We start from the raw sequence: 144,179 nt of genomic DNA on the forward strand, positions 1-144,179 counted from the left end.
TATTTAATGGGAATAGCTTCAGTAAACATCAACCACCATTACTAGATAAATATGGCCATCATAAGATATGCAAGTTATTCTGATTAAAGGTGTCTGCGCAGCCAGTAAATTTAGTGGTCTTGGATGTTTCTGTGGCAATGAGGATGATACCGTTGTTTGTCATTTGTGTTTTTTCTTGAATGCCCAAGGAAGGTGATCTTCAACATTACAGAATCAGTAAAAATCAGAGAGAATCGGGAGAATCAGGCAGAACCAATGGCGACATTCGGTCCCATCATTCAGGGCTATAGCTCCCAATATTTTAAGCCTAGCCCTGAATATTTTCGCCCCCTGAAAAAGAAGGTATTTATAGCAAAACAGACTGTGTAACACAGCAGAACTTGACTTGCAGTGTCCAAAGGTGTGATAATATTTATTTATTATAAAGGTCGATATAACCTCCCCAACCTACCGATGCCGATCTCCCTTCAAAAAAAAAAACAAGCCCCAGGCAATCTTGACTTTGCCCCGGATCTTTTCAATAGCTAGAAACGTCACTGGGCAGAACTATGAGAATCATAGTGGAAAAGTGGAAAATGGTCTGGTTGGAGAAGGGTCAAGTGCAGGTAATAGGACATATCTCATCCTTTCCCTGACCATATACCTCTAGAGCAGGGTGCGTCTGTCCTGATTCGTCCATATGAGGAAAGAGATGGTGGTTGACAGGGCGGCTGTGTTACCTCTGTTAGTGTGTCGTGGTTGTCATTCCTACAGCTTTCAGACCTGCACATTGCTGTCACGAATATGTGACTGCTGGTTACAGAAAAAGGAGCCGTAAACCGAACATAACGAACAAAATGAAACAAGTAAATGCTGATGTTTCATGTACAAGGATATTTATCACGCGTTAAATAGATGATTCATTGGTTTATTGTACGATCCTTTCTAAACTGCACTTCTGCTGTGATGTATGCGTAAATAAATTTAATGGTCTTCAAACTAACGGCCAATGCTATGACTTAAGATATGATTCAACATTAAATAGTGAGCTACAGATTCCCAGATCCATTACGCATGGAACATTCTTTGCCAGCCCCAACGTACTCTGCTGTTCAGTTATTGATTCGGAACTGAACGTCAATATGCTCGAGTAGTTTCCCGTATTATTTAAACATTAGACGAAACGAATACACCGTTCCTTGGGTTCTGCCCAGGCGTTGCTGGGACATATTTATTCGATGGTCTACAGGGCGTCTTTTGGTGACAAGTGACAGACACAATGTGACAAGTGACGGAAGAGGAGTCTGGCACAGCCGCTGCACACGACCATCCGCGTGGGGCTGACGTATGGACAATCAATAAGCGGTTTAATTTGAAGCGTGCCTGCAAAGATTTTACGGTTCAGAGCGGATAAAAGCAGCAGATGATCCATAAATGATTATTTTAGATAAAGAGTTTTACCGCTTCATCGGCTCGTCTCCTGACGAGCTCCCTTCGATGTCGCGGATCTACTAAACATCAAGGCAAGACCTACTTCTTCAGTCGAGGTTCAGATGCAGGGAGATTAAAGACGTTTAAAAGTGAAAGACATGCTTTATTCTTTTTTGTGAATCACTTCATTTTTGTTTGCGTGCATAACGACGTTTTCATGTGAGAGCAACAAGTTATTGAAATCCATAGTTTCTCTCTCATTTCTCTTACCACGGTTGCATCAACAGACATGGACAGTAAAACACTCATAAATTATGTCAACGGGCACTGACCGAGAATCCTATAAATCTTTGCCCTAACTTCAGCCATAGTTTAGCCATAGTTATGTCATTGATATACGGGAGTATATTCATTGTATCAGTACAAACCTTCACCAAAGGTGGCAGTGATTAGCAGCCTTAGTGTTTCACTAGGTGGCGAATGCTTGTCTGACATTTTTAAACCTGTCACATTTTTTATAAGTAAGAATTTAAGATAAAACAGTCACAGACTTCTATTTTTGGCATGTCTGTTACATCTTAAAATTACAGTCTCATGGTTTTAAATTAGTAACAACCGCAATTTGATTGTTGAAGGACTTGTTAAATGAATAACAACAAAACATAGCTCCATAGCTTGTTTATATTATGTTTCACTCTTCTCTGCCGGACATTAGCTGTGACAGACAGCTGTAGTTGTGCGATCGGAACCATCAATCTGGTGAAGGGGGTGGGGTGGGGCGGGTCACCTCTCTCAGACGGGCAGGGTTAAATGGGGTCGCCATCAAAGCCCTGGGGTTTGGAAAGAAGGGGGTCTCTGCGTTTGTCCCAGATAATGCGGAGGCTTGACCTGCTCCTGATGAGATCTCTGGCATGTTTGGAAACACTGCCAGTAATTGTGTCCCCCAGTCCCTCCGGAGGGAGACGGTCCAACACCTTTTAAGGTCCCCCACCTCCCCACCCCACATCTTATTTATTTCTTAATCCCTCAGGGCCTTGTGGGGACAGCTGGATGACTGGTTAACCCCTGGTGTAAATCAGAGATGAAAAACACCAGCACCTTCAATCACTCATTCCTGAAACGTGGTGAAGATTCAGCTGCTGCCTGAGATAGGCGATGTTCCTCTTCTTGTTTCAGAGACCCAGAACTTGTCAAAGTAAGGGCACTATGTTCTCATTAGAAACACATTAATCACTCCTAGTTAAGGCTGTAGCAGCCCTCCAGACAGACTTTGTTGATGTGAAACAGCCTTCATAAAGAATGATTGACTTGTATCAGAGGTATCTTGTGACCCTCATTTCTATTACATTTTTTTTTTCTAAAAGCAATTACAGTCACAGCGAGAAAAGGATAGTGCATTTACTCTTCTCTCATTGCCTCCCTTTATCCTTTCCTCTGTGGTCTCCTCTCCACTCTCTGGCCTCCGGTGATGCTTATCTCATGGGTCAGCGATATGAGTCGCTCCTCCTCTCCTCTCCTTTCCTCTCCTCTCCTCTCCCCCTTTTCTCACACATCCCCTCCTCTACCCTCCTCTCCTGAGCTCTCTCTCTCTCTCCACAGGTTGATTGGATGACCTCTCTCCCCAGCACTTGCAGCTGCGCCTCCGACACGGCTCCCCGACCTCCGGGGGGGGGGGGGGGGGAGGGCTGCGCTCGCCCACTCTCCCGCCCGCTCTCTCGCCCACCCGCCCCTCCATCTCACCGCTAACGCAGGTAATGCAATAAGCACGCGGGGAAGATGGTGTGTTTATAGAGCAGGGCGAGAGAGAGAGAGCCGTACTCCCACCTCCGCCCCGTCTGCGCCAGATCCGATTAGCCCCTGGTCACGAGTGAGACAGATTTACTCCCCCCGCCGCCTCATCGGCCTAGCGCTCCTGAACGAGCACCACACCACAGGTCCACATGCCTTACTTTACCCCCTATACGACTTCACAGTTCAGGACAAAGGGACTGTACAAATCTGCTAAAACTGCATTATTAAATTGATAACACTGGAATAACTGGAAGTATGTGGCTCCTTACACAGAAACAAAGAGCAAAGTTACAATTACTGTATGCTGGTGTGTCAGAGTTGTGAAGCAAACTGATACCTGTGACTTTGTTACGGGAGTGAGTGGAATGAAGATGAGTGGTGATGAATTTGGTTCTGCAGTGCAGATGCTGGGAGTCCAGGTGTAAGATGAGAAAGTGTCAGAGCCTCTGCTATTTATCCCCACTGTTCTATGCAACGGTGGACACCCCCAACCCCCCGCCCTCAAAAACATGACAGCTTCTTCGGGCACCTGTTTTCAGAGCGGCTTCGAAATTCACCTCTGAGGCAGGCAGCCGTGTTCGCAATCAATATCTGCATTGGCGTGTTTGCAGCCATTAGCTCTCACATCTTTCTCTGCGATGCAGCTGGGTAATTTGTTTAGCACACAGCAAGGGCGGCCATTAGGCCCGCGGGTACGGCGCTTGAAGACCTCCTTCCCGGCCTGTCAGAGGGACGCTCAGGCTGTTCGCCCCTGGCAAGCTGGTGAGGCAACCAACAATCATGGTTTAACCGCCAGGGGCTGTGGTTCTGTTTGTGGTCAGTTGATGTTATAATTTAGAATGATTTAGTAAAGAGTAAGGATACTTGTGACTTACATGAAAGTTTATTCTAGACCATGTGTGAATGATATACCCTTTAGGCTTGACAGAGACATTTAGGAAGAGGCATTTAATTAGTTTTTCAGTTCGGATGAGGTCTTATAATGAATTTAATATTTACTACTACACTGCAGCACAGAGGAGCCTCGGATTATCCTTGTGGAGGTGCACTGTTCAAAGGTAGAATGGAGTCTGTTGCAGTGTTGATCCAATTGTAAATCACATTTTAAAGGTATTAAAGATATAGGGGTTGCTACTTTCTCCTGTAATCAGCATTCTCTCTTCCTCTCTACCTCTCCTTCTCTCTCTCTGTCACTCTCTCTCTTTCTCTGTCTTAAATTAATTATAGGCATGATCATTAGTTAGGATAGTAATGCCCAGAATAAGAAATTAAACCACAACCTCACACAAGCATGTACACTCTTTCTCTCTCTCTCTAACACACACGCACGCATGCATGCACGGACACACACACACTTGAACTGAAAAACCGGACACATTCCTGGTAAGAGTGAAAATCCTGAGCTGCATTTTAAAGTAAACTGAACTTATAATTAACAAATAACCCTCCAAAAATCCTCATATTCCTAAAATTCCTTTACATGTAAACGAGCCTCTAGCAAGATTGTGCACACACAGCATCTCTCCTCTCTTTCTCTCTCTCTGTCTCTCCCTCCCTCTTCATGACTAAAAGTGCCGTATTAGCCACCTCCAGTCCGCTGGACATTGCCGGGCTTTAATGCCACAAAGGCATCGCGAGCCAGGAGCAAGCGCCATGCTGAATGGCCCCTCAAAGCCTTTCTGCCCCTCTAAATGCGAGCACCAAGCTGTCGGCCATTAAACGTCAGCCCCGCACAATAGCGAGGTTAGCGCACGAGTGAGTGACTCCGAATGGCGGTGAATGCGCTCTAAAGACTCAGCGAAGCAGACGGTCTCATCATTCCAACTCCGCCCCCCCTCCCCCACACCCCCCCCCACACACATACAAAAACCAACCCACTCTTAACTTTTCATGGAAGAGCTGGCATCACCTGGATGATGGCATTGCAAAGCCACCAGCTGACAGCTCGCCAGCGTTTCTCCTCCGCCACTCTGCGCTGCGCTGAAGTTGGAGTCGGACAGAAACGAAAAGGGAGAAGGCGAGCAAGCAACCAAATGGGAGGGCAGGCCTGCCACGTTGCTAGGATACAAAAGGCCAGCTCAAAAACGGCAGTGCCAATTTTCGCTGAACAACTACTGCACTTTACTTTATTTTCGGCCGAGATTTTCTCACACTTGAGCAGATTGCTTGCCATTTTTTCCCCCTGCCCCTCGCTGTGCGCTTGGTAAAATCAATCAACTAAGAAGCAGAGAAGAAAGTTTTGAAAAAGCCGGGGGTGTCTCGGTACATGACAGCCGAGCTGTTCTTGGCATTTAGGAAGCACATTGACCCCAGGGGGTTAAGGGTGAAGACCAGCAGACAGGGAAAAAAGAACCTTTAATGGGTCTTTAAGACAGGATGGAAATGGAGAGAGAGCAAGAATGACAGACATTCTATTGCACTGAGGTAGTAAAGCCCATCCAAACTGACATCATCTGAGCCAAGGGTAAAAACATATGACCTTCTATGAAATTGACATGGCTTGCTGAATATGAAAATATCTGCTGATCTAATACCTCCAGGTTTTACTTCTGAGAGTTTATAAGTAACCCTCCAAAAAGGGACCACATGGTGTTACATAAGTAAGCTGTATCCAACCCCCCACCCCCCCACACTAAAAACAGTGTGCAGGGAACAAGCTCCCAGATTTTTTCTCTGGGGCTTTTGATCACACAGTAAGGCATTATCCTTTTACAACAAGAGTGTAGACTGTTGGAACAGTTGTGTGGTATCTGTATATGTAATAAATAATCTTCACAAGAGCCCAGAAATCCTCAGTATATTCCTTTTATTTGCATTAATTTAATAAATGAACAATGGATACAGTCCCTAATATCTCCAACTGGTTATATCCAGTCTATAAGGACATGCGTGTTGTAGCATTCAACTGGGACAAAGAGCATCAGTAATAAGCATTATTTGTTTGATCAGCTCATTTTAATCCCTGAACTGTAATAATTCAAAGGGACAGTCTGTTTGGGATAGGCTTACAATAGACAGTTGATATGATTAACACTGTACAGTGCTGATTTTCTGGACAGTATACTTGCCTCTAAGGCACCCTTATTGAGAGTGAATTACATATAGCTGCTTGTATCGCGGTCAGGGTCACAACAGCAATACTCCATTCAAAATTCAAACCTGCAATTTATCAGTTACAGGTCTAGTTCTTTATGTTATAGTGCACTTACACCCTACACTGAAGATAATGAGGGATGCGTGTGTTACCTTTAATAGACACTGTGTCAAGCACAAGGTGTGTCTGGTTGTGAACAGGAAGGAAGGTGAATATGCGATTTTAAAAAATGCAACGTAATCTTGCCTTCCTCCTCCTTGATGCAACGGAAAGCAAAAAATGCTCTTTAATGAGGCAATGATGGCTTTTGCAGTTAAGTAGAATGTTTCAACCTGGCCCCTGGAAATACAGTTTGCAGTTCATTAGCTTTTATCAGAACTTGCTGGGCCTGGCACATGGGGGGGGGGTTGGGTGGTGGTGTGTGTGCATGTGTGTGTGTGTGTTTTGGGGGAGGTGTCCATCTCGATCACCCACCTGTCAGTAGCCACAGGGAGAGGGATCATCCCAGATGGTTCAAGCACCAGATAAGTGTGAGGTCCCATGAATGCAGTCTGATTGGTACTAGATTTTTTTGTTGCACTAGTCTCCTTTGCCTGGTGCCTGTATAGCGGCTGCCCCGGAGACATCTTGTTGTTCCAAGTAGTGGATTGGTATTGATTTGACCTTCATCTTTGAATGCCAGTCGATTAAGATTATATCTGATGGAGGGATTTCTTTTTCCAGGAGGGAATTTTATTCCTGGGGATCACCCACTGTATAGAGAGTACCCTGGAGGAGGAATAACACCCAGCTCTTGGGGCACTTTGACTTTGGCCCAGACACACTCATGGGTTATATCCAGAAGGGTCACCGTGTCTGAAGCCTGGAGCAAGCTGTTCAAGTCACATAGAATGTTTCACACCCGCTGTGTGTGAACATCGTTGTGTTCAGAGGCAGACCAAAATACCTGACCCCTAACCCCTAAACCTGACCCTAAATGGGCCTGTTCTTCCCACTCACATGATTTTCATTTGGTCTGTTCACAATGATGACATTTACAACATCTGCACGGCCAATAGGATGTGTCTCGAGGCACCTTCAATGAGAATTAAATTTCCATCTCATAGTCGATAACATTTGGTCAGGTGACAAGCTCAAGTAACCTCTTCTAACAGTGACATACCCCGCATACAGCTATATTGTGGGGAATTCACATGCGCAGATATTAATAGCAATCAGACATCTAAATGATCCATCAGCTTTCAAATTGTGGCAGCGCGGACTAGTGACAAAATGATGAACAACCATGCTTTAAAACATTATCTCTTTCCTGTAATTGTCCTTCTGGTGAACTGTGGCCAAATGTTGAAAACCTCTTGCACCCTGGCAATGCATGCAAACCCCATTTTAGCCATTCAACCTACAGTAACCAAACTAGTAAACGCAGAACACAGCTTCTTATATCTTCCTCTGAGGCTCAAAGATGACGTGTTTGTATACCATTGAAGACAACCTAGAATATTGATAGCCTCTTGTTCCTCCTTCTTCCTCCCTCATGGGCTTTTGGCTGCAAAGGGACTTTCCAATAACTGCTTGGGCTTGGAGGAAAAATCTGACACCCACTGTACTTTTGAAGGGGCTTAGTTCCAGGACAGAGTTGCAGGCTTTATTGGAGAAAAGCCAACTGCCGCACATTTTAATATCCAGATATTAAGTGTGTTCACTCAGCTAATCAGAAGGAGGGAAGCAGAGTGATGTGAGAGCGTAATCCCATGGTACATTGTTTGGCTGCAAAATGCACTTATAAGACATTGCCTCCCTTTGTGTTGCTCCTTGCGCTATGTCTATCAACAGGACCGCTTGAGTGCTCTTTAATGCAGAGAACTGCTTATAGCATCCACAGAGGTCAGGAAAGGTTCAACTTTATAATACGCAAGGTATGAAGTTTTACTGAGCCAAATTTTCAGCACATTTTGAATGGGGAGTGAATGCCATTTAAGAAAAGACGGTTATGAAACGCTAGATTGATTTATGAATTCAAGTTAACGTGTCCTTCGAAATAGCTTGGCAGACATCATTCAATCCACACATTTTTGGCAAGGAGGCATCGCTAAGAACAGCATAATATTGTTAACGAGTCAACGTGCACATATGTATTCGCCCTTAACAACACCACCGCGTCACCACGTCGTCTTTTCACCCCCGGCTCGCCGAAGAGAAGGTCGCTCCATACGCAAAACCGTCTCCCCTCCTTCGTGCGCGCCGCCGCGCGCGCGCGTGTGCCTTTAAAGCCGTGGATGCGCCTCGATTCCCAGGGTTTCGCGCTCCAGCCGCCCCGCTGTGATTGACAGACCGGGCTGGCGATGGATCCTCCTTCGCTCTGCCCGCGCACTCGAGGCTCAGTAACTTTGTAACAGAGGGATGCGGCAGGCGCACGCAGCAGCCTGAAAATGGCTCGCGACTGGATTTATCCATCCCTCCTTATCCTCCACTTCCTTTCGCCGAACCAAGCCTTACGGAATTACCCAGAAAATGAAGGTAGGCCTAATGAAATGTTTGTTTGTTTTTTTTTTTTAAATAGATAAAATTAATTACTGAGGTTTGTGGTTGAACGCGTGCTACCCATGTATTCAGTTCACCTAGCTAAGTGCAGCCTCTCTCGCGCTTGGATGCTGTGGTTTGTATGAATCATGCATTAGGCGAGGGAAACGGGCAAGAAGCATGGAAAATTGCTCAACATATTTTTTTCTAGGGCACTTGCATTAAATTTGAATCGCGTATGTGCTTAGGATTTAGGCAACATGAAAGGGGAATCTTTTCAGCCACACTTTACAAGTGCAACTTACAAATAATTTGTGATCCAGGGACGCTAACTGCAACTTTATTCACATTATTTACTTAACATTATTATTATTATTATTATTATTATTATTATTATTATTGCTATTATTATTTTATTATTTCCCTTTCAATTTTTTTCTTAGTTTATTACAAAAACCAATGAGCAACTCAGGTCAGCAATTACGCATAATTTGTCACGCACTGTCAGCTGAAATGCAAGCCTCAGCGATTTTAGTTGATTGACGCAGCTGTTTCCGATCAGATGATTATTGAATAAAACGTTAAACTGTTACATGGATTCCACGGGCAGACGGTGCCTTCGTTGTTAAACGGATCCGCCACGGCAAACTTATCACAGCGTACGGCTGGTGTTTATGCGAAAGTACTTCTGTGTATCGCCACAGAAACAATTTATAGTGGCGTGGAAAAAATGTACTACTGCACACTTGTACGAACATTTGAATCACACTAGCCGCCTGTTATTTTCGAATTAAAATGACATTTCCTCGTTTCTGCTACAGTACTGTGATGTACTCGTGCATTAGGCTACACCCACACAAAAACAATACTAACCACACGAGGCTGTAATTTAAATGATTTTGAAAACTTGCCACGGTACAGAATAGTGCAGTTTTTAATTTGTCTGCTGCCTGTTGTAGTGTCACATTTAGACGAGATAACAAAGCATTTTGAGTTGACCACCTACGTTCGTTCTGAGACGAAACCGCGTGAGCTGTTCCACACCTCGCCATTCACACGTTGAAATAACGACATCCACCTTGTCAAGTCATCAGATATTAGGTTTCCTTTAGGTCTAATGAGCCTTGGCAGCAAATATGGATTTATCTCTTAGTCATTTATGCATTGATAACGGTGGTGTATAATAGTTAGTTAAGGATCACTAAAACTGGCATCCATTGCATCTGTAAACGCAATAAATACCTCCCCATTATGTTTAGCGTTCTTGAAATTATTTGCATATCCACGATGAATAAACGGCATAAAAGCGTTTTTGGGGTAATTATTGCTCCGTACCGGAAAGATGCAAATTCATTGTTAAAATTCGAAAGTGGCTGTGTCTACTTCAAACTTCATGGGTCTCTTTGTGATAGGGCCTGTACTGTGTGAACCAAGAAGAGCACTTTCATTGCAGCCTCAAGTGCTGACCTTGGAATTGTGTTTCTCCCCAGAAAGGGTTGGGTTAGGATTTGGTTAGTTGATCCTGGACCAGATGTAAGCAGGGGTCCTGGATGGAGGGAATGCCAAACTACATGTCCGAATAATTAGACCAGTATACATCCAATCTCTAGGATTTTTTTTCCTCTTGAAGAGAAATTTCTAACACATTTTACTAGACCACTGGACTGAGTTCCAGTTTAATGAAACTTTAGTGTGGCCTGAAGTCCAGTCTGGCATGGTGTTAAATATCTCACAGCAGTCTAATGACGGAGTGAATATCACAGATGGTTTGCTGTCCATTTGGCATCTTTCAAGGAATTTGCAAATCATGTTCCCAACTCCATACTGAATAGAGCAGTAAAACATTTCTAACAGTTACAAATGATGAACAATAGTTCAGTATCAGTGAAGTTTTAACTGTGGCATAAAGGGTAAGTAGTCTTCAGCAAAAACGATGCACTGTATCCTTTTCAACCAACTGTAAACAAGATAATTTATGCATTAGGGCAAGAATGAAATGCACTGTTATGGTAAATTACAATAAAAGACAAAGTACATTAAATATTTCCAGTGCACATTAAGTCCAACTTCCGTTGTTTTAATCAACCAATTCACAAATCACAACTAAATAGTCTTGTCTTGATTTTAGAGTGGTTTCATAGTACTGGGTTGCTGTTGGTTGTAATTCTCTGTATTTGAGGTCCTCATATGAAATCCATTTGTAAACGTAGCTTTTTCTGCTTTGTCATTTATCACTGCAAATGTTGTAAATAATATATTTGTGGTCGTCTATAATGACTGCGTGCTGAGCTGGAACGTGATCCTGTTTTTCCTACCTGTACATTAACTCCCAAAGGCAAAATTAAGATCTGTTCATTAATTGAACAGGAATGCATCACATTATCTTTTTTTTGCTTGTGTGATGATTTCATTTTTGATTTATTAGGGCCATCCAATCGAGACTTCCAAAACCGAGTCAGCTGTTAATCACGCAGTTTCTGTGTCCACCAGCAGATGGAGCCACAATTGCTCTTTTTTTAAACAAAAAACAAAACAAAAAAAAAACAATTTGGTACCCCAATTTGACATGAATCAATCATTCATTCACTCATTCTTTCATTCATTCCCTTTGGAAGATGAGTAACAGCTAAAGTCCAGGGCTATTTTCTTTTTTTTTTTTTTTTACACGTGCCTTGTTAACATGTACACAAACACTACCATTGACCCTGATAAAGCTGCACACTTTAACACAAGTTTCCATAAGGAGAATACAGCACAATGAATCCCTCTGTGCAAAGCACCTTGCAAGGTACTGATGCTAAATCATCATTTCTTTGTGTGCGTAGGCCAGTCAAAGAAGACGATGCCCCTGTCTTTGTATGAGCTAATGAACGAGGCCTGTTTTGCCAGCATTGAGCTTTACGCTTCACTTATGTAGCCCAACAAGAAGGTGACTAGGAGCACGTTGAGGAGGTCCAGTCTGAAGCCCAAAATAAAGCTGACAAAACCTCTGAAATGAACTCCTGGTTATGTTGTGTTATAATACAAAGACACAGACACACTGTAAGTGCAGCAAGTCTGCTTTTTTATTTTTTGATTCAGCTCGTTAATAGAGGGAATCCCTCCCACGCAGTTTTCTAAGATCAGGAGTGGTTTATTGAGAACAGCCATCCAAAATCAACCGCTCTCTCTGCCTGTCATGCACCCCACAGCATGAGGCCGTTTTAGTCTTTTTCAAAATGAGCCATTTTTGCAAACACACAATGGTGGATTCCTTATGAAATCAATTCCACCAGCATTACTTGCTGGGACGAATTTGCCGCCAGCAGTCTCTCATTTAGTTCCCAAACTGTTAATCTCGAAGCGGCGAAACCCCCGTGACGACAATAGCTGACGAGTCTCATTTAAAGAGTATCAGGTGTGTGAGGAACTTGGAGTGGTTTGGTTTAGAAGATTTCTCATCTGCCTTTTTTTCCCCCTACCCCAAGAGCATATTATAGGAACATTAGCATGAGAAAGCGGCCCCTTTTCTCCTGCACTGACCCGCGTTCAAGCCCGGCTCTTCCTCTCTGTTCGCCAGCCACGTTCTTGAGGCATAAACAAAACCTGGCGAGAGACTAAACTTGGATGGCCTCTTTTTATCCCCCCCCCCCCCCCCCCCCCCCCCCGCCCCCCCCAACACTCCACCATCAGCGCTCCCTCCCCTGGGTCACGATTTTTGCTCGGCAGCTGTGTTTACAATTCAAGAGTTCTTTAATGTGCAGGGGGCTATTATTGATTCAGCTGCATACAGCCGGCTCTCCTTCAGTGCGCCTTTTTTTTTTTTTTGTTTTTTGTTTTTTTTTATTTTTTAATGGCATGGATTCTCAATAACCCAGGCTCCACCGCCGCCGCCGCCAGCCACGCTCGGCGAAAACACGGCGCTTCTAACATCGTCCCCGTCACGGCGGATCTGGCGGAGGATCGCCTCGCCCGAATCGAGCCGCGCGGCCGAGGAGGCGAGATGCCACGGCCTAGCGATTTCATTACAACCACTCAAACGCGGTCTAGTGCCAACAGTGTTTTTCTAAATCATATTTCAGCTTTAAGTGGCATTTAGGTACCCTGTATGTCATCCGTTGATGTGTGCAGGGTGAGTTGATCTTTTTTTTTTTTAACCCCCCCTCTACCAATGGAAAGAAACGTGGTGCTGGTGACTGTCGTATTCGGAGGTCCCTAGTGCTCCAGTTTCAATGGATTTTTCTTGTGCCATTGACAGCATGTGCTGCTTCGAGGTGCTATTTCCAGGTTTTAAGCACCAGTTTGTGGAACCCCTCTTAGCCAGGCCCCTGGTGCCTTTTTTTTTTTTTTGCAGGCGTAAGCATACAGAACAGACACGCTCTCCTCCTCACCTCATTACCAATCCTGCAGGATTACAGAACACTCTACAGGGAGGCTGAGGTCACTGTCCTTTTAATTGCTTTCATTTATAATAGTTGTTCCTATCGACAGATACATATTTCAGCTGCGGCTTGATCAATCAAGGACTTGTAATCGAATAGATTATTTCCCTCCCAATTTGTGTGTGACCTTGACCCAACACCCAACACATCGATCCTTCCACTTACCTCTGTCTTTAACACAAAGTTTTATGATCACCTGAGTTTGTGCTCCCGGTTATATGCTGCACAATGATAACATCTCAATCGTGGAATATGTAAAAGTTGTACTTTCGCTTCTGAACAAAAGATGGTATTGATTATAGTAACTCTTCACCACATCTGGTGAGCTGAAGTTTAAAATGGAGAAAGTCCGCAGCAGAAGAGATTATAGAGATCTTGTTAATGGGTCACCACCAATCTCCATTTAAATCAGCATGCAGCTGTTTTTTGGCACAGAGAGGGGAATATAATAGCATGGAGCAATCTGTATAACCTTGACTTTCCTTTGCCATGTTTTGAGCATTTAACAAAATGTAAATTTGCATTTTATTCTAAAACTGGCTAATAGTAACTGGTAGCTGTTAGTGGTTTCTTCTTCACCCAGACCTCCTCTAGGCAGAGACTGTGGCTAGGTTTATTGACTTTCTTTTCACTTTTACTCTTTTTACTTGTGTGGTTGTTGATGTTAAGGAGCATATGTTGTTCCTCCATTGTGGATTGAAACTGTCAGATGATCCATCATTCATTGCTGTCTTTGTTCCTGATCCACAGCACAGTCAAAAAAAAACTGCCTTGAGGAGGGTTGGCAAAATTAAGTTGCTGAGAAATGGTCCTATTTTCGCAAAGCTCTGGAGCTTCCCATCAGCACCCCTGCAGAATGTGGTGCAGTGTTTTGCTTACTGAACATGCCCTTTGGGCAGTCTTCACATTTGTTTTGCAACAGTGCTCATGGGAGATGAAGTCTCTAGTCAGATCATATAGAATAGTTGGGGGTCAATCCATCCAACTCTCTTGACAGGAAAAAATAACCATCACAGTTTTGGACCCAAACAATCTGCCGTGTCTTTATTTAATTTCTGGAGTACAGCTTCCTTACTACTTGTAGGTGTAGTAAGACATTAGATGATATGCTGTTCAATTAAATGTTAGAATTATAGGATTTAGAGGCTTAAGCATTACTTGCACCATTAAATATTATTATACCAAGGCAAGTCCAAATCTGAGTCATAGTTTTGTAATAATTGATTTTCACAGGGAACATCAGAACAAAGATGGTTGACTTGGTTAAAACGAGTTTACTCTTATTTATGCAATCAATAAACATTTTCACAAAAAAAAAAAAAAAAAAAGACGCACACATGCGGGACACCTAATTCATCACTTTATACCACCTGATACAGTGGTAGCAACTTCTGAGATGGATGGTGTTGAAACCTCTTCTCCTTAGATCATTTGATGTGAAATGCCTCTTGAGCTTCACCTCGCACGAGGTCTGGCAGTAGGTAGTGCCAGTGTTCCATTCCCAATGCCATCTCATTGATCATTCCATGCTAGTGTCACCGTCCCTTCCTCTGCCTTTCCAAATTGCCCAATCGAATGCAGTCATCTTCATGCCTGGCCTCAGTTGTCTGAGGCGTAATCGCAGCCCAGTCGGTGTGCTTTTCTATTACAATCACCGTCCAAACGTCAGGTGGCGTTCCCCGGTCCCTCAGCTTTGCTTAGCAGCAGCCTGACCTTTATTCATGTTCATTCGGTTCATCTGTTTGCTCTGTAGTCAGTTCCTTTCTGACCACTCTCATCAAATCCATCTCCAATTGGGAATGCGGTTAGGAAAGGAGGGATAGCATTAATGAAACGTAAGGTTAGGCAAACAGTAGTGGTTTTTCTAGCTGTGTAATGTTGCCCAAATCCATTGGCTTTCCCAGTCCGGTAGGGAGAGGCCAGCACAAGGCCGTTAGCCGCCTCCACAGCAATCGCACACTGTGACTGATGGATCCGGCTCCCGGGAGGCTCCACAAAGACAATTGGCTGCGATCTGTCAGTTTCCCAAGCGCCGCCCTTCGCCTGACATGCCTGACAGTCCCCGCAAATTAAACCAGTGACCTCTCTTTTCATTTGACTGGCCGTCAGCTTCTGCCAGTCAGTACCATACGTGTACACAAGGCCCTGCAGGACCATTGTTATTCAGGAGGTTTCGACTGTGGTGTTAGGCAAAGAGTATGTTGTGAATTAATTGAGAGGAAATTGAGAGTATCTATATATATATATATATATATATATATATATATATATATATATATATATATATATATATATAATCTCGTTTTCATGAGACTTCAGTAATGCAAGTGTGTGTAGAAAAAGAACACTTCTCAATTCCAGTGTAAGCATTAACCTCATGGTAATTCATCCTCTTAAGTCCCTGAATGGTGTTAAAGTGATACGATAATGCACCACAAGGATATTGGTGGTCAACAGCAAATGGACTGGGCACATGCCACAAGACGGTTTCCCAGGCACTTCGGGGACTCGGCGAGATAAGGTTCCATGCCCCTGCTGAGTAATAATTTAGCATGACCCTCAGAGGACAGCCGAGCCCAGAGAAGAAAATGTGGGCGTCATGTTTCCGCCCGTCCGGCTGCGGGCAGTGTCCTCCGTAGGTCAGAGGAACCGTGGACCGAGAGCGTGGCGATATCAGACAGACGGGTTTCCACGCGCGCTGTCATGAACCAATTGGCCCGGCGTAAAACGGCTGGGTGGGATATCTTGTCAGCCTTTGTCATGTTTCCAAGCATCTGGGCGCAGGGAGCTGCAGCTTTGGGGTTTGACAGTTGTTGCAGGGATTTTTTTTTTTTTTCCTCAGTATTCTGAGATTGTGCTCAGCGTTGTCTGAGAGATGTCATATTGGGAGCAACTCCGCAGCTAAGCGGGCGGCCTTGAATTCAAAATACCCAACCACACCAAAAAAAATGCCACCTCCTCCCTTTTTATGCATTCCTTCTTTATTTATCTGATAGACACCCTTATCCAAAGTGGCTTGCACAGAATACAAAACCGTCATTGACTCCCTGTAATCGCCCGGAAGATGTTTACTTTCTGAAAGTTTATTATGCACTGCGTGCTGGTCTGGTTGTAATGATTTTACTCCCGTTATGTGCATAGTCTGGTTAAGTACATGATGGCACAGCAGTCCAACCATGTGTGTTTACTGGGAACCAACTGTAGGGGTTGGTGCAAAAGTGGAGGCTTCCTAGTGCTAGTCGATTCAGTGTTTAATAATGAGTGAGAAGTAATCTTTCATATATGGGGTAGATGTGCGGTAGAGTGGTTAGAGAAGCTGATATATAACCAAAAGGTTGCCAATTCATGCAAGTAAGTCATTTTGGGTGGAGGCATCTTCCAAGCAAGTACATATTGAAACCTGATTACATTACATTAAGGGTCATTCCATGCCAACTCACCCAGAATTCAGAACTCTTCTCAGTTCATGTCATGGATTTTCTTGAAATAAATTCATGTAAAAACTTCTAATAAATCCATGGGACCTTGCAAATTCCTATAGCTCCACTCCAAATACTTTTTTAGTTATGAATATTTGAAGTTTGGCTGAGCTCTGAGCTAAATTTCATCATTTTTTGTATGATTCTTTGTATGTTTATTATAAGCCTCACCAATTGCTTATTTTTCACTGGATTGGGTTGAAATTTGTACTGAACATCCAAGAAACCCTAAGGATGATTTGCAACATGTATTCATGTAAATAGTTGTGCTGAATGTTTTATAGTAATCAAATAAAAATATTTTTTTTTACCTGAACGAAGAATCTTCAATTTTCAAAAATGAATATCTCCACTAGTTTTCACTTTCTTGCAACCAAATTTTGGTTCTGTGTAGTATTAATATAGTTCTATCACATCTAGAAGTTATTTGGTCCTGCATAAAAAATTGTGTCACAGATCTTGCTAAATATGAGGTCCTAGGTGAGTTGGCATGGAATGACCCATAAGTGTCATTTAAACAATGGTTTTCAGAGCTGTCCATTGGTGCCATGCTGGAAAGACGTTTTGTCATTTCTGTGAGGGATTGTTTTTCTTTTTAAAAATATAAATAATTATGCAGACTGTGTACTGCTTAAGGTGGGCAGGATATGTATAAAAATAGTAATAATAGCTCATAGTAGTGGGCTGCCTGAACTCATGAAAATACTGAGGATCACTCTGTCTGTGTCAATCTTGAGCTGCATCTGAGAGCTTTGACTAAATTGTCCTCTGCGTGAAGAGGAACCTTTAAGTGCAGTTCACAATGGGCTTTGATCACAGGGGGTTTGCAGGGGTGGTACTTACCGACTGACAACACTTCTGCTAAAAGCCGTCAATCAAAAGTCATAAATTAGGGCTCCTGAGCGGATCAGACAGCAGAGGCTCTTGCTCTGAGAGTATTCCTCGTCCCTTTGATACGGGTTCAAACCCCGTCACGTCATCTGCCAGCTATGACCGGGAGCCCACAACAGTGGAACAAATTGGCTTTGCTCCGCTGGGGTAGAGGTGGGTATGTTGGTCATGGTTCCCTTCTCACACTGATTTTCGGGCAGTTTTGAGTTGCTTGGCTGATAACTGAGAGATGCATTTGTCCTCTGTCCAGCATCTTACTCTGAGTGCATTGTGGGAGTTGTGTGAAAAATAGCTGTGCTCTGTTGTGGTGAGAAGAGCCCCATGTACAATTACCAATTAAAAAAGATGATTGAAAAATATCTAACACACTGAATATGAGGCGTTCAGATTTGGTGCATTTTTGGGAATTTATGTGCAACCTGTCTACTTACAGATCAACCACTGTTTAAAAATAGAGTAAAAAAATCAGTACATATAAAAAATGGAACATATGTTATATATGTTATATTTTGTGTCGTTAAGTGCAATCTCTCCACATGGGTTCATTAAGAAGAGAAAATATCTTTTAAAATGATCAAAATTTTGTGATAAAACAAAAATCCATATAAAAGGGCCAGATTAACAGAACAAACAGCTATAACTACACTATGCAAATGCATTCCTTTCTGCGCAAGAGCTGCTCTCTCTTTTACACTGCTGTTAGACAGTCTTACACGTTCCATATTAACTTGCATATCTGAGGGAGGGATACAGCACAGTGCACACTGCCATGGGAGGTGTGACTCCATTCAATCAGAGAACTGCACCTCTTGTGTTTAACCCCAGCACTGCTCTTGCCCCACCTCTCCAGATCGAATGCCCTAATCATTTCTGAGTGCTGCACATCTGACAGATGAAGCCTCTGCAGCGGGCACGGGTGGATGTGAAAGTGCTCGTCCTGGCCGTGCATAATCTCTGACAGCGGTCTGATCGAGTGTAAGCTGAAGCACTGAATAATGGGAGACCATCAGTCATGCTTGAGCTAGAAGAAAATGGCTCCATTCACATCTGCGCTGATTTGTAAACGACGCTGGACAAATGAAATCTTCCGTGGGTGGACTGCGAGGGTGGCAGTACCCCGGTGCGAGAGAATGCAGGATGAGGCAGGGTGCAGGGTTTTAGACTGAGGGGCCGGAGGGTGTGGCACCAGCACACCACTGCTGCCCTACAGCACAGGGAGGCCAGTCTGTTTAATAGAGAGGGATAAGAACATATTATGACAAGAACTGGCCATTGCAGCCCAACTAAGCTCGCCATTTCTTAATTACAGATAACTGGGCTTACCAGGAAAAAGCGTGTGTGTGTGTGTGTGTGTGTGTGTGTGTGTGTGTGTGTGTGTGTGTGTGTGTGTGTGTGTGTGTATTTACTTTTATATATAAATATATATGTAATGTAGATAGATATATTATTATATATGTAGAGAGAGCATGAGCACGATGGAGGGGTGGAGTAGGAGAAGCAAGGGTATCAGAAGGAGAGGGGGACAGATGGAAAGAGAGGGTGAAGAAAGAGGAGACGAGGAAGACTAAGGAGAGAAGGATAGAAAGAAGGGAAAGGAGGAGGCAAGAAGAGAGCGATGGAGTACAGGCAAAGGCATAAGTAAGGTGTCGCTAGAAGAAGATATAACAGCACTTATGGTAGAGCATAAGGCAGATGTGATTCCTCCCAGTTGAGGGTGGGGTCAGAACGCTGGGTGGGGTGTTTCTGTACTTCTGTGCATCGGACAGCAGAGCAATTACAGGCTTCCCCCACCCTCCCCCCCCTCATTCCCCTCTCTTTCCCCTCCTGTACCCGGCTCTCTGCTCTGGGCCTCCATGTCACCACACCACCAAGCTGCCCCTGACGTCACCCGGGATCCTCCAGATCACCTGAGGTGTGGAACATGTCATGCCAGCTGGTGACAGGAAGAGAGCCCATGGCAGTCCTTTTTGGCTCGAGCGCCTCATGAGGGCTGTTCACCTCAAACCTGCCTTCACTTAGTACTCCTCTGCTTAACGAAATCCCCTCAAGGGCCATTAGCAGAGCAATTACAAACACCTGCTTTCCGTTGCAACAGCCAAAACCCACCCGGGTAGACATTAATTATCCGCTAAGTGGTTCAGGTATAACTTGTTAGTAAGCGTTTGTGAAATGAAATTAAGAGCTGTGAGTGTAAATGAGTTCAGACCGTTGAGCTGTGGTCAGGCACAGGCCGATAGCCAGAGTGGAGGGAGGAAAGACCCTGCGGTCGTCAGACTGTCCACATAGCGAGGACGCTCGCAGGTAAATCGTCCAGGGTCTCCACGGTGATTGAAGAGACGTTAATGTGCCATTGGCTGCTGTGTGACCCGGGGAGTGATGTTTGGCCCTGATGCACTGAGCACACTCAGAGCCTCTATGATGCACACGTGGAACAGGAGACGGGGCCTGCCCCCGTTTCCCTGACGACATATTCACAGATGAACCGTGGGTAAGAGCCTGTGTGGGTGTATGTATGTGCGTGTTGGTGTGTGTGTGTGTGTGTGTGTGTGTCTGTCTGTCTGTCTGTCTGTCTGTCTGTCTGTCTGTCTGTCTGTCTGTATGTATGTATGTGTTTGTCTCTGTCTCTCTCTCCCTCTCTCTCTGTCTGTGTGATTGAGTGTTTGCATGTGTGCATGACTGTGTCTCTGTGCTCCAGTCTGTGACTGTCTTTCTGTAGGTGCATGTGCGTTTGTCCACACGTGCTTATGTGTCATTGTGGCTGTGTGTGTGTGTGTGTGTGTGTGTGTGTGTGTATTTGTCTGTGTGCATGTGTCTGTGTGTCTGTATATATCAGTATGTTTGTGTGAATGTCAGCAGTCTTTATGTGTGTATGTATGTATGAATGTGTGTGTCTGTGTGTGTCTGTCTGTGTGTGTCTGTCTGTGTGTGTGTGTGTGTGTGTGTGTGTGTGTTTGTATATCTGTGGGTGTTTGCGCAGAAGAGCTGTTGGTGGGTCACAGCCTCACTCTGGCATCGGCAGGTGTGTTTGATTCTTGGCAGGTAGATTAAAGGCATTTTTGCCCAGGCAGGGCTGAGGGGATTAGAGCCCAGCAAATCCTACGCGGAGTGCAGCGGTTCAGAGCCTCAGAAACGGAGACCGCTCCCGTCTCCATCAATAAAGGCCCGGCCGTGAATGATCGCCAACTTAACGAGGTCAGAGCAGTCTGACGGGAAGTCCTGTGTCACCATGGCAATGTAGCGGAAAGGAAAACGCTGTCGCGGCATAACGGCTCAAAAAGACCACCATCAGAGGGAAGTGGACAGCAGCGGTGAGGAGGCCGTGACTGACAGGTGCTCTTTCCACCAAGCCACTCCCTGCACTCTGAGAAAAGACAATCAGGAAGGAGATGTACACACTAACCCATGCTTGTTGGTGTCTTACCAGGCAGTGTGAAGGTGAATTAGCCTTTCAGCACTGGTAGTGTGTTTTTGGGGGCGCCCTGACAGGACCGGACAGATCGGATTCCCACGGATGCTCGGCAGCTCCAGAATCTTTTGGCTGCCTTTAACCGATGGCCCTGAAGTTAAGGGCCTCTTTTGCTTCATTAAAAACGAATCTCAATTCTGAACAAATGGCCAATAATTTTCTGAACCGGCGCCAGCGGAGAATTAGCTAACCAGTCGCTCTTAATGACAGAAAAATGAGTTGTGACAACTGCAGCAATGCATTGCCTGAATGCAACAGGCACCCTCGACATGTACAAACCCAAGACAAAGCAACAAATCCATCACCGTGTTATTTCTGCCAATAATGGTGATAATTGATAACAACCGATAATGCCCAATCCCTAAATAATGTTTTGATGCCGATTAACAGTATGTATTCCAGTACCAGTTATATATCCCTGGGTCAGGCATCATCTTTTTCTCCTTAAAAGGTAGGGCTGGTGAACATGATCAATAACCCTGTGTGTTTCTCTGAAACCCGACCCCTCTAAAATCCCCATACTGGATCTTCGGGGAAGCTGATATGGCGCGTTTATTAATGGAATTAACGGTAATATGATGTTTCCAGTGGGTCTGTCTGTCTGCACGGCTGCGCCCGTGCCTGAAAGCACACAATCATAAAAACGGCTTATCTGAGCAGATTAGACGCGACTATGTAAACACCGGGCTCGGGTGACATCATCCGCTACGGCCATCGTCCGGGAGGAAGATGAAGGATTTTGTTTTCGGATTTTGGCTTTTTTTGCGTCGTGCCCTGCGCCCATTGATGGTTTTGTGTTGTGTTTATTAGATAATATTGAATATGATCCTTGGGAAAATGACTAATGGTGAGGTCTTTTATCTCTGGGCTGAGGGGCTAGGGCCCGAGTCAAGTTACACAGGCCCCAGATCAGTCCCTGGAGACGGGCAGAGAGTGAGGGAAGCTTTTTTTTCTGTTGGATTTGTTTCCCATACTCCACACTGAGCGTCTGCAGGGGAAATAATGCAGAGGTGTACTGGAGCACAGACATTGTCTTGGTGAAAGCTTCATTACTCCTGCGCGAAATGACCAGGCGAGTGGCAGGGAGCACTCAGGTGGAAGTTTGCCCAGCGTGTGACCAATCTGCAAATAAAGTGTGAAAGGGAGAACAGGGAGGGGTCATCAGAGGTCAGGGATGGTAGTGAGGGAGCGAGGGGGTAGGAAGACAGTCAAGAACTCAAGTGCTGTACATAGAAGGACCTGTAGAACTCCAGTTCCCAGCATGCAATGTTAAGAATGCGTCAAATTGGTATCATCCACTGATAAGATCGCCACCAAAGATGAGGAGAACAGAAGAGCAAAAAGCAAGATTAGCTTAAATGGCCATCTGGTCAGATTTTGGTGTCTTCTAGATGCCCTTGACTTTAACAACAGACCTGCTTTTGTACATAGGGCAATATATATAACTTCATGTGCTCCTTTACAGGAAAGAAATGGGAGATTTTTAGGATGTGCTCAGGACTAGTTGTATTAGGATTTGCTTTAGCTGGAAGGTTAATTCACTTCTGAGAGGAGTGAGATTCTGGCCAGAGACCTCCACAGTACAACACTCTGAGGATCTCCTCACTTTTAGTGGACCAATGAAAACATCACTCTGGGCATACAGGAGCAGCAAGCTTGCTGGGAATTCCTTTACCCCTTCAGCTAGTCTTTGGTAGAGAGCAGAGAAAGGCCTTGGGGGTGGGGGGAGGTGGGTGGTAGGAGCTGCAGTAATAACTAGACAGAGAGAGAGTCATCCAAGTGTTTCTGGAGTTTGTTACGTGAATGTGGTGGCTGGGTCTCCTGCTATGGGTCTATATCTGTGCAGCCTCCTCGTCCTTCACTGGCCCACACACCCTCTCACCCAAGCAAATGAAAGCTGCCACCCAGCCCTACCTGTACCAACACTAAAGCAATCTCTCCCTATACCTCGACCTGTTCGTCACCGGAGGTCTGGAATGTCTTATAGGGGGGCTGGTGTTGTGCAACTGGTAGGGTATCATCTTTGGAAACCAGAGCACGGAAAAATTATGCCTTGCGTTCTTGTCATAACTTTAGCCTGTAAATGGTAAGTGATTTTTTTTTTTCATGCAGGGGGGAAAAAAATGATGCTGACATAAGAATATGAACGACACACTGTGCTGACGTCCTGTGCTTTTATGTTTCAGCTGCCTCCTAGCTGATGCTAGATAAGCGTTTTGATTTCGTCTTTTAAGCCGGCAGCAGTGGGTTTATGAAGTAGGCCCCGGCCTGCTTTGTCTGTGGCAAATTGCACTGGATTTCCCATCACCCCCCCTCCTCCTGCACACTGCGAGGCAAGGCAAGGAGTGCGGCACGCTGAAGTTTATCCAAAGAGCGTCACGCAGGACTTCCATCTGAATTTTCACACGCGTTGAAAATGTTTTATTTATCGTTTTTATTTAAGGAAGGTGGCCCGTGCCGCAGTGCTTGGCGGGAGGGGTGGCTAGCGAGCGATGAGGGGAACATCTGCAGATTGGATGTAATTAAAAATTAATCGCTCACAGGGCTTTGCCTGTAATTGGCTTGGAATGGAGCTCAAAGTGGGAAAGCGCAGTTCAGAGACTTGTGGGAAACGGGGCTCCAGACTTTAAATAGCCATTTACCCATCTTCTTAACCTCTCCTCGTCTCCTCTCCGCGTTCTCTGCAAACACGGCTGTTCTGCTGTGTCTCGTCCGTAACACTACTATGTTATATGTATTTTTTTTTTTTCTTTTTTTGGTCTGATTTTTTTTTTTTTTTTTGCATGAGGATATGTTGGTGTGTCTTTGCTGTGTGGGAATGTGACACTAATTGATCGTAGATGGGTGCCCCTGGTTCGCTGGCAGGCCAGCACCTGGTTTGTCTGCAGGAGCTCATTTCTGCGACTGCTCGAGGAACTTCCGAGATAGATATGCAACTGTGTCTAAAAAGGCCTGTTCTGCTGCACTCATGGACACTCACTACTTTTTGTTTTTTCTCTCTTTTTCTCTCTCTCTGTTTCTTTCTGGTTGTGTCTCAACGCCATCTTTTCTACCCTCCTCTTGTACCCTGTGTCTTTTCTGACTGCCCCTCTCTCATATTCTCTCTCCCCACCCCCTCCCTGGTTCTCTCTCTGACTTGTCCCTTACTTTCCCTCTTGTGTTCTTGCTCTCTCCCTTTTTGCTCTCCTTCTCTCTCTCTCTCTCTCTCTCCTTGTCCAGTTACACTGCTGGACTCCATGTCTGCCCTGGGGGACTTGGGCTGGGAAGCCTACCCAGCAGAGGGGGTGAGTATCACTGTCTTTACTTCATGACATCACTTCCTGTTTCTGGCTTATCTGCAGTAAGGCTTGCTCTGAACGTTGCTGGGGGAAGAATTAATGCTGATGATATATAGATGGCTTATTTTATGCTCTGAAACTACACATTTCCTTGAGCAGCTTGCAGTCAAACATGTACACACGCATGCTCAGCTACCATCAATCTGCAATCACCAAAACACACATTTGGTCACTGTCTGGTTTGCTCTTTTACATGCGTATATACACACTCACACACACACGCGCACACACAGACACACACACACAGACACACACACACAGATATCTGCTAAAAACTATGTCTGTGCTGCAAACTCTACACATTGAAACATTATCTGTGTTTGGTCAAACTGATAAGCCTCACACAGGCAGACATTGTTATATGAGAATAACAGTCCATCTGTGGTCACATCATGTCCAGTAGTGACAGAGTCCAGGAGGAAAAACTCTGTGGAGAGCGTCTGCCTGACACTCACCAAAGAGCATCATGGGAGTTGTTAGCCAGTCCAGGAGAGTGCTCCATTTAATGAGTAGCGGGTGTTTGTCCATTTGATGACACACTTGTGACCTCAGTAGCCCACATTACCCACAGTCGTCTTCTTTTGATGACGCCACACTGACGACCTATTTTCCATCACTCTCCAATACGGTTCCTGCATTGCTGAATATAGACTTCCGGTGAAGACAGGTGCTTATGAATATTCATCAGCAGAGAGACCGTTACTTGTCTGGATTGGACTCTAATCTCTATCGATATGTGCCGAGTCGTTTTAGCTGCCAATCATTCAGAGTCAAAATGCATTCTGGGCCCGGCGTGTTTCTGAATATTCATGAGCAAAGAGTGTGTACGAGTGGTCCTCACACTCCCTCCCTGGCAGAGACAGGGAATACAAAAACCACATCGTGATTGAATCTGCGATAAGTCACGCCGTCGGTGGTGCGTATTCTTAGTCTCCTCTCTATCTAGAGTGAAGCAGACTTTATCGTCCGGTGGAGAGATAAAGGATCTCGCGCTGCTGTGAATGATGGCTACGGCGGTTCAAACGAGGAAGAGCGATCGCTCAGGCTCCCGCATGACTCACCCGCAGCGGCCTAAAAATAATCAAGTTTGTAAAACCCATGTTGGGCTTTAAAGAAAATCAATCTTTGGGTTTTAGAGCAGCCTGCTAAATGATTCAGCAGAGCTGTCGAGAACGGTGTCGGGTGGCTACACATTACACCCTTCTACCACGTAATGAACGGGCAGCAAAATAATGGGACTTGGCGCAGCTGAATCTTGTGTCAAAGCGAATTCACAAATTATTTTGCCATACTGGAAATAGCCTGACAGTGGATGTGTTACATCCTTTAGGAAATTGGGGAATATCAGGCTTACATAACTGGGAATTGTATTATATAACTGTCCTTGATGTGGAAGGAGGAAGTCCCCAGAATTCTGTTATGGCCCCACCCAAACACGCAAGAAGATGCTTTCAGAGAGGACAAAGCTTGGCTTTTTTAAGATGGTAGGATTTTAGGGGATTTGGGTCTCCCTGGGAGAGCAACTTGCCACAGTCAGAGAGCTGGAAGGTGCCAGCTATGATCATTGAATGAAACTCGGTCACCAACTGTCCAATAGGAGATGTTGAGGCTGTGGAGTGCTGTCAATGCTTCTGTTTAATTGAAAGCAGAGAGTGTGAGATTTACTGATTCCCTGTCATCAGTGCTCTGTGAAACTGTAACTTGACCCTGTGCAGGAAGGCACGCCCCCTTAGATGGTACACCCTTTGTGACCTCACAATGTAACATTCTGCTTAGGCTGGGCGGAGATGAGGGCAGACCGTGTGGATAATTCTGCAGTGTTAGTATGGTATAGTGTATATATAGTATATTATATGATCAGCAGGTGTTGGTGCGCTTCTTGGATTTTGGGACGGGCCGCTGAACTAAAAATGTCAAGTGACCCTAGTTCTTCCTTTAACTCAAAAACATCTGCAGACGATGGAGATGATGACACTCCTGAAGAAAATCAAGTGTAAACTGATGCAAACCTCATGTAAGCTGTTTACTTAGCAGCCATATGAAGAAAGGCTTGAAGAGACACACTGATGTGTTTCAGCCTGTGAGCAGCCTTGTGCAGAGAGAGACTCTGCAGGGGTCTATGCTGCCCTGGTTCCTCCTGAGCTTGCTCACAGTGAGGGGTTTACCTTCAGTGACGATGACGTGGTCCTCCATATGTCCCCATCACTTGCCAATGCACAGAGATAGGGGCTGGACTTGTTTTAGATGCTGTTGAGTAGCCAATGGCAGTTATCCTTTCAGGGCTCCAGGGGGATTCACCCACTAAGATCATTTCTCCCAGCTAACACCATGCCAGCCTCCATCTCCACAGAGAGAAAGGCATTCGGCACATGAAAAGCTCCCAGTGCCAAATGCTTCAGAGGAAATGCTCCTCAGAGACTCCCAGTCAAACCTTCAAATGGTGTCTGCGTTTGAGGCGAGGAGAGGGTAGCAGAGGAGGGCAGGGAACTTGCTTTGCCTTTTTGCCTTTGAAGAACTGCAGTGCTGAGACAGAGGAGACCTCAGAAAATAAATGACTTTCTGTTTCTTAAAGGGGGGGGGGGGGGGGGTGTCAGACAGGGAACTACTCAAAGGTCGTTCCTCTGAATCTTGTGTTTCATACAAAGGGATTAAGACATTCACCTTTGACCTCCAACCTGCAGACAGCAGTGTTGTTTGGGATGTTGGAGGGGGGCAGTTCCCACAGCTTGGGCCTCACTTCTCTATGGATATTTGCCTTACTGAGTCAATTGTCTGCCACTTGACCCCATGGGTCAGCCCAAATTCAACCGTTCCAGGAACAGATGTTGAACGTTTGCTGCGGATCAGTTCTGAGAAGATCCAGAACATTCATCTCACGAGTTGGGGGGAAGGAGGTACAGGGGGCACTAAGAATTTGAGTGCAGTAACGATTTACCTTTGGGAGAGAAAGCAGATGTTCTTGACAATTTTAAAATCAATTATTCTTAAGTTTCTCACGCTACCGGACCTTGAAAATCAAGAGACAAAAATTCGCTTAGCCAACAAAGGCTCATACTTGAATCCTTGATCTGAAGTATTTGCTCTGCTTCAAGGCAGTTAAAGTACTCCAGCTTACTGCTTGTACTATGTTAGGTTTGACAGATGAATGTCTTTTTCCTTTCTCTTTTCTCAGCTGAGACCTCAAGTAAAGGTCAAACCCTGTATCAGGGACTATGACTACGTGCAGCAAAGCTTTCCCTTCTGTCTAAAACATTGTATTCTCAACATATCAATATGAGTGGCAAGGGCCTCATCAAAAAATCAAGTCCTCTACAACAGGTCCCTGTCGTAAATTAGCCTTTCATATACCGCATTGTCTCTGGTACAAAGTGATCTCCAGCACAGAGCTTAAGAAATCAATGAGTAAAGGCAATAAAGTAGATTTTATCTCCATGTAATTGCTCTTTGGAAATGCCACAATTATTGCTCCGGGGGGTTTGAAAACAATTTTTGTAGCAGGATCCATTTCCTGGCCGCCTCGTTCTTGTCAGCATCGTGAGGCTCTACAGTTAAGGGTTCAGTCCAGCACAGTCATGGCTGTCATTATAGTTTTGCTTTTACTTATAAACGGAGAGGCACTGGCCACAAAGCGCTGCCCGCATGGCATCTCTGGCGCTTGTGACATCATCGCCCTAAAGAATCCCATGCCGCCTGAGCTCGAGACAAACTGCCTATCATTATTCGGCTGGACGTCTTGGGAAAAATGGTGCTCTCTGCATCGAGAATTGAGCGGTGTTTTCCACAAACAGCAGGTGAAGCACTCTGTGTTAAATCGACAGAAGAAATGACACAAGATTCTGAGGTGCTGAGATTAGGCTTATTGCATGCTCAGTTTCTTTTTAAATTTTTTTGCCCTCTCTCTCCTTAACCTCCCCAGAACTCATCCATTAAACACTATTCCAAGTTAATTAACATCTTAGCTTAGAGAAAGGGGGAGCTTTATTCCAAGGAACACTTACCCCCAAAGCACTGACAAAAGAACTTGGACATTTGCGTGTGTATGCCTGTAGATGGTTTTATATGAAATGGGGTATATTTTTATTACTCAGTAGTTTGTAAGTGCCCTGAAATTAGTTTAGCTCTGAACGAGCAAGGTGGTCCTGAATATTTCCACCCCAAATTAGATTCACACAAAGACAGCTCTGCATTTTATTTTACCAATCTGTCTTTTTTGAATCAGATATTTGAGGAATTACACTAAGCCCCACTGGCACATTTGTTTATTTTTTTCGGAAAGAAAAGAAAAGTATTTTTGTTCAGTCGAGAAGTGTTCTCAATTACTGCAATGCATCAGAGTGAAAACAGATGGCCTGAAACTACAGAAGTCAAAGTGGATCTTTCCAGACGTATACCACACACTCATACGTGTGTGAGTGCACGCACGCACGCACACACACGCACAGCATGTGCACACACTGTATACCCACTGTCTCTCTCTCTCTTACGCGCACACACACACACAGTCTCTCTCTCACACATACCCACTCTCTGTCTCACACTCACTCTCTCTCTCTCTCTCTCTCTCACACACACACACACACGCGCACACACACACACGCGCACACACACACACGCGCACACACACACACACGCGCACACACACACACAGTGTCTAATTCTTGCTCTCCCCCCCCCCCCCCCCCGCAGTGGGAGGAGATCAGTGTCATGGACGAGAGGAACACGCCAATGCGGACCTACCAGGTGTGCAACGTGATGGAGGCCAACCAGAACAACTGGCTGCGCACCAGCCATATCCCGCGGGACGGCGCGCAGCGGGTCTACATCGAGATCAAGTTCACCCTGCGGGACTGCAACAGCCTGCCGGGCGTGCCAGGCACCTGCAAGGAGACCTTCAACATGTACTACTACGAGTCCAACAACGCCAACCTGTGGTTCATCAAGGAGAGCCAGTACGTCAAGATCGACACCATCGCCGCGGACGAGAGCTTCACCCAGGTGGACGTGGGCGACCGCGTGATGAAGCTGAACACGGAGGTGCGTGACATCAGCAACCTGAGCAAGAAGGGCTTCTACCTGGCCTTCCAGGACGTGGGCGCCTGCATCGCGCTCGTCTCCGTCCGCGTCTTCTACAAGAAGTGCCCGCTGGCCGTGCTCAACCTGGCGCAGTTCCCCGACACGGTGACGGGCGGCGACTCGGCGCTGGTGGAGGTGCGCGGCTCCTGCGTCAACGACTCAGAGGAGTTCGAGGCGCCGCGCATGTACTGCAGCGCAGACGGCGGTTGGCTGGTGCCCATCGGCCGCTGCGTCTGCAAGCCGGGCTTTGAGGAGACTGAGGGCTACTGCCGGCGTGAGTACCCCGCCCCCTCCTCTATCGAGAAATGGTCTTGGGTCAAATTCAGCATAGGTGCTCAAGGTGCTACCTGCACCTCACGGTCCCCACCGTCACCGTGAATTTGGTCTGAGTGTTGTTGAGGGTTAGCGCCTGTGGCAGATAAAATGCAAATACATTGGTTGCAATAAACAGGTTTCTCACAGAATGTATGTGGCAGAGCTGGAATTAGTAGCTTGTGTGAGTCCTGCGTTAGGGGAGAAGTGTAGCTGGTAGCACCTCAGTTTCAGTGGTGATGTCACTCCCTGAGACTTGATTAGCTAGCGCTGTTGCTGACAGAGCTAGGGGCAAATTGCCTTTAGCTCAACTGGTAACGACACTGGCCATTAGAATTCAGCTGAGTGTTGACAATCTCAGTTTGAAGCTCACTTATGGAGGTAGCAACCTCTTTCACATTCGTTACATACAGGTAGTCGCTTTTGGCATTTTCTACGCAAATTGTGTGCTGTCACATTAGAGATACAAGCAGAGATGCAAGTTTGCTACAGCTTTGACAGTCCTCTTCTTTGTATGTATTCATATCATCTGGTGGGTGATGATTCAGGTATTGAACTGAGAATTGAGATGTACCATCCCTCAGATAGATAGCATCTGGTGTATTCTTCCTCTAAAAAGAAAACACATCTGCCAGGAGTGGGACTGGTAAATTTATGTAAACTCTTTGTTTGTGCGAGTGTGGGTGTTTCTACCATGGAAGCAAAAGCTAAGCAAAAAAAAAACAGCACTTCCAGTGCATAACGATCCCATGTTTCAAAGTAGAGCCACATAGAGTTGCTTTTGTCTGTCCTGATACTATCTCATTTCACAACAAGTCTTTGCAATTAGCAAAGTGGAGCGGTGTATGATACAGACTGATGCCTTTAAATGAAGTCATAGCCCCCCCCCAGTACGTAGGCCATTTCAGCCCAGTCTCTTATCACTCTCCTGCTCGCCTGTTTAGCCTGAAAACGCATCAAAATTGGAGCGAGTCGGCTTCCCACTGTCTCTGGTGGCTGACGGGCAGATTAGTTTCGGTACCATTTTCCCTCTGTGGGTTTTTTCTCTTTTTTTCGGGGGCTTTTTCCCCGAGAGAAGCACCGCACGTGACTGGAAGTACCGCTCCAATTTCAGGGCACCAAACCTGGCGGCCACCTGACTCTGGCAGGAAGCGGGTAAATGAACGGCGGGTCTCTAAACGTTTACCGGAAAGGCTGTGCCTTACACTCTCTCCGCAGCTGACCTGATCTCTATTCACAGTACGTTCCTTTTGCCTGCAAATGACTTATAAAGAGGGAAGTAATAATAGATCTAGGTTAATTCTGAATGTAAATTATGTGAGAGCTCAAACTGTGGGAGGCAATTTGTTTACTGGGGAAATCCAAACAAGTGTATAAAAAAGCCCAGTTAATATCAAAGTGATATTAAGAGGGTTACGCTGAAATTCGTAAAAAATGCAGAGCTCGTATTGGTTTTGTTACAGTCAGATTGTATTTGGCAAAGAGAATGAAGAGGTACAGCTAGGCCACTTCATAAAGAAACCGGGCTTTCCTTCCCACTTAAGATGGAAGGCATCCCAAAAAATACTTTACCTCATGAAATTGTCTTTATTTTCATCGATCTGTTTGTCTTTGATTTATCTGTAAGGTTACTGAAAAATATCAGTATTATGCCGGGGGGGTTTATGTGATTTATGGCAGTAAGATTGAGGGAAAGCGGCTCTGTCACTTCCACTCTGCGAAGCTTGGCAAATGGTGAAAAATGATGTCGCCATGATTCACAATGTTTTCCTGCCTCCGGGACGTGATGGAGAAGAAGATAACGACGTGGACACATCGACAGGTTAGGAGCAGAGGTCAGGAGCGATGCGCTTCCTCAGCCGCTGGTGTGAGCAATGGGAGGCCATGTGCACCAGTGTGCTTTCAGCAAGGTCACTAATGGGTCATGCATGAGAGCAAGGGACCGAGGAAAAAAAACAGATGTAACAGGTGATTTGCTTACCTCAGCTGTTTTTGGTTGGAATAGTCCAAAACATTAGATATGCTAACTGCTGTATGCTTCTCATGTAGCTAGCAGGAAAACATCTACCAACAATGCAGCAGATGCTAGGTGGTCTATCTGTAGCCCCTTGTGTGAATCCTTAGACCAGAGAAACCCTAAGACCTGTAAACAGATGTAAGAATCTTTTAAAAAAAAACATGCTGTCAAACAGCAAAGACTCTTGTTCTTTTCATCACAGTGAGGTCTGATTTCTGTCAACTTTTCAGCCAGCGGGGTCTTGGTTTAGTCACAGTGGTGCAGTGAACTGCAGGTTAATATCTGCTAACTGCTGAATTAATAAAACGTTCAAAGACTGCCCATTACAGCAATTCAATAGCTGATGCCCTGAAGGGGTTACAAAGTGGTGTGTGGATTACCTGCTCTAGCTTCGTTCATTACGTGGGCCTGTAATGATCCAACAATCTCATAGCACATTCACCAAATGAATATATAAATGTCTGTGATGGCAAGCTGAGAGACATGGTAGGCAACAGTGATCCTGAAGTACAGGAGACCCTTCTGATTTGTGTTCCATTAAAACCCTTTATTATATAATTGGCTCAATTCTTCAGCTAACTGTATGAAGGTCACTCCAGCTCAGGGTGCTGAACATTTTACAGTTTAGAGAGAGAGAGAAAATCTGCAGGTTTGTGAAACTGCTGAAACAGGGTTAGAAGGTAATTAGTATTGTGATTCATACTGATAACCGGCGTGCTGATTTAATATGAGATGCACGTGGGCTCTTTTCCCCAGTGCGGCTCTTAGTGGAATCGGTGGTGCTGCTAGCTGCCACTATACAACTGCTATGCTTAAAGAAAGAAGGGGTGGGGGCCTCAGGGTGCGTGTGGTGAATTAATCCTGGATGAGGGCTTGGAGGAGGGGAGTATTCAACCTTGGAAAGGTGGGTTGTGCTGGTTAGGAATGGAAACAGCATTCTGCTGCATCTCTGAGCAGCAGGTGCTTGAATGGAAACCTCTACCTTGTGTCTATCTCCCAGCTGAAACAAACCTACTGAAGGGCCAGTGCTGTTGCAGGGAGGACAAACCACTGGCTGCTTAAGGGGGTGCGACGAGCCTGCTCTATTGGTGACCCATGACAGAGGTGTCTACCCAAGGTTTATCACTTTTGAGGGGGGAATAAAAGACATTTTAGGATTTAATGTCAGTTCATTAGGTTTCAGTTTGTAGCCTTGTGTTGTGTGGGCCTTTTTTTAACATGGCCTTTTTGAAAAGTGCTAGCTATATGTATCTATATGTAGGGGTAGGATGTTGGATATGAGAGATGCAGTGGTGTTCTCTATGATATGATCTCTGTCTGAAGGCCCTGCAGTTTCAATGTTAACGGCACGCAGTGAAAAGAAGCCCTTTCTCATAAAGACGTTTTCAGCACTGCTGTATTGTATCGATGCTTCACTTAAATTATCATCCCCGAACCACCACCAAGCCCTGAGCCCCCCCCCCCCCCCCCCCGCGAGACCACAGGGAAAAAACACATTATGAACGAGTCGCAGAATAATGGCCTTATTTCAGGGGAACACGTATCTAATGCTCCTCTTTCATGTCAGGCCCCTGTAAGAAATCTTTGCCCTTTCACGCCTCAAAGTGAGCTACTCCACAAGGTCTCCCCGTAAACAAAAGGCTGCAGCCCTCCGAGGACGGTGGGTCTACAGCGTCGTTTCCACTGCGAAATGACAGACGCCGTAATGTATTTAAATGAGGGCTTTTCGGCGGTCCTCTCGTCGTGCGCTAGGTGCTGAATGGGCTCATCAATATGCCCCACTTTCCAACAGAAATGACAATCGCTTGTAATTATGAATATTTCTCTGTCTGATCTCCTTTTTGACATGTTTGATGGGGTTGGCAGGTAATGGTGCTCTTTCTGCTCTGGTTTGTTGCACCATTCTCACTCTGTACAAAAGACGGGCCTGTTAATATATTAATAAATCCTCCTGAATTCAGCTACCACAGTGAGCAAACACTGAAAGAAAAAAAAATGATCAAAAAGGCTTTCATTGAAAGCCCAAGTAAGGATAATAGACTGAAGATAATAGACCGAATGTGAGGACTTGGTGCACATGTAGATGTGCTGAGCTTATATGAGAGTCTGTGGGTTCGATGTTTGACTGTTGAGCCAAGCAAATATCCTAACTGTGAATATCCTATCTGTGAATATCTGTGAATGCTGTTCTGAAACGCAACCTTACATACGTGTGTGAGTGCGTGTGCGTGTGTGTGTGTGTGTGCGCCCGTGCATGTGTGTGTACATGTATGAAAGTGTGAATGCATGCCTGCATCTGTCTGCGTGTCTGTGAGAAAGTCATCAACAGACAACACAAGCAGTCTTCCGGCTGCTGAAGAAATATAAATGGCTCCGTGTTTGACGATGTGGCAGATCTTTTGTGAAAGTAAAGTAGTTGTTATGCAGCTCAGCTGAATAGCTCAATTTACCTGAGAGGTGGCCTCGCGACAACAGCGGAGGAGCGGCGGAGGAGAGGAGCTGGCAGAGCTTTGTGATCCTGAATGGGAACTCTCCACAGTAATGGGACTCCAGGGACCCAAAATAAATCAGCTGGTAAAGGCTGGAGGAGGCAGCCATAAAAAGGAGGAACAAAAACTAAATCTCCAAAAAAAAAAAAAAAACAGCCCTTGCATTTTGTAAGGGTTGCAAGGTTGCATTACATTAGTTACATTAGGAAAGACACAAATAAAGGAATTTTAAATCTGGCCATGCTTATGTGTGATGTGTTTCTCACTGCAGGACACAGGTTTTCTTGCAGCTGTCCTCTGGTTCAGTAGTCACCCTTTTATAACACTCTAAAAAGCACCGAAGTCTCTAGGAAAAAAAATCCATTCTTGTATGAAAAACATAATTTGTTGGAGTAGCTGTGACTTGAATTCAGTTTAAGGTTCTCTGGCAAAGTCTGTATGTACATAAAAGTAAACCCTAGGGAAAGAGTAATTTCAGATGTACATGAATCATTGGCCCTTACAAGACTCATTATTAATGCATAAGCATGTATGTCCAATCCAAATTTGTCCCTGAGTTCTCATCATGTGGATAAATTCTCAGTGGCTAAGTGAACAAGGATGGAGAGGGCTTACTTTCACAATGAATTAAGTTTACCATCATTCAACTGGTGCTTTGTGCACACATTTTGTAGCTCTTGGAAGTCAAGATGAGGATGTAGTCCCAGCATAGCTCCCTCAAGGTAGGCACCTTAATCAGATGGACAGCACGATAAACATTATTCTTACCTATGCAGATGGTCTCAGGGAAGGGTATAATCAGGGTCTAATCAGCCTGTTCTTTGTCTGGACTCTGGATTCAGCCCTGTTAGGTAGCTTAACTTTACTGAAGTGGCTGAGGAGCTGGTGTGTGGGAGTGTGTCCTGGCAGCTGTTTGAGGGAATGACGCTGAATGAGCAGTTAGCCGAAGATGAAAGGACACAAGGACCACACATCTGGCAGGATGTCCACTGATGTGCACCTGCTCTTGTGTTCCTCTCTCTCTTTCCTTTAACCTCAATCAGTCTTTTCCATTATTATCATCATTATTTTTACTTGGAAATATCCAGGCTGGGTTGCATAGCTAAATTGTTTCCAAACAACTCAACTAATTCAGGTCATTTACCTCATAGAAAGGTGCCCATGCATGTTTTGAACATGTGGCCTACCAAATTTCGCTAGTTCCCTCACCACTTATGTTACTCTCCTTCCCCTGAATATATACTGTACTCTAGGGTGTAATAAACATGTTATAAGGCCTTTACGGGCCTCTTATAACAATGGGTTTGCCAACACGGTCATTTGTTAGTATGGCTATTATTGATGCTGTGACTTATCCATGAGATTCCTTTAAACATGTCTCTGTATGGTCCATATATTTACTGGAAATCTGGTGCCCTATACCGCAGTAGACACTTTGCTGTTTTCTAGCGCTCCTTACATCTTCAAATTAGGCTTGAGTGATGTAAGTCCTTGTTATGTGTGGCCTCTATTCACATTACTAGTAATTATAATGCTTGACCTACACCTAACTGTAATGGATTGACCTCTCTCTGCCTGAAGATACATAGCTAGGTGTATCATTCAAAAAAAAAAAACTCTTCATTCATTAGAGTGTTTAGAGAACTGGGGCAGGTACTTAATGAAGTCTAGGACAGGCTTTGTAGCGTGACATTTTTAACTGCACAGAAGGTGCTGTGTGTTCCTTTTTCCCCAAACGCTACTATGAAGTGAAACAATTTCCATGCTGTGAGGCCCTGTACATGCTAAAAAAATAGTCCTGAATTGAAATGTCAGTGGTGTTTTATAATGATAAAACTGAGAAAAAGAACTGAAAAGCTGTAATTACAATATAGCCTCCTACTGCCTAGCCTTCCACCTTCTCTCTCTTTTTCCCTTCCTCCCTTTCCCAGTCAGTCATTCTCTCCCCCTCCTCCGGTCTCTCCCTGTGTTGCTCCCTCTCTCTGTCCCTCCCTCCCTCCCATCCTCTCTCCCCCTCTGTCTTTGTCTCCTTGTCTGAAATGTCATGCAGCTCATTCATGACCCCTGTCGGGCAGTCCTGTGTTCCTCCATGCTGTCTCTATCTGACACGACCAATTACCGCTGCAGGGGGAGAGAGCAGGGCTGCTGAGACACCTGTCAGCTTCCCCTGCCTCTACCTCCTGACCCCCACCTCACTCATTCTCTCTCTCTGTCTTTGTCTCTCTCTTTCACTCTCCCCCACTCTCATCTTCTCTCACTCTGTTCCTTTTTAGCTCGCCTCTTCTTACCCTGGTCTCAATGAAATTTGAGAGTACTGTTCGCGCCTTGTCGCGCCCCAAGTCGACCTCATGCCAGCCCCCCCCCCCAGCCCCCTTAGAGGAAACCAAAACTTTCACCCAAATGCGAACTATTAAAATGTCTGCAGCTCGACTGGGCTTCATCATCGGTCACATTGGAAGCATAAACAAGCTGGTCACAGTAGCAGATGCCTTAGGCCGTGATTGCTGCTCCTGATAAATATGCTTCCAGTTCTTGGTGGAAAGCGTGGCTTTCAGTCCGTCTTACAGGCAGCCCCTGAAGCAGAAGCTGGGGCAGGCTGCTTTGTTTCCCTGGATAAATGGACCATTGCAGTTGGTAGCTCTGTCCTCAGCATTTCAGTACTCAGCGGTGTGCAGTGGAGGTACTGCGGAAACTACATACTGAGTTAAATGTGATATATAATCAATCCCCTCATCAGATTAGCCCTGATTAAGTGATTTTTAGAGAGTGAATCTAATATCAGCGAAAGTTCAGCAAGAGTTTTTTGTTTTTTACTTGCTGATTTTGATCTAATGTACCATGGAGGACCACAAAAAGCACCTCCTGTATCACAGGGGGTTGAGGGTGGGGGGGGGGGGGGGGGCTGTCAATCACGTTGTATAACTTCAGCTGTGGCAGTAATGTGTGTCCTGCGGGACTGCTACGTCAGCCGTGATTTGTCAGAGGGTTCGGATAATGGAAGTGTCACCGTTAAAAAGCATCTGCTCCTTCCATCTCTGCTCGGCCCTGTTGTTATTTTCGGGATCCAGACAGCCTCGTTAGTTTTGCAATCAGCAGCCGTCTGCGCCCTGAGAAACGGGGGCCGAGATTGGATTCCCATTTCAGGAGAGGGAGAAAAAAAAAACATTAAAAGGCGTTCGCTACCCTGCGTGAACTGTGAAGGCAGCACTACATGGCGCGGTTACAGACAGACCGGCAAGAAATGCATTTTCCATACGCAAATTAATGTGAGACACATAGACTAGCATGGGTAAAAAAAGTGATAATAATTCACATATCTTATTTTTGGACCGTTTCAGCCGGAAAGCTTCCATCTTTCCAGCAGTTGAATGAAAAGGGAAAATAATGATGGCCGCCGATTTGCGCCTTCACTCAGTTTGTGGGCATTGAATTTCTAGTTTCTGTGTATTTTCTGAGCTACCGTACACACAGATATGGGGATTAATGGCTCCTCTACTGCAAATCCTTGACAGCCCCCTCACACCCTGTCTTATCATTACGGTATCCTCATTTCATGGGTTTCTGACACTGAGTGGGAATTCAGGTTTTTGCTGAGCCGGTTCAGCACTCTTAACCCTTTGGGGGCTTGTTGGAAAGGACATGGCAATCGAGCGGAGAGTGTCAGTTGCTTTGCAGGTCCCGATGCTCGTTGCGCTCGTGTCTGTTGCAGGGTCGTGTCCTTGGTACAGAGGCTGTAAGCTTGTATTGTGGTGCAGTTGCGAAGGCGACGTGTGTTTGGGAATACGTTTGCGCCGGTGCCGTTCAAGCTGCAAAATTAGCGGGGTAGTGGGGCGCCGGACCCCCTTCTGCAAGCCCTGTGGGCTGTCAGGCTGGCACATGAAGGACATGGTCCTTCGTCTTCAATCTACTAATTTTTTCATTGTTTCAGCCTAGATGTGAGGGCTGGGACCTCCAACTTTGGCAGCCCAGACCTCTCCCTCTCTCATTGCTGCTATTGATAGCATTTCTGGGTCGGTTTTTACTATGAAATTTCTACGCACCCGAGTCTGCATGCACACGTGCACCTAAAGGATGTGCCTGTTCTGTGCTGTATGACATATGCAGAATGTTCCATCCTTATGTAGAGCAAAAATGTGCTAAAACACAAATGAGCAATAACACAACGCAAAAAATTTTCCTCGCAATGTACAAACGCAGCGCAGACATGCATGCACATATGAATATAGTATGTACACACTGTGTGGGCACAAAGCCTCCTCCTCCTGTCCCCTCGGAGCGAGGCTAATTGTCACGCTCCGAGAGAGTGGCCCAGCAGCTGCTGCCGTGTAAACAGGACTAATGACGTTTCAGCCCGCTGCCGCTTGGCCGGCCGATCCCCGTTCCCACCCCGTCAGTTCCTCTTTAATGGCTGTGAGATGGAGCACTGTGAGGCGGACTCATCGCTCTCCCCCCCCGGGGCCGGTCCGGCTCTCTAACCCATTACTGACAACACAGCCAGGGCCTGCCGCCAAGTCCCCACCACGGGTAGCTGGGATTGCAGCGGGCAGCGTGCGGGGGAGAACCCGGCAGGGACCGGGTCGGTTCGGATCAGGTACCTGCGTTTCACTGTGGGTCGGGCTTTGAGACAGATATCGAGACAGGAGATCGCCGTCAAATGCAGATGTCGGAGGCTGACAAGAAAATGAGATCTCTTAAATGCTCTGAGACAGCTGTTGCAACATGCTCTACATCTCGACTCTGACTGATTGATGGATGTCTGTCATACACAAGCAAGGAAATGCATAAGACACTGCTGTCATTGTCATGTGATTTTTTGCACACAGAAGACACACAAATTATAATATGTCAGATAAGGGTGTACAAGGAGTTTTTTTTTTAACTCACCCACATAATTTTTGGAAAAAAAAAGAAAAGAAGTACCCAGTTAGAGTAGACCACTTAAAGAACTGAATGTTTCCCTTTGTTTTTCAGCAAAGCGGGACACATTAATGTCTGTTGTGGGTGGGTTTCACCTCCAATTCATGCCACTGGCCTTTTTTGCAGGAGCTGGAGAGTGGGTAAAAGTGATTTACCTTGTGTGGTGCCAAGTTGACTTTAATTTAGACTCAACAGTATCCAAGTAGCTGCAAAGTAGCTGTAAACTGCAACTAGCAAGGCTACCAAGCTGTCTTAAAGCAACTAGCTAGATTACCTGGCTATCTTAAAGCAGCTTGCCAGGCTACCCAGCTATCTTGAATACAGTAAGTGAAGAAGCTTGAATAATTGAAGGTTGTTGACACACATTATTTCACCAGGCAGATGCCAAAGCTGAAGTATTAACGTTCAGGGTATTTGGACACAGTGTTTGAGTTTCAGCAGGCACTTTGAACACTGTTCTTTGACCGGCACCAATGAAATCCTTCCTCAAGTGCCTTACTGGCTGGTGCTTGTTTGTGGCGCTAGTCAGCCTGATGAAAGTACAACAGAGGTCTTTTTTTTGCAACACAAGGTGTCCCTTGAGACATGCCGGCTGCATTGTGTGAGGTTGGAGGGCTCTCATTCAGAACTAATGAGTTCCTGTGTTAGAGCGAAGCAACAGAACTCAAAGTAAAGCGAATGGAGCATTATAATTTATCCATCTATCCACTGACTGCATGCCTGTCATAGACTGCTTATGATTAAGTGACTTATCTTTCAAAATGAACAGTATACTCAGTACAGAAAAGACACCAAGTGTGAGCATCCGGGCCTGATTAAAGTCACAGCAAATCTCTGAAGTTTTACAATATTTTAGGGAAAAATCTGCTGTTTTATGACAGGAACCTTTTGTTCTCATTTTTAAAAAGCCCTCTTTGTAATATAATTACATTTTTGAAGTGAAATTTGCAGATTTTGGAAGGAGGTTAATCATGAGACCTGCTGAAAACATTTCCCCTCATTTGGAGAGTGGGGGTCTTTAGTGGCTCTGCAGGGAAATCATGTCTCCTTAAGCGCATTCTGAAAAGGCTCCCCAGCGTCTCCTTGCGCGCACCCAGAGAGCCCTTGTGTGGGCAGGCGAGAGCGGCGGCTCTCAGCGGCGGCCCCACATTCAGCTGGGGCCCACCTGGCTGTCTTTATGTGCCTTTCAAAAGCCAGGGTTTGCTGAAGGTCAAGCGCACCCCTGACAAGAGCACCCCCACCCCCCCTTTCCCTCACCCTGTTTCTCAGCTGCTGGAAGTGGGGGGGGGGGATTTGGAGAGGTTTAGGAGAGGTCTTTTGGTGCGAGAGGGGAGCAGTTGGACTACATTACCTGCATCCAGATGTCCTCTCGATGCGATTGCGATCTGTGGGAGTCAAGGGGCATCGCAGTGTCAGCCTGCCCATGCCGAATCCAAAACCGCACAGCTGCACGTCATCTCAGATCGCACAGCACTCCTCTCTTCCCAGTAACGGAGGATGAAGCGGCGGAAACTAATATCACTTCAGCGACAGAAAGGAAACAGACACACCAAGGCAGGTAGTCGAAACGCATCTGAAGAAATGGATGCACCTCGAAATGGTACAGATGAAATTATAGCCTCTGATCCCTGTGGGCTTTATGGGGAAGGAAAGCGTGTGTACGTGTGCTTTCCCAGGTGAGGCTGCATGTGGAACGGAATTTCAGACCAGCGCCGCACACCGAGAGCCGACCTGCGACTGCATTCAGCCTTTGTTCTTTCAGCAGTCCTCACTGGAGTTATTATCACAAAGGGCTGTGAGCAGAAGTGGGGTTCCAGGGTTTTTGGCGGAAAGCGCATGTTTGATGGAAAATTCTGATGGCATCCTCGGCACTCCAGAGCTCCTTGACTAGCACTGCCGCTAAGAGGGCACAGTTGATTTTAAAAGACCCTCGGATCCTGAGCGCCCAGAGCCTGTCTGCTGGGAGCTGAGGGCTTTTCGCCACTTGAAGAAAACTCACCTTTCGTGACTATGCTGTGTCGACCTACCTCAGCAATCAGTCAGTTTGGTCATTTATTATGGTCAGCATCCAGTCGGGAACCTTTGATATGCCTGCATTATCATGCGTTGAATGTTTTTTTTTTTTTTTTTTAGCAATCCTTAATTACCTCTCTCTCCTCCCGCCCCCTCGCTTGATTGGAGCTTTGTTGCCTCCCCTGTTGAGACCTCTGGCTGGTGATAAACAGCCTCCTGAATTCATTAAAGCTGATTACTCATCTGGAGTCAGTGGGTCATAAAACCAAACATCTGTTCCATCAAACGAATCCCTCACAATCAGGTTGTTTTTGGGAGGTGGGATGCTCGCCGCGCGCCCGTCTCATAGCCTTGGGGTCTGTGTATGTGTGTGTGTGATGAACAATTTTACACTGGCAGACAACGTGCCATGTTGTACCCGCCTGGCTGGCAGCAAGGGTATTGCTATATTTACATCATTTCATATTAGCTTTCTTTCCATACCTTTGCCTTTTCTGAGAACAGCAGATAATTGCCCCATTAATCTTTCTTTCCTCCCAAGATGCATTGATAAGACCTATTGTCAAGGAAATGCACAGCAGCGACCACAGCTGACTGCATCTTCAGTTCTACATTCTTCGGTTTGTACTGCAGTGTGAAGGACCAAAGACTGACCTGAGTCCCTGATTCAATCTAACCACAGAGTTCTTTGTCCTTAACTTCAAACACAAAATGTGTACAAATGGGATAAACACAATTTCAGATTTCAGCAGCCGCTTATTAAAAGTATCGTGTAGATAATGCAAAAGGAAACACTTGCTTAAATCAGACTGTTCTCAAAAGGTGAGAGATTTCTGAAGATTTGATTTATGAGGTCACTGCAGCGTGGTGAAATCGTAACTTGTTAGCTGAGAAGCCGGCGAAGTTGTTAGCGTGTGGCATTTCGGAGCCGCTCAGCTAATCGGGGATAAGTGCGACCGAGAAGCGCCCGTCGCGTTAAATGAGCCGCGATGCTCGGCGGCCCCCGCCGAGACGATCTGGATCCGCCGGCGGGGTGCCAGCCATCGCCGCAGTGCCCGGCTCTGTTAAACGCAGCAATAAGCGCGGTGTCATCGCTCTAATTGTGCATCTCTCTCACGCACTTGCCCCTCATCGCACCCGCCCTCCGCATCGCTGGATGGATTTCTGCTTGGCTGGTTGTGGTTCGCAACCTGAGCGCCTAAGCTGTTGATGCTTGGTTTTATTCGCTTTAAGTTGGGAACATTAGAAATTGGACCAAGTAGAACAGCTTTTTAGAATTTAGCAGCTTGCTGGGATCTACAGTGGAGTCAGAGACTCTGGGATCCCTCAGGACCCAAATCCCTCAGGACTCCAAACGCAGGGAGAGTTTTAATGGGGATTGAGGGAGGATGACAAGGCCCTGTTCTCACCATCTTGCTTTTTCTAACATTGTACTCAGGTTTTTATTGTGCCAGTATTAATGGGAATGATGACGGTGTACAGGATTCAGTCACAGAGTGCTACATTGTTATGGAAAAAAATTGCTGTATTTATTGTAAAAAAAAAAAAAAACTGTTGAGTCAGTGACATTCTCAGGTAACAGCACTTAAAGGTGGAGGTGCAGTGTGCTGCTTTTATGTTTCCCTGAATCCTGCATCTTTAGTAGGGTGGTGCAACTTTTTTGCACCAAAATTTGCCTCATATACCTGAAATTATACATTAGGCACTAAGTAACATCAACAAGTGACTTCAGCCTTCCTGACTAAGCTTGTAATAAACCTCAGGTCGGCTTGGTTACCCTGGTTATCTTTCTGGTATTTATAATGTTTTGCCATCACGCTCTGTCGCAGCGCTCCTGCTAACACGGGCGCGGTAAATGAAACGTGATGGATCGGCCAGAGCTGCGTTTCAGGCCCGGCTCTCTCCGAGGCATCGCTGAGGGTTACGTCAGCGGCCCCTGTTCGCCAGCGCCGGTAAACAGGCATGGTAATGCAACTTTAATATGGGTCTCAGAGCTGCCTGTGACGCTGAGGGGGGGGGGGGGTTGGAAGACTGAAAGACAGAGGAGATATTCGGGGAGGGAGAGAGAGACGAAAGGGGAGACAGACCGACAGAGGAAATACTGAGAGAGAGAAGAGGAGAAAGAGAGGGATGGTTGGGGAGAGAGAACAACAGGAATGTTGAGAGAGGGAAGAGGAGAAAGAGAGGGATGGTTGGGGAGAGAGAACAACAGGAATGTTGAGAGAGGGAAGGAGAGAAAGAGAGAGAGGGGAGGGGGAAGACAGAAAGACAGAGTGGGGGAAAGAGCGGACAGTAAAGAGAACAAAATGTTTTTCATTGGGGTCATTGTGTCTTGATGTTTTGTCTGTCTCCATGTGCGTCAGCAACCTGATTTCTCCTGTTTAAGTACAGCAGATTTGAATGTGAATTTGAACCTGAGGGTGCAACAGAGTGACAAAGGTGCAGCACGTGCCTGGCCTGATGGCGAGAGAGGTCCGCTCCTGACACAGCCAGCTCCTCCCCGTTTTATTTTCAGTTCAGCTCTCTCAATAATTCATAGCCTCAGCCGCGCGAGGAGAGCGAGGGAGAGCTCGGCCCTTGTTCCCAGCACCAGACGCTGACACGCCTCCCCCTTTCAGCTCTCTTTAACGGGGGGGATAAACTGGTGTTTATTCAAAAATGTACCATTTTTAAGGGCTGCCTCACTGTTGTCTGCACGGCACCCCAAAGCACAAGGCAATCAAATCTACCAGCTGACAGATCAGTCTCACAGACCCAGCCGTTTCAGAGGAGGCAAGTCAACCATCTGTCTTTGCCGAAATGCGGATTGAAGTCAGGGAACAATGGCTTTAGTGTGCTGTTGTTGGGCCAATTAGTTTTTAGTTGTTAAGGAGGCAAGAATGCATTAACAGCCACTTTTGGTTTGCGGAATTGCTCGCATTAAATCTCCTTCCACTCGAAACAGGACCGCGGAGTGGCTCCGACGCTGGGTAATAACGGTTGCGCTCAGAGTTAAATTTTGAAAAGCTTTTGTGTCGCATAATTGATGTGCTTAACAAGCAGGCCCCAGTTTCCATTAGAAACACTTTGGGCCCATAGCCGCACTCTGAGACTGCAGAGGGGGTGCCGTTGGTGGTATTGGTGGCATTTTGACACAGAGGGTCCTGTCACGTGATATGGCCCACAGTCTGGGACAGGAGCGAGGGTGAGGCGAGGTGCTGGGGTGTTTGGGGGAAGGGGGAGGGCCTTCAGGGGACGCGGCCGTATCCAGGCTTCACCGAGCTGACATCCATCATAATGGCCTCCCTCGGCAGGTCTCCTAATGCGTTTGTGTGCTGGGGCGTGCCCCTGGGTCCCTGCCGCCCAGCCGTCATTAAGCAACATGCCGGTGGAGGGCAGAGGGCCTCGCTGTCACTTATCTTAGCCTGGGCCCCACACGGGGAGCTGGTGGGGGGTGGGATCGGTGCCTTTAATTGGCCAGGAGCATCGACAGAGGCTTGACAGTGACCTGTGATTGGACGGCAGCCCTGGTCCTGCTTTAGTAATGACGGGCCAACGTCTCCATGTGTGTAAAAGCTCACAGCACTGCGACCAAGCGTGAAGGGTGGTTGGGGGGGGGGGGGGGGGGGGGGGTTGATAAAATGGAGAGGGGTAAAAAGGGAAACTGAGGGGGAATGAGAGGGATGTGGAGAGGTGGAGATATATTGCAGAGCAAGGTAACCAGAGGAAGGGAGAGTGGGAGGGTAAGACGGAGAGGGAGAAGGAGGCTGGAAGATGTAGAAAGCGAGGGAGACACAGGAAGTAAAGGGGGAGTGAGAGGGAATATGAGAGAGAGAAAGAGAAAGATGTAGGTCTCTGCAAGTTCCTCTTGTCACTCCTGCAGCTGCCTCAGAGCAAATGAGTCTATCCGCAGTGGTAGGACAGCACCCAGCTACCATAGGCAGTCCCTTGGGGTGTTCTGCACATGTAGAATGCTGGCCCTCATATTGCACCCTTAGAATGCTGGAAGGCTAACTCAACTCTCTACAGCATACAAACAATACCAAACTGTCTTGTGGAGCAGCTCCAGTCCAAGGGTTCAGTTATCCTGAATCACTGCACACGGATCCTGTGATGTCTTGGAGCTGCAATCAATCCAGACAAAGGAGAAAGTGGCCCTGGTGCCACCTGGATATTAGACAGCTTATCTATAAGGAAAAGCTCCACATGGCTCACGTGCACTCAAAGAATAAGCCTGACACATGATCGTTATCTCCTCTCTGACAACGGAAATCTCTCAGTATTAATGGCCAGAATGGAAAAGAGCAGTGGCCGAATCCCTGGGCAGCTTTCAGTCTCGAAAAAGAAAGTAAAACAGTAAAAACGCCCCCTCAGAGGAAGGGCTGGAGACAAAGGCCTTCTGGAACTCCAGTGTAAGACCGGGGTGAGTATTTAACCCTTTTGCACATAACTTATTTTATGCTATGTTACATGGTTCGTTATGTTTTCATTAGCGTTATTAAGCATCTCATAGTTTTCACCGCCACGTTTGCTATGCTTTTTAACGTTAAATCGCTGTTTCCTCAAAGCTAACGTTAGCTAGAATTTTTCCAATGTAGGGTTTGACCATACACGCGCTAAACGGCTAATCGCACCGGTGTGACCGCACGCGCAAAAGGGTTAAGCAGCCAGTGCTATCGAGAGCTCAGGTAGGAATTGTGACTTGGAACAATTACCTTTATTAGCCCTCTCCATTTTATACAGTCAGAGCTGTTCTTCGGTAACCGTTGGACACAAAAAAGTGCTGCTTTTGCAGGGATATCACTGAAATGGGGCCAGTCTCTTAATTCAATGAAACCAGATTCCATCCTTAGATTGGAGCCAGAAATTAATTTCTCTGTGTCCTGAGAATTCCGTTCTATTGAGTTAAACAGGAGATCTAATTTAAGGAGGGAAAGAAAGAGAGCTGCTTGGGTTGCACTTTCTCCCACATACCTCAGTGCCCCTCAAACCCTTGACCTTCATCAGCGACTCGCTGCTGTAAAACCCACAATACACAATTCTTTGTTTCGCTTGGTGCAATATGGATTTAGAAGGAATAAACTGAGAATGAACTTCTGGGCATATGTGCCTCCAGGAACAGACCACCCAGGTCCTGGCAGGGGGAGAAACGAACACTACCTGTCTGTAGTTGGCTCAATGAAGGTCAAACACTTCCTGTCTGTAGTGTGAGCAGTAAAGGGCAAACACTCACTGCTCACAAAGGGAGCAGCAAAGGACAAGATAGACAGCTGGAATGTCTGCTTGTGCAACACGAGGGAGCATCGTTAAATATTAAATGTCCACTCGCAGAGAGGAAACAAGACGCCAACACAGTGAGTGGAGCATTTACACTTCAGCAGCTGTACCGCCCCAATGCCCAGGGACAATTCGCCAGTCCTGCTGCGCTGAGACTGTCCACTGGGGGTGTGCAGACGCTACCTCTCCACAGGCAGAGAGTACCTAGAGGTGTAACGGTTAACACACCAAAGCGTTTCACATAGAGTCTTCACCTCTGAGCTGAGGCTAAGCGGAACAAATCCCTCACAAGAATGATTATGGAGCATTATTGTTAGAGGAATGACTCCGGTCATAAACTCTCCAAAGCCACCCACCCCCACCAACATCCAGCAAAATGTGAACCCAACATCAACTGCGAGCATGCCAAAAATACACCTGGTCTTCATTTTTTGCGGACGATTATAGCATTTGCAGGAATGCGTGAAATTAGTCGGTGATCAGCTCAGGTTACTCTTTGGTATCTGTAATTGTGCAGAGCTCTGTGTAACAGAAACTCCCAGCTGGGACCCTCACCCCTCCCACACACACTTCTTCACACACGCCCCAACGGCCCTGACAGATGGGGGGAGAAAAAAAAAAAAGAAAATGGAGCGGCGGGAAGCTCCATGTTTTTCCAGGGAGTCGAATGGCCTGCGACGGCAGACAGACAGGAGAGGCTCCCTGGCGCTCCTGCTGCTCTGAGACTCTCCAAGGCGCAGGACAACGAGGCGTGTTTCTGCTACGTGCAACGAAAGCAGGAACAGCAGTGGCGTGCAGGCTGCGGGTTTAGCCCTCCTTCCTCTGCCTGTCAGGGAGCCGACCCTAACCTCACGTACCGCTCCAGAGCTAATATTTATTTTATTTTGTGCCACCCTCTCAGCAGGTAAAGGTCACCCCCCATTTTGCTCCTCAGGCTGACGTTTCCGCGTCCGCAGCCCAACGGGCATGATGTGCGGGGAGAGAAGCTTGGAGCTTAAGCCCGATCTTTCCCTCGCCGTATGGGAAAATTTCTTCAAATCCGTTTCTCTCTCGCTGCGAGTCAAAGGTCGTTCGTATCATCCAGAACAACAGTAGCTTTATTGTATGATACTGTGGTATGCAAGTCAGAGTTTCATTGGCTTGAAGGTAAATGATTTGGCCGTGTTATTTTCTTGTTTAGAATGGTTCACAGAGGCACACAAATCAAGTGACTACCAGATTCAACAAGATTCAGGAGTAAAAAATGTTTGAGGGAAAAGGGAGTCAATGTTACTCCAGTCAGTTAGTTCATGCTCTTCCACTGGTTCAAACATACATTGCTAATTAGCTAGATAGTACTTGATATATTAATCAATAATTAATTGGTGATAAATGACTGAAATGTAATTTCCCCATCCATGCATACTGGACATACGATGTTAAACATCACTCTTTAGAGTCGATTGCTGGTGTCAGAATGGTTTTGTCTAAACGTCTATGGGTTGCACCGATTCATAGAAAGCTAACAGCCACCTGCTGTAATCAGTCAGGTGACCCCTGCACGTTACCACAAAGCTAGACTGTGGCTAGAGTCACAGTGGGGAGTGGGGCGGATCTGTCAAAGAGCATTGTCCTCCAGGGACCCAGCAGAACCCCTGCTCAGGAGATCCCAAATTCCACGGTTCCCCTTCATCGGTTCCAGTAATTGGACAGGATATCTTGTACCAAAAGAACATTTGTGAATGTGTGTGCATGTGTGAGTGCATGTGGGAATGTGTGTATAAGTATGTGTATGTCTGTGTCCATTTCTCTGTGTTTGGCTGTGGGTTTGTGTGTGTGTGCGTGCATGTGTGCATGTGTTGGAAAGACTTTTTGGAAGAGTTAACCCCTGGGCTAAGAGCTGCCTGGTTTGCCTCAGCGGTCAGCTGCGGTCAAGTTGCGAGAGATTTCTGGTCAGCCGTCTAAACGAAGATGTCACCCTGATTTTGGAGAGAGGGCTGAGGACCGTGACAGCAGCAGAGAGTCGCAGTGGGGCTCGGGTCTCCGTACGGGCAAACCCAACCCACAGAGCGGTCGGACCAACAAGCAGCCATCTGTGCGAGCTGAAAGGGCTCTCACCAAAGCCCCATTTAAACCGATCTAAAGCGGTTCTCAGTTCCTCCCACTCTGTCTCCATAATAAGGAGTAAATAAAGGAGAAAAACGATGAGCGACCTGGGCTTTATAGATTTTTGTAATGCATTTGCAATCATTGCGCTTTGTTTCTTGAGCCGTTTTCCCCCTGCATTTTAACAGCCAGGCCTTGTCATCGACAGACATGATTATTCAATGACCCGTTCTGAAAACACCGGCAGATTAGATGAGTGCATTTGTAGCGGCGGTCCCCGTCGGCTCCCGAGGAAAGGGAAAATGGCACAGTAGCTCATGTGTAGCTATTAGAGCTGAAACCCTTAATTCCGCACTTCTCCTCACAGCCAGTGGGCTGGAATGGCTGAGTCTGTGCAGATGCACTGCTGCGTAAGAGAAGGCAGGAATGTTGGGAAACAAGTCAGAAAGTACACGGTCCCATAACAGCGCGCACAATCAGAGCCACCCGGCGTCACTGCACAGGGATCAGTCTGCAGGGGAAGACTCTCTTCACAGAGCCTCTGTCCGAAATGATCAGGGCGCTGATCCCCGTCCTGTCTGTATCCACCGGTAAACGCCAGTGCTGTCTTGTTAGCTTGAACCGTAGTGGTCTGGGCGTACACACGCACGCACGCAAGCACACACACACACACACACACACACACACACACGCACACACACACACACACACACACACACACACACAAAATGAGGCGCACAGACACACTCTCATGTGGCTCCTCCTTGGTGGTGATGTGTGGACTCTGGTAGAGAAAGTATTGCTTGACTGCACTAGGAGCCCAATTACCCTGTTCATGCAGTAGAACTGCAGGGAAAGCCATGATGAGCATGAGGTTATATCCTGTAGACTGTATTCACATGCGCAGGGATGACCTGCTACATTCTACAACATCTAATATCATTGCAGAATGAGATGTTATTATTGTTATTATTATTATTATTGTTCTTATTTTTCTTCTTATTGTTTGCAGTAGCAGCAGCGGAAGCGGTAGTAATAGTAGTAGTAATCGGAGTAGTAGCAGTAATAGCAGCAGCAGTAAAAGTAGTAGTAGTCGCCATTTACATTTATTCATTTGGCAGAGCACTAGTACCAGCAGCTGAAGCACTGAAGCAGCAGGTACTCCAGCATTGCTCTTGCTGTGGTCAGTTTCCCCTTTAATCCTTTGCATGAATGAATATAGATTAATGTGTTTTGGAAACAAAAGTGCCTCCTGTCGAAGCTGTCAGCGGCACCTAAGTGATTCCAGTCCAGCCAGCGGGCCATTACGTTATCGGTCACCACGCCGCCTCGTATGATCAGCCGAGGAGCCCGCATTAATGGAAATGGCATGTCTGGTTGAGTCTGAGAACATCTTAAGCAACGCCCCCTCAGATCCCCGGGGGGAGCCGATTGGCTGAATGGCGACTCTTTGAAAGGGCTATTGGGGGGATTTGGTTTGGTTCGGTGGTTATGAGGATTTAAACTCCTCGGGGCAGGCGGGCGGTCTGGTGTTAAAAGGGTGCTGACATGGTGTCAGGCTGAGCGTTAAATGTCTCTTAACAGCCCCCTGCATGGTGGGCACATGACAGGAAACTGAAAGAAGCCCTCCAGGTAATCTGTGGAGAAATATAACGGGGAAATAGCATGGGGACACCTGTTTGATATCACCAGCTTCTCAGAGTTGTCAGAAATACCCAGGCCCTTCCCTCCCCTCAGGATCTCATAATGTGATTTTGAGAACAAATGGAGGATCAACATTTAGCCCATATTTAGTAGTATCAGTATTACAATTAGTGTGGAGAATGACAGAAGATGTGTTGTTTTTTAGACTTGTGTTTGCTGGGGTATTGTGTTGGGGTGACAGCGTAGAGCTCTCTTACCTTCTGTCCCTGGGTAGTGGGCATCACTTCCACAGGCCGGGTCTTCAGGTGAACCCTGCCATCTAATCACATCCACCTGCAGCCAAATATATATAATGTAGGCAAAACAAGTATGCTGTAGGACCTGATCATTTTACTAATCATTCTCAATCAGTGTAAAATTGTTGCATTATCTCTCATTTATCTCCACTCCAGTCTGCAGTCCATTTATGAAACCCCCAGATACAAATCAAGGAAAACCCTCCAGGTGTTTAGTTTAATTCCCTCTAACAGTCAAGAGGATGTTAGTGGGCATGGGATGCTTACAAGGTCACGGGGCCAGGAGAGTACATGCCGACCCCTACCCCAAGCCTGTGAGAGTCTGTACCTCTGCTCGAGGAATAATGCTAAATGTTAATTAAATGGATGGGTACGTGTGGGTCATTGGAACTTTCTCTGGAGGGACGACGACTCAGCTTGGAGGAGGCAGACAGGAACTCTCAGTCCTCATGTTGCTAAAATGCTCTGCTCCCAGTTTGGGACGTGAAGACGAAGCGCAGACACCCGCAGCGGGGTGTGTGGCGTATGGTGGTGCCAGCTGCTTATGCTGTGGACCGATTACATAACCGGGAAAAATGCAGGGAGCAGAAGATGTCAAGCCATCTCCGCACCGCATCGAGCTCCAGCTCAAAACCCGCCGAACTTGGCTTGCCATTGCGGCATATTGTCGATACCATTTATCCATCCACTTTAATTAATCGAGTAGTAATTGGAACCAGGCATACACTTAGCACTCTCCTCAGGGTGTATTGAAATATGCAAGATATTTAGGCATCTCTGACTTGTGCTCGTACATCTGATAGCCCGGACTATGTGTTGCCAACATCGAAAGCTCGAGGGCTCCTCCCCTCCGCTCCCAAAAAGCACATTCCGTCTGACCCCCCCCCCCCCCCCCCCCCCCCAAAAGACTCCTGTCACTAGCGCAGTGCAGACGGGTTACATCATCGCCCCCCTCTCTGCTGGTGTTTGATGTATCAATCTTTAAACGGGCGGGTGGGCAGAGCAAAGAGGGGGTAATCCCATGAAATTGAGGCGCCCAGAAAGAGATCCACAGTGACAAAAGGGCACCCATTTCGGAATCCCGTTGCCACAGCGACCAACCCCCCCCCCCCACCACCTTTCTTTTTCTCCTACGATTGAAAGAGCAGCCTGAGTGCTTTTTTTTCCAAACTTACATAACAGTGAAAAGCCCAAATATCCAGACAGGACAGCAAAGAGAAGCACAACACCCTCCACCCCACCACTAGTACCGTCTAGTTATAGAATACTGGTAAACATTATAAATAAAATGTATAGCTGTTTTAGATATAGGTGTAATGACTGGCCAAGGCACATTGTACTAATGAGACCAGGCTATTCAATGTCATTAAATTCTAAATGGAACTTTTTTGTTGCTGCAAAACTCTGTAAACTAACTTCTTCATTCTTTCATTGCATTTATTAATTCATTATTGGTGTGATCTCTGAGGATCTATGCACGGGGGGGATGATTGATGTTGCATCTTGATCAGAGACCCACCGCCTTCCCCCTGTGGCCTCTGTTTGACGTTCACTGAGGGTGGCACGCACAGTGGGAGAGCTAGAGCGAGCACCCTTCAGAAGCGCAGGCCCGACACCGCTCTCTCCACCTCCTAATATTACACGATAGCGGCGAGCGTAAACCACCGTAATCTCCTTGTAAGGCCGCCGCAGCGCTCCACAGGTTCCTCCATGGTGGCTTATCGCACAGAGCACAGGAGAGGGGGAGCCGCCTCGCACAGCTCACACCCTAACCCATAATCCACCACCGCGGAACTGTGGAATTCTCTGCTATTCACAGGGCTGGGGATTTTCTCTGTCTGTCCTCACGCTGGGAAACCTACAACTGCAGAAAATCACTTTTTTTCCCACATGTATTGTAGAGCAGATGTTAATGTCGGGAACCGCGAATGTGCTCCAGGTGCAATTTCACACCTGTGAGAGATGGTGCGCGGGGCCGGCGGCGGGTAAAGGTTGACCGGTCTCCATTTCCTTGTCGCCACTCTGCTGAGGTCACAGGAAGCTCCATGCAGCTGTGTGTGCCAACGCCCCCTCTCCTCTAGTGCCTCATTTTTCAAGCCTTTGACCTCCCTCATCCAAACAAATTCTTAGAAATGGTTCTCACAAGCTGAAGAGACATCAGACGTCCCCATGTAACCCTCTGTTGGTGCTACTCCATATATAGCACGTCAGCAAATGCAAATTAACTACAGTAAAGGAAGTCAGACCTCTAAAATTGTGCAAATTGTTCTCTTCAGCACCCTGTCTGCACGAATGCCATTTCCTCCGTATTAACTTACCGCCAGCCGATTGCTTCCAGGCTGCTGTTTGGGGGTGAGAATTAGAATTCAGCACAACACAGTTTATGCAATGTCATATCTCCTTAAAGAAGACAAAAGCTGTTGAATTATTCATGGAACCCGATCCAGCAAAATGATTGCCGTTAGCTTGTAACATTGAATTCCTTCCTAAATGTAATTCAAAAGGGGGGGAAAGGGGATGTTTAAAAAAAAAATGAACATTTCTGCATCAGAGTCAGATGTGATGGTGAGAAATATTGCGCAAGTGCTGCTTGGCTGTCTGTTGCCTTAATATCCCATTAAGGTTGCTAGTGCTGTTCACTGTGCGATGCATAGCTGCAAGGAGTTGTGATACGACCATCACAGGGAGCACTCAGAAGGACAAAGAGCTTCTCACAGCGAGATCCTACGACAGGGATTAGATGTGACCTTTTGCAAACCACAGGAAGTGAATCATATTGCTCTCTTTCAGCTAGAAGCAGGGAAACCGAGAGAGTCCGTGGATCGCTGAATAATTCATATTCTAATTGATTACATGAAGGACCATTAGGCATGATATCAGCACTGGAAAAAGGACAAATCATGTTGTCAGTTACACACACACACACCACACACACACACACACACACACACACACACACACACACCACACATGCACGCACACACTCACACACACACTCCTGCACCTTCAAAAAACCGGTCAATTCTCTGTGAGTTATAGGCTTGAAATAATGTGCTGCAGTTAAACATGAACGCTACTCGTAATAAACAAATCGACCACAATAGTTTTACATGTAACGTGCAGCTTAATGACAGTCCCTCTTCCTCCCCCTCTTCCTCCCTCTGTGTCTGTGTACCACCCCTAGTGGTCATAGGACATTATATCTAAAAGCTATTGATTGCTATATACAAGGGACTGGAGTCAGAGGTGTATTAATATTTGATAGGCCCTTCCTCCTGATATCTGAGATGCATTTTTCCTTATTATTTCCATTTTTATTTACTACCTGAATCGATGCACATGCAGCAGCCAAATGATTGAGTTATCCCTTTAGAAGAATTTTCTGTTGTTTGAATATCCATATCTGACACACCTGTCCTGAAAGGGGGATGGGAGCATTGATTCACTGTGGCAGGATGGGATGTCTCTGTCCCCTGCTCTTCCTACTGATTTTCAATAGTTGAATCTTTGCCATCATCCTGTCTCATCCACAACTGCTCAACTGGCCAAGGTCACAGAGCCTTTCTGTAAACACTCATCTTCGCAATTCCCACTGGCCTTGTTTTGCACCGGATATATTTCCTCCCTGAGTCATCCTTAATTTACAAAAAGTGCTCTGAAGCCCGGTCTCTGATGGAACTTTCCAGCCAACATCATCATCATCGTCATAATCCTCATCCCCATCTTCATCACCCTCCTCATCCTCATCAGCATCAGCAGATGGCCAGCCAACCAGAGGCCCTTTTGTCTGGCCTGGCAGCGGCAATCGTAGCGCGAGGAGACAAAGGGCACACAGGCCTTGCCAGGCCTTACTCAGGGGATAGCTTAAGCTTCGCTCAATGCCACGAAGAGACGGCACCAATAGATCCTAAGGAGCCATCTCACCCACATGGCCTTTCAGCTGCAAATGGACATGGGCCACAGTGCCAGGATAGACTGAGTGCACTGTATATGCCGCATGACTGCCAAGCGCTGCGAGTGGCAGTGCCACAAACCGCCACATGATGAGCCCGGGACATTTCTATGGATACCAGGCATTATGACCGTGTTTACCATTCCGATCAGAGAGCACCCCCCTTGGTGAGAATCAAGAGCAAGAGCGTTGCATAGAGGTTAGGGAACTTGGTTAACATTGCTTGATGGAGGAGAATTTTCTTGTGGATTCAGATGTGATGTAGAGCTGAACTTCAGATATGATTTTTTTGACAGAAATGGATACACAAATGGATATATTTGGCTATATAAATAGAAGTGGATATGTAAAATGCAAATAGCCCTGACTTAATATAAAACAACAGATACTGATACCACTACTACCTAATTAATTACTTCTAATGCAGCTACTACTAATGCTACTTAATACTAAATACTTCCAGCACTACTACAACTACTAGCAGGGGCTCTGGGCTCAGTGGTAAACTGCTGGTTTGCAAGGTTATCCGAGCTGTTGGTTTGAGGCACACAGAAGCTATGCGGCAGACAGCGCTGCCTGTGGCGGTGGTGCTGGGGGGGGGTCGTCAGCCGGGGCCGCGCAGGCAGCCTGAGAGAGGAGAGATACTGTACAGCCGTGGAGAGCTGCCAGGAGAGGCAGCTAGGCAACCCACAGCGTCGGGCCAAACCTCCGGCGCCCGCAAACCCCCTCCGCGACTGGCGCTCCCGCTCAGAGCCGCCCAGCTCTTGATCAGGCCCTTCCAGGGCGGCGCAGCCGACATCTTGAGGCCCACTCGCTTTACTTTTTTTTTCGTTTTTGGCAGCTGCGCTCGGCGCTCTCAAAAGAACAAACGCCCCTCACTCTCCGCGCCGCAGTGAAAGGGATGGGATGCGTGGGTGACCTGTGCTGCCAGATGACTTTCAAAAATGTTCTGTGAAGTGTTTGTTTATCCCTGTTAGCTCTGCAGCTAAAGCAGGCTCCTGTGGTTCTCCTCACAGGCAGGGTCTCCCTGCTGGCCTCTGGAGGAGGAGGGCACTGCGTGGCTAGCGTAGCCACTGATTCACAGAGAGGCGGGAGGAGTGAGGTGTTGTGCGTGCGAAAGACACCTCTTTCCTCAATGTCTCTGGAGTCACGTGACAGCACGGCCCCTCCCCCCCGTTAGAGGAGCCCCCCCATTCCTGGGCAGGTTTGGAAGACCGCGGGGAGCCATTTACCGGAGCGCCGATCCGGCTGTTATTTATGGCGGGGCTGGCTACACGGCCGCCTTGATTAAATCCGTGACCTTCGGCGCCCGCAGATGCAATCAAGGCGAGCGCAAATTCATCACCGCATTGATCCATCAATTGAATTGCGTTTCCGACACTTGTGATTGCCTCGACCCCCGCGAACCCGCCGCCGCTGCCTCGCTCGCCTCTATACACACGAACGCCTTTGTCAGCCTGGATTTACGCCCTTTCTCCTGAGTGGTCTCTAATGGTAAACACAAAGGTGAGGGATAAGCAGGGCGCCGGGTTCCAGGTAAACAGAGCCGATCAAAGCCTCACACCTGCTTAGCCCCCTGCGGGCCCTTTGTGGGGCAGAGTTTAATTTGCGTTCACTCTCTCTCTTTCCTGTTTCATTAAAAGTAAACCTCAAGCTTGTATACAGTAGGATGCATTTAATCTCTCTCCCTCGTGCTCTTGTCATCAACCACCCTTCCTCCTCCTCCTCCTCCTCCTCCTCCCCCTCAACATGCACCATTGTACTTTCCTCTAGCACTGGCCAACTGGGTCCCCTGTGCAAATGGGCTGAACGCTCCGAATTCTTCCCTAATATCCGCACCTATTCCACAGAGGCCCGGAGAAAATGGGTCATTTGCTGGGGTTTAGACACAGCGAGGGGACCCATAGCGGAGCGCTGCAGCAGCTTGTGAATATGGGCCGTTATCCCGAAGCCTGCCCCAGGCTGTCCCTCCAAATACCCGTCAACTCAGCCTTAGCTTGACCTCTAAGCACATGGGTCCCATAGGGGTTTAGTGACCAAAAATGGTATCTATAGAATAATGGATGTTTGGACATACTGTATGGTGCATGTAACAGAACAACCCTTGTGTGCAGTGTCTTACAGAATGTGTGTTCTGTAAAGATAGGTCTAACCAAACACTCTCCCTGGGTTTGTTTTCTGAAATGCCTGTCAACTTATGTTAAGTCATTTAAGTATAAGTTAAGTCTCCAGAAGAATGCTGTCCTCAGGGGGAAAAAAGTAATACACAGTGTAGAATAATGAATACAAAATACAAGGAAATACTCCAAAGTTTTGGAATGTGAAATGGTAAATTATTCCATTTGAAAATGGGAAGATTATTCCAACTTTCATATTTTTTTGCATAGATTGATTTTTAGTAAATCTGTATTATATGCATACGATTGAGAGTGGCAGTGATGGATACATTTTAAAATAAATACTGTATTAATTTGACATGAATCAAAATGTATCCCTTTAATTTAATCTTTAACCATGTTGTACATTAACCCAAATTACCTTTTTATAAGGGTATGTCCAATGATAATGGTACTATTATCTTAAGAATTGATATGGCTCTCTCATCTTGAAAAAAGGCAAAAAGACATTGCCCTTTAAGTAAATGGCAGCACTGCCCTGCAGTGGATGTGGCCGCAGGAAGGAAAGCTCCACAAGGAGAGTTACCTTGGACTGGAGTGTGAAAATCTTTCTTGTGCAAGGGCAGTGGATTCTCCATGTCCCTGGACTCTAAGCAGTCTCCTTGACTTGGCGTTTCTCTCCACCTCCCATTTGTAAGTGCTGTTCTTTTTGCCTGTCTCCCGCAGCCTGCAGACCGGGCTTCTACAAGACCTCAGCCACAGACGCCTTCTGCACCAAGTGCCCGCCCCACAGCTACTCGCTCCAGGACAAGGCCTCGGAGTGCCCCTGCGAGAAGGGCTACTACAGGGCTGAGCTGGACCCCCGCTCCATGGCCTGCACAAGTAAGAGTCAGCCCATCCTCGACTGAGGAGAGGGTTTTCAGAGGTGTGCAAGAATCAGAAGAAGGTAGAGAAAGATGAGGGGATGTAAGGAGGCAGAGAGAGAGACTGCATGGGGGGGCAGAGAGACAAGTGAGGTGACACTTCGTATGTGCTGTGACATTACAGGCGGCCCAGCATGGTATTACAGCCCTATTAGCGTCCATCACCCCAACGGCTGCCTGAACGCAGCCTTTAACAAGGGGCCGAGGTCACCGTGGTAACAGGCCCGGAAACGGGCCGATGAATGGTGCTAAAGTGGCAGAGTGGACGAGTTTTTGTTTGCCATGTCACCGGGGCTGTCACCAAGATTGCACTGAAGAAACAGGACTATTCGCAGCTTAGCTAGCGCGACTGCTCCAGTTAAGTGCTGTAGGCAGTTTTTTTCAGGTGGGATTTTTAATTGAATTGCACTTTGTATTCTCTGTAAGTGATTACATAAATGTGTTTAATCTGCCAAGAAGCCACAGTAATACCTTAATATATGTACCCAGAATCCCATGAGTCAGTCAGCTCACATCAACAAGACATACAGCAACATATACAGCAGTAATATCTCACACAGCACACACTGAGGTAAAGAACCATCTCTGTCCATGCATGCACACACACAGACACACACACACACACACACACACACATGCCAACACTGATTTATAGTTCAGTTGTTGATATCCCTCAGTCTAATTGCAGATCAGAGGTCTCTTGTGGGGCCTGAAAGACTGTGTGGGTGTGTGTGTGTGTGTGTTTGTTTGTGTGTGTGGGTGTGGGTGTGTGTGTGTGTGTGTGCGCATAGTGTGGGTGTGTGTGTGTCTGTGTGTGTGTCTGTGTGTGTGTCTGTGTGTGTGTCTGTGTGTGTGTGTGTGTGTGTGTGTGTGTGTGTGTGTGTGTGTGTAAAGGTGGTAAAGACTGCACAGATTCCACAGCCCACTCTCTCCCCCCGACCTTGGGCACAGCTGCAGGGAGAGGAGGATTCTGTAAGATGGAGCTCATCACAGCATTAATCAGGGGATGGGGAAATCAGGCTTGCTTTCCATGCCTCATTACCTGTCACCAGATTTATCGGTGACAACCCCAATTACACCCCCCTCCCCCGCTCCCCGCTCCCCCCTGCCCCTTGAAAGAAGACCTGGCCTGAAAGCTTCACAGGGAGGCAAGAATCTGATGACATGTCATCTCCAAGGCTACTAAAGCCTGCCAATTATCTCATCCATTTGTATTCTCCATCCTGGAATTATCCTATCAATCCCCTCCACCGGTCTGAGCTAATCCCATCTGATGCAGGGTTTTCTGAAATGAAAGGTCATTAGCAATGAAACTGATCAATAGTGGCACTTAAACACATAAACACGGTTGCAGGCAAACATTCATGGATGCACACGCACGCACACTCACATGCACATGCATGCTCACGTTTGCAGACAGCCAAGTGTAAACGGTCAAAGACACAGCGACACACACACACACACACACACACACACAGACACACCTGCGCACACAAAGCTGAAAGATGCCACACCACTTGATGTGAACTGTGTGACAGAATTTCTAATGTGACATTGCATGTGTTCTCTCCATATGTGCTGGATGGAGTGACAGAATTGGAAAGGGAAGAGAAGTCATCTTCCATATAATCTTCTTTACATACCCAATACATCCTAACGTCCAAAAGCCACCGGGGTTGGTCTGCAACAGTACGAGGCCCACACAAATGTAGAATCACAGTGTAATATAGTAGAGCTAGGACAGTTCAGCACTGGCAGCTTTTTAAATAGGAAGACCAACACAGATCCCACTTCAGCTTCTCCCAGACCGTAGCCACCATGCAGCTCATTAGCAAACGAGGCTCCCCCTGCAGTCTGAAGTAGGAGGATCTAACAAAAAGAAATGAACTTGCGTCCGCAGCTCTGTGTCGACGGAAGCCTGCGGTGACCGATGTGTGTGGTGCTCCATGCGTGTTGCTGTGGTGCAGCAGGAGCGACCGGTGACTCCTGCCACATGATTCTCAGCTGAGCTTCAGCACCTGCTCAGTGGAGAGTCCCTCTCTGCTCCAGTTTCACAGCACAGCTGCAGTGGGACGGAGTTCCAGGCAGCATAGCACCAACGGGGCCGAGTGGAACGAGCTTCTGATTGTGTTGTGACAATTGTGTTGTGTAATTAGTTCATTTGTTCCAAGAGAATTTGTTTGCGAACAGCTCAAATTAAGACCGCTCTGGAATGACAAAAGTGAGGTGGGCTCAGAATGTCTTTTTCTTACTAACGATGGTAAGAAAAGGGGTTTGAATGTTAGTTTACAGATATGTCACCTTTTATCATTGACTGCCACGATCTTCAGTGAATGTTGTTGCCTCCGCCCCGTCCTTCTTGTGCCAACCAGAGCCCCCGTCCGCTCCCGAAAACCCCATCTCCACCATCAACGAGACCTCGGTGACCCTGGAGTGGAGCCCGCCCCGCGACACGGGGGGCCGGGGGGACGTCACCTACAGCATCCACTGCAGGAAGTGCTCCGGGGACGGCAGGAAGTGCGGGCCGTGTGGCAGCGGGCTCCACTTCGTCCCGCGCCAGTTCGGCCTGTCCCTCACCAAGGTGCAGGTGACCGACCTGCTGCCCCACACCAACTACACCTTCAGCGTGGAGGCGGTGAACGGCGTGTCCGACCTCAGCCCCAGCCCCCGGCAGCTGACCTCCGTCAACATCACCACCAGCCAGACGGGTGAGCCGCCCCGGTCATTACATTACAGTGGTCACAGTCACACTTCTGCGTCTGACACATGGACACACAATTTCTACTTCTACATATTTTTCTACATTTCTACATACGGAAGTGAAATGCATTGATTATACTGATAGATCTGTTGTTCAGGTCAAGAATATATTGGAAATATACTTCTGATTTGTATTAATATATTTTAATTATATTGTAATCTACCAAAATACATATATTTCAGATATGTAGATGATTGTCTCTACATATCTGAAATATATGTATTGAGCTGAAAAGAAAATGTGTTCTCTATAATATATCCTCAGTGTATAATTTTTGAATGGGCTCGGAGTAGAGTCTGCTTTACTGGCCAGTTATTCCATAGCAGGCATTTTATAGAGCTGTGTTTCACCAACTGTTTCACCAGAGAATTGCCTGTTTTCTGGGCAATTTGCATATCCCTGAACAAATGGTTTGTCATAATCAAACTAGAAGGAGTTTTTAGCGAGCAGCATGTAGGTATTATTCACTGATAGACAACAGTGAGTCACTCTTTGTGAGTAAGACTGTTCCAGCGTTTCCCAGAGAGCCGCGCTCGCTCATTGAAATCCAGCACTTCATAAGCCATTTTTCTCCCGTCGAAGGTCAGCCGCGGCTGTTCATCTTGCCATCGCAGATCGCCCGAGTGTACCTCTCTCACCGTTTCTGTTGTTAGCGCCGCTTTGACATTTACTCAAGGTCCAGTGAATGTCAAACATTTTGTCAGGTGTCCGTCAGGCCCCCCGTTCACAGTGGTCTCCCACACCGCGGAATTTTACAGCTAAAGCCTTGGCCTTCATGTCTGAAACAGGCTCTAATGGATCACTGTTTTGCTGAGTGTCCTGTGAATTATCTCTTGCCACAACAAAATTTCAAATCTGGGTTTTTTCCACCTTAATTGGGTGGATTATGTGACATGGTGGTCAAGGTAGTGAATGTGCACCATTAGTACATATTATTATTACTTTCTTGTCCAGAGTGACTTTAATAACTTCCTCTACTGGTTATCCACTTATGCAGCTGAATATTTACTCAAAGAATTCGGGTTAAGCACCCTGCTGAAGAGCACAATGACACTGCCCCAACTGGGAACTGAACCCATACCCACTGGGTCAGTAACCCAACTCCTTAACCACCATGCAGGACTGCTGATCCAGTCTAAAGGTCTTACATGCAAGCGCTAATCTTGGACCTTAGACTGAGGTGCCTAACCATTTTTTCTTCTGGTAATTGACCAGCTTTATGAATGGTTCATGTGGAAGAGGTAGACAGTAGCCGCCCCCCATCTGGGAACGAAGGCAGTGCAATTGAATGAGGCTCTGTCAGCTCATCAGAAGCACATCTGAGAGCTCTTTAGATTGAGACCGTGATGGCGGAGGCGCGTGGGGGGATGGGGGTGGTGACTAATTGCCAGGTGTCACCATCACCAAGAGGAGTGTGTCAGGAGCAGGGACGGGTCGCAAAAGCTGTTGCTCGAGAGCTGTTAAAAGGGCCTGGCGTGCCAGCTGTACCACAGCTCCCCTGTCCCTACTGAAGGATCAGAAAGGCCTGCCTGAGAGTGTCATCACGTTGCGCCTTTAATTAACACTCCGCCACCACGCTCCGAAGGCGATGCGATCAAGTGTGAGCCGGGCGCCTGAGATGTCAGAGAGCGGGGAACCCTCGAGTTTCCAATCACACTCACTGCAGTGAGGACCCACACTCAGAGAGGTGAGCGGGAATTGAAAATGGTGTTTTGATAGCCGACGCACTCTATGCTAGGACGCTCCTTATCTATGATGCAAAGAGGGAACAGTGTTCACAGTGCTGCTAATTCACCCCCCTCTCCCACTCTAAAAAAAGCAGCCCCCCGCTCAGCAGTGCCTGTAGCCTTTAATTATCAGAGCTCTCTGCATCTTGGTGGCCACTCATTCTGCTGTAGCTGTGATCCACCTCAATCAACCTGCCTTTCAAAATCTCTCTCTGTCTCTCTCTTTCCCTCTCTGCTTTGGAGGTTGGGATATATTTTTTTTCCAGGGTTGGGGTGTAGAGTTATTTTGTGTTCAGAATGAGTTGTCTCCTCTGTTAATTGAATGTAGTATGATGTTATGTCCAAATAAAGCGGGGTTGAAACTGAAACTTTCTCTGTCACTCTCTTTCACTCTCTCTCTGGATGTCTCTCTCCTTCCTTTCATTTTCTCCCTTTCTTGCATTTCCATTGACTCCCCCCTTGCTCCCTCTTCCTCTCTCTGCCTCCCTCTCTCTGCAGTGAGCGTGATTCTGAAAGAGAGGAAGAGTAAGGACAGCATCACGCTGGCGTGGCAGGGCCCGGAGAGGGCCAACGGGGCCATCGTGGAGTACGAGGTCATCTACTACGAGAAGGTATCCTCCGCGTTCCCCCGCTCCCCTCGCCTGGCCACGCGCTGGCCCTTTCCACCCTCATTAAGCCTGGAACGGCGTAATGGAGCAGCAGAGTGCTATCACGCTTTTGGGAATTAGCTGCTGGATCCGTTGACCCATCATTACCCCACATGAGCGAGCTGCCTACTTTTTATCCTTGCTGGGAATAGAGTTCTCCGGTTATGTCACACGATCATGTTTTACCAGCATAATTAGCCGTTATACAGAAATGCGTCACCACATATGATGTATTTGTATTCATTCCATAGCACCACTTCCGTGCACCTAACCCAGATTTTTTTTTTTTCCCTCCTATAAAGACATTTCTTCATAAGAAGATATAAAATTAGATTAAAGGTATAGTTGAGCGGGAGTGAGATCTTATAATGAAAACTGCCAATCCTCATTGTTCTTTTAAATGCAGTGTATTTCCCAATGAGCAAGAGTTTTTTTTTTTCCTCAGCGCCGCTCTGAAAAAGGACCTCTCCAGCGGCTTTGTGATGTCAGCAATCATTACGCTTGTGCTGCTGCGTTTATTTTAAGACACGGTTTTATCCAGCAGAATCCAAAGGCATCTGTGTTCGCCACATGCTGCATGCTGGACGCTGCATGTGCCAGGCACATTTCTGCATTAGCTTGCTGGCAGCGACTCTGTGGAGTTCAGTTCCTGGCCGGTCGTTAGATTAACGAGATGTTTATTGTTCGCGAAGCCAAACCTTTATGAATTACCTATTTTCCCGGGTTTGTTAACAGCATTGTAACAAATGGAGCAGCTGTTTAACAAATGTTGCAAAATTGAAGGTTTCTGAGGACAAAAGTGTAACATGTTGTAATATCAAGGCAGGTTCCCACCGATGATTCTGGAAAGGCGTCACCCATCCACAGATACAAACATCTGATGTGGAGAAAACCTTGTTGTATTGCCATCACGCTAAAATAATCCTCTTGATTAATTCCACTAATCTCCATTCTGTTGTAGCATTTCTTATTAGATGTGATATTAGCTCCACTGTAGGGAGCCTTGTTTTGGACTATAATTGTTTATTAATTTTTTTGAAATGGTGTTCCCCCCCACCCCCACGTTCATGCTCAAGTAGATCGTAGCACTAAATGGGTCAGTGAGATTGTTGGGGGTTTTTTCGTTCCTTTTCATGTATGACCTATATAAAATGGAAAGCAGTAGGCAGCAGTGAAGCTTCCCACCACCTCGGGTTCCATGGCTTTACCGTTGCATGCTCTTTCCCATCAGAATCAGAGGGACCAGAACTACACGGTCCTCAAGACCAGGTCGAACGTCATGACCGTGGACGGGCTAAAGCCCGGGACCACGTACGTGTTCCGGGTGCGGGCGCGGACCGACGGCGGGTACGGGAACTACGGGGGCGAGATTGAGCTGGAGACCAGCCACGAAGGTGAGGGTCACCACCATCACCCCTCCCCAAGCTCAGCCCTACTCCTCGCTAACACAGGGTAATGGAGACTGGAAAAATAGTAAAGCTGGTGGTTACTGGCTTCTCTCCATGAAGAGCGACTGCCGCCTTTTACAGATCAAACAACAAAGTCACTTTTCTTAGTGACACTGGAAATGCATTTGATAGCTGGCTCTGTGCAGATACCTCATGTGTGTTTTTACAGATTTCTCCAGTTAGAGCCTCAGGCCTCAGTAACATTTTCCCTTGTTAAATTCCCATTCATCTTGTAAGAAAGGCCCCATCTGAGGTAGCCCTGCCAACATCGAAAGGTAACTGATCTGGTGTCTCATTTTTGAGTACAGCCAAGAGATCGTAAAACATTAAGCTGTGCACAATCAGATTTTACTCAAATGCTGAAACGGAAGACTGTTTTCAATCCCCCTCTGGTCTCCACAAGAAATAATATGTGATCTATCTCTCCAGTGCGAGTGACTAGAATCTGAAATCAATTTGCATGGGGGATATTCATTTTCCCATGACAGGCAGGTGTTCTTGTATATTGTTTTCCCTTGCTATTGATGTAAACGCTAATAAGTATTAGGTCAGTACAGTCAAGGCAAAATCCATACTGCTGGCTGTGCAGACTTCTCATGGCTGTTAATTAGATTTGTTAACATTCGCTCTGACAGCATGTTGCTGTGAAATTTGTCTGGATGCTGCCGTGTTAAAGGAACTCTGGTCCAACGGAATAACCTGATATTCTTAATCACATACACAGATGTCTGAAGTTACATCTGCCTGCTGGGAAAAAAAAAAAAAAAAACCCTGAGCGTTTAGTTCAGTGCAAGCACAGTTTTGTGACCATATCGCTGTTATTAGATTGCTGTGCTTTCCTGCTGTTGATTTTTGACCCGAACTGCACCTTCAAGGTAACAGAGCCTCCTATGAGTTTCCACGGTGACAGATGACCTGGTGCTAATCTGTTCTACCTCCCCGCTCTCCACAGACATTCTGGCCATTGGGGACCCCAACCAGCCCACGCTGCTGGCTGTGTCCATTGCTGGGGGCATCGTCCTGCTCATATTCCTCGTGGCCTGCTTCGTTGTGAGTGGCAGGTAAGATCCATCTTTTCATTTCTTTGTCGTCTCCTTGAGCTGCACTCTGGGTTACAGCTGGCTGGGTTGGTGACTCTGAGCGGTCAGAGGCTGAGAGACTCGGGACCAGGGGAGGCTCGGTGACATCCCCTGTGAATCACCAGGGGCCCAATTTGGGTTTGGCTTGGGTCTTGGGGGTCTGCTCCCCTTGTGCCATGGACTGCTGTTGCTCACCAGCTGCCTTTGTGTGGATCACAAGCCTTTTGGGGGAAGAATGATAGAATATTGTATTTTGGAGCAGAGGGTGGGGGTGGATTGATGGGCAGAGCAGACAGAGGGGTGAGGGATGTCTCCCTTGAGTCATGATGACAGGGCAGCGGCCCTGAACCAAAGAGGGGGAAGGTTTGCGGTGCTCGATTTGAACCATGATTCGCAAGGATGGTATCTCGTCTGACTCTGGCTCAATTAACAATGAGCTGTGGTCTCTGCATATGCAAAAGCATATGGACTCATTGAATATTAACGGTGGATGCTAATTATGGTTGCAAACACATAGACATGAATGAATTCTTGGGACCCACTGAAGTACACAGTGAAGCAGTGGCCTGGTATGATTTGTGTAGGAGCCAATCACAAAGTCACACCTCATCTCGTAGTCCAATCGGTGCAGCTCTACATGGCTGCAGTTGCTGTGCTGCTACGGGGTCTGAAACTGGTAACAGCTCAGAATTTTGCACTCAGTGCACTCCGTCATGTCCACAGGGGTGTGTGCTATTAGCAGAAATGCTATTCACTCTACTTTTGCAGACACTGGAACCTGGACGTTCTATAGTGCAGACATTTTCAAAGCGTGTTTCTCCAGCAAGCGAAGCGAAGATTCAGCAGGGACTCTGGAAACCCCTAATTTATCCTGCCTGCAAACTATTCATAACATATAAGCTTCAACTGAATTAAATAGCTGTTCCTTTCCACAACAGAGCGTCTACCGAAGTCTCTAAAAACATTACTATTGATCGGAGGTGATTGTCTATCACGCTGAGTGCTCTATTCAGTATCGACTGGGCTGGGATCTAATCTAAGAAGACTGTCCTGCATAGTCCATCACACACAGACATATGCACAAGCTTGCATTCACATACACACACAGACACACGCTTGTGCATATGCACGCTCGCATGCACACACTCTCTCACACATACACGTTTCCTCACAGGTATTCAGGATCATTTTTTCCTGTGCGTGGCACTCCATGCTGTAGGTGATTCTGTTGCTTGTAATGCCGGGACATAAGATATCCTCCGTGATAAAACTGTTTGCTCATTAGAGAGCAGAGTGTGGAAGAGGAGCTGAAGGAAGGTGGAGGAAGAAGCAATTACAGAGTGTTGGAGGGACGCCAGGCGAGCAAGGTGCGAACCAGCTTTTACAGGGAGGTCGATATGTCTTCATGAATTACTCATCCCTTTTTTTTTCATTTAGCCCTGGCCAAATTAAACGCATGATGCTGAAAGGGGGGTGGGGGGAGGGGGTGATTTTAAAGCAGAAGTGTTCATTCATGCCCTTGCAAAGGGGACCTTGTGTGTGTGTGTGCGCGCGTGCGTATGCGCGTGTGCGTGTGAGCGCGCATCCGTGTTTGCATCTGTGAGGACAGCGATCTCAAAAGATCAAAGAAGGCACTTGAGAGACAAGGAGAAAGAGAGAGTGACAAGAGGGTTGAAGGAGAGAAAGAAATGAGTGAGAGAGAGAGGAAACGAGGCGGAGTGTGAGAGGATGGAGAGGAGGCAGAGAGGAGAGAGGGGGCCTGAGAGCCAGAGAATAGGAGCTGAAGAGAGAGGAGAGGGTAAGACGGGAGAGAGTGCGGTTAGGTGCGATTTGAGCCATGCACGCTGACGGGATCACTTTTGAAGAATCAGAGAGAATGTTAAATCAGGAGGGTCTGCTGGGTGCTCATTATGTTCTGCAGGTTTCTCTCTCTGTCTCTCTCTCTCTCTATGGCTGTGTGTTAAAACTGTAGATGCATGCTTTCCAGGCCCTTGGCTTCTCTATAACCTTTCCTCGTTCCTTTTCTTGCTTCCCCCTTTCTCTTTCCTTCCACCTTACACTCACTCCTCACACACACACACACATTCCCCCTTTATCTCTCACCCATACTCATCTGTCTCCTTTTCTCTCCCCCTCCTTTTTTTTTCTCTCTCACACACAGACACTCTCTTCCCTCTCACTTTCTCACATTCATTCTCACCCTCCCTTTGGCAAACACGCTTTCACTGTGTCTCCCTCCCTCCTGTTACACACTCACTCACTCCATCCCCCTCCTGCTCTCTCACACACTCTTTCACTCTGTCCCTTCCCGTTACACACTCACTCACTCTCTGCCTCTCTCCTGCTCTCTCACACACTCTCTCGCTCCGTCTCTCTCCCTGTCTCTGGCTGTGTTAAAGCCACAGATGTGAATTCCCAGGCTCAGGTCTCCCTGGGCTAGCTGTGCTCTGCCCTGAGGGCTGGCACAGACACACAGCCCTGCCCCCCTCTGCCACCGCGGTCCCCTGAGAGTGACCTGCGCGCCAGCCGGGGGTGCCCTCAACTGAACCTGACACGGAGCAGACCTGTCACTGAAGACATCTCACTCGGACTCAGACTCTTGGCATTTGCCTTGACATATGGAACAGGTGTAGAGGAAAACAGGAGATCCCTGGTGGCATGCTAGTCCTGCAGAAAATATTTTACTATTTCAAATATATGAAAAAGGGGAAGCCATGGGGTGGTGCTTCAGGGCAGGGCTCAGAGTCTTTTTTTTTTTTTTTTTTTTTGCTCTTCTTACTTGGCTCCTTCTGTCTAGTCAAGCACTGCGTAGGTTTTGCACAGGTTCACATTTTCCAGGAACTGCTTCCACTTTTACAGGTTACAGGTTTGTTTCTGCCTGAGTTCCTTAGCTGCCTATGTGAAGCACAGCCATATTGCATGCTGTGATCGCATAGCGTGCCTCGACCTTTCCCCTCGTTACACAGTAAGCTATTTTACAGTCACACGGCCCGCTTGATTGACATGCCAAGTCAATAATCGGGACTGGCACTCTGTTGTAGCGTTTACAAGCAGCCGTGCCTGTAAATACTGGTCATTTGTGGGGTGCACTGTGTACTGTAAAAAGCATTGCTTGACTTTTTGTGGCTAGGTCAATATTTGAATCCAGTTAACTCCTTTGTTACTTGAGAGTAAAAAGTCTTAAATGTCAGGCTAGGCCAAAATGTTAAAAACATCTACACAGTTTTGATTTTGGTGTGTTTTTTGGGGATGAGTTAGCAGGCAGAGAAGGAGGATTAGAGGAGTGGTAGCGTGTTAGCGGTAGCATTAGCATTAGCAGATGCTGCACTTTCGTCAAAGCTCCTCACTCTTTTCTTGTTTTCACACAGCAGCAGTTGAGGTTAGACACACTATTGCAGATGATCTGGTCTACTTGGTCATCTCCTTATAGTAGTCAAGTCCTTATGCAGTAATTGTCTATTGGTCTACAACAGTCTCAAGCACTAAGAAGTCTCATGTGTGGACTGTATTTCAACAAGCTTACCAAATGTGACCAATACTGCAGATACTCATCAAGTTGCATTGTTTGTTTGAAAAGAAATTGTTGAATTTTTGCATGTTGAATGAGCCTCTTGTGGGCTTGTGTTCTGTGTAACGGGCAGCCGTATGAATTTTTAATGAACATAATTAATGCTTTTAAGAGAGATGTGAAGACCTCTTAGCGCAGGGATGTCAGCTTTGCTCTCCATGTCCTGGGCTTCTTTCACTGATCAGTTTAATGTTGTCTCCTGGGCATCCATGTTACTTTTTTTTGAAGAGGAGATGGTTGTAGGCAAGGCGGGAAGTCTGTTTTGCCTTGGTTATTTTGCCACAGAGGGATGGCAAAGATTGAGACGTCTTTGTAATCAGAGGTGAAGCAGGCAGGAAGCCCTTCCAGTCCCGCGATCAGGCGGGTGATTAAACCTTTTGTTATCGCCTTTTGTGCGACTGTGAGTGCGTGTGTTTTTGTGTGTGTGTGTGTGTGTGTGTGTGTGTGTGAGAGCATGCAGGAGCAAGACACAGGAGCATCTGTTTGAGGCCGTGGGATATCCTTAAAAGTTAATGACAGGATTGAAAGGAACACGGCGTGAACTAGCAGCTCATTAAAGCGCAGAGAGTGCTGGTTTAATAAATGCGAAAAGAATCGGGCCAAAAGAAGCCTGTGCAGCCTGGAGGCGATCACGTTTTTTTGCTGAATACTAAATGACACGTGAAAGCAGATGCCACATGTAAAATTAATGCAGGTTAAGGAAGTTCTCTCCCCGCGTCGTATTCGCTAAACAGCTCTGTAGCATCTCTCCTGGCAGTCCTCTTCAGCTGAGCGTAACTCCCCGGTTTCAACCATGTGTCCCGTTGTGGGGTAAATTTCGCCGATGTGAATTTCACTGTGTGCTCGACAGTGACGGCTTTGCTGGTATACATCTCTGCGATGCACCTCTGAACAACAGTGCATCCAGTGGACTAGCCACTACAGCTGGGGTGCTTGTATTCATGTCTAAACTCGTTAACTGAAAGCGCTAATTGCGTCATGGATTTTTTTTTTCACTTAACAGTAATTAAGTTGGGTGTAGCTTGGTGTTAGAGACAGCACAGCACAGCACTTTAGGCAGCAGGTTATAATGGTCTCTTTGCTATAACAGCGCTGCCCCCCTCCCTCCCGTCTTTACTTAAAGACCACGAGGGATTATAAAAGTGTTGTCGAGTCTGCACAAAAGAAACTACAACCCTTTAAACACACACCAGCAGGAAAGAAGCCGCTACAGGGATGCCTCCCACCCTGTAAGCAGCAGGAGCTGGACACAGCCAGGCGGCATTTATTTTTTAAGCTGAAGAAGTGGCGCTTTCGCCCCGTTCGTCCGGTCACATGACTGGACAGCTCCAGGGAGTGCCCTGCCGTACCCCCTCCCAACCCATGCACACACACACACACACACACACACACACACACACACACACACACACATACACACATGTACACACAACTCAAATGAAGTACAATGTACACGTCAGAGCCTATTAGATAGATTGTTAAAACCCAGGAAAAATTTACCCAGGAGTCAAGAGAACATTCCCTCTAACATGGCCCAATACTCACAAATACCCCAACCCCCACCATCACACCTCCACAAAGCCTCCCCTGAGACCTACATTGCACTAATGAATAGCTGCTAAATTAAACATTTTTAAACACCTTCCCAGAAAGCAAGGGGGAATTTCTTAGAAATAATTCAACAAACAATTATTTTGCTGGCCTGCATTTAACCACTTCAGGTCTGTTCAACTTTTCATTTGACCATGATCAAAAATGCGCTAAATGTGGAGAGACAGCTGGATCTAACACCAAGAATGAACAGGCTATTGGCCAATAAGACAATCACACCTCTGCAGCCTGCAATTTATGCATGAGTGTCTTTTTTTCCACCAGCCTCTGCTTTTGTTTCAATGGGTATTAGAGTTATCTGGGGGTCTGCTTTAACGCTGCATAACGATAAGGCAGAGACGCGGTGCGTTTGCCAGGAGCTCTTTGACGCAAGTGTAATGCATGTGGTTGATTAGCATTAATCCGAGGACCCTCTCTGGCTGATTAAAGCCCTGGACTGAAAATGGCCATTCCTCAGGTCCGGCGCCATCCCATTAGCTGTAAGTCACACACCAGATGATTAGAAATTGTCTGATCTCCTTAAGGAATTCTCCCTTTTGTACAAAGGCTCTTGACAGTGTGACCAAAGGATTAGGGGGTCTTAGAGAAAAAGCATTAGAGATGCTAATTTTTTTTTTCTCATAAAGATTATTAAAACCATTTCCAGTGATAAATGTCACTTGTTTTCTCTGTACCCGACAGAAATGAGTCTGGGTGGTCTCTGTGCCCGGCTTCTGCCCCCTTGTTAGTGTCCCCGAGGCCTTGGGTCACATTATCAGACTCTAAAAGGCACCGGAGGAAGCCATTAGCGAGGCTCTCGTTCTCGTAATGAGTTCATTATCAAATGTTTACGAGTTCGCATTCACTTTTCCTGACACAGAGGTGTTGTAAGTGCACTTGCAGAGAGTACCTTTGCAGCATTGATAGCTCGATTTTCTGCCATTCTTGCCTCCAAAGCTGCACAGAAGGCCGAAGAACCTTTTTTCAGAAAAGCTTTGTGTAGTTCAGTGTCCTCCTGTAGGGTGTGCCTACATGACCTTGAGCTGCTGTTGTCTTACTCCACAGCTCCAACACAAGTGATGTCACAGTGATGTCACAGTACTGCGGGGTTGTGCGGAATTTCACGTCGCCCGTGACCTTTCTTTGACCTCGCAGAACCCCACGTGCTCCCCACCTGGCTCCGTTTGGCACTGCACGATCTGGTTCGGAGGTCCCGTGTTTATTGCCCAATTAAAAGGCTGTCCGCCATTTACCGCCACAGGGAACAAGAGGGAGTCGAGACGGAAAATTACACACGACCCACAGTAATAACTTGTGCTTTACGAGGTTCCCTCACCCGTGCCCCCCGTCTCTGTGTTCTTGTTTTCTTTGTTTGTGCTGTTTTTTTTAATGGCTTTGACTTTGTGGAGGTTTGGTGACAGAGGAGAGCCCCTCTCTCACCACATCTCTTCTGAATCACAGTGGAAGAAGGATGCTCATCGTCGCTTAGCGTTTAGCACGCTGGTTTACAAAAGGACATGGTTAGTGCTAATGGCGTTGAACTGTGCCATTTGCTTTTAAATGACCGTGGGCCTGCGGCTTGGTTAAGGGGCTGCAGTGGTAACCAGACAGACAGAGGAGCGTTTGAAGCTTGAAGCTGTCGCACCGATGATCACCTGAAGTGCTTCGCTACACATCTAGATGTGCAAAAAGGTAGAATGTGAGATAAATGTTGCCCTGGATAAGGGCATAAAATAAGCCAGTGTTATGCTTGAAGGTAATGAATGTTTCAACCATTCATTTGGGAGAATCAGTTCTCTCTTGAAATATGTGAAATTCACTAGTTTACAGAGAATTGAAGAGAATTGATTCTGGTTCTTATTGCGAGACTTGAGACGAAGGAATTCAATCAAAATCGAGGTGATACATTATTTGGCAAGGTCAAACATCCACACAGACTCTAAAAGGGAAAAGGATCAACAGAACCAGACCAGCAAGAGCCTACTGCAGCAACGGGCAATGGAAGCATTCTTGCCCTTCATTTAAAATCAGTATAAGACCCCTGGCAAGGACACGGGTCCAAGGAGTTTTTAATGGAGATGAATGTGGAGCCCGCGGGGGGGTTGGCGCTTGGCAGTGCTGACCTCACAATGGAGGCGGAACACAGTCTCCCTAATCTCACAAGACATTCCAGAGTATATCAATTTCAACTCCTGTGCCCAGAGCCCTTTTATTAATCTAATAAAAGGCCGCATGTCATATAAAATACACAGAGAGCGATGCGGTGTGTTCGGAGACGTCATTTATTTGAGGCTGTTGTTGTGGCATTCGAACGCAGCCAAGGTTGCGATCGCCGACTCGTAACCGGAGCAACCTGCTTCATCTCTCTTTGATCTCTGCTTTGCTCCTCTCTGATCCTCTGATTTACGCTGAAAAAAATGTTACGTTTTGTCCCCCCAGAACCAGGTTTCAAAAACGCGTTTCATTATTCATGTTAGTAGAAACAGCCGTCTTTGTTATGCATATAACTCACGTTGTGGAAATGGCTCAGCCAATCCCATCACAACTGTCGATAAAGAAAGATTCCTTTTTTGTGATGTCTACCTCTCCCACTCTCTGTTTATCTTTCCTCTCTTTGTCTCTTTCTCTCAATATGTTTGACTGGCATTGATCCTAAGTTGTTTTTTGAGAAGAGGTCTCTAGCAGATCCAGGAAAAAAATGAAGAAGACAGAGACCCCAGTGTTCACCTCAGACTGTTATTCTGTAGTCCAGGCTGGCTGTGTCAGTCTCATTTCAATACCCTTAGTATGCTGTATGGTGAAGCACCCCCCCCCCCACCCCCACCCCCACCCCCACCCCCATTCCCACTCCCTCACATCACACAGGAGGAAAGACAGGAGGCTAAAACTGAGAGTCAGCAAAACCCCTCTCACAACTTCCATGGTTTGAAGAGTGTGGCACGATCCAAATTTGAAGACCGAGAGAGAGAGAGAGAGAGCAAAAGGGAGGAAGAGTGGGGTGGGAGGCAGGAGACAGACAAGTGTGATAGAGTTAGGGGAAGAAAGAGAGGGAGAGGGTGACGGTGGGAAATGAGGAGGAGGAGACAGAGAGAGAGATCGAGATAGAGAGGTAGAAAGAGAAAGACAGGGGGTTGGGGAGGGTGTGGCGTTGGGGAAGAGAGTGCTACGGGGTGAGAGTAGTTGTATTAAAAATGTCTCCAGTGGCAGGGCGTTATATTAGGGAAGGAAATTGATATGCAAATTGAAGGAAGGGGGTTCTGGAGTGACTGAAAGAGGAGAGGAATTGTCATTTCTCGTCAGAAGAGTAGGAGCTAGGGACAGCGGGGGGAGGCGGGCCAGAAGACTCCGTCAAAGAGGCTAGAGTGATTCCGTTTCATCTGGCCCCCTCGCTCCACAGCGCGAGCGGCTGAACTCCCAGAAACACGCCATGTTAAATTACTCGCTCGGTTTGTGCGGAAGGCCTGACAGGGGCTGCCCATTCTTCGCGGGACGGAAGGGGGTGTCGGGCCATCGAAATAAACTGGGTTTCCCATCCTGCCCCTGTTCTGATCATCCAATTTTCACCTCGGGTTATTCACAGAGGTGCCGAGAGTGCATTGTTGCAGCATTGGGGGGGGGGGACATCTCATTATACCAAGAGGACTCCACTTATTTTCGGGCACTGTGAGCCGGAGCGTGGGACTGTGGCTTGCTCCGGTCCTGGCAGGGGGGGCTCAGAAATAAAAAGCGCTCGGTTTCAGAGAGGAATTTTTAGAGGACAGGGCACCTCTTTCTCTCCCCCCTCTTTGGCCTGGCTCACTCCAGATGAAAAGAAGGTGGGGATGCTGGTGTGCGGCTTTTCTTGTTCATCCCAGCCGTTCTTAAAGAGATGCCCTGTAGCACGCGAATGTGACATTTTAAGCTACGGGAGTCGCTGTCTTCAGTTAATTACCCTCCATCTCTCACCTACACCCCCTCAGGCTCTGACACTCCCCTGCAGTGACATGGGGGAGAGCAGGGGTGTGTGTGTGTGCGTGTGTGTGCGTGTGTGTGTGTGTGAGAGAGAGAGAGAAAGAGAGAGAGTGTGTGTGTGTGTGTTGGGGTGGGGGGTGTTCCTACAGGAGGTGCAGCTTCCATTTCCCGATTAGCACATGCTCCATTCAGCCTTCTGCCCGCCTCCCCACTCCCTACCTCATCACAGTGTTTTGGGCTTAATATGGCATGCCTTTAGCCTGGTTGGGGGTAAATGATCACAGACATGTTGGCAAGTTAAATATGGCTGACAAACAGGCAGGGCCACACTTGGGACCTGTCTATTCCCCCCACCCCCCAACCCTCATTTTGAAGACTCCAGGCTAACCACATGGAGCACAGATTGCCCTGAACTGACCTACCGCCCCCCAAGCAAAACTCCTCTGCGGACACAATTCCCAAGTGTACCCATTTAAAAAGACCCATCCAACCTGCTCAGCTGTGTAAAAGCTAACAAGGGGGATTACCAAAGAAAGATATGTCATAAATGCAAAGCTGACCCCCTCCACCCCATCCCACCGAACAATGTATCCTTGATCTCCCAGCCCAGCCACCCCCCCTTTTTCCCCCCAAAACCCCGCCAGCAGAAGGGGAACCCATTCCAGGGGGGATCCATCGCCCCAACTGATTATCTGTGTTTACACCGCGCTAAGCTCCGGTTCGCCCCAGCCAGACAGGATCAGGATCAAACCTGGGCGGTGAGCGACAGGCTGTCATTAGGGCTCATAGTGTTTCGGGCCGATTTGCACGCCCGTCCAGCCACCCAGACGGGGCCTCGCAGCGCCCTCCTGGCGGAAACCAGCGCCCCTGTGTGCCTTTCCCCGCGTTACCCCACCGCTTCGCAGGGCGCCGGTGGTGGCAGGTGCGTGCGGTCGGCTCTGACAGCTTGTGTAGTCTACTGCAAAAAATTCGGGGCCTAGCCCTTGGAACACTTTCCAGGCCAATTATAATCAAAATTGCTTTAAAATGCAGTGCCGCTTGATTATAATGGAGGGTTTCTGCATTTCTCGTCTCTTCTTCCTGATGAACTTTTATTAATAATTCCAGCTTAAGCAAAGACAAATTACAAGGGGGAATGAGAGGAGGAAGGTTAATACCTGGAGGTGGACAGATTGATTTTGTGATATATCTTTGGCTTGGGGCCTTCATGCCGACTTGAAGCGAGAATTCCATTTTAAAGTGTGACAAGAGCTGGAAACCCTGGAGTGTGGTGTCACAGGCTCACAGCCCTCCCTCTCATATCTCGCCTGCTCTCTCCTAATCATGGCCCCTAAGTAAAACAGGCATTTCCTTTTTCACCCAGGCAAGCCAGGACATGAGAGCCTCAGTGCCCACATCCCCAGACCCGCACCAACCCCCCTCCCACCTCCTTCATCTGGACGCAACAGTAGGCATCGCTTACAAGTGATGCTAAGATATATAAGAGCTATTGCTATAAGAGTCACTGCAACTCCTGCACACCTTGCAGTGAAAGTGTGTTGCAAGTGCAGTTATATCTCCTGTGTAGTCTCCTAAGGGGGTTCTCTGTTGAGCCTGTAGAAATTGTCTCAAAGACTGAGGTGAAGTATGTATTTATGCCACATGTGTAGACTTATACACAATTTATGCAGGGCGTGTTTTGACCACTCGAGGTGAGGTACCACTCCTGTTGGCAATAAAGAAATGCCCCACCTAGGATGTGAGCTCACGTTCCCAAGGGGTCGGTTATCCTAACTGCTGTGCCCTGTGTTGGCCAAGGCCACAGCATAAATAGCAAACGTGCTGAAGTGCTCGCGGAGGAGGCAGTTGCCGAATGTTTGCCGCATGAATCCAAATGGAAGCCTCTAGAACCAATTAGAGTGGATCTGAGCATCAGACAGCTTTGCACATTGTGCCTGAGGCTACAGGAGTAGGAGCCGTGGGTCAGCTGACCCACAGAGGAAAAAAATACAACAGTGTATTTATAGACATTATATTTTGCCATATGAGACCAATCCACTGAGGTTTATGAGACAACTGCGATGAGTTTTCTTTGTTTCCCTGGAAGCTACACACACACACACACACAAGCACACGTATGCACAAGCACAACTGCATACACACATATGCAGCAACCCCCCACCCCCATGTGTTTCAACTTAAGCTTTAGTCACTTGCTCATGCACTCCATGCCTCTCCTAAATGTTCTTTTGAGGTTGTTTGATGGAACCATTTGGTCTAGTGCCTCTTTTACCTGGGCTGACAGCAGTATATTGCTGGTTTAGTGGTGCCGTGAGGGCTGCACCAGCTGGCGAGAAATGGTGAGGGAATGGGAAGCAAGCAATATGCCTCAACCGAAGGGAGATACACCCACACAGTCAACTTGGGTGAGTTCACAGCTGTGTGTGTGAGTGCATATACTTCACCTGCACCCACTCTCCTCTGTTTCAGACACTGTGGCTACATCAAAGCCAAGCAGGACCCGGACGAGGAGAAGATGCAGTTTCAGCATGGACGAGGTAGAGACTGTTTTTACTCAGGCACTTCATGTAGACCTTTACCATACTGGCAGGCTGCATCCACAAGGACTGTGAGTGTATTTGCTTTAAGAAGCATCACATACATTTGCTGTTGTGGTGAAACAATAAAGGATCTGCAAAGCCATGCTCAGCAGTGGAATGCGATTCATTTTCGTAACCTCATATGAGTGGATCACTTTTCCGCAACAGAACGTTTTTCTTTTGTGTTTACCCACCGGAAAACCATAACTCTGCTTACCATTGAATAGAGCTTTCAGACAAACTGCGGCGTATAACAAAAACTGTTTTTTTTTCTCTCCCAATTCCCTTTCCTCCTCCTCCCCCCAGTGAAGCTCCCAGGAAGCAGAACCTACATTCACCCGCACACGTACGAGGACCCCAACCAGGCTGTCCGCGACTTCGCCAAGGAGATCGACGCCTCCAGCATACGCATCGAGAGAGTCATAGGAGCAGGTGAGCTAAGCAGGAGGAGGGCATTGCTGTTCCAGAAGCAACAGGTTCCAAACACTGCTGCTGTCAGGCATCTGGCGGCAGAAAAAAACATCCCAGAGACAAGCCACGTGGGTCGCATGTAGACATCTTTATGGCAAGTGAATTCATTAAAACCTAGCTGTTAGAAGTAGTGGTATGTAAGGGATTATGTTGTATATGGGAGTGCGTGTGTTACGTACATGCTCCGATTCTGTTACTGAATGTGGATGCATACATCTATGAAACTATATGTTTAATATCGTGGGACCATCTAATCCAGTTTGTAGTCATTCTCTCACAAGACAAAAGCCTCCGGTTAAAGAGATTACATCAAACAGCAAATTCATAGATTTTCACAGAAATCTCTTTCTGTCTTTTTCTGCTGCTTTGTTTTCAAGACATGGGTCCTCGTTTTTTTATTTCCATGATTTTATGTTCCCAGCGTTTTATGTTACTAAAACGCCGGCTGCGTGTTTGAACTGGGCCGTGGGAGCCGAAGCCTCGCGCTCCCGCTCTCGCTCTCGCTCTCGCTCTCGCTCTCGCTCTCTCTCTCTCCCCTTCGCGCGGCTCATTAAAACTCCCCTCCGACCGCGGGCTCAGCGCTAATGACGGGCCTCTTAAAAGGATTTAACGGGGACCGGGGCCCAGAGAGGCGCCTCCTCTCTGTGTGTGACGGAGCGCTGCGAGAGGAGAAACGGGCCCGCCGTGGAGCTGTCTGCACATTTCCCCTCATAAACTGAATTTCCCCCCCTCTCAGAAACGCGAGGTCCCCAAAACCCTCTCCCTCTCGAACTGCCCACTCCTCCCTTCCGTGCTGACTGGGGAAGGAGAGCTGGCTTCCAGCCACGGCATCTCTCAGATTCTAGAGGGGCCACAGCAGAGAGGAAAGAGTATGTTGACTTTGTGCCTTTGGCATTCTGTTGGACGTGTGTCCCCAAGCCGAGCTATCAGATGGTCTCGGTGTACAGTGCAGGCAGCAGGCGCCGAAGATCGTCCTAAGAATTGCTGAACCTTCGAGTAGCGTTTCCTGTTGCCGATCCGACATATGGAATACAGACATATGGGCCTTTGTGTAAATAAATATGGCTTTAGTTATCTCATTAGAACTTCTGCATCCAAATAGGTGACCCTTTGGCTCTCTGCTTGGGTAGCTCTTTTGATAGCTGGGTAATTTATGCATTTTTTTTTCCTGTGAGCGGAAAACTCTCAAAAGTAAGCCTGTCTGAGTATGGCCAAGCTGTGTGCCCTTGAAATAACCAAAACGAATGTGTATTCAATTGTTTGATTTTTATATTTGAAACAGACTCTTTGAAAGGTCTATGAATGACCGCTGTAGACGGTTCATGCTTGCAATTTTACGAAGTGTGGTTTCACTCGGGAGGTATTAGGCCAGGGCTATTGTTGGCAAGTAACCCCTAGAAACTGAGTGGTTGCCTAAAGTGAACTCAGGGAAAGTGTATGGGAGGGCATACTCAATAATAAATCTGTCGTCTTTGCACCGTTGGCATGTTCGGTGGTTTTTACCTCCAAAGGAACACTTTCCTTGTGGTTCACTGCCATCATCCTTGTTGCGTGTCCATTTAGATTCCAGAAAACCTGACATCAATATCAATTTCCACTTAGATTTACACGTTAAATGATGATTGTAACTACCATTTTTATGTGCCATTTTTAAAAACAAAATGAGTGTATTATTATTACTGTTATTTGCCTTGTAGATACCCCTATGTAAGATCATTTGTGTAGCTCACATCATTATATTATCCATCTGTAAAGCTGTTGAAGCGATGTACAGTAGGTTAAACGCCTTGATTGAGGACAAAATGGCCGTACCCTACCTGGGAAATGAGCCCGCAACCTGTGCCCGCCAGCGTTTTTGACGGCAGACCTGTTTTTGCATGCAGGCGAGTTTGGGGAGGTGTGCAGCGGGCGGCTGAAGCTCCCCAGCAAGCGCGAGATCTACGTGGCCATCAAGAGCCTGAAGGCAGGCTACTCGGAGAAGCAGCGGCGGGACTTCCTGAGCGAGGCCAGCATCATGGGCCAGTTCGACCACCCCAACATCATCCGCTTGGAGGGCGTGGTCACCAGATGTGAGTGATCGACAGCCTCACCCCATTCTCCTCCCCCATCCCCCAACCCCACGCCCCGTCCTTCCCGAACCTGCTTACGTGTACGGAGTCTACGGGAAAGCCGGGGTGATTAATATGCAGATGAGTTCCCGTAGCCGCCTCCCCCTCCCGCTCGAAAGGGGAGGAGCTTGGATTGAGTCAGTACTCTTACTGTTGATGGGAAACGGGCTGCAGCGGAGATGCGGCACCAGCTGCGGTGACAGCAGAGCGAATTGTTGACGCAGGAACATGTATATGAGATGCTGATCTCCTCACCTAATGGCCTTTGTTTTACATTTAGACAAGAGCCTGATCCAACAGGTGATGATACATTCAAAGACGCTAGTGCAGAGCTGGCAGGAAGCATACAATGATTGGTCTTTCACTTTGTCTTTGTTTGCCTGTCTCTAATTATTCCTTTCGTCTTTGTCATTTTTTTTACCCTTTCTGTCATTCTTTCTCCTTTCCCCCATCTTTATTTTCCTTTGTTCTCTTTCTTTGTCTCCTTGCTACCTTTCTTCAAACGCTTTGTCCTTGCCGGCCTGTTTTCGTGGATATAAATATAAATCGCTTCCTGCTCGTCAGCAAGCAAGGACAGCGGTCTGACCAAGACCTTTCATGTCGCTTGAGAAGCGGCTCCTCGCAGAGCACGGCACCTTTCCTCTTCCGAGAGGTGTCTACAGGCATGACGAGGTGCCACCCTTCTCCAAAAACACAATGCCCTTGTCTAATAAAAGTCGTCCCGAATGGACAACATGACAGAGCGATCTTAGTAACACCTATGCGGTACAACAAAAGGACCATGCATATTTATAACTCAATGGATATGAATAATTTAAACCCTTAATTGGATGTGTTTTTTTTTTACTTTCATGAATATTCAGTATGATGCATATTGAAATCCCTCAGCATTTCTTAATCTTTTTTTTCCCCACCCTCTCTAATGTGAAATGCTAATTCTGACCTTTTGTTCCGTTTGGTTTAAACGGTTTGTCGAACTATTACCGAAGTGAATCAAGTTTGCCTTTCATTTTTGAAAGGCAGATGTTGCATAATTACTACCCGTCTGGAAAAGCGTAGCATTTTGACGTGCCACGCAAATATTCATTATGAAAGATAAATGCAGTTATTTATAATTGTGCGGCATGAGCGAGGGAGGAAGGCAAGGTTTAAGGACCGCAGCGGGGATCGGGCGGGTGACGTATTCTATGCTGTCACTCACAGACGAGCCGGGCTGCCTATTGGGATCAGCACACTGACACTTGACCACTCCCTCTGTCACACAGGGTATTTATATTGCATTACATTATTGGCATTTAGCAGACCATCTTATCCAGAGCAACTTACATATAGTAGGTTACAATTTTATCCATTTATACAGCTGGATATTTACTGAGGCAATTGTAGGTTAAGCACCTTGCCAAAGCGGACAACAGCAGTGCTCTAGCAGGGAATCAAAACAGTAACCTTTTTATTATGAACCCAGCTCCTTACCACTACACCACACTGCTATTTGCAGTCTGGATGTGTCCATAGAGGCAGGAGTGGTGGTCTGGGGGCAGGGAGATGGGATGTGGGGGAGTGGCAGGGGTTGGACTGTTTAAATTTATACCCGATAAAGGACAATAGCGTGAAAGTCAGAGCCATTTCACAGATCACAGCTCAGGTGTTGCTGCCATGTGCCAAGATAAGACCGGGGCTAGGGGTGGGGGTGCTACAGGTCAATAACACCCAGGGCTCTGTTGGGTGGACTCAGCTGGTAGTGTCACAACTCTAATCTCAGAGTTCAATTACAATGATGTTGGACCTTTGAGGGCAGGAGGCACGGAATTGGTATCTATAGGTGTGTGCGATTGTGTGTGTGTGTGTGCGCGCGTGCATGTACACACGTGTGTGTGTGCGTGTTTGTGTGTGGGTTTTTGCGTGTCAGAGGCACCACAAAAGAACTCTCATTAAAGTAATATTTTAAAAACCACTGGCAAGCTTTGATTACTTCTAATTGTTATGCAAATAGTGGCACCACTGAAAGAGCAAGTTGAAAATAGCCCCTTATTTGGCAGGGCACATCTGAGAAGTGTAGAGCTATCATTACCTCCATTATCTCCCTTTTATGTGGCTTACAATCAGCTAATCTGGTTACAATCAATGTGGTTATCAGCAGTATGCTGTATATCTAACACAGTTTTCGAGCAGTCCAAGTGTTTTTTCCATCAGTATGTCTTTTTACGAACAATACTGTCTTCTCTTGTTTGCAAGGGCAATGAAAGTCAAACATGTAAGCTTTGTGTGTGTGTGTGTGTGTGTGTGTGTGTGTGTGTGTGTTTATCAGACAACAGAGCTGTGACAGCATCATAATCTCTGTGGCTATGGTCTGTCATCCTCTCAGTCACACAAATGGCCAATTCCAAATGTGTGGCCTTTTGCTTACAAATGCAGCAATTGATAAAGTATTTGTTGGGAAATTATGTTCATTTTGTTTCCCTGCAGCTCAGAGAGCTCTTAGAAAGACACCCTAAGGTCTGTTCAGTAACCTTGTAATACTGTGTCATAGTTTTCAATTCAAGCAGACTTCATTAAAATGCCACCAACAAAGTATTGTTAGAAAACAAAATTTGCACCTTTTCCCCTGTCTGCTTTTATCACCTGGTGGAAAATCGATGCTCAGTCCGCCCTGAGGGACTCCGCTCAGCTGAAAGCTGTCTGGTCCCCAAAAACAGGGAGGAAACAGAACCCCTCCTGCCGTCCCGGTTTCGGCTTGTTATAGCTACGTTTCTTTGGGGAAATGCAGAATGGATAGATCTCTCAGTCTCCCATTTGTCCTAAATTGGAGAGGTCCTGTTTGGGGAGGCAGTGACAGCACAGAGGAGACAATGATAAAACAACTGTTTTTGTGGCTCAAGAGCCTTCGCTTACACATGGAAATAAAGTTACACATCTCTGTTTTCTTCACGGCTTTCCTATCTGTTACCCTTTTTTCAGACAAGACGTACAGCAGCATCATATGGAGTCAATCAGCATTTGTCTGTAACTTTGGCTAAAAAATGAATACCAGTTACTTTTCTATATAAAAGGATAATTTCCTCATTAATTATGCTTACTGCTGAACTTGCCAAGCTGTTTATGAAGTATAAAAAAGAATATATTAAAGCTAAGCACAGATCTTGACTAAATCCATCCTGTACACTCTATAAATTGTATATCAACCAAGATACATATTGATTGTGTCTCATCGGAATACATGCCCCTGCTCAAACACACATTTATTTTTCTATAAACATAAATATTCTTGTCAATATAGATTTTGGCTCAAAGGTTTCTGTTTTAGGCCAATTAGTAGAACACCAGTAAATTGTGCTGAGCTTTGAGTAGATGTGAAGGAATTTGCCATATTGATTTTTTGGGTTATGTAAATATGACTTCAGGGTTTAGGATGATAGCACATACTGTGGATGCTTTTAAAAACTGTTTACCTCAAAACTCATGGCTGCTTTTGTAGGACATAATCTATCAATTCAACAAAGAATGAATGCTACTATAAATGGTGCTCACACTATTTTAAGGAGAGGGACTAATATTTCTCTCTCAGAGCCATCAGCCTTAAAAGTCTTGACCTTACCAGTTCATTTTGTATATTTACCTCATTGGGGCTTAACACTCCAGGTGTTTGGCTGTGCATTCCAGTCACATGCTAATTTGATGGGCCTCACAAGGTTTTTTTTTTTTTTTTCCCCAATATACAGACACTATGTCTGGGTGCATGTTTCTCCGAGGCCCTTCTGGTTGTCACCATGGCTTGTTTGTGTCATCCATCCACGCTCGGATGCTCATAAAATCATTTGATGACACACAGGTCCCTAGCGTGCACTTGCCTTGACCATAAATCAGTCTTATCCTCTGGAGCCCTGGGACAAATAACTCATGACTAATGGCCACAACAAACTCATCAAGAGACCCTTTGCATCTCCCTCAAACTGTACTCCTTTCATAAGTCATTAAAGAATAATCTGTTGGTTCCTGACTCCACAGTTGCATTTTGGCAGAAAGCGAAAGAAGCAGGGTAGCATGTGGACGCATGCCCAGGCCATGTTTATAGACATGTGATTGTGTCACGAGATCCAGTCAATGGGCACTTTTGTCTTGGGTTTGATTGGACGGGGGGTTGTTTGGAGATGAATGCCTGTGGTTTTATGGTAACCTCTAGTATCTCATCAGTACAAAATCAATAGAAACAATAGTCCTGTGTGTGAGAGCATGTTTTTTTTTTTTAAATTTCATTATTATTATTATTTTTGAGGGAGGATGTGAATTGGCCATTGAGAGTTGTACTGGATGTTTGACAAAAAGAATAAATTAATCATTCCCCCCCAACAAAACAAACTCTATTTTTTGTTAATTTTGGTAATATTGAACCTACCCAACTGAGTTTGTGATACACACACACACACACACACACACACACACACACACACACACACACACACACACACACACACACACACACACAAACATTCTGCAGGCATCTTCCTTAAAGCCGACCTGGCTGTGTCAGGCCCTGCTGCACGTTGTGCAGTAAATGAGCTCTGAGTCCGAGTGAAAGCCGGGGCACAGCGGCGTGCCACTGGGGTCAGGACCCAGAGCGCCGTCTGATCCGGTTCTGAGACCACCCCAGCAGCCGGGACCAATCCCAGTGTCCCTTTCATCCATCTCTTTGATAGAGCGGTCACAGGCAGAAGTGACATCAGACATTTAGGCTACCTCGGTCCCTGCGGAGTTCTCCGGCCCCCTCGCCGTGTCCAGGCTGACAGCCACATTAGTCTACAGGATAAAAGTAAAAGGGAATTGGATTTTTGGGGGGGGGTGGCTTGGGGGGAACTGGGGGGAGGCAGGCCTTGAGAGAGCATTTATCAGAGAGAAAATGATTTAATTTGGGTGATGTATAACGGCCTGCACCCAGACCTCCACGAGGACCTGTGGCTCTGCTCGCCGCTGTGTGGTCCCCTCTTGTGGTTATTGGTCCACTCCCACCCCATCTGCTGTGTGCTTCCCAGCACTAGCAGCTCCAAGCTGGGGAAAAGCTGTAAAAGCTAACCGTGCTAGCTGCGGCTACACCTACCAATTCCCAAGCGAAAACTGACGCATGCTAGGCAATGAGTAATGGCTGATTCTGGCTTCAGCAAAACATTCTGTGGGGGATGGGGGGGGATGGGGGGCATAGGGGCTGGGGGTGGGGTTATTAGGACCCTGAGAGCCCATGTGTCAGAACTTGTGTATTTACCTCTCATCAAAGGCAGGTTTTCATCAGACACAGTCCTGGTCTTCCTACATCTGCCTTCCTTCATCAGAGCGAACCTGGTATTTCTAAGCAGCAATCATTTGATCTGCATCTGGCCTGTTTTCATCTGCGGTTTACACAAGGGGCGGCAGAATCAACCAACATCACATTGTTATTAACTGTTCACCTCTGAAAGGAGAGGGGCACCACAGACCTCTGCAGTAAACACAGCCTGATGCTTTCTTAAATCATTCATTCGCCGCGGCTCTCAGTTTAACTTTCTCTAATGTAGCAAAGTTCAGTGCGAGTGTGTGATAACGGTTGTGTAACTGTTCCGCTCCGACCACATGCTGTTTGATACATGTCCAAGCAGCGAGCGTTAGCCGCTGAAAGGTCCTGTACTCCTTCCGCATGAGGGGATGTTGAGTTGTTCAGTGGTTTGCTGTGGATGGTCAGCAGCTGAGTTGGAAATGGAAAAAAGAAAGATAATGACTATATTTATTACACAGCTCATGACGGTATCTCATCTGAATGTTTTCTTTTTGGTGCTTGGAGCAAGCACCCAGCCTGACCCAGGGGGCAGCGAGTTTGTTCCTAGCTACGTTAATGAGAAGTGCCTCATTCTCCTCAGCAATCAAGCAATGGATTAGGCTAGCAGCCACTGGACTGGTGTCCTAGCCAGTAAAAATGACTCCTTCTGTGATTAGATTCTGTGATATCGCACTCACTTGTGGAGAGCGAGCTTTCATCAGGTGAGGTTAAGCAGGAGATTAACGCTGTGGGTAGCTGTTGATGGGATAGAGAGAGAGTGTGTGTGTGTGGGTGGGTGGTGCGAGGCTCCACAGATGCTCTTGGCAGAGATGCACTCACGATCATCCGCAAGCTGGTCCAGGTGTGAGGTGGAACGCTCCACAGCTGCTGATTCTCAGCGGCAGGGAAAGCGGCACTCTACTCACCTGCTCTTCACTTCATTCCAAATGGAACCTCCCTCTCCAGCAGGTCCTTTTGTACACCATCCCACAAAATCCCACACTTTCACCAAATTCCAACATCCCCAGCCCCCCAACACACAGACACACACACACACACGCATACACAAAAGCACAGACACACACACACACACACGCATACACAAAAGCACAGACACACACACACACACACACACACGCATACACAAAAGCACAGATACACACACACACACACACACACACACACAGTGAAATGCATTAGTATTCATAGCATTGCTGGACAGAGGTGTCCTTGGTGGATTGCTGGCTCTCGCTATCTCCTGTCAGTCTGTCATAATGAATAAGACAAACAGTATAGGGAGGAGGAACGCAGCCGGTCAGGGTTTTCTTTGTCTTCTCACTCTCTCCATCTTTCAACCCCTGAACCAGTTGCATCACAATAGTCGTGTACTAATTCTAAAACGTTCTTATTCCCATTCTCAGATTTTCTTGCCTTTCAACAATTATTGACTTACTGACAGCCCAGGCTTCTATATGCTATCCAGTGACACCACCGCAGAGCAACTGCAGTTCGGTACCACACTCAAGGGAGCAATAGTGATGTCATAGCTGGGATCTGAACTTGCAGTCCTCCATGTTGCCCTGCCTCCTTTTTAAATGCAAGACCCATCTGAACAACCCGCTGTCTTGTTCCCCAGGTAAGCCTGTGATGATCATAACGGAGTACATGGAGAACGGGTCCTTGGACACTTTCCTAAAGGTGAGTCACGCTGTGGGCTTTGGAGCCTCAGTTAGGAGCGAGGAGCTCCAGTTCAGTTTAATGCCAGACTTAAACAAGGTGGGGGTTCTGATCCGAAAACATGTCACATGTCACTACTGTGATTTATTCACTACCATGAATAAACATTCACCAGAGCGGGTGTGTGTTTGAAGGTAAGGACATGCCGTCTACTCTTTTCCGAAACACACACCATGGAAGAGATCACGAAAAAAGAAAGGGGGAGGAAGAGGAGGAGGAGGAGAGGCGAAAGGAGGAGGGTCGTCCCTGCCACTTCGCTGAAATGGCCTCCTCTGCAGTCTGAAAATTTATTACCGTTTTGTCAGCGAGGATGAATCAGGAGCGTAATTTCATTACACAAAGCAAAGATACGTTTTTCTTAAGTGGGGACCCTTTAATTACAAATGCATGGGAGAGCAAATGAAAACCGACAAAAAAAAAGAAAACCCTTGTCTTCTACATTCAATCTCTCGGTGGACTTCATAATGAAGCATCATAAATATTCCCCATAGCCCACATAAAAAGCTAATATAATTACGGTATCAGTTTTATGGGCAATAGCTCATATCCCTGCTCCTCAGAATACACGTGTTTAATTAGGGTGCAGATCAATTAAGCATCACTCAAAGGAAAAAAAAAAAACAATTCGTTTTTCCTTTGTGGCTCTTACAGTAAAGAGGTAGAATTCGCTGAGATTGATAAAGGAAGTCTGCCCATTGTTTGGATGAGGTCATCAATCAGTGCTCTACAGTTAAGACAATAATACCTAATGAACTTACCCACCATGCACTCTATGAAATAGCGGAATTTGTCGGAGGCTGATATTACTTCACAAAAAGAAGCAGTGCTTTAACTAGATAATGTTACAGTGCAGATTTCATATTGCAGACAGTGGTCTTGCGGCTTATGGTAATGATAAGATCATTTTGGTAAATAAATACATCTACAAACGTATCTAAATATATCTGTAAGTGCACGGTCTCAGTTCTTGAGTACACAGTCGGAGATGATAGCGGAGGTTAAGGCGAACTCTGAGCCATCTTGTCGGACTAGAAATGAGGCTGTCTGAATGTGCCCCCCGTTAAAATGGACTTTGCGGTAAAGGTGTAAAATTACATGTATTCATAAATGTCTCAAGTGGCTCCACTTTGTGTTTTGTGATACGTACCAGGTAAAGTGATCCGGTCTTAAAATCCTGTTTGCTGTAGCCTTGGTTTCCGCATTAAAACACACACATACAGAAGGTTCTAGACGAATGAGGACCCAGGACGGGCCGGGTGACCTGTCGTGCTGGTTGTGCGATCTCACGTTTCTGATGTCACCTGGCAGAAGCACGACGGCCAGTTCACGGTGATCCAGCTGGTGGGCATGCTGAGGGGCATCGCCTCGGGGATGAAGTACCTGTCCGACATGAGCTACGTGCACCGCGACCTGGCCGCCCGCAACATCCTGGTCAACAGCAACCTGGTGTGCAAGGTGTCTGACTTCGGCCTGTCGCGGGTGCTGGAGGACGACCCTGAGGCAGCCTACACGACCAGGGTAGGTCCTCCCTCCGTCTAGTCACCTCCAGGGGCAGGCGAAGCTGACAGGTTTGGTCGCCGAGCTCGAATTCTGTGTTGTTCATGCCCACTAGCCTCTTCACAGCAGTCCCTCCCATCAAACGTGTTGCCTGACAATCAAGAAAGATTAGCGTGCTGTGTAATACGTATGCACGTGTATATTACTAGGATTCAAGGGGCTAATTTGTTAGCTTCTGTGTAAAGGTTGCCTGTGTTGTGGTGGGCTTACTACTTCAAGCAGGAACAGGTCATCACTTATGAGGCTGATCTCCTGCCAGCCACTCTGTGTGTGTATGTGTGTGTGTCTCTCTCCTTAGGGCTTAACTTTAGATCCTCACAGCATGGTACAATTATAGTCCATGAGAGCTGTAAGGCCCCCACTTGCTGCCTTGTGCCCTGCCACTAATGTGGCAATGTATTCTGGGATAGCTGATGAGATGTGTAAAGTGCTCCGTCAGCAGGAGTCCCACTTATCAACACAGAGTGCAGTGTCACCTGGAACCTGATCCAGGGTTAGTGCCTGAACAGAAAGTGGTCATGTGTTTCTGCTGTGTGAGTGGATAGAAAGATTGCTTCCCGAGAGCTGATCCCAGATCAGTTTGACGCTTACGTAAGTATTTGCTGCCTTAAAAGCCATCATCTTTAAGGAGTAATGACAGCACAGTGCAGTTCTGGAAAGGTCAAAAGAAAACAGTGTACAGGCACATGGAGCTTAATCAGGATGCGCTGCCACATTATATCTTTACCATCTCTTACTCATCGAACAGTATTTTCATGTGTTACAATGCCTTTTTGTGGTAACCCTGAAATGATATTAAAACAATTGGAACTTGGTGGTACAATTTCCTGGTTTTCTGAACTTTCCATCCATGTTATTATTAATCATTTATTTGCCCACCACCTTTATCCTGAGAAGTTACAAGGTCATCATGACAAGGTACATCAGTGAAGCAACAGGAATGAAATAGGAAGAGAACAGCCCAGTAACAGTAACTTGATGACTGAGCATCAAGCTAAAAAAAGTGGAAAAATACAATTGTACAGCAGTAATTGTGTTTGTATGCAGTGCTGAGTATTTATCCTTGCTTACTTTGATCATTCAAACAAGCACATAGAGATTCATAACATGAGGTGTAAACTAGTATTTGGTGTATAGTTTTGAAGGTGGTATATGCAAAGAGTTCTTTTGAAATTGACTGAAGGATTGCAGAATTTTATAGTGAAAGTACTTCCACTAGCTTGAGGTGCGAGTTGCATCTTACAATGTCATGACCACCAACACGGTTACGATCTGTCATGACTATTGTGACTGTTGTGACTGTCACAGAGGAAAGGGGAAGGGCTTTGGCCTCTAAGAACAAAACCACGTGTGTGATGGAAACACAGAGCAGAGGGCGTGGAGTGTGATGGGTAACGTTGTGGTCTCCCCCAGGGAGGGAAGATCCCCATCCGATGGACGTCCCCCGAGGCCATCGCCTACAGGAAGTTCACCTCCGCCAGCGACGTGTGGAGCTATGGCATCGTCATGTGGGAGGTGATGTCATACGGGGAGCGGCCATACTGGGAGATGTCCAACCAAGACGTGAGTATGCTGTGCTTTGAATGGAAACATCCGTAAAAAACCTCACAATGAAGAATCAAATGTGGTAACAATTATAGCAATAGCTATAGTAATATGAGTTTTTAATTTAGGGGAACAGTTCTGTCCCTGTTTTTGGATTGCTTTGTCAGTTACCCCGTTATGCCCATCGCGCTGTGATTCGTTACGGATTTACAATCCAGCTGGACAATTTGTCTTTGAAAAGGACTTGGTTTCCCATTAGTTCTCTCTCACACACACACACACACACACACACACACACACGGGTATATATATCCAAATCCACATTCAGCACTTCATTCTGCTTTCCCGCACAATGCCAGAGTCGCACGGCTGAAAAACCCGGCACTGCCAAAGTATGGCAGATGCCTGGGGGATTGAAGCCAGGGGAATATAGATGTGCTCTGGCGTCCACAAAGGTAAAATGATTAAACGCGTATGGAGCAGAGAACAGACACGTTTCCAGGTGCCCGTCCTCTTTATTGCGCAGAAATAGGAATCCGAGGCGGTGACATTAAGCTCTTTACACGTCCGGAGCTCTCATTCTGTTCTCCGAGGCACACACAAAGGCAGCACAGCGCGCTCAGCTCGGCGACGGAAGGGGAAAGCATATACAGGGGCAAAAATGAAAAAAAAAATGACATTAACAGTGAAACATTAAAACTGAAAGATTGAAGTGTCTGCAGCAGAATCTGCAAGAGTGTCATTGCCTTTGTTGTTGTTCAGTCTCATCGATGGAAATATCCCGCATGCTGTATGTGCCGATGGTAATTTTAAATTCGTTCATGTTGTAAGATAAAAGCTCACAGCTGCTGTTCTCCTCTCTGCTAAGGCAGTGGAAGGTGAGGCTATTGAAGGACTCGGCCCCTCAGGGTAGATGTGCAGTTTCATTTTCCCCCTGTATTCCTTTATTCCTTTATTTCTTTTTATTATTGTGAGCGGGCAAGACAGTTCCAAACGCAGAGAGAAACCAAGAAATCCCCAAGGCTGACATTCAACATAACCCGGATTTATAATCCACTCCTTTTCAGGCACAGGAGAATGAACCGTTTTAATAGCCTTTGTCACAGAAAAAAAAACATACAATGTATTGAACAGTTGCATGCTGTGGAAGAGTGTACTGCATGAAGCCACATTGCCGCCATTTCCTGTAGTCTTCAGTATCTCTCTCTCTCTCGCCGCCCTGCAGGTGATAAAGGCGATAGATGAGGGGTACCGCCTGCCCGCCCCCATGGACTGCCCGGTAGTCCTTCACCAGCTGATGCTGGACTGCTGGGAGAAGGGGCGCAGCGACCGGCCCAAGTTCGGCCAGATCGTCACCACCCTGGACAAGCTGATCCGGAATCCCGGCAGCCTGAAGCAGCTGGCCAACAGCTCTGTCTGGTGAGACCTCCGAAATCCTTCTCCCCCACCCCCGCCTCCCTCCCGCCCCCCTCTCCAGCTCATTCAGAAGCAGGGCAGCACTGTGGTACAGAACCCGAACAGTGACACCTCTGAAGTGGCAGCTTTCCCTTGTCCTCTGTGGGCTGAGTGCAAGTCAGAACAGGGAGAGGGAGATGGAGGTGGCGGGACCCCCGCGGCGGGATTTGCGAAATGTCACGTCAGCGCCCGCCCCCCCCCTCCGCACCCCCGACGGAGTCTTACAAGGCAGTTCATTTTTTTATATCTGGCGAGAGAAAGAGAAAGCGCTGAACCCAGATAAGAGCTTTAAGGCATGGGTTTATGGGTTTAGGTTCTTCAGGCAAAGCTGCTGGGATGTATGCTCTCAGCTCAAAGGAGGCTCAATCAGATACCGCCACGCGCTGTCAGTCACTCTGGCCCGGATCCCCTGAGCCGGCGGGCGCCGGACCCACAATAGGAATCAATCTAAAGATTTCCTGGTTTTCGACGGCGTTTAATCGTTTGGGGCTTCAGCTCGCCTTTGTGCTCCAAGCCTCTGTTTATCCAGGAGCAAAAAATCAATTACGTGAACAAACGGAGCCGGGAGCTGGGAGCCGGCATTCTGCACAGAGTCCTGTGTGGGCGGGTCGGTGCGGGGCGCGTCATCAGAAACGTGACGGCAGCCTTCCTCTGTGTACCGCAGGGAGGATCCCGTCACCCCGGAGATGGCCGTCGGCACGGTGGAGGACTGGCTGGACGCCATCAAGATGGGCCAGTACAAGGAGCACTTCTCCAGCGCGGGCTACGTGACACTGGACTCCGTAATGTACATCAACAGCAGGTCCGAGCCCAGCCGCCCGCCAAAGTCATCCTCAAAATCATCTTCACTCTCCTTTATTCTTCTTCTTCCTCAGCTTCCTCCTCTGCTGCCTTTTATTTTTGTATGACTGAAGCCCACAGAGCAGAGTATTGCATTTCTGTTTCTCTCCCTCTCTGTCTCCCTCTCTCTCTCTCTCTCTTTAGCTCTTGCAAATTCAATCGCTTTATTGGTATGACTGTTTCAATGGCAACAGCATTGCCAAAGAAATTGTTTTTGTAATCATGCTGTAATGTGAACAGGTCAGTAATGAATGACATTCAAACAGACTAAAAATACATATACAAATTCCATAATAATGCTATGAAAAGTGATCTTAAGAGCATGGGGATTAGTCAGCCACTGTCTCTCCTGTTATAGCATGCTGACACAAAGTTGCTGGCCATCCTTTTCCTAGGATAATGCTCAGTTTTTCTGCACTGTAGAAATTCTTTGGATATATCTTTGAATTTTTCACATTTAAGGAAAAAGTGCAGCTCTGTCTCAGCCTTACCTGTGACTCACTCAGGTTTGGTCTGGCAATCACTCCCTTTGTCTCTGTAATCTACACTCTCTCTCGCACTGGTGCTCATTCTGTCTCTCTCTCATCTCCGAACTCCCATCCCCTCCTCCGCCCCCCCACAGCGACCTGGTGAAGATGGGCGTGACTCTGGCGGGGCACCAGAAGAAGATCCTCACCAGCATACAGAGCCTGCAGACACAAGGGCCTCACGTGCAAGTATAACACGCCTTCCCCCCCCACCCCCCCCGACAGAGCGAGGGAGCGAGAGAGACTGAGAGAGGGAGGGAGGGAACGCTCGTTACCAGTCAGCAGCTTCACCGTTTCAAACGTCCTGGATGTTACCGTACCGTAAGCACTCCGGCGTCCGTCCGCGCACCTACAACGCCACAGCAACAGCCGAGGAGGAGCAGAGACTGATCTACATTAGGTCACCGCTAAAAGGCATCTAGTCGAAAACCTCAAAGAAAAGAAAAAAAAAAAAAAAAAAAAAACAAAAACACGTGAATTATCACTGTTTGTGGAGTTAAATGTACAGTCATTGGGTTGTTTATTTCTGATTGTTTCTTTTTTATCGGTTGATTTGTATGTTATCGTTTTCCACCTCAGAAGTCTGGAGATCTGTTTGTGTAGAGGGGCGTTTACAGGGGCAGAATGCCCTGCGGTCTGGAGCAAATCTCCATCCATGACCTCACTCTGTTGTAGAAGCCGACGCTCTGCGTCATGTGACTCTGTGATCAGCGGGATACGCGGATATGCCTCGGACTTCCCGCCCGACCCCTTCAAGGGCGCACGGTTCGGTCTCCCTCTGGAAAGTCGACGAGCGCCGTTTTTCCATTGGTCATGACTGTTCAGTCACAGTTGAGCTACAGTGTTAAGTTACCGTCATGTATGTATAGCCTTCCTCCCAGTGGTCCTTGGTAAAGGACGCTACTGTACATATCCGTGGTAGAGGTTTATTACTGTGAGAGACCCATGCAGCTATATAAGGGAACACTACATATGAATGAAGTTAGCTGGTAATGCCTGTCTTTTTTTATATAGTCACCAAGGTCACAGATTACTCAACTCACCATAACCAGAACAAAACCAACCTGCAGCCTATCTGTCAGCAAGGCACATGTATACATCTGTTATTTCACACATGCCAGTCTTGCAGTTTTTGCTGTTAAACGATGACTGTAGTGGTGGTGAAACATTTATGGGGGGGGGGGGGGGGGGGGGGAATTAAAATCTGCTGTTGTCTTACTCATTGCAGCAGTTCCTTAAGACACAAAGCAAAATTTTTGGGGTTTATCATGTCTCATCTCAATATTACCAAAATGTTCTTGAGATCAAGAGGTGTAACTGAGAATCTTTGACAGGCCCCTAAAGTCACAATCTTTATGTGTCTAGCGATCTCAAGGTAGCCTTTGTGGTAATATCAAATTCTTCCAATAATGATCCAGCGATTCCAAAATGAAGAACTCCAACAAGATAATTTACATTACAGCGGCGCCATGTCCTTAGTGCGACTTCCCAACAGCAGAGCCACAGGGGAAGAGCAGACTGAAGTTGAGTAAGAAGTGTCATAAATGGCAACAGCACACTGGAGACTATTAGATATTCCTACTTGTCAGTATATTTGCAGCTGAAGTGAGTGGACTGCGCTAGGCGGTATAGAATGTATATTTGTTTTGAACAATGTGCCATGTACTCTTTGCGTTGTGTGACCGTTCTATCCACCTGGGCCTTGTGTCTGCTGTGGGGCTGGGGGCTGGTTCTGCAGCTCTGTGGCTCCGCCGGCAGAGAAAGACGTGACTGAATAAAAGGAACCTGAAGTGAAAGCTCTCCTGCTAAGAAGACTGTCCTTATTTTCGCATGGAGGTCACCAAGAGGGACCCTTTGGGGAGTGAGAGGCTGGATTGTCCCTCACAAAGCGAAACCCACGACTGCAGCATCTAATCCTTTCAGGGGCCCCAAAATGTACTTCCATTTACACGCAAATATAATATGGTTGCTCGGAGGAAGAGCTTCAATGTGTTCAAAGGGTAAAACCCACATTGTATGGGGGGCAAGCTTGCCCATTCCAGCACGGAGGTGTGCTCTCACTGACCCCAGGTCAGCCCTGGGTTAGATTCTGATCGCCACATCCCAGTCACATTGTAAGATGGGCTGTCAGAGCCCCTTTCATGGCCGCAAACAGGTACCTGCACAAACATGTTTCCTTGGGCCATGATGAGGTGCACTGGCCTTCCTTTCCTTTCCTTTCATCCATGTAACAATGACTGACTTCATGACAGGGGCGAAAAGACTGTACCATAGTGTAAAAAGATGTACAGCGTCGTTTTAAAGCTCTTGAATGTTTGTAACAATGTGCTTTTCTGTAGAGCAGAGTCTAGCAGATGTGAGGAAGAGGAGGGGAGGAAGCCCCCTGGAGGAGCGCTGACATGTAGAATGTAGAGTGGACATTAGGTCTCGTCTTTGATCAACAGCTGACGGGCACTGCGATTTCTCTCAGAAAGCTGGGCCACATGGGCACTTAAATGCCTTATTTTCAGCGATACGCTTACAGTCTCATCCATAACCGCAGCACAGTGAATCAAAGTCTGTGTCTTATTCCCAGTCCTGGCTGTATTGCACATACCTTGATCGAGGACTGGACCAGACAACACATTCAGACACTGCCGGACCTATGCGTTTGCTGTTTTTGTATCTAGTAGCTACTTGCGCTTGTGTTAGAATCACCCTTAATAATGCCAGAATCCTACAAAGAGTTTTAACCAATAATCAGCCATCTGCCCATTTTGTGCCACAAGAACTTTTAGTGGTATTTATAGATTTATTTATCTGGCGCCTGCTTTTTTGAAGCCGGTATGTGACTCCCCCCACAGCGATGGCGGCGTCTCCCCAACGAGGTGCACATGTCTCACCGTGACGTCCTCCAAGACGGGGAAAAGAAAATTGAATTCCCTCGGTTTTCCGTCTCTGCGCCGACACGGATTTTCCTCCCCGCAAAGAAAATGTAATAAGAACCGATTAACGAGATATTTTGGATAATTATGATGATAGTGGAATGTAATTAGAATTATAATTCATTCAAATGTGCCATTTTTTGGGGGAGGGAGGCACAAATACCTGCCGAGCAGACCTCTTTCGGCATTAAAAATGTATTTATTTATCCGGATTATTTATTAGAATAAGCCCCTCGCGCTATCTGTCAATGAGGCAAGTTGGCTCATCTTTCCACTAATAAGTTTTGGAACTTTAGTAAATTGCAGAATTACTGAAGCATGAGTTTCTTTTCACACCTATAATTTTTTCGGCAAAAACAAAAGATGATTTATTTAAAAATGCAAAATGCATTTGATACGAGCCACAGTAACGTCTCTCTGAACTTCTTGAACTCTTGTAAACATTGTTTCGTGAAAGGCGCCCTCTATATGCATATTCATAAAAGCATGATTTACTGAGAGACGACGCTGCATTCAGAGCCACACAATAGCTCTGCCTTGAGATTTTTCAAATCGTTCTCGTACCTCAGAGTTACACAGAGCTGCTTGATTTCATTTGGACTTGAAAGCAGCAGTGTCATTCATATTTAATGCACATGAATTTTAATTAAGCTGTTTCTCAAACCTCTTCCTAGTGCCAGTCAACCAACATACTTAATAGGCAACATCCACTTCAATGAAGACAGTGTTGTTATTGTCAAGACTGTTGTGGCTGGAGGGCTGACAAGTAGGGAGGAGTAATTTATTGGTATCAATTTAAACTGTGAACCGCTTAACCTAATGTGATGCATGCAGCTCGGATGAGAAATATATGAGCAGGCTGCAAAAGAAAACGTTTGACTAAAGGGAATGTGGAAATAACAGCTCTTTACTGATAACACATTCCTCAGATGCTCTGTTGAAAATATTAAAAGAAAAAAACACAACTGCTGTGGTTCGAATTTGGATGAATCCTTTAAGTAGTACTGCGGATGAAAGGGTTAAGCATCTCTTGCGCGAGGTCGATCCATACACGGCCCAAGTGTTGAGGAAAGGCCTCACCCTCAGTCGAGATGGACGGTGACTGACAGCTCAGAGAACAGCTTGCTTGAGCACCTCGTGTTGTCAGGGTATAAGCGAGAGGTGAAGCCGTGTTCTGCATGCGCCTCCCCCTCTCTACCACAGACTGGTGGCGAAGTGAAGTCGTCGCGCGAACCGCACACACTCGGGAGTGCCCCAGCTGGTGACAAAGAGCCAGGTCGGTAGAACGTGACGTAATGTTGACAGTAGGAGGTTGGTGGCCCAGTATCAGTGCAGTATGTGCAATTTCATTTTGTATTTCTTTGGTAAATGAATTTTTGCCTAAACCTGTCCGTACCTTTGAGTAAAAATGATGACGCCCCCACTCCTGTCTTTGTAAACATTTTTTTTGTTAGTTTTTTTAATTGAGTTTTTTGTTTTTTTGGAGTGGGGGGGGCTTGTGGGTTCATTTCCCTGTTTTGTGTACCATGTGGCCATTTCTTTACTCATTGCAGGTTTATATGAGCTTGTTAAGAGTGTTACGCATTTCGGACTTCATGTGGCTGTAATAAATATGCTAATATTTTTAATTTCTCACCTGATGGCTTGGTGTCTCACATTTATTTCGATTGGGCACAGTGAGAAGGGCAGAGTCATGGATGATGCACTGATTTGCAGACACTGTTATCTAAGTCAGGGGAGGCTAGTTATTAAATATGAATTTGTGTTCATAAACTCCAAATGCTCGCGTCTCGGCCTTTGCAGGAGCGGCTCAGATTAAGAATTAAATTTGCAGCACAAACAAGAATCGGACCCATAAGCCCTTGCTGCTGCATAATGGCATCCTCCAGGGTTCCACTCACAGGGAAAGAAAAGTCTGAATCACGACCCCATGGTAAGAATGCTGACCAATCCTGCAATGCATTGTGGGTCAAATGTGGTGTTCAGAAATGTTCCAAGGCCAGCATTAAAAGTTTATTCTCCTGTCTTGTTGGTTGCACACAGACTGCAGGCAAAAGTAATGAAAATGAACACAGTACAATGTAGTGGCGCAGTACTTTTTGAAAGGAAGTTGAGGCAGGCAGTTTTAAGGTACTGGCTTGACCAAGTGTCTGTGTGTGAAGAAAATCAAAACAAGGAATTGAGGATGTTGGGAGAGCAAGACTTCATGAACCTCATTACGATTGTATCTATTCTCCTATATGCTTTTGATCACTGACTCCAATGAACCAACTGAAATATTGGACTCTCTGCAGTGAAGCACTGATTCCTTCAGGTAAGATAGTGGCTCACCGCACATCAAAGCTCAATCCATTCTGTGGCCTTGTGAGGCAGGGGCTGTGGGGAAAATGCCATTGACTGCAATGAAAAGAACAAAGGAAGTCGAGCGGATATTGACCGCTGGTGTGGACACTGCATCAGTCAGACACTACGGACTGAGATACAATCACAGACCTCTCTAGATCCCGCTGTGATGCTCCCCCAACATCAGAGCACTGACAACGTGAGTCCCAGTGTTTTCCGTTTTGTGGGGGGGGGCACTGGGACGGCCTTAACAAACAGACACAAGACAAATGACTCCCACCAAAGCGATGCTCTCCTTAATGAATTTATTGATGGTAACATGCTCCAAGCTGAAGGGACCGATCTGTACGATCCGTCAAGGAGTCGGTGGATGACGTGTCCAATGCTGCAGTGGAGTCTCGTTGGCGCAAGTGGACCAAAGACATCTCGGTGGTAAAGAGGACCCTCAATAAGCCCACACTGCACGTAAGGCCAAGCATAACTAAACCTCTGACTAAACCGAAACAAAAACCAAATGTGAAACTTATATACTTATCATTGCTTTCTGCTTGAAAAGTAATAAAAAACATTAACTTTAATAGGTCTGAACAAGGTTTGATCACAAATAGTGAATCTTTAAAACATAACCTGACCGAACAAATTTACAACAACACCCTGCTTATTGGAAGTTTACTAGAAGCCTTTGGAACTATATCAAAGTCATCTGAAGGCTTCCTGTTTCCCTGTGGTATAAAATGAGAACACACAAAAGACATTCATCAGTAGCATCATCATAGTTAAGTCAGACAGGTCTATGAAGAATGCCGTTAAGTCATCCATTAAGACTTCCAAAAGGCTTTGAAAGAATACACAAAACCTATACACAACCATAAATCCAAAGGCAACAGTTAGAGATCTGAACAAACTGGCATCTTCAGTGTACAAATGTTAATTTATCAGGGTACAAAGATTGATCATCCCTACCAATGCTTGTTGAATGGGCTGTAGCCACAGTACCAGTCAAAAGTTTGGACACACCTGATTAAGATAATGGGACACATGCATTCAAAGTCATTTTGATCTAAAAACCTATGCTAAAATGCAAATGAATTTTTTCTTAGACATCAACTTCACAATTTATATTATAATTTCTTTCTATGAATTTCTTTATATATAAAAAAAAATTTGGCTATTTTGAAGAACCTAAAATGTAAGATATTTGTTGATTTGTATATACCACGTTTTGGTCACTAAACAATTCCATTTGTGTTGTTTCATAGTTTTGATGTCCTTACCATTATTCTAAATGTGGAAAAGGTAAAAATAAACTTTGTCCAAATTTGTTGACTGTTATTATAAATGAGAATACAGGTGTGAGATTCTACCATTTCAGTACCAGACAGTTAAATGAAAAACTGTCCAAACTTTTAATAAAAATTAGCATTAGAAGGGGGTAGCTGGCTATTTACTGCCTGATACCAGCATTTATTCACAAAATTTGATTTTATCCTCAGCCACCAAATTAGACTGGTGCTTGTTAGGGACTCACATTTAAAAGTTTTACATTTTATGGAGAGTGTTGACACCTCCCTTCTTTTTTCTTCCTCCAGAGAATAACACAACACTTGCACCTTTTATAGTTGTTTCATGATGAAGTGCCAGTATATACACATTCAGTTATGGCACAATGATGGTTTGTGTTTTGTGTCAAGTAAACAATGTTCTGCCAAAGGAAAGAAAAGAAACGCTTAATTTGTATGGGACATGTTCCAATCTGTATCTGGCATGTCACTATTCTTGTAGTAGCATTAGGTACTTTACCCACAGTCCAAAATATGCTGTGTTCTGTTAATTAACCAAGGAATGTAAAGTATAAATGTTTCATCAACAGTGCACAAATCTGCCACGTCCCTTCAACTAACCGGCATTTAGGCTTATCAGATGTTAATTGCAATTAGCTGTATTGATTCCGATGTTATATCTTCAAAAGGGTTGTACTGATAGACACATTAAGCCTTAGTTTCCTTTTTCATTTGTCACATGAGAGCAATGAGATGTTCTCACCAGGAGAATGGCGCTTGATGTACCAAACAACACTACAAAGCAGTTTGTGCTGCGGTGCATTTGAGTTGTTTAATAAATAATCAGGTAAGTCACACTGCAAAATGAGTCTTGGCCAGCCTTTCCGCCCCCTCCATTGATAAAATCTTGGACACACAACTATACAGTTAGTGCTTGATCATAATGGTAGAAATAAATGTCACAGGCAAGTTAACCAACTTCAGCATATTGCATCTTCATAATGTATGTGATAACTATGGCATGAGAAAAGCATTACCATTCCTGGGGAGAGCTGGCTGGTTCTGACGGGGGCAGTGAAGGCACCCACACAAAACACACCACTGCCGCAACGCATCGGACACCCTGCTAATCCTCCTCTAAACACAGGCTTTGTTGTAAAAGCAGAAGCTAATGGACTTTTCCCCAGTGATAGTTTCCACCCTCTTGGGGAAGGCAGGGTCACTGACCCCCCTGGTTTGCCTAACCCTTTTAATGCAGTCCTGCCACTGCCTGCCAGTCTATGTAATCTCCATTATGTCAAATCTCCAGTCCGCTCCTCCGCCTGTAGCCTTTTACTAGGTTACCCTTGTGTAAATGTGGAAATAATGTTTGCCAAGAGGAGAGAAATGATCGCTGGGAGAAATCTCTGCTCCCCTTGACCATTAAACATAAACCCATCCGTATGCGCAGCCAGCGTCATTCTCTGGGTGCTGCTGCGACGTTGGAGGGGCACTGTAACATTGTTACAATGCTACAGTGGCACTATGAAAGTTGTGAGGTATACTGGTACACACTGGCCAGGCAGAGTGAGTCACAGTTTTACTCTACGTGGTGTAAGATTCCAGCCCTCATGCACTTAATGTGAGCCATGCGGGTACATGGTAATGCACAGCTGTTTTCAGGGAGGTAAAAAACCCTGAAATACAGGGGCAGAATGATCATAGGCTGATTTTATAGTGTACCTGGTGGGGTGGGAAGGGTTCCAGTAGAAAGTAAACCCAGGGACAGTGTTTGGTTAGAGTTGCCCAACACGTATAAATCAGCTGTTGTAGTGTCAGGGTCATTTTATTTTATTTTTTTAATTCCATGTAAAGTGCTAACATTTGCAATCCAGGTCCAAGAACAGAAAAAAAGGCAAATGGAGGCTTGTAAAGCCTTATCCTTGTATTTTTCATATCGTACTGAGTGTGTTTTGAATTTACTGAGTCTGAATCAGATGCCAAAGTTTAATGAGGTGCACACTTGCCAATGAACTCATAATTGCAGAAAAATGAATACAATCTTTTTTTAAAAAAATGGCCTGCTGCAAAAGCACTGGCAGTATTTGTGTAGGAAAAACCAACACATTCAACAAATAAACACTGTACAGCAAGGACAAGAGGCACAGAATGACAATGGGTCGGCTGAGTCACAGTGTGGTATAAAAGGTTTAAGAGCGGACTCGTACTCGAACAGCTCATTTTAACCCGAACCTAAACCAGTTTGAGATTTTTTTTTTTTAAATTCACCCGAGTCACCTTGCCCTGTAAAGGTCAGCACGGATCTATAGTGGAGCGGACTCTTGTGTTGTTTTAATGCCTGCTGCACCCACATTAAAGGACACTCGAACCCCCGACTGTGGCAGCGGGATAGGGAATGAGTGAGAGGTGTAATTAGGCTCGAGACCCCATGGGGCATGCGGGAGAGGGCTGAGTGTGTGAGAGTGTGTGTGTGTGTGTGTGAGAGAGAGGGAGAGAGAGAGTTACAGCGAGCGCTCCATCAATCACCCTCAGCCCTTTAAGCGTCATTAATGCATCACTGTAACCTTTTCCAAGTGATGTCAATTTACATTTTTGAGTGAATCCATAACCCTCGGCAGCTGTGACAGAGGCTGTCTGAATGCACAGGATCCGTGTTTTCATTCAAGGATGGGTCTCCTCTCACTCTCTGTGTGAGGTTTCATGTTGCATGTTTGGTGGGGGTAGGCCAAGGATCTGTGGGACATGGTGGGGGTGTCGGGATGCTACGGCCAGGGCCGCTAGCAGGCGAGGGTGTCTGCCTTTCGGGCGTTTAGAAGGCAGGGAGCTTCTTCTCCAGGTGCACCGCTTTCTGCAGTTTGGCAGGATCGGTCCCTCGGACGAATCGACTCACTCAGCAGGTGTTCGCTCCCCTTCGGGGTTCCTTCTGAATTCAATTTGTTTTACTCCCGGAATTGCATTATGTGATGCAGTGTTTCAGCACGGGGGCCACTTCAGGCGATGGCCTTTATCCGATTGGCGAAACATTACTGTCAAACTCCAGAGCCTGTACCCCTGCCTGCAAATGGGCCATTAGGCCCTCCTGGCACATTGGCCAGGTGTGGTCTTCACACTGTCCTATTCCCCACCCAGGTCTCCGGCACTGGCAAAGAACCGCTGTCTTCGTGTGTGTGTGTGTGTGTGTGTGTGTGTGTGTGTGCGCGCATGCATGTGTGTGTGCATGTGTGAGTTTAAAAGCTAGCATAAGGTACTTTTATGAGAAATGTTTATACAGTGAAACTGTTTGATGGAATGTAATGTTGCAATAAAAATCAGCCTCACAAGGGTAATTGACTTGATTGTCATTGAGTGGTATGTTGAACAGAACACTTTCCCTGGGAATTATTTTATTAACACCAAACACTTGCGCAAAGTAAGTGTGTCTTTCACACTCCAATTAGATATACTGTACATGTTAAATGATAACTGTAAGGTAAACTGCTGATAATGCTAATGAGAACATCCCTTGGTGGCCTTTAAGTCCAGAAACAAGACGTTTTTTGGGGCGAAGCAAAACACGAGCTTCTGCCCAAGGCGCAGGAAACAAAAGCAGGGCTTCGGGGTGGCTCGGGGGACCATCGTTAATTTGTAATCTGATGCCGCCTAATTAGCTGTGGCATTTGCAGCCTGGCACACGCCCCTACCCTGCGCTCATCGGGCGCCTCGGGGGAGGGGGCGGTCAGGACGCTCACCCCCCCCCCCCCCAACCCCTTTCCCAGCGCCACTAAAGGTTGCATGGATCTCATGGCACATCGGGAGATATTTTCAGCCAATCGTGAACTGGATTCGCATCTGCAAAGGCCAAGTCAGACTGTGTGAGCGGTAACGCTCCCTGGTCACCAGACACGGTGTGATCTAACAGATTTCGGGATCATGTTCCCAGTCCCTGTCTGCATGCATGCATGCATGTGAGATTGCACGTGTGTATGCAGACACGCGCCCATGTGTGTCCTCCGCTCTCATGTGTGTCTATCTCCATGGAGCTGTGTTACTGGAGGAAGGAGATGAATACTGAATGTGAGCGTCGCGTGCGAGCACAACTGTGTGTACAGAGCGTGTGCGCATGGTATGACCGAGAGGGAGGGGCTGTTTGTGTATGACTGTCTGGGTTTGGGTGGGTGTGTTTGTGTGTGTGTGAGTGTGCGTGTGTGTGTGTGTGAGAGAGAGAGAGAGAAAGAGAGAGAGAGGGAGAGAGAGAGAGAGAGAGAGAGAGAGAGGGAGAGAGAGATTTCGTGTATATCCGTGCATGTTGTGTGTGTGTGTGTGTGTGTGTGTGTATGTGTGTGTGTGTGTGTGTGTGTGTGTGCGTGTGTGCGCATGTGTGTGTGCATGTGTGTATGTGCACACAAGAGAGGGAAAGACGCTTTTTGTATAAACCATGCATGTTATATGTGTGCAGACATGTGAGAAACAGAGAGATTGAGGCAGGGCATGTATCTCTCTTGACTCTGGGGTTAATGGAAGAGAAGGCTTCATTGCTGTAGTGGAACTCCTCTGGGCTTTGGGCTAAAAGAATATGTTGTCATTTCCTGATCCACTCAATTTAATATGATCATGCCCCTTACTGCGTTAGTGTGTCTTTCCCAAGCGGAGAGTGGGCCCGGGCCTCGGTCCTCCACAAACAGTGCAGGGACTGCTCAAACGGCGGGGAGATCCACCTTTAAAGAGGTCACGTTGCTCTGTGCCCCAATGCTACTCTGGCGTGAGAATGCGTTGGGATGTTGGGAATGTTCTCTCACACACGGCCCTCTCCTGCCAACTTCTATAAAGACCTCCCACTGTTGTGTGGTTTCTGCTCCCCTTTGCTGCCTTATCTCAAAGACCATGGTGGTTCAGTGCGAAAAATCAAACTTAGTTGGACGTGCTACACTTTACTCTGTAAAGTACTCTGTACTTTTTTGACCAGGCAATTGCCCTCTGCCCTCTGTGACCCCAATGGGAACCAGTTCCCTCCTCCCCAGCCTAGATAATTAACTGAATGTTGAATCTGCTGTTATGAGACCCTACTTAATTCCCTCTTGTTACTGATACACATCAAAACCTAGTCTCTCCTTTCGCTTCGGCTGTTTGCCTCTTACTTTAATCAAACATGTGGCTTCCTTTGACAATTCCAATCTTCCTTTTTTTCCCTGGCTGATATTTTTTTCCCCTTGGGAATTTATATTGCCTATCAAAGCATTTCCTGTTTCAAATTTTCATCAGGCATCAAAGTTCCTTATTCAATTTGAAAGTGAGCGCTGAGATTTAAATTGCATTACATGCATGGTTTGGATCAGGCCTCCTCCTCGCCCCCCCCCCCACCCCAACCTCACCCCCAGATCGGCGGCAGAGGATCCGTCGCACGCCCGGCGCTGTTGACACAGCCCGGGAGGAACGCTCTGCGAAATTCATTTCAGAAGCGGGCTTAGTGATGGGGCGAGGGGGCGAGGGGGTGAAGCCGGGTATGTCAGATATCCACAATAAACAATTTTCATTCATTCCCACTTTCACTCCTGTTTAGGATTCAGCGAATGATTATTGCTTATTTTGATTTGACATCCGGGGAACATATACTTCCTTGCAGGAAGAATCTGAGAGTTCTGAGTCTGGGTGCTGTTCTGCTGTCTTTTCTCTCAGGCTAAATGAGCCAGAACAGAGAGAGGAGCACACATAAAACTTGCAAGGATGTTTTTGCCATTTAACGTGCCACATCACTTCTTATCACCGCAAGGGTTACATACGGTGTTTATTGTGGAAATCAAACAACATATGGTGTATTCAAACACAAAATAACAGGATAACAAAACAGCGTATCTCCAGCACTGTGGCTAACTGGTGATGCGTTTCAACCCTGCATATGGCTTATATCCATTGGTATAGGGTGGAAGAGTGTTGTTTTGGCCCTGTAATGGAGGTAATCCTGGGATTCAGGAGTATGGGTGGAGCTGTCCATCTTGAATCGGCTACAACCCCAGTTACATCATTCGAACCCTGGTTGCTCCCCATTCATCTCCGGATGCCTTAGCGTTTTACACGCGTCTCATTTCAGAGGAATGTGGGGACACTGCATTTGATTCTAGGACAGTAATCCGCCACGGTCCTATGCAAAAGCACCAAAAAGTGAAGCCTCCCATCCTGTCCTTGCTAGAAGGCAGGTCTTCCTGCCGCAGGGGCTGCTGGGATGTCTGAGCAGGGAGCTGGCAGATGGGACAGTGCAGGGAGAGGCCTACAGTGGCTGCTGTCACTCGCTGTCTCGGGATGCTCATGCTGCACGTCCTCAGAAATGGGTATCGTTATGAAGTCTGTGGTGCGTGCACACCTGTCCTTGCATTGGTTTGCGCATGTGTGTGTTGCTCTTTGTGTGTGTGTGAGGAAATTTGCCTGTGTGTGGAGGGTCTTTTATGAAGGCACCAGTAACACTGGCGCTGTGACCTGCTGGTGAGAACTTCCACAAGAGAGTGCCACGGGTTTCCTCTAGATTCTGTGAGAGTGGTGAAGCTGAAAGGAGACCTCACATTTTAAAGAGAGAGCTGAGCGGGGGACCCAAAGGACTTACAAACGAATGAACAAAATTTTTAAAAAGTAAAAGAAGAGAAACAATTTACGGTCACAATTTTCCTTGGATGAACCACAAGAACCCCTCCTCCCCACAACTGTGAGTCAGGGTGCTGTGTAAACAGTGGAGTCCTCCATGGCTGTGTAACACCTTCGATGCGAGGCAGACATGGGGAATCAAAGGCTTGTTTGTATGGCCCTAGGGGTTGGTGTGAGCCCGGGAGTGAGCGGTGAGTTCCTGTTACTGCTGCTGTTGATTCAGCACTGCATGACACTTACTAGGAGGAAACAGTGGCATGGGCCCAGGCTTGTGGCATGGCCTGCTTCAGACGGAACCTTCCTCCTGGGGTTGCTGTGTGATGTAGAACATTTTATGAGTCGCACCACAGAGTTGAGATCCTAGACTGGAAGACTTATCCTGCACTTTGGAGAGAGGAACCGTATTTTAACCAGTACCAATTCCAGTTAAATAAGTGGACCGCAGAATGTGGAGGATGTAAAATTGTTTAAGGCTAGCTGCCATGGTAAATTACGATGGATCGCACAATAGATCGCTAATCTAGAGCCCAGTTCTGCTTCAGTGCATTCAGACAGAGTGCGGGCCCTGAAGCAGAGACGTCAATATCCTGCAATTCCTCATCACCGCTTTTAATTGGGGACCAGTCATTCTGTTCGATCCCTGCCGCTGTTCAAATCCTCCTCCCAGTCCCATGGAGTCAATTCCAGTTCCAGTTCAGATGCGTGGGGTTTCCAGTTCCCCATCTCCTCCTGGCTCCTCTCACCCCCATTCAACCCCATTTCCAGAGGCTCCTGCCCATCCGCGCTCAATTCCAGCCCCAGGGCCCACCTGGGCATGACCAATCGATTGCAATCCCATCTGGGTTTAACTTCCTTCCCATGCATACACAAGCACACACGCGCACACACGTAACGTTGTCCTCTAAAGTGGACCTAATGAAGCCCGTGATCTCTGGCGGAGAGAGGGGTGTTTTAATCAGACCCCACGCTGCAGATGCAAACCTCTGAGGGCCGACTGGACGTGCGCGGCCCCCCTCTGCTCCCCCCCCCATCAGCCCTTACCCTTCCTCCATCTGCTGCTGTCGCTCCACGCTGACCTCTGACCCTGATTTCCAAGTCATTGCTGAGAGTGGGGGGAAGCACTAACAGAGGCATGGGTTTCCATGTTGGCCTGAGGTACAAAAGTAGCATTAAATTAGACATAAAGGGCATTTGGAGCCTCATTACAGACTCTCTTATGGTGGAGAGGCTTGTGAATAATAATTATATATTAACATTAATATTAAAACATCTGAAATTTGAAGCACTTATTCACAATTGTGAGGATATATGCAGCCTGCATTGCAAAAAACATGAACTTTGCAGTGTGTGCATATATGCGTATATTATTGAATGTATTTTTAGTTATATATTATTTTCCAGTATATCCAGCAATATTAATTTAACATTTTGAGAGGATAGCTGTGGTGTTGAGCTACTTTGGCATCCCTCCTGCCACCAAAACATACAGCACACTCCACTGTGCGAACATGAAGCAGTGTATCCCTGATTGTAGTGCTGTGCTATTGAGTATCTGCTGGCAGAACAGCAGGCTTGGACCTGGCCTTCTTAATTCCCTTGGCAGTACAGAGTCGCCTACCAGGTTTATATGTGTCTTCAGCACAATGATTAAACTCACTCACCCGTTCCCTCCCAATTATAACCTGATCAATCAGGGAAACGGCGACATTTAACTTTACCCCTTAAAGTGTCAGATCACTCCAGGGAGCATGCCATCTTGTGAAATCCAATTCAACGATTGATTGATTGATTGATTGACTTGTGCACTTCTGTGGAAATGACCCTCCTTATGCATCGTTTTTGTATTTATGAAGAATGAAATGTACGCAGTTAGGCGTAAGTGTGTAGCATGCATTATACGCTCTACTGGAGTGTCCCATCAGCTAGAGATAGAGGAAATTATGTACAGTAGTATTAGTAGTATTAAGTCATTTTTATCTGATAGTATTGACTGCAAATGCATTTGAAAGGAAGCTGTGTACAAATCACTGACAGCTCATTTTGTGTCGCCATTTTCACGAGTGTAAAATGCAAATGAATGCAGTCATGGGGGGTGAGGTTTTTGGATGAGGCGCTGGAGAGGGGTTCGCACGAGCAGTTGACTCAGCGTTAAAAGCCGGGTCTTCGTGGGCGAGCCTCTAAGCGCATTACTCATGCTACGAGACGCGGGCTACGGTACAATCTGAGGGGAAAAAAAAAAGACAAAACGGCGGAAAAGTAATTACATCGAGGGCCATATCATTGTTTTCAATGAATTGTTTGTCCACGTGGTTGAACTTCGAATGCTCCCTCTCGCGGGTTATTATCCGATTACACTTCTGCCCCACCGGCTTTAAGTGCCGCCAAATTGCCACTCATTATCTGCAAGGAGACACGAGATCAACAATTAGGAGAGGGTACCCCCAGACACCGGGAGTGTTAAGCTTCGAGCGCGAGGCTCACGCACTGGGATAGCGCCCCATGCTGTAGTGGAGTTTTTATTTCCCTAATTCGTGTTTATTGCCAAGTCCCGGCATCATTCATGGGAAATAAATCTGCCATTGGCAACAAGACTGCAACGCATCTTCCCTCTTCAATAAGACTTTAAGCAGTCTTGATCGTCAGGCTAAACCCTGTGCCGTGTCTATTTTCTATCATCAAAGTAAAGCCAGAAGTACGAGGATGGGATTAGATATAGGGCTGCTTTTTTATTAGCACCATACAAGCAAGGAGAAAGATGTAAACCAAAAAGATGGAATGTTTCTTTGCACGATTCTGTTCTTTGCAAACAGGATCTCTTTCTCAAAAGTATTGATTATGTTAGACTGGAAGCTTTAGTAAGCTACTGGTGTACACGCAAAACATCTCCTTTTATAGTCTGAAAGAGAGGTACTGAAAAAGACTGCAATGTCCTTACCTGCCATTAGAATATTAAACAGGTAGAGGAGGTTGATGCTAATGATGATGAGTGGAAAGCACATACCGAAGGTTTTAACTGCAGGTCTTAAGTACAGTCTAATGAAAGCATTGTTGCTAAGTGTACATTGTGTAGAGTGTAACAATGGCATTGTTGTTATATATCCAAAGTGTATACAATTTAACGATAGCATTGTTGCTACATATCCAAAGTGTCTACAGACCTGATGAAGCTCCTTGCTTATCTAGAACCGTACCTCAGAGGTAAAGCCGAAGCTGATGCTTTTGAGGGCTTCCTCTTCCTTGGCTACCTCTGAGGAGAGGATCAAACCCCTGTCTCTGACAGATGGCCAGTGTAAAGGGAAAACATGCACGTGTCTGTGTCAGAACTGCTGAAGCTTATTTTAGATTCCACTTATCCACATCGCCTGGAGGTACGCTTCTCTTTCAGGCCTCATACTGCAACTGGGGGTCAGGTTTGCGCATAGTTGGTCTGATCTTACAGGCAACACAGTGCCCCCGGTGGCCACCAAGGGTCAGGGAGGGCAGAGGAAGATGGTGGAAGGTGGAGAGGGGGTGGGGCGAGGTTGTCACATGGGAGAGAAAGGTCACTGTAAGAGCAGGTCCAGGGAGGTCTGAACTGCGGACATCATTAAGAATTCATACGACTCACCTTTTATAATTACATACCAATTCAGTAGATATGAATTTCCATAAGAGCAAAGTGTAGGTGAAGGTTGTGTGTGATGTGATTATAGTGGTATTTTTATTTGGCTTGGAGTCAAGCAAAGGGATCGCCCCTGGTCACGGGCTGAGGTTGTTGATCCCACATGTGGACATCATAATCAGGGAAAAGAAAGGGGGAGGCGGGGTGGATGAGGGACGATGATCAGGAGAAGAACAGCTCATGAAAAATCGTAGACAAGACTGGTTTGTCTAGGTTTGGCTAACTGCGGAGGGATTGTCTGGAAATACTCCTTCCAAATGTTCATTTCAAGCTTCAATAGACTACACATAACCCCCAGATTCATTGGTCATTATTTATTCATTGATTGAAGTGACCATGAGAGCCATGAATTGACACGCGATGTGAAATTTCACAGGAGAAAGCACAGCGAGTGTACAGTGAAAACAGAATACGCCTGTAAACATGTTCTGAGGTTGCATTGCTGTTGCGTGTCCATGGCTACCAGGGCCAGACAAGGTATACTCTCATCAAACACCAAACCTTCCTTTACACACAGTTCTGAAGAGAATATGATGCTTTTTTTTCTCTTCTTATATATAAACTATTCTTATGCCTGAGACAACCGTGTACCCACACAAGAGCGTTTGATATATGCTCATATGAAAGGATTTGTTAATAATTCGTTTTAAATAAGCCCCATCAAGCCTGCTTTACTGCAGGTTCATTATTATTTTGCTAGAATTTATGACAGTAAATGTTTGGTTTTGCTTGTTTTCCTTTTTTCTTTTACCAAGCTGGCCAAGTTTGATCATATTTTTTCCGCTTGCTTCTCATGGATTGCTGTGCATGACATCACTGGGTATATGACTCTGGGATTGCACGACCACATGGAGACACTTGTCTTTGGTGGCGGAGCCAAGCCGGCCCCCTCTATGTCTGTCACACCAAGCTGGCAGGCAAGTACGTGCTACACCACACACAGACACACACACACTCACACAAATCTTAACTCGGCTGCAGGAAGACAGGCGAAACCAATGCCTGTTATCACAAAACACAACTTTTAAAAATCACCTGGGAGAAATCCAAACGTGGTAATGAGGGCCAATCATGCACTTTAAAGCAAAAAACAAATCCGCGACCATCATCGATCTGCCTATCCTTTATCACTCTAACCAGCAAAGCATTAGAGTTCCTCTACACAGCGCCATCCATCTTTTTGCTTGTTTGCCCTGCTTGTTTTGGATACAGGGAAGGGGGCAGGCAAAGCACAGCTGTAAATCTCTCTAATTTGGGGGTAAATGGCGTGAGAAACGGCCTCTGCAGATGGTACCACAGTGGAACACCCACGCCATGACCGCTTGGTGATGGATCTTTGTCTTTCTTCGCTGGAGGTTCATGTTGGATGGGACACAGGATGTTTGTTGCAAAACAGGCAGATGTGCGTTGTGGGTATAATCTCTTCCATCACAGCCATTCAGAATTAAGGAAACCCAACTATGCTATTTGTGGAAGCCACAAACCAGTTTAACGTCTGTAATTATAAGTGCGTGTATTAAAAACATTTGCACTGTATCTCTTTCTTAAAAGATACATTGATACTTTATTCATCATTTGTTTTACACTGTTCATCACCAAAGCACTAGAAGTCTGGAATGAAAATGGCACACGAACTGTACCGCAGTGGTTACTGTATATTTGGTGATGCATAAGTGTATTCAGGGCCACATTAATCCTGAAGTTAAGTTTATCAATCCTGAAGAAAAATATGTGTTACACGGAAGCCTGCCCTGGGGCCACAGTACATGAACAGACAGAGTGTGAAATGGAGGGAGACGGCTTCGGATCAATGCGTGTCATTGGCTTTCGGCTCCCCCCACCGTCGCCCATCACAGCCCAGGCGGCGTACTGGACTCTAACAAGCATGGGGAGAGATTTCAGAGGCTTCAGCACCTGCATGCGCTTCTCAATCCCACTGGTGTTGCTGTGAGTGATGGCTTTCTCCGTTTTCTGCTGCGGATCGCCTGCAGCCAGTATCCGATACCTGCAGGCTTTGGGGAGCCCTGTGAAAAAACAGCCTCTTCCCAACCCCCCCCCCTCCCACACCACCACTCCCCCTCCCACCAGTACCAGTAAACACAACTGCCGCCCTCCAATCCCCTGTTGGCCCTCTGTCACCATTCCCGTCCCCATCTGCTCCACCATCACGCCTCCTCTAAGGCCCGCAAGCCCTTCCCGAGTCCCGAAGATGGACTGTAGCGTTGCCCCTGTCCCCCTGCTCCGCCCCCGACACGCCTCCATCAAACACACAGCGTGGCTTTTCTTCAGATCGCCCTGTCAGCCTGCTGTCTCACCACACGCCTCTTCCTCGGCCCCCACGGTGTCACGCTCAGAGAACGTCTTGCCTTTCGACCCAGTCAACACGAGCACTCCACTAACAAGTGCTCCGAAAGCAGCAGCCATATTAAAGCCTTAGATCAGAGGCGGTTCCAATTAAAAAAGGTCCTTAGAAGTGACAGGGGGGATATGGAGAATGCCATTCTTTGCTCTCTCTCTCTGCTTCAAATGTGAACTGTGCTGGGCCTGGTGCTGGCCATCAAATCAGCGCACAGCAGAAGAAAGCAGCAGAATTCTGACAGCAATGCGATTAGCTTGCAGAAATGAAACATTTCCCAGAAACAGCCAGCGCGAGCAGCACTTGACACAAGGGCGAATCAATCGCAGCCCGAGCTGAAGCTTTTAAAATTTTAATCAATAACCAATTTGAGTCAGTGTCCATTTTGGATGTAACCTCCGCAACCTTAAACATTAAGGAACCAAATTAAAACAAAAACGTCGTGAAATGTATGATGCAGAGGAATCAAAATATGCCAAGGGTGGCGGCTAGAGAGAACGTGAGGGGAAAGTCAGACGTTCCAAGGCACTTAAAGCATCCTGCTGAGCACTCTCTCTCAGTAAGGTTAATTTTCATGTACCTTCATGTAAAAAACAAGCTCCAAGCAGACATACATCTTAAATAATCATTGGCACTGTTTCTTATTATATTAGTTGGAGGTACCTTTCTTGATTCTTGATTCAGTCAAATCCCTGTATGATGAATGAATGAATGAATGAATGAATGAATGAATGAATGAATTCCCCTATCACCGCACGAACCTCCTCCCATCTTGCTGTCACTGGCAATTCCCATGTGCCTGGTCACCTGGCTGGGACAGTGGGGGAGGAGTCCACGGCGAGGAGAACGCACACATAAATCACTGCTGTGGACAGGACGAGGATGCTACAACGGACCTCTCGGGCCGTGCCCTCATTAAGCACCCCTCCCACCTGCGTGCAAACATTTGGAGAAATGTCCACTGGCTGTGCCCTTGTTTTCCTCAGTATTTGCGCAGGAGGTACGGTTTCCACCAGCCTGAAGGTGAAGCCGCTGGGAAAAGCGTGACACGGCGTTAACAGAACTGCATTAGAAAATGCAAACTGAGTGCTGGCCACTGGAGCCATGAAGACATGACCCTGGATGAGCTTTTTTTCACTTCACTGTCATGTCACATCATTCATTATCTATTTCAAATGAGCAATGTAGAGAATAATTATCCAAACAGAAAATAATACTTTAAAAGAGGCACTGAGGTCCTGTTTGGCTTCTGATGGTGCTCAGCTATTAGTGGTGCTTCCAGTTATTCTTTTTGGATGCATGTGTGATGGAGTTCAATGTCCTTCACTACATGTTCCCTCTGTTCTCAAAGCAAGGTGCTAAGTAATGTCACCTATTATTGGTACATTAAATGCCACAAATGAAAGGCTCAACTCAATTATCCCTCCACAGAGAGACGAGGGAGCCTTGCTCTAAGTGTTAATGACGTCTTCACGCACCGGTTTAACTTACTTAACCTTTGACCTTTTGGCAATTACAAAAAAAATTGCACGGATCAATCGCATTGATCCCTTTCTTTTCATACGGGGTAATTGGAACTGTCCAATGAGATAATCGGAGATGCGCCGGGTTGTTTTGGCAGCGGCCGCCGTTTCCTCCGGCCCCTGTGCACGGCACGTATTGTGTCTTTGTGTCTCTGCCTCTGTTCTCCTTCTGTCTCCCCCCGTGGGTCTCTGTGAGATCCGTCCAGCTGCCAGACATATGGGAATCTGCATTTACATACCACCCAGAAAAGAGGAGACATCCTCCGATACAACACAGCAGTTTCAGTGTTTCTCTCTCTGTCACTCTCTCTCTTTCTCGATTGCTCTCTCTCTCTCTGTCTTCCTCTGTCTCACTGTCTCTGCCACACATGCGCAAGCGCGTACACATGAACATAAAACTAAAGTAGCTGTTGTCATTTATATACCGCCCAGAAACAAGGAAACACCCTCCAACACGACACAGCAGTGTCAACGTCTCTCTCTTTCTCTCTCTCTCTCGCTTGCGCTCTCTCTCTGTCTCTGTCTCTTTCGCTTCTCACTCGCTCTCTCTCTCTGTCTCTCTCTCTCTTTCTCACTTGCTTTCTCTCTGCCTCCGCCTGTCTCACACACATAAACACAAAACCCCAGTAGCTGCTGGTGACTGGACTCCTTCCAAGTCTCAGCGCTGTGCCTTCTGCCGCTGCACTGCAGTCAACTTTCTTGGAGAGATAAAGACCAACAGTCACATGAACGCTCTTAATTCACCAGTGCAGACGTGGGCGCAATATTATCAAAATGGAGGGGCTTGTGAGATGGGAAAATGAGGATCATTCATTATTATTGGATACAAACACAACATCACTACACAACGGAGCTATTCAGAAGCAGAGATGTGGTATTTCATATCAGCAGAAGTGATCTTCTTCCCATAAGTCTTCATGCTTACCACTTGTTAACTTCCAGGCCTTCAGGCCATTGTACAAAAAAAACAACGAAAAAACTAAAACAGGATCTACACACACACACACACACACACACACGCACACGCACACATGCACACATCCTGCATACACCCCATGTGTGCACACACACACATGCGCACACACACGCACACACACACACACACACACACACACACACATACCCACATGCTGGGTGATAAATTTCCCGCCACTTTAAAAATATTAGTCTTGTATCTGTGACAGGTCTTTGACGGGGGAAGCGGGCGGGAAAAGCGATGACTGAGGAGGTGCCGGCGTCCCAGGGCCCCTCCAGCGAGGCAGCCGAACACCGGCCCGCGATTCCTAATGAGAATTTAATCAAACACATGACAGCTCATACCTCTCAGGAATCATTTTTACATTATGGCCGAATTAAAGGATCAGGGTTTAATTCGACTCCCCGCCTGGGGGATTTCCAAATGCCTTTTGTTCCAGGAGGGAGGTCAGTCTAACCCCGGTGATGCGGCACCGGGCGGCGGCCATCACCGGGGCCCTATTCGGTTTCATCTCCACACCGGTTTTATTATTAATGTCGCCGTGATAGCGTAAACACAACGCTGGCGGACTTGGCGGAGGGCTGCCCTTTCATTGTACAAGAGATCAGAAAGTGTTTTCAACTTACATTTGAGACAGTAGATGAAAAAATAGAGCAGCAACGGGTTAAGCATATAGCCTTCTTTTCTTTTATTGCGAACATTTAGTCTAAATTTAACACCGACCTTTCCGCCTCATTCCGTGTGCAGAAATAGAAGCGTGCTCAGCCGCGCATGGTTGGAGTCACCCTGGGCAGAGGCATGCACAGGTAAGTAAACGTCGGGGGGGGGGACGCAGATGTCTGACTTGGCAGGTGGGAGCGCCGTGCTCAGGGAATGGGCTGCAGCTCCACCAAAGACGCCTCCAGAAACTTCACCTGAGGACTTTGACTGTTTCTCCAATCCCACAGTTCTTAGAAGGGAAGAGAAATGAGAAGCAAGCTGAATGAACTGGGGGGCCTTGCCACTTTCAATTGTGTTACTATAATTCACTTTATCCCTAGTGGTTAAACCATGTTACTGCACCACTTTATTGAGACTGGACAACCAGGCAGGCGGACAGATGGAGACAGATCCAGAACTATGGATTTGAATGCAGTGAGCAAAAAATAATTTTCCCTCAGAGCACACAACCGCCTTGTCAAACCTGAAACCTTCCCATGTTACCTTGTTTTTATTCTACCTTAAATGACATTTCAGTTTCTCTCTTGGAGGGCCATGCAGCTGTGTCTGACAGCTCATTAGAGGCATGGACATCGATTAAAAAACCTGCTTAAAAATGCAAATGAAGAATGTTTTTAGTCCCCTCAACTGTGGCTTGTCAGCTGACCTTACCATGGTGCGGCGAGGTCTTTCAATTTATGGTGCAGCCCTCGGGGTCAATGCGTTTCAGATTCCCTCGTCAGGCTGGGTCAGGCATGAATCCCTCTGCCGGGGAGGTGAGGAGGGAGCGGCGGCGGGAGCCGGCCTTCGCGAGATGCTGATGAATCAAAGCGGACAGCGCGCAGCGGCGTATCGGATTTGATTTCACGGGAATCACCGGCATATAATCTGTCTGTTTGCTGCTCATTCAGAATCCCCTCTCGCCTGCCTCGGCCCCAGCCTGTGAAGAGAGACACAGCAGATTTATCATTACCTCCCCTATACACAAACACACACACGTGCACACACACACACACACACATATACACACACACGTGCACACACACACACACGTGCACAAACACACACACAAATGCACGTGCACAAACACATGCACACATACACATACATGCACAAACACACACATACACACACATACACATACGCACACACACACACACACACACACACACACACACACACACACGTATACACGCACACATACACACACAGATGTACACTTGCAGGATGTATGGAATGTATCACCGTGACTCAATGAGCTATATTTGCGAGAGTAAGAGGTGGGGAAGAAAAACTTGACAATGTATTAACTTTCCTGGCCCCTGATTGGTTATCCAATCAATTTAATTGTGATAGGGGCAGGGCTGTTTGTACATTTATATCCTATGACCTCTGGTTTGCTTTCAGTAGCTACCAGCTACCAGGGAGAATTCAGAAAAAAGAACTAAAGTACAGTTAAAGTTAAAGGAAGGAAGAAGAGAAAGAAACTGGTAGTTCAGCAAGCTTGGGAAATTCGACGGGAGAACTGAGACGATAAAAACAATAGAAGTAGGAGGAAAAGGGTAGCAATCCACAGCCTCCTGCAGGGCTTGATCAGGGCTGCTGCCCCAGGCAACAGAGAAACCCCACAGCCACAGTGCTGCTGATCCTGGGGGCTGCCAGCTGATGGAGGAGGGAGTTGTCTTTTAAGAAATAATTACCAAACTTCACTCTACCTCTGCACCCTACCCTCACTTGTACACACCCGCCCAAGAGCATTTTCAGCCTCTACGTCAGCTTCAGATTCGATTCTGATCAGTGCTAATCACTAAAGGAACTTCAAGCTAATTTTCCAAAATGCTATAAGAACAGTTCAATTCATACAGAACATCTGTGTCTTAATTTCTCTCAACCCCTCAAAAATATTTCAGGGACTTAAGGCTATTGTAATACTTTTATTTTCCTTCGATTTAATTAGCACATTTGTGCTATTCTCGTTTTGTCAAATGAGTCTCCATTTTCGACTTTACAGATGTTTGAGGTCCTTGCCTTTGGCAGACTAACTGTGCAGAGGTGAGCCCTTCCTCTATTGCTAATTGCAGGGAGTGTGTTCTCCAAAACTCAGATCAGCTATGCTTAAAAGTCATGGGCGGTGGGATTCCATGATGACTGAATTATGGGGTCATACAGATGGAGACAGTGGCGTGTAGACAGTGCTAGCATACGATGCTAAGCTGTGCTCACGCTTACTCTCAGGACGGGTGATGACTGCAGGTGCATTGATTTGCCATCATGCCTTGTCAGTTTGTTAAGGAAATGTCACAAACCGTTATGATAAACCGCTCCAGTTACGGCACAGCAGGTGGCAGCGGGCCTCCGGGGGGATTCAGCCCCATCACAAGCCATGGCTCTTTGGGCGCGGCTGAGAGCCGAGTAGAAGTGAGTGACAAGGACCAGGGGGTAGGGGGATCTCGGCCCTGCTCCCGTAATCGCGGTGACAACTCCAGCGGCGGTTGACGGGCGTAGTAATCGACGCGGACGTCACGCCCGTCGTGCGATAAAGCGCTCTGTGACACGTGGCGTGTGAGCAGAGAGGGGGCGATGATTCTTGGCGGCACAAGGGGCTGCCCTGAGGTCTGGTCTCTCTGCCTGATTAGGAACGGTCTTCCCTAATCACTGCAATGTCAAGGACCTTTCCCACTACGCTATATTTAAGACACTTCCCATGCTATGCCACTCCAGCCATCCCTTTCGTAAAAGAAAAACGCACCCTGTTAGAGGCACCAAAGACACACGGAAAGAGGGGAGCACTCAAAGCCCAGAGAGGAGCACTCAAAGCCTGTCTCACAGGGACAGAAGCAGGAATCCTTTAGTGGAGCCTTTTCTAAACGCTCTTCTTTTTAAGATGGCAGAAATAAATGCATTGGTGTATTTATGTGTGGGCAGCAGTGCGCTGGTTAGTATGGATCTGTTATCGAGAGCAAGCTGAGCGGCCTAATTGGTCAATGAACGGGGTAAACCAGGTATCTGCCTCGGCGGGCATGTCGCCAATTTGCGCGTTAGCATTCCGCTTGCTTGTGGCCGCGCTTTGCACCGCGCCTCGGGGAGTTCAAAGCGGAGGTCGCGCATCGATCTGCGAAAGTTTCGCCCGAGCACTGACATCGACTTGCGAGGGAGAATAAACACACAAAGATAAACTGTGGGGATACAAACAAGGCTCACCTCAGAAAAAAAACACAAAGAGGTTTGTCTAAACCGGAAGCAACCGGATTAAAGAGGGAAAGACGTGGAGCGGTAGACCTGTGCTATTGATTTTACAGAGAGTACATCTCCTTTATGAAACTGGACTTGCGTTAACAAAGGGCACGCTGCCCCACAGCTTCAAACCGGATCCATTCCAATCAGTCCTGGGGCTTTGAAGGGCTCTTCATCTTGTTCTCCTCTTCTTTGATTAGAGCAGAATCAGGGCACTGATGTCTCTTATGGATGGATATTTTCATTTTTAATGTAAAAAGTAAACTGAGCCCATTTTTGCACAGGTCCACTACATCATTGGATCTATGCAATTACACATTACAATAATTACAAGTTATAATGATGTTTTTACATGTTACCTGATGTCACTCCTGTCTGGTTGGACAGATAGACTGGTTATGCTGATGCTAAATGCTAATCAGCTCCAATCAGGTGGACCGTGAAGCACAGGGAATGACTTCTTGCATGAGGCATGTAAACCTGTCTCATCTAATCAAGCGGTGTGGGTGTGGAAGACCTGGGCTGACTCAGTCACATGGCAGTATTGATAATACTGTGTGTGTACACACACTTACTGTACATACACATGCATACACACTCACTCACATGTACACACTCATGGTTAGATGTGTAGCATTTGTGCTCACATTCCTCTTGATGGTCATATTCCTGCAGTACCAGTGAATCCTCTGACAGAGCTGTGCCATTGATCATCTCTACTTATTTAGACTGTTTTATTGCCTATGGTCTCTGATGGAATGCTTGGTGTTCCTGGGCAGCACTCCAATACAATCCAGAAGGCTGGCAAGGTAAGATTTAAGGGTAAAGACTAACGGCCACATTAGCCATTGACTCCTTCTGTCATTGAGTGATCATCCACCCCACTAGGGGGAGTTGTTCACAATTCAGTAGCAACGTGAGAGTAAGAGCCTCCTGTGGCAGCATTCATTCCATGATGATGCTATTGGAACAAAATTACTGAGAGATTGGAACACTAAACTTCCTTGTCTTCATGCCATCAGTCTATGGGAATCAGTTCTGTGGGGTGAATATATTTGCCCAAGCAGACTCACTCACTAGTTTTGAAGGAATAAGTCCTTAGCCATCTCACTGGTCAGTCCAAACAGGGGTAAGAAACTCAACCAAGTACAACTTTTTTTAATTCTTATGAAATATGTTTTATTAATTTCAGCTAGTGCTGAATTCAGGGTAAAGCGCAACTACTGAAGAAAACCTACACTTGCTTAAAGTCGTGAGTCAAAGTTAGAGCCATAGCAGTTTGACTGACTCCCATCCACAATTCAGCCTTGGCCTCAGTCTTTCGCTCCATGTGTACTCTGAGCCACACTGTATCCCTGACAACATACCCTCTCTACTTTCCGAGCGAAGTAAGCTTTCACATCAAATGCTGTGGAAATAGCACCTTTCCCAGTATCGGGAATCAGCACCCCCATTAACGCCGAGGAAGGAATGGTTTCATATGCAGCCCGGAATCCATTATGGGGTCACGGCACAATATCTGTGCTGTACGTATGAGAGTGCATTCGGATTATGCCCCATTTTGCAAACCATCTCTCGCTTTTTCCAAATGTGTGAGATAAAAGAGGACAGCACTTCCATAGGACCATCAGCTGCAGGAGAATATGGGTTTCACATTATTGCTGTTTCAGTATCTGGCTTTACCAGATGAAGATGTGACCCTTAATGCTACCTGGCACTAAATGTGCTCTGAGGCATTATTCAGCAACATGGTCATTGGAAGATTTATCCCATGATATTACCAGGGTGCTTTTTTCCCTCATAAATGTTCTTTTTAGCACCAGTGGTTGTCTTATCTCTTTGGTGGAAGCAATAAGAGTTGCAATATAGTGTCCCTGCATGGCTGTGCAGTTGATGGCACCTGATTATTGCATCAGCGACAAGCTGCACTGACAGAAAAAATATATATATCAAGTGAGGGCTGAAATTGATTTCCTCTCAGCACTGGTTTTGATTATCAAGAGAGCCTGGTAAAACATTCATGGGCCGACAGTTAAAATATATTATCTCTTTTGATAGCTTTTGTCAAAAGCTGCTGTGTAAATCTCGACAAAGACGCAGGAATCGGGGGAGGACGGATCTGTTCCCCTTCCAACTTAGTCTTTTGATTCTGAAGTTTTGGGAATCAAGTCAAGAAGGTGTGGAATCCATTTCCAGCCAAGGACCAGACCCGTGGGACTTGTCCCAAACAAGAACGTTTTGTCAGACTTTTCCACAAGCTAAATACGTTCTCATAATCTGGCTTTATATAGAATGAAATTCATGATTGTGGAGTTATGTAAACTAGTTACCTTTGAAATGTCCCTAAAATAAACTCCAGGGCAAGCATTTGGTTGCACATCTGCGCATTGATATGTCAGCTCTTTACGAGCCACCAAATTGGAGTTTTCTCCATACATCCAACTGAACAGTTTTAAAAGATGTGTTTACTTCTTCCAGAGAACTCTAAACGAATTTCAATCCCCAATTAGATAAACATGTTAGCATGATAATGGCAAGGTAATCTTCAGAATATCAAATTCACGTCTGCGAGATATTCGATTTTCATTTTGGAATTTAATTAGCATTCGATTGCCCCTGAGACAAATGTAAAACGGGAGAGTGCGCCTCCTCCCTGGGGCACGTTCGCCCTGCTTTGCTGAAGCTTCACTGCTTCGAGTGTCTCCAACAGCCAGTTCTGATCACAAATTCAGAAACATCATGTTATGTGGGATTTACATGGGATTTACCTCTGGGACATGCCACACAAATGCTCACGCACAACTGAACATTTTAGAGATTCAGAATGTACCTAACTCAAGGGTACAAAAGTCCAGTGCCCTGTCTGGGGGACTCAAACCTACAACCTCCTGATACTAAACCCAGGTCCCCAGCCACACCACATACCACTGTAAGGGTGTTTCCAACATTGGGCCCCCTTGTGGTAGTGTGCATTCGGCCCGTGTGAATGCCAGCATGGCTCAATTTGCCATGTAAGGGCATTTTCATCCTAATTTGTCTTGGAAAAGCATGCAGACCTATATATTCTCTTCAAGAACAGAAGTGAGATGCATGGCTGACCTCTGAGGGAATTGATCTGCCGGCCCCGAACCCCTGCTATTATTGAGCGCTTCTGCTCACTCTGAAGTCTCGCCCCAAGAAGTGACCTCTTTGCTGTTAACTATCATATGGGGCTTAGATATGAAGACCAGAGGTCTGATCCAAAACTCATTTACCTCAACCCCATTGGCTCCATACCCATTTGAATTGAACAAAGATTTCTTTGCCTGGCTCAGGGATTGGGAAAAAGAGCTCTCATTATGGAACAATATTTGTTATAAAAATCATTATGGGATGTCACTAACTGCACTTAAGCTGTTCTGCTGTGGGAATATGAATTCTCTCTCTACTGAGCTGAGCTTTCACAGAGAAATTAGAGAACAATAACAAGACATATAAGAGCATAAATGATAAAAAAGGATAATTACCATTTTGGCAATTATTGTAAGTCTTTCAGCTTCCTGTGTCTTGCAAAGCAAATGTTTGAGCCGGTGTCGGAAGTTTAATTTCTTAAAATTAAGCGTCCTATGAAGGGAGAGGCAGCAGCACAAATATAGAATTAGAGCAGGCATCCCATTTATACACACACAGATACACACAGAGATACACATGCACACACACACATACACACAGAGTCCTGTAAGGCAATGGAGAGAAGTGAGAGACATAAGACAAACCTGTCATCAGCCCCTTGCCTTTACACTCTGTTAACCCCCACAGGCAGATGTGAAGTGACAGCTTCACTGTGGATTCCGGTATTTACACAGTGCACTTCAGCATATGTGGTTCCCCTCAACAAAACACTGCAGTCACAATATATACCCAGCTTCAGCTGAGAGCTGACAGTCAAGCTTCAGTGCCATTAACAAGCCCAATCAATCTCACCGTTCATCCCCTGGTTTAACATCTGCACTGACTGCTGTATATCCCTGAGGAAAAAAGGCAGGAGTAACGAGGATTACTCCCCAAGAGTAACATCTGAGTACATTTGGGGCAGATGCATGCAGATGTTGATCACTTGAGTAAGGAAAGGGTTAAAGGTGAGGGTTTGATTCTGTGGCAAGAGGCTTGAGCTGTTGCTACGGGTTATGGGTCATCATCAGAACACAAGGTGTCAATGAACAATCCCCTCTTTGTTCCTGTTGTAGGAATGCATTCACTGGTTAGGAGCACTGACACGCTTTTGATCAAGAGAGAAAGGGCATTCTCACATGCCTCCGTGTTTTCGCATCATTACGATTCACTTTTAAAGAAAAATGCTCCCACGTGTCCGTTCCATTCTGTTTGAAATGCATGGGGTTCATTATACATCTGAACAATAAGGAAACCACTATACATTGTCACTAGCCACATGATTCCAATCTTGTCTAATCAACAGTTAATTATGATTCTGCTTCTTTTCCTTTCAGAATACAACCACAAACAAAATTTCAGATAAGCTTTCCTATTCATGGTTAATGTATGATCTATGGAAATGTAATGATTTAAATAACAAACAAAGACTGGATTATTATTCCTTTCCTTGCCAAAAAGGCCACATAGCACTTTCAAGATTTTTTTTTTTTGTATTTGTGTATTCATTCATGGTGCATAGCTTGCATATTTCCCCAGCCGCAGATAAATATCAGAGAAAATGCAGATTGTTCCGCCATCAATGACTGACGGGGACATAAACATATTTTGGCAGAAACAGTACCAGGGAAAATCGGTTTAAACTGATTTGAATTCATTGCTGTGGTCCGCGGGGATGGCGTGGGATGTGCCAGGCGAAAGAAAAAGAGGCCGGCAGCTTCTTAGCTGCCACCGCAAACCCCCCCCCCCCCCCCCAATCCCCAAACGCGAGTGCGATAATTACACTGATCTGGGGCCAGTCTCACTGCAAGATGTTTGAGCGTGATTTTTTTCCCCCGCAGTTAAACGCCTTCTGTCACCTGTTCATTTGATCGCCCATGCAAATTTCTGTTCTGAATGAAACCGCAATGACTATCGGCGGTAACTGCTCAAAAGAGAACACGGTAAGAAACATAGAGGTAGCACCTGTTTTGAAATTTAAAAATGACCTGCTTCCTGGTGGTGGGCGTATCTGTCCATACACTTTCGATGAATGTGATATTTGGTCCTTCTCTGTAGATGATTACTACATATTTGCTGTCATAACTTGTGCATGGCCTTATGCACAAAGAATACCTTCATTAAATGCCACTATTATAGTAATGCAGAGCTTACAGCGGATGTCATAAATGTGGAGCGCCTTTTCATCCGCAACTTTACAGGCAGATGGGGGAAGGAGAGCCAGTGTTGAAGACAGAGTAATTAGAGTCATTTTCTTTTAACAAAGCGGCACAGTTACGCGATTCCCGCTACTGGGCCAGAAAGGCCAGGCCTCCAAATGAGGAGATAATGAGAAGGGCAACAAATTCCCCTCAATTGCTGAGGAGGAGAAGTATTCAAACATGACCTATTGCTTCCCAAACATAGCCCACTCCTGGGTAAATATTCAGTAACATGGAGGCCACAGGCTGACCTCAGTGATTTAAACTGAGCCAGTGAGGCAGTTGAGAGACTAGGCCTTGTTTTATTGGTCATAGGTTTCAGGAGTAGGACAATGTCACTGAGTGATTTAGTCTTTACACCCGATATAAATTACATTGGACTCCATTTTCCTGAGAAGAATGATTATCTTCCTCATGAAAAATAGCTTTGCCCATGACAGTGAATCCCTTTGACAATGAATTTGGCCCTACTGATTGAACACTTGGTCATCTGATTAGCCAATAAGACACCAGAGAATATGCATGGTATTACTTTACTTACTATCTTTCATCAGGGTAGATTATAGATCAAAGCCCCCTGTGTGACTTCATCTCAGTGAGGTGTGATAAATGCTTTCTGACATGCTTGAGTCTTTACCATTAAGACAATTTTAATTAGACATGGTTTTGCTTAAACAAACTGGTTATATCTATTTGTACGTGGTCTTTCCTGCTCCTACAATACACACAGTGATGCCAGTAACAGTACTAAACACATTTGGTCCGATCTGATAGCAGCAACATAAAATGGCCTCCAGTGATCAAGTTGGAGGGGAAGGAAGACATAAGTGAGTGCAGAACTGAGCAACTTGGTGTTTAATTGCTTCCATTCACAAGTTCACAGCTACCCCACCTTCCTTTATTTCAAATTCAGGTTTAACCTGTTCCAGATGGTCAAAGTATCCTTCGAGTCAATACCGGCAGAGCCAAAATGTGTAAGAGGAGCAGTTTGCACATTTTGCTTCATTTTGAGGGATGTGACAGAAGCAATTGTCAAAGGTGCCACTTCTGAAAAACGTCTACAAACTTAACTGCACACAGAAAAGGCAAACCGCACAACCTCATTTCCTCCGGTAGCCTTGGCAACCTAACAAGAACTGTCTTTGATTCTCCCTCGACAAAAACAGGCCCCAGGCCCCTATCTGAGTTACAGTGTGTGTGTGGCAATGAATTTCGATGCTCTCGTTCAAAAATAAGATTTTCCACTTTGCCAGTTTGCTCAGACTCAATACATTTGGCATGGTGTGACTCGGCAAAACAGACATTAGAAGTTACTGTTAAGCACAAACGCCAGCAAAATCTCTGATTTCATGTGGTTCATTGTATATGTTGCACAGTATGACATCATCCCTTGCCTGTCCTATATAATGTTAACATCATCCCTTGCCAACAATGTGTGTGCTGTAGCGTCAGCCTGAAGATTTGGTGGATCATTCACACTTTGCACATTGATGGTCCAGTAGATTTCCATTCAGTCAAGCGTGAAGGTAGCATTTGACATGGTTATAGTGGTACTTTCATTAAGCTGGCTTGAAAAAGCAAACTTACTCTTCTTCCTATTTCTTCCTCTTTTTATTCCACATGACTTTCTGTAACTTGTCCTATACCTCTTCAGCTACACTTATGAAACTTGGCCGGTATCTTAAGCAAGCATGGGATTACGTTGCTTGTGTTTCTAAAACAGTTTTGGAGATTTCTGATTTTACATTGAAAAATGTCCTGTTAACTACCATAGACAGAATATTCCAAATCAATCTGTGATAGCATTTTTAATGTTGTATTCTCCCAGCAGGCAAGAAGTGTCCTCATACATAATGATGCATGTCATAAATCACATTCAATTAACATAATTATCTGCGTATGTGTATGCATAACTAGCAGTTAATCAATTTAGCAGCCTTAAGTTAGCAGTCTTCTATTGATAACGCAACACAGTGCGGGTGTTTAAAGTGAAATATACAGCTACATTCCCCTGTGAGCAACCCCCCCCCCCCCCCCCTCACACACCCACACACACACACACACGCACACACACACAGGACTTCTCAAAATACCTTTCAGACAGTTACTGTGGTAACATATGCAGTTTATTAGGTCCCATTGCACATAGACAGACCCATGTCAAACAATATCCTTATTTGAGTCTGCAGTGTATTACCAACTTACCATAACTATATAATTGGATGTTGTAACAGACCACTTGAGAGAGTTATGATTTGCAGTCTCCCAAAAGATTTTCTTTTCCAATAGCAATCATTAACAATAATGACATCTTTGTTTGCACATGGTAGCAATATCTATCAAAGTACTCTAAATAAATCCATCTTCCCAACTGCCAGCAATTTATAATCCATTCCAAAACCATTTAAAACTGATTTCCCCTTCAAAATAGGAAGTAAAATAAATTTATACCAAATGTTTTCCTTCCCTGACATCAACAAATTCCCAATTAGATAAGAAATATTTCACAATGACCAGTTCTATAACACTAAATCATTGCAAATTCCATGTTTTTTTTCTTACACATTTCTGACAATTTCACAGACACCACACTCATAATTCAGTGTAAAAAATTGGGGAGGAAAAAAGTTTGCTTTGCTGTTCCCTCTGCAGTTGCTTAGAGCCTTTAGCAAGTGGACTTTTATGGCATCAAGTCCGTTGGGTTGCCATAGCAATATTGAGTTACAATCAGGCGCCGCAATCGCTCAGATGTAATGGCGTAAACATCGCAATAAAACTGTCAAAGGCGCAATGTGTTTTTTTCTGAGCACCATGCAAGTCCTGAGGTCACAGTCACTTTTTTAACCTTATTCCTCATGTGGATGTGAACCATTTTTCACACAGTTAAGTGAGGATGCAATTGTTCCCGGCTCTGAATTTGCACTGTGCCGGACTCGGAATTGAGCAGACTATGGTGAAGACTTTGCATTACTTGGCCGAAGTCTCTAGAAGAAGCCATTTTTGGAAAAGTTTTAGAATGCCTTCACTTCTGTCCATGCCTTCCTAGAGCCCTTGGTCAAGCACAGCTCACAATTCCATGCAAGGGGCCTGCATGTTCAGCTGCAGACTGGAGCTTGACCTGTCATCGGATGCCACAAAGTACTTCAGCACACAGCCTCCCTACACTGGAACCTGTTACTGAAGAAACAGCTACAGCGGATACTTTTATACCTGTGTCTGACCCCCCTGTCTTTTTGAGGTTGGAAATGTGCACAGACCATGTTGTGCTGCACCTCTCAATCTACTGTCTTCTGTCTTTCATGTGAGATTCTCTGCCACATCATAATTAAGCAAAATAAGTTTTCTATTAACCACTGTGATTCATAAAAAAAGAAAATCAATAGCTGTCATACGAAAGATACAAACAGGACTGAATCAACTGCACGAACAAGAATGATTTTTTTTTCTTCCCATAGGGCTGCATGCAGAAGCCCTGTATTTATCTGGAATGGAATCATCACTAGCATTATTTAATCCTGTGTGCATTGGTCTGTGCACTGAATGAAACCATGTGAATACACTTTACTGCACATCATAATTCATTCTGCACCATTCAGTATAGGATGTGGTGGATCTTTGTTTTTCACACACAACACCTGACAAGACTGTCTTTATTTACAATCAATTAATTATTGGATGAGAAAAAAAAACGAATTTCTCAGTACAGTGGCTATATGAAAGCAGCTTTAATATTTGCCTTGTAGGTACAATGAAAGATTTTTGATTTCTCTTTTCCAACATACAGTAGCTGCCCACATTACTCACACAATATCAGGACAAATAAAGCAATTACCCTGATGTAATTAGTTTGCACAGCCGAACTGAAGCTGCTGTAATTCTGACATCAATTCTTGAGCGCGCTATCGGCTGGACAGCAGGAGGCAACTGTCATCAATTTGCAGTGGCCGTCACCTCTAAATCTCGTTATCAGCGCCGTCGGCCGAAGGTCAGAGGACCCTGAGATTTAAAAAAAAGGCAAGCGCAGCTGCGAGTGTGTCCCTGAGTTCTTCCGTGAAGCTTAATTCGGACTGTCACAAGTTTGAATTAAAGGGAGACGCATTATCATTCTCCGTAATATTTCTCACGCGCCTCCTGACAGAGCCACGAGGCAATAAGTAAAGCAATTAACGGGGCACGCTTTCGGTAAACAAATCTGCCCGTATCATCTGCAGCCCCGTTTTTATTAGTTAAAAACCGCATTAATATTTAACACCTTATCAGCGAACGTCCCTGGATATTGTAGATTCCACTGGCAGGCGCGTGTTAAATGTTAATGTACACGTTAAACCCCTACAGCGCTGACAGAGAGGGACACCAGCGAAACAATTATGAACGCAAATCAGCGCCAGAAAGCGTGTGATCTATCGGAATTTATGGAGCGCAGTAGGAGCCTTGGGATTGCTTTAGCTTTCACCTAACTGCAAGACACACTCGCTTCCTCACCAAGGATCATATGATTTTCTAAAGGGAGGTGGAGAATGGAAATTTTGCAACCTTTTTCATGAATCTGAATTTTATATAAAGCAAAAAAAAGACCTATGAAATAACCCCATCCTATTAAAACTGTACGTCAATTTTAAAATGTAAAGGCTACACTAACCGAAGGCACAAAATAAACTGCATACTTTTGCTAGTTTAATTGCAGCACTTCAAGGCCAAGCTACAAAACCAGAGGGATGCGTTCGACTCGTCTGCGTCAGATTACAGTTAGAGGGTTTATAAAGATTTTCAACCACTTAAGCCTTGAAAACCCATGGCTACAGAAATTGTGTCACATACTCATATCCAAGCGTATTCTGTTTTGATTTATTTTCCTCATTAATGTTGCCAAGCATGGTTTCTTTATCCTGTTCTATTAATTATCTATTAATGCGCCCAGTCTGCTGCACCAATGACATCATCTTGAAAAAGCCACTCGAATTGCAGTGAGGTAATAATAGCTCAGTTAGTTTAGTGCTATGGCGTCCGCTCCTAGTTTTGGAGTTCCCGGATCGCACGAGTTTTGCAGAGGCTTTTAAACTGGCAGGTGATTTACACCTGGAACAACAGCTGATTCAAGTTTTTCATTCAAGCAATTATAATTAAGAGCTGAGTCAGAACAAAGTTCAGCAACCTTCAGATCTCCACAGGATATTTCTGGTTCTCGACTCTGACTCATTTGTTTGGGCTTGAGCAATTGTACTCGGAACAGCTGGAGGTGAAAACAAGCAACTTTTATATTTCACAGGAAAAAAAAAATCATTAAAAAAGCCTAATCAAAGTCCTGTGAGAAATCTGTCATAATAGCTTAAAAGAAAATGTATGAAATTAAAACAAAAGCTGTCATGTGTTGAATTAAATAAGTGCAAATTGAAATTGGCTGTCCTGTATGATTTTCAGTAAATACGAAATACAACATATCTTGGGATGTACGCAGCCATTGGAGACGAAAGAGACTTTCAAATGTCAAACTGACGCTGTGCCTGTCAAACTCGGTGTGACTGAAGAGGTTGTCGCTTTGACACGTGGATTACTGTTGTAATGTACTGTTTTTACTTACTTGTAAATGACTGGAGGCCGAGGTAAGAGATTCAATTTACATGAAGAGCTTCTGGCCAATAATGTCCTGGTTAAATCCCTTCTGAAGGATATACAATAGTACCTTGATGTAAAATCTCTCAACAACTTTTCAACTTCCGGGTCAGAATTAGCCATGCTATAATATATAATCATAAATGTAGTTGTGTTCATTCGGACAGGATTAAAAGCAAAGTTGCCCATGGTTTTAAATACACATTCTGTTAGGAATCATTGCATTCCCAATAAGGACATGTGGGTAAGGTAACATGTGATCTGCCTTTAGAGTATTTTACACAGCTGCACACATGAAAAAAGTCTATCTGCAGGTGGCATTGAGCTTGGATATGCATCGGTATTTTCATGGGCCTGGGAGCCTCACAGTAGAAGAATAGCCTTGGGCACAACTGGACCACCACACAGGCTTAACCCTGAGACTACCTGGAGAAGCTGGTCATGCGGTGTGGCTCCCGTCTGTGTGGGACAAAACCGTGTGATGACTCATCAGAGCTGAGGGCTGACGAAGAGGGATGAATTTAATGTAAGGAGCTACTTTAAACTACCAGAGCCAGAGCTCACCTGGGAGTTGGTAAAACATTAAAGATTAGGCAATTCAGAGGGCTCTTGAGTAGCTCAGTCAGCTAATGTGGTAGTTCCGAGCGTAGGCTGAGCGCTAAGTGCAGAGGGCCACATCCACAGGTCCTCAGAAATCCCAGTGCGCTCTCGAAATACGATTTGCTTTGGACTCTCAAACCACAACACAGGTGTCTAGGAGAGCAGAATTCTGTGGGTTTGGTACCTGTCTGTGTCCCCATTGTCTCAAGGCTATACATATTCAAACCGTTAACAAATACAGTTCGGGTCAGATGGACATTTTACCCTCCAGTTAGCCTTGAATTGGTTACATTGCATCTGTTCTCTGCTCCATATACTGTAATCTGTCTATATAGAGTGCTCTTTCATCTGTATTCTGATCAAGGTAACAAGTTATGTCTTTGGTGTTCAAGAAACAGGTAATACTGTTTATGAGCACTTTTCCTGTTAGAAATATGCTGCCCTGGTGCAATATCTTATATTCAATCTGTGTGCTCTACCCAGAAATCAAACACTTAATCCTCCCGAGTCCCATGCTTTAGCCACTGCAACATGTAGCGCCTATGAATTCCGATCGATTACCTAATCGACAGCAGATTGAAACATGGACTCCTCGCGAGCAGAAACGTACAGGTATCACTGCTGCACCTCGTTAGCTTTGACAGAACGGTGCGTCTTGTTCAGAAGCAGTGATGTTCGCCGCATCCTCCGCGGGTTGGCCTCTGTGCGGTTGAGATCCGCCACGTCCCCGCGAGCGGGGACCGGACGCCACAGCTACGATGACATGTCCGACAATCCCCTCTCTCCTGACACGCCACTGGGGGGGAGGGTGCCCTCCGATTCCCGCCGAGCTCGAACCACACTTCATCACTGCCAGCCGGTTCTCTTTCCGCACCCCCGCCAGGCCTACGTGTTCTGGCTTGATTAGTGGTCTTTGAGAGAGCAATTTGGACCCTGAAGAGGATGGTGTTAATCAGCCCTTCACACCATTGGGGAGTTTGAGATTCATCACAACCAAGGCCAGAGGCCAAGATCTCACTTCTAAGGGTGAGTCAGACTGTCAGCCAGCTTGGTTTTCTGGTGAATGTCTTTATTATTCATTGCAAACTGTGAAAATCATTACCTACATTTACATTTACATTTATTCATTTGGCATACGCTTTTATCCAAAGCGACTTACAAGTGAGGCAGAGTACAACACAAGCAAAAAACCTTAAGGAGTCAACAATGTTGGAAGCGCTGCATGACCAGGTTTCGATGGTTGGTCAGACAAGGTACAAGCTAGCTGATAGAGATAACAAGTGCACCTAATACATACTGACACAGAATGGGCTGGTTGTGTAGTAACTACATCTTTATAAATGAGTCGCTGGAGCTGGAGGACCTACCTTTGAGGAAACTGTTGGCCCAGACATTCATCTTAAAATCTGGTGATTCAGTCTGTCATCAACTGTCCTGCATCCCTGCGATCCATTTTTACGGGGATGATGCTGTGACACTCGCAGGGGGTGTCTTTCACAGGAACAACAGGAAGCAGCAGCAGCTGTGTGCTTCTGGGCCTGACCCTCTCAGAAATGTCCTACCATTTATCACACGTTACTGTGGTAACTGTAAAACTCAGCGTGTTTAGATTCTGAGCGTATTTAGGTGTCTAAATGTATTTATGATTGTGTTTGAATATTCCATATTAGATTAGATTAGATATGATCAAATCAACTTTAATTATGTTACATTACATTAGATAAAATTAAACCAGATGTGGGCTGTGGATTTGAGCACAACAGAAAATGTACACATGCAAATGGAGCAGTAATTAATACATATTGTAAAAGACCTCAGACTATGAAACACCTACTTCCATTCTGCTCAGTTGTCTGTACATTGTAAACAGCGTCTGTTTTTTAACACATGGCTCCGCTTCACTAGGGCTTCTATTACTGTGACGTCCTTATTTGATGAAAGTTGGACAGGGCGAATGTAAAGGCACTGGTTGTCTGATCATAAGATAAATATGATCATAGGATATATACTGTGTGTATATATACAGTGTATATAGTCATTTCAGAGCCATCACACAGAGGAATATCTCTCTGTACATGGTTACAGTGAGTTTCTGTCCAGGTCTTGACAGCTGGTTTGCTTTTGGCTTCTGCAGCTCTGTTGGATAAGGTGCACTTGATGACACAGGAAACCTGACAAACACTTCGCTCCTTGCTGTCAGACTCTATGCTGTAATTTGATTGGCTCCTGCTCAGAAACCGCTACATTCTCTCTGACACGCGAATGAGATTCATAACATTTATCCCTGATCCGCCGTTTAACCAACTTAAATGGAATATGTGGCCCGCATGTAACATTTGCTCCTCAGAATGTCATTACCTGCAAAAACACAGTTAAATGGTTTCACCGGGGAAGATGGAGAGGCAGATATTGTATTTACAATGTACCTGTTTCCAAAGCCCCGAGAAAATCCCGGTATTTACATTTTCATGTATAAAATTCCTCGCCTGATCCCTTCGATAGATGCGGCGCAATGTAATCTTTGCTCCGGAATAGGGAAGAAAGTCAAACTCCATTTCCACTGCTTGACAAATTCCATTTACTCTCACTTTAGCAGTCCTGATAACTATCTGTAGCCAGACCTGTAGCCTGAATGAGAATGAAACCTTATGCCCTGGGATTTTTAGATCAGCCTCACTGTGTCAGCCATGTCACGGAATTAAGCCAGATTTAAAGCGCTGCTGTAATCATTCAGAACAAAATATCAAACAGTGTCTCTCATCAAATTGCTTTTCTGATTAAAAATATTGATGGAATTCATAGTCAAAGTCAGAGGTTTTTCCAAAGTAGGAAACTGAAAATTTGGCAAACAGAGTACTTTCTGACCAGAATTTGTCACAGAACAAGGCTTCAAACAGAACAATGTGTAGTTAAATGCAGTAAATGCTTCTTTGAGTTTCTGTCTCTGGAACTGTTTGACAAAATCCATAAACGTTGCCCACCAATACCTGTCACTAATTTATTGAATTCCATCAAAATGGATATGGGTTCTCTTTAGACACACCTGGCTGCTATGTTGGCTTCTTTGAGAGATTGGAAAGTATGTTTGAATTGTCTGTCAGGAGGCATATTTTTTTTTCAGAAACCGGTATGCAAAATGTATATTACGCTGTTGGTTGGTGGGTGGTGCTCAGAAATGTAATGTATTACTACATTTTTTATATATATTTTCCCCCTTCCTCCCCCACCAATGTGGTGAAGTCCTCTGAGTCCCGCTCTGTGAGCGCTTGTGGAACGCAGCTGGACACCCCAGAGAGTAAATGTGGTGACAGGGGCTACACTGATGGTTCAGAGAGAGGTGAAGAGTCCCTCCCAGACTGGTGTGGTCGTCGTTCCTAGCATGGTCACACAAGGAACCCCCCCCCTGCTGGTAGTGCTTACCCAGTGGGGTGACAGAAGCAGAGAAAGCGTGGCCAGCTTCAGTCTGCACCCCCACCCCACCCCCCCAGAGAAGGTCATACATCACGGCGCCTCTGGGCCCACACTGTTCACCCACGGCAATAAATTCATCTCCGGATCCTAAAAGGGGGAGATATTATAAATCAAACAGACCATACCGCTGCTCCATTTCTTGGGTAAAATAGGACTTGCTGGGCAGAGGGAAGAAAAAATTGGACTTGCTGCGTGTTGTTAATGGAGCATGCAACGTTCAGTTACTGTCCCACGGCGTTAATGACCATTAGCAGCTCTTGTCAGAGCCCTGGATTAGAAGGTAAATCAGGAAAAATGGGAACAGGGGCCAGCGTAACATGGGCCGGGCCAGCGTCTCGGGGTCTGTGAGAAAGAGATCCAAACTCACACCCGCACACACACACAGACACACACAGAGTGCTTCCAGGTTAAAGATGAGGGGGGCCGCGCTCTCATGCAGGGAAACGCAGGCAAAGGGGCCGTGGGCTTTGATGGGAGCTTACTGCGTTCAGTATAGCTCTGTTGCATCTGAAGGCTGGAGCCCTGCTGGTAATCGCAGCCTCTCACCCACTGATTGGGACCCAACATGGACGGACCGGCCGAGGCTCCAATCAGAAATCAGAGTGGGCATCCTGCGCGTGTGCTTTTGCTCTTATTCCAAACCCCAAAAGCGATTTTTTTTTTTTTGACAAGAGAACAAGAAATCGTTCCATTTGAGCGCACTCCAAAACAAAACCACAACAGACACAGTATATGTTTACCTGTATAGAGTAACATGATCTGAGAACAGAGAAGCTAAACAGATCTAAAATGTGATTGCATGGTTGTATTTTCCTAAAGTTTCTGCCACCACCCTGATGAAATCGCACAGGATTTATGCATAATCACTGAATGACAGTAAGGATTCCTGATTTTCATCATCTGAGAAGTTGCTGTATACCTAAGGAATATCAAAAGCAATCGTAGTGGTATTAATGTCTCAAAATTCATACACTTTAAAGTCTTTAAAGCCGAGCCGAAAGTTTAGCTTCTCTGACTCCGGGCAGTTTTATTCTGTATGGATCCAACAGTGCTGAAGAACAAGATGGGTCCCTTGAGTCTGGGTGCATTGCAGTCCACGTGACTGCGTGCACATTCAGTGCAAGAGACAGGAAGTGAATGAGAAAATAGCGCTCAAACAGAAGAAGCAAAAGAACAGCAAAGGGCACCAACCATGGCGGAAACATTACAGCGCCCACTCCACCATGCCGGCGGGGCATGTTTCTGCCAAATGCGGGGAACGAAGGCCCTGTCTGGGAGAAGCAGAGGCTCTGTGCTAAATATAGCAGGTCTCCCAAACTCCGGCATAAGGCCTGCCCCTGCGGATTTCAGGAAGTAGGGCAGCCAGGGAAAAGGGGGATGGGCCTTGAGCCAGGATGCCAGGCCGCTTTCGGGGTATCAATAACGAACATCTGCACTACTGGAGACTACGATGGGCTACAAGGCAACCTCAAAGCAAAGGCAGAATACATGTTGGACATTTGAACCGGCTTTTGATGCCCTGGGACTAACAGTTTTAAAAAGCAATCCAATCTGTACACTAAGCAGCATTTGATTCTGAGTGCCTTTTGCAAATAGAAAATACAGCTAGTCAGGTAATGTAGACAGACAGAGTAGGCAGGTATGGCATAGTTATTTTTGTGGAGTATCAGACTGATATCATTGTGTCACAGAGACACATTTGCTCAACCAATATCTAAATATTGTCCGCTTCCTACAATTCCTCCAGTTCTAAGACAGGCTTAATCTCCCCATGATGTTTTCATGTGTATTTATATATCCTCTAGCCCACAAATTCTGTGTCAACTTTGCTTCAGGAAATTAAATGTCTGGTATGTGAGTGACATTTAAAAAGATGCTATATGAGAAGAAAACTCAATAAATCCATCAATACCTCACCAAACAGTGCCCAGAAAATGTCTGGGAGGCGGAGTTCAGAAAGCTTGTCTAACAAGGTAAATCCCATTAGCCAGGAATGCTTCTCAGGAACTTGAATGGAGAGCCAATCCGGTTTAGTTCACCTAGAGTGCACCTGCTGCAACGGGGGTCACTTATGGATGTCATTTTCTTGGTGCAGTTTGGATGTAGTGTGGTTTTTTTGTACATTACTGTTAGTTAATGCATTGCCCGAACAGCCCCTCCAGCCACAGAATGCAACACAACGGCAGCTCTGATTGGTCCCTGAGAGTCTGTTGAATGTAGTGTGAGCTCTGATTGGCCCCCATGGGTCAGTCGGCAGGCCCGTGGCCAGAAGCACATTTTTTTGCAGTCGATAGGGGTGGCAGCTAGCTCAGGGCGAGGCAGCTGCATCAAAACCACCAGTGAGCACTCACATGAAAGAGCTGCAAGAGTCACCTGATCTTTCCTCTCTTTTTTTCCTTTCTGAATAGAGGATAAGCGCCTACATTAAAGTTGATTTCTTTGGCACTCCTTAGGAAAAGCTGTGTGTGACAATCACAATTGCTCTTTTGTCTAAACATCAGTATAATTTGTGCAATAATTACCATAATTAGTGTGTTCACACCAATTAATTTGGGTGGTGACTGAGAGTGTGAGGAAACTAAATCTGCTTTCGATCACTGGTGCGCTAATCTACTTCTAATTCTCAACAAGATAGAGAGAGAGTAGCAAGCTTTTGGTCTGCTACGTTCTGAAAGACACAGTACATTGAGTCCTTGCCCCCATGAACTCCTGTTAGCTATGGTGATGCTACTTACACATTTCTTGTCATGAGTTTTGGTGAGTCAAGCAATTGGTATCCATGGGTGCTTACACTGTGAACAAATCACATCAAAACTGCTAAAAATGCTTCCGCCATAAATAAGTAAATATAAAGCATAATTAAACATCACTGATGGAGTTGTGAAACACAGTAGAGAAAAAAACCCGTCCATTATTTTGCATTTCCACTGCATGATCTAAAATCTTTTCTTTTTTTTTTTTTGCTTCAGAAAATTCTCAGAAAAACTCAAAGAAAGGGAAATCAAAGGCAAAAGAGAACTTAAAGCTTTACAGAATGAAACACAGGAACTCAATAGGTTTGCTTTCCATTAATGCCTCGAGGGTGGAGACATGGCCCAGGTCAATGAAAAGGAAAGGGAAACAGGGCAAAGTATGGCGGAAGATCCGCCTCATTACATACTCACTTGGAGTCTTATGATCTCTGTTACGATTGTTCATTAAAACAAATTCCTTCTTTCAACTGCAATGATCATAGCTTTGATCTTTTAAAACTGTGCTTTAAAAGGTCAATGCAAATGAAAGATCAATGGGTGAAATAAAACATTGGCTATATGTTAGAATCGTACATAAAAGGTCCACCCGAAGGGAAGATGGCATTTAATAGATTTTTCATCATTTGGAATAGACTGGCCACTCACTCTCTGATTTACAATTTGCTCTTAAAATAGTTCCACAACTGGAGGTGTCAGGCTATAATTTGGTTCTAACATCGGAATGGTTGTTTGCCCAAGGTGGGCGCTTCAGTTGTCCAAAGTATAACCAAAGAGATAGTGACGCTTGCTCTGGGTCATAAGAGTGCAAGCCTTCTGTGTGGTTGTCTGTACCCGAGAGAGTTCTACCTCTTCACAGGGATGGAGGGACCAAGGTGTTAAATTACTAGAATAAGGAAGCCGTTTGGGTTTTAACGCAACACTACTCACCATGATAGTGAATGTAGAAATGAGTCTACCGCCTTTTCTCTGAAATAGACATTACATCATTGCTGTGTGCTCTCAGCGGTGCCAGCCTCCTCCATTTTGATTTTAACAAACTGGATATGTACTGGTGTCCAAAAAACATAAGTGTCTGCTGTCTAGACAGGTTGTCAGATACACTGCCCTATATCATAACTGAACTGTATGTCTTGGAACACTCCTATATACTATTCTTTTAACAAATGCATAGTGTTCTTGCATAAATGTATTCTTTTTAGGTGTATATCTACAAGTATATATTTATGTCCTTTTGGTAATGTGTAACAAATTAAACAAATTAAATTAAGCAAACCAGATCAAGATTATACAAGCTATTCTGAAGTCTTAATTCAGCCTCCTAAAGAAGAGCTAAAACCTAACTACATACATTTGTCTTTTCAATCGCAGGCCTACTGTATTGCACTGTATTCATGGATACCTATTAAACAATTGGATTGAATTGACCTATATACTTTTACATATTGTAGAATAATGTCATTGTCTCACTGCATGAGAAAAGATGGGATTGTTCACTGTGTGTTTAATGGACAAGAGACCTCTTTTAGAGCAATGTGATACTGCATTGCCTGATTGTAGTATTTTACTGTTTAAGAAACCATGTGCAAACAGAAATTCTTTCCTATAATACAGCTTAAAATGCTTACAAGTTCACATCGTATATTTGCTGTAACCCATTCAAACCCCTGATCGAGTGCATTGCCTGGAGGTAGGACAGCAGTGCCCTGCCAGGGGATTCAAACCTGCATCCTCTTGCGGAGCGGAGGCCGGTGCCAGACTCCTCACAAAGGCTCATCAGTGGGAATGTGACACGGGGGGACAGCTGTGCTCTGATGTCTCCGTGGCCTCATTTCTCTGGGGTCTGTTTCTCTACCTGCTGATGACTAAGAGCAAAATATAGCCTGGCCACCTGCCTCAGAGAATTGTATCTCCTCGGGGCCCTTTTCACCCCTGGGGGAGGCTTATATCCGGGAGAGACACACACACACACACACACACACACAAAGCCACACGTGCACACTCAAACCTTTATTCAGTCAAAACCTCACACAAGTACACACACAACATACTATATATACTACCAAGCATACACATACCTGCAAATGCACACAACTGTGCTCATTCCCCTCCCTGAAACAACACCACTACACACACAAGCAGGCTCACGCACATATAACTAGACACACACATGCACAAGCACGCTCACACACAGCACATACACAAGGCGACTCACACAAACTCCACATCCCTCAATCTCTTTCTGTAGGAGCTTCCCGTTACAAAACACCCCCTGAGACCGAATCACCTTTTCCGCGCCCGGTGTTCCCACGGCGTCGGGTCGTCGGGGTCGACCATCAAGACCAGCGCAAGGAAAGCTCCATTTAAAACCCGCTGGGCGTGAGGGAACCGTGCGTCCTGTTGCCCGAGCGCGAAGGCCGATCGATATCCAAGATGCGGACGCAATAGAGAGCAGCACAAACAGGCTGGGAGTCTGATGAAAGCAGAGAGGCTTGGCTGGAGAAAGGTAGGACGGGGCCGAAATGGAGGTCATAAAGGTAGACATAAAGAGAGCTTATAGTCCCTGGACACTGGGGAAACATATGGTCCTTCCAAAGGACACCAGGGAAAACCTGTTTATTCATGCGTGTCACTCCTCATCTCATGTGCCACCTTTGAGAATGGCCTGGAAATTGATATCTGAAAGATCAAGGAGCAACTGTGGACAGCTTTGTCTGTACAATAAAGGCACTGGTCAATCCAAAAAACAATTTATCAACACCTTTTTCTCCCAGTAGCCTACAATTTCTGAAACATTGTGCTACTGGACTTTATCAAAACAGATCAACACTAAAAACACCAAGGACTCCACAAAATGAGCTTACATTTAGAAAATGGTTCAATATTTTGGAATATTATTATTTATATTTATATTATTTTCAGATTTGTATGGAACAAAGTGTCTGTCAAAAAGCTGATCAAATAATGTTACTCATTTCAAAAGTACAATAAATAATAAATGCAAGCACTGAAAGATTAACCCTTACAGCCTGTTCTTTGCTCTTCTTTAATTCATTTTGTGTAAGACAAACTACATTCTGTTCTGAAAATAGTGAGGTATGAGTCAACAGTCTATCGTGTAGCAAAACTTGAAGACAAAACTAAATATTTATGGTGAGGTAATGTGTTTATCACCACAGGAGCAGTTAGTACCCGCACAGAGGTAAATTCAATGAAAATTATTTCTACACATTTACACACATAAAATGCTTATTTGTTATTCTTTTTTCCCCAAATAGAATTTGTTCAAGACACAGGAGTGCTTGTACAGTTAGTTGTGTTGTAAATGACATAAAAAGAAAGCTATTTTGGCAACTACCATAAATAACTATTTGTTACTCAACACAATTGCTATCTGGCAGGCCACATGTTCCCATTCATATCACAGGTAATATCTTCTCTGCAATGCATCATGGGAAAAAATGCCCTGAATAGCCAAGTGCCCATGGCTTGAGCCTGAATCTATATCTCTACATGCCTACAATGCATGATGAACTGTCATTTGCTCATAGGCATTGCGGTCAGAGACCTCCTCACCATGCAGAAAAAGACTCCTTTGTAGGCTTCAGGAAGGAAGAGTGTGGTTCACCAAATGACTTAGCAATGCATCCGTGTGCTTAGGACCCGAGTGGGAGTCTAAAACAGTCATGAGAAACACATATGTGTTGATCCTGACAAGTCATATTCACTCCAAAATGTGCAAATGTCACAAATTAAGAAAATTAGTAGACTACCATAGGAGGAAAGATGGAACTAACAGAGTAGCATATGATGATTTTATATTTCATTACCAGGTATTGTAATGCTGTGCATGTGTGTACACTACACATAGGAGTGCTCATATTTGGTGACACGTATACAACATCAGATTTTCTTCATTGTCTTTTTCCCACTTATAGGGAGGAAACATTGTGTACAAACCCATTTCCCAAGCCGAGCTACGGTGAGGATTTCCCTGTCACAACATCAACACGTCCATTACCTGCCTGAATGGACGAGATTAATTATCTCACACACGAACCCCCCCCAGTTTTCCAAACACCATCTCAAATCGGCTCATCAGCCGTTCTGGCGCCGTCTGTCACATCGTAATGTCACCTGCCACTCAGCAATAATCTCCGGACGCACGTTAATTGAACAGCGATTGGCAGGATTCTGAGGCCTGGAGATTTTAGGAACACTCTCCCTCGCTTAATGCTGCCTGAGAAAGCAAGCACAACTGCTGGAAACATTCGTATGTGCAGCCGCCCCCCCCATGAGACTGCACGAGGAAATGAATATTCTCTAACATATTATCTCTGAATGCGCAGTGCTGTTTGCAGAGATTCTCTCTGATCGGAGGAAAGGCACCCCTCTGTCTCATTTCCCTGTCTCTGTCTTTCTTCCTTTGTCTGTCTCTGTCTCTCGCTGTCCCTAGCTCCTTGTCTCTCTTTCGTTGTCTTCCTGTTGCTCGACCTCGCTTTCTGTCTCTCTCTCTCCCTCGCTCCTCTCTTTCTCTTTGTTTCTCTGTCACTCCGCTTCACTCTTCGGTTCTCTCCCTCGCTCTCTCGTTCTCTTTGTCTCTCTCTCTCACTGCCTCTCTTACTGTTTACAGCTGGTTCGAGCGGTGCTTATTGCATACCCAGACAGGGGCTCTTTCTGATCAAACTCTGAGCATGCACTCTGACGGGCCCCGTGACAGACAGTCGTCACGGTGATGATGTCAGCCCATGCCCTGTCAAGCCCCATTACATTACTTCACTGCTCCTGCCCACCAAAGAGCCCTCCCCTGGCCGCATCAGACAGGAGGGCCACCCTCTGTCTGTGTCAGACCGAGCCTCGCTGCCAGGTACATTAACTAGTGATGGTGAGATGTTGTTATGGAAATGCCACTCTCTCTGCTCCTGAAACTCCTTTGCACTTTGCCTGTGAGCTCGCTGGCGTCCTGCCCGAGATGTAGGCAGCCTGACGCAAGAAAAAGCGCAGTCCTCTCTCCTCGCTGTCATTCCCTCAAAGCCTCTCTTTCGCTCTCCCCTGCTCACTTTCTCCTCCATCCCTGTCTTCTGTCGCTGTCTGTCACATTCTCTCTCGCACTCCCTTGCTCAGTCTCTCGCCTCTCTCTGGCTCTGTCATCAGTTTCTCTCACAAACTCTCCCTGCTAGCCCCTTGTCAAATTCAAATTCAAATGTGCTTTACTGGCATGACCACAGAAAAACTTCAGTCTGGCCAAGGCAATGGATTTCAAATGAATATAAACAACGACAGTGCTGCTATGAACTATTGATACACACTTTCAGTTTTCAGTTTCAGAATGTCTGCCCGCTCTCCCTCAGACTGTAGCAGGCTGATATACAGTGTACCTGGCCACTTGGCTTGTGGTCTGCTTATCCTTTCCAGATACAATCTGGATGGTATGCCTGTCTGGGAGATATTAAACCGGACTATTATATTTACATTTTCCTTCATGTCTCCAATATTTCTTTATAGCATGGGCAGAAAAACAGGACACACAACTCGGTCACCTGCAGGTCATGATGGCTTTAGGGAGCTTGGACTTTTTTCAATGAACTCAGGGCATTGGGACAGTGTCTTCTCTCTCTCTCTCTCTGTTTCTCTCTTACTCAGTTAAGTTCTTATTGAAGCTTTAAAGCTTTATGAAAATGAATGGATTCCCCCTGTGCTCTTCAGAGCGTCTGGAGCAGAGGGAAAAGTGCAGCTAATATCCCAGAACCATCCCCCAGATGTGTTCCCTGCTCTGACACGCCCTCCGCAGGCTCCCCCTGACAGCACTGGTCGATTCATCCTCCAACCAGGGAACTGTGGGAGCCACACCTGATTGAAAGAAAACAAGACGATCTAGCATGAAACAGAATATCAGCACTGAAGCCATGCAGTGATATTACCCAAAACTGAATGTCATCAGACATTGACTGGATCTGGTCTTGTAACATGAAGCTGAAGGATTGAGTGTTATGTGGGACACTGGTTGAGGGAGGTACAAGTGAATAAACGAATAAAGGAATAATCTGTAAAATATGTAGAAGCTGCTGAGCAGCATGTGAGTCTGTTACAGAAGATGACATCATCCCCTAGAGTCAAGCGAATGATTGGTTCCCCAAGCTAGGAATCTGGATCTTTGTCGGCGAGTCAGTTGTGTCTCTTGTTGTGACATAAGGACTGGCAGGTTCTTCATTTTAAACCCTGAATACATTTTCCAAATTCACACATTCAGAAATCCTCAAGCATTTCGGGATGTTGCCTGCGTGTAATCATTTATTTCTTCAGAATTTGCAACCGCTGCACAAAAATACGACCACACACAAGTGTAACAAGAAGATAAGAGTTCTGACACGGGAGAGATTGACATCCGGCAATGAAACTAGAGAAAAGCAAATGACCTGGTTTTGACAAGGGTAGAATATTGTGCTGGTTCTGACTGCTCAGAGTCCTGCTAGAGATGTTTTTGGAATGCAGAGAATGCTTGACTCTATTGCTGCTGCAAACTTAATAACTGCCTTTAGAGCACTTCATTCAACAGGAACTCGACAGTAGCACGTGTTGCACTTCTAACTGAATACAGCTATGAAGTCCTGCGGAGTCCCTTTAAGTTACATGATCTCACGCTGACATTGCAATAAATGTTTTATTATTTTTCACAGATGAAATGTGCACTTCAGTGAAAAATGGAAGCGCACAATCCAAACTGCGCTCTCATTCTTTTAATTGTGTGCGTCATTCGGTGGCAACAGGTGGCCCGCCTTCACGGGGAGCGAATAATGCGGCCCGCGCCGTGCTGACGTCACCCGACGTTTTCGGGGCGCCCCGCGGTCTGACCCAGCGGAGCCAGTTAGAACAGCCGTGGCGGCCGAGTAGCTGCGGGCCTGTGATAGGCCGTGACGCTGCCCGGGCTTTTGTCAACATTACACTGCAGATAAAAAAAAGTGTTCCGTGTAACAAATGCAGTGAAAATATATGAGGGGGCCCGCAGTGCAAACAGCGCATCTGTATGCAAACTCGAGTTAACTACAGGCGTCTTCCTCGACACTTTATTTGCGGCCCTATCCATCTCGCCGATGAATAATTCATGGAGGGAGAAATTTTATTGCCGGTTGAAGAAAGATTGGTTCCATTTTTATTTCCCTTTTTCTCCCTCCACTCAGCCCCCCAACCCCCCCCCCACCACACGCTTTCCAATTAAATTAAGGGCAGTGCAGCAGTAAATCTACTCCGCGGCAGTGTATACATGACAATTAGAGGGCCGAGTCAGGACGGAAGGGGAGCCGCAGCAGGAGCCAGGGAAGAGCGCTGGGGACGTCGAGGGGAGCGGGCGAGGGTGTCCGGGGCGTCTGGGCCGTCTGGGGGGCGTAGCGCAAAGTTTCAGCAGGCAGCTCTCTACGCCAATGAAGAAAATAAACATCTCATCAAGAGAGAACCACTTTGGGTTTTGATTGCACCATCCCCTCTCAGCCTTCCACAGGTTGCACCTATAGTTTTTACCTCTGTTCTACCTTATTCCTTACGCTGGCCTACCCTATTCTACCCTCCTTTACCTTATTTTACCTCTGCTTAGTCTTGGGAAGAGAGGTACTGAGGTGCTTACTACAAGACAAGACTTGGGTATTTAACATCCTACATAGTTTCCACCTAGTCGCCATTCTTTCAGCCTTGCCAGCATTGTTACATACTTTTTACACCCTCCATGGTAATTTTGGATGCAGGCTGGCATCCAATGGCAATCCAATTTTCCAGCCATCCAACGCATCATGTTTTTTTTTTCTTGTCAAACGTGTAAAAGTCAGCAGCTGCTCTGTGCTATAGTTTCTGTTCAGTGTACGTTCAAGTGTAATAATTCAATGTTGTGTGACAGCGTCATTTACCACTCTTGACAGATTATGGTGTTTCGAACGTACCAACAGCTCCTTTGCTTGAACAGTGTGGCATTACCTGTTTCACGTCCTGCGAGCAGTCCGGGTATGAAGTGGACCATGTCAAGAGAACAGTTCAAACTTAATGTTCAGTCTCATTGGGCAGGGACTGAGGAAATTCAGTGCCCACTAGCTTCACAGCTTCAAGCACAACACTCTTTTGGGCATAGAAACCAATGATATGACTGCATATAGTAGCGCTAAAGCAGTTGTATGTATACTTGTTTCATTTTAAAAACAGAAAGTGGGTATAACTGTATATATATATATTTTTTTTAAATCCATAAGGATTTAGTGAGGGGAATAAGGGGGAATTTTGCATTTAAAATTGACAGCCCTATTCCTGTGGCAAGTGGATATCAGCACATCTCATAACGATGAGAGAGCACTCTCCACAGCATGGCACAGTATTGGTCTGCCAAGTTACCCCACTAGCACGGAGATAAAAATCTCATATTAAATCAATGGAAGAAA

General features: G+C 46.0%; 1 protein-coding gene across 1 annotated transcript; it reads left to right on the top strand.

Annotated features, from left to right (window-relative positions):
• Positions 1-8,724: 8,724 nt before the first annotated feature.
• epha4b (eph receptor A4b) lies at positions 8,725-92,777 on the top strand. The gene is made up of 17 exons (XM_036553731.1): positions 8,725-8,812; positions 24,292-24,356; positions 29,097-29,757; positions 57,308-57,463; positions 59,877-60,212; positions 62,491-62,603; positions 63,871-64,033; positions 65,040-65,148; positions 76,745-76,812; positions 77,161-77,286; positions 79,209-79,394; positions 86,351-86,412; positions 87,760-87,969; positions 89,422-89,571; positions 90,779-90,972; positions 91,673-91,810; positions 92,471-92,777. The coding sequence occupies exons 1-17, from the start codon at positions 8,725-8,727 to the stop codon at positions 92,568-92,570; spliced, it is 2,925 nt and encodes a 974-aa protein (XP_036409624.1). The 3' UTR covers positions 92,571-92,777.
• Positions 92,778-144,179: the final 51,402 nt, after the last annotated feature.

Source organism: Megalops cyprinoides, chromosome 20 (genome assembly GCF_013368585.1).
Source record: "Megalops cyprinoides isolate fMegCyp1 chromosome 20, fMegCyp1.pri, whole genome shotgun sequence".
In the NCBI taxonomy this organism is placed as follows: domain Eukaryota; kingdom Metazoa; phylum Chordata; class Actinopteri; order Elopiformes; family Megalopidae; genus Megalops; species Megalops cyprinoides.

Excerpts from the sequence above, each read along its gene's own strand:
- epha4b (XM_036553731.1), top strand. The coding sequence starts at position 8,725 with ATGGCTCGCGACTGGATTTATCCATCCCTCCTTATCCTCCACTTCCTT. Across the intron at positions 24,357-29,096 it reads AAGCCTACCCAGCAGAGGGG|TGGGAGGAGATCAGTGTCAT; the intron begins GTGAGTATCACT and ends CCCCCCCCGCAG. Across the intron at positions 77,287-79,208 it reads CGAGAGAGTCATAGGAGCAG|GCGAGTTTGGGGAGGTGTGC; the intron begins GTGAGCTAAGCA and ends TTTTGCATGCAG.